We start from the raw sequence: 128342 nt of genomic DNA on the forward strand, positions 1-128342 counted from the left end.
AACGCGAGGGAGAGAGAGAGAGAGAGAGAACGCTAGGGAGAGAGAGAGAGAGAGAACACGAGGGAGAGAGAGAGAACGCGAGGGAGAGAGAGAGAGAGAACGCGAGGGAGGGAGAGAGAGAGAGAGGGAGAACGCGAGGGAGAGAGAGAGAACGCGAGAGAGAGAGAGAAAGCGAGGGAGAGAGAGAACGCGAGGGAGAGAGAGAGAGAGAGAGGGAGAACGCGAGAACGCGAGGGAGCGAGAGAACGCGAGGGAGAGAGAGAGAGAGAGAGGGAACGCGAGGGAGAGAGAGAGAACGCGAGAGAGAGAGAGAGAGAGAGAGAGAGAGAGAGAGAGAGAGAGAGAGAGAGAGAGAGAGGGAGAACGCGAGAGAGAGAGAGAGAGAGAGAGAGAGAGAGAGAGAGAGAGAGAGACTATTATTGTTTCTGTTTCAACTTACATTTATTGTACGGGTTTGTTTTATGGTATGCTATTTTAGATTGCCTCTAGTGTAGTAATGGGTACCTTAGTTAAGTGTGTTCTGTTTCTCTCATATAGGAGCATAAGGTTGTTGACAAAATGGAAGAGAAAAATGTTGATGCTGTGTTGGAGAATGGAAATGACAAAGAGCAAGGTATGGACACACCAGGGTTGTGGTCAATTCAGTTTAAAAATATGAAGTTATTATTCAAGAAGTTAGAAAACAATGGGCTATTTTCTATTATGGAATTTACTCACACACACATCACACAAGTATTTTCAAATACACAGCCCAAAACAAGTATTTTTATTTGAGTATTTGAATGGTTAATTGTAAAAACCAAAAAGTCTACCAAATTGTAGTTGAGTGTTTTCAAATACTTATTTCAAATACTATTTTAAAATACCTGGGTTAAATGCATTGGAGTGTATTTGAGTATTTTCAAATACTTTCCAAGTGTATTTCCAAATACATTAAAATATTCAACTACTTGTCTTTTCAAATAAAATATATCTGAATACTTACTTTGAATGTGCAGTACCAGTCAAACGTTTGGACACACCTAATCATTCAAGGGTTTTTCTTTATTTTTACTATTTTCTACATTGTAGAATAATAGTGAAGACATCAAAACTATGAAATAGCACATATGGAATCATGTAGTAACCAAAAGTGTTAAACAAATCAAAATAGATTTTAGATTTTAGATTCTTCAAAGTAGCCACCCTTTGCCTTGATGACAACTTTGCACACTCTTGGCATTCTCTCAACCAGCTTCACATGGAATGCTTTTCCAACAGTCTTGTTCCCACATATGCTGAGCACTTGTTAGCTGCTTTTCCTTCACTCTGTGGTCCAACTCATCCCAAACCATTTCAATTGGGTTGAGGTTGGGTGATTTGTGGAGGCCAGGTCATCTGATGCAGCACTCCATCACTCTCCTTCTTGGTCAATTAGCCCTTAAACAGCCTGGAGGTGTGTTGGGTCATTGTCCTGTTGTAAAACAAATGATAGTCCCGCTAAGCGCAAACCAGATGGGATGGCGTATCGCTGCAGAATGCTGTGGTAGCCATGCTGGTTAAAATTTCGACTCATCAGATTTCCACCGGTCTAATGTCCATTGCTCATGTTTCTTGGCCCAAGCAAGTCTCTTCTTATTATTGGTGTCCTTTAGTAGTGGTTTCTTTGCAGCAATTTGACCATGAAGGCCTGATTCACGCAGTCTCCTCTGAACAGTTAATGTTGAGATGCGTCTGTTACTTGAACTCTGTGAAGCATTTATTTGGGCTGCAATTTCAGAGGCTGGTAACTCTAATGAACTTATCCTCTACAGCAGAGGTAACTCTGGTTCTTCCTTTCTTGAGGCGGTCCTCATGAGAGCCAGTTTCATCATAGCGCTTGATGGTTTTTGCGACTGCACTTGAAGAAACTTTCAAAGTTCTTGAAATGTTCCGTATTGACTGACCTTCATGTCTTAAAGTAATGATGGACTGTCATTTCTCTTTGCTTATTTGAGCTGTTCTTGACATAATATGGAGTTGGTTTTTTACCAAATAGGGCTATCTTCTGTATACCAACCCTACCTTGTCACAACACAACTGATTGGCACAAACGCATTAAGAAGGAAAGAAATTCCACAAATTAACTTTTAACAAGGCACACATGTTAATTGAAATGGATTCCAGGTGACTACCTCATGAAGCTGGTTGAGAGAATGCCAAGAGTGTGCAAAGCTGTCATCAAGGCAAAGGGTGGCTACTTTGAAGAATTAAAAAAATAAAATATACTTTGATTTGTTTAACACGTTTTTGGTTACTACATGATTCCATATGTGTTATTTCATCATGTTGATGTCTTCACTATTATTCTACAATGTAGAAAGTAGTAAAAAATAAAGAAAAACCGTTGAATGAGTAGGTGTATCCAAACTTTTGACTGGTACCGTATGTAAAAGTAATTGAGATATTTGAAACAGTATTTGAACCCAGGTCTGACAAACACACACACTTTCCTCATTGGTGTCTGCTATCTCCCAATCAGTCAGCGGTCAGACAGCAGAGAAGCACAAGCCACATCTCCCTGTCAGTGCCATGACCAGGACTAGTCCCGAGTCACCAACTGGCCCCAGACGAGCCTCAGAGGAACTCAAGTCTGCTGGTCATTCATTAGAAGATGTCACCTCACCCAAAGCAATACCGGATTATTTGTATAAATCTGGTGAGTAAAATACCTGTAATATAATATATGTAACATATTTGTTTCCTTACCTTGTTAGCAGGCTGTGGACAATTTTGTAAGTAATCTTTTACATATTTATTTTCCTTCTTTGACTCTCACCTTTCCTCCTTTTACTGTATGTACACTCCTAACAAATCAGAGGACTCGTCATTCGGCAAGCCACATCTTCCCTGCACTGCCATGACCAAAACGGACTCCCCAACTAGCCCCAAACCGCCAGCACAATCTCCTGCTTTGGCCCAAAAGTCTCCTGCTTTAACACCAAAGTATCCTACCTACCCAATAGCAGACGTCACCACTTCCAAAACAGCACTTGTTGCTCTGTTTAGTCCTAGTGAGTAGAACATGGACCGGACTCAGTTCTCTATTCTTAAAGGGATAGTTCACCCAAATTACATATTTGTTTCCTTAACTTGTATGCAGCTCCTCTGGGTAATTTTGTATTTTGTATTTATTTTTGAATTAACTATCCCTTTAAGATGTACTCTGACAAATCTAAAGTTAAATTAAGGAACATATCCATGGCTGACTTTGTTGACTTGTCTTGGTTGTTTCAGCACCAGCATTAAAGAGAGAGACCCCTGTGCCAATGCGTACATTTACACTTCCAGGCCTATTACAAGGACCAGGTACATATTCATTTTGCTTGCAGTAGGCCTAGATTGTGTAACATTGTATGTGTCTGTCATCCACTCTCGTTGACACCTGTTCGGGTTCAAATAGTACAGATAAAGCTTTTGAAAGAAAAGGAATACTGTTTGAACCCAGGTCTGGTTGACACTGTCCATCCGATCTGATGTCACCCTCTAGTCCAAATAAAATGTTGCATTCAAGCTAAACCTTAACAGCTAACCTTTTCTCCTCTTCTGTCTATTCTCATCAAAGCAGAGAGTTCGTCAGGACAACATCAGGAAGTGAGGTCACCAGTCAGTAGTCATGGAGCTCAGCAAGAGCACCCCACCTCTGTATCTCTGGCCCCGCCCTATGCCCCTGTCAGTGCCTTGACCAAAACTAGCCCTGAGGTACCAACTGCACCAGCCCCAACTCAGTCCCCTGCCACCCCATCTTGGGCCCCTGCTGCCCCATATCAGTCTTCTGCTGCCCAAACTCAGTCTCCTGCAGCCCCTCCATCTCCTGCACCCAAAACACCTAGTCAATCCGTATTTGAGGAGACCACACCCAAAGCATCAGGAGAATTTCCTTTCAAACGTAGTGAACGTGGTGAGTACCACAGGGACACAAGAACTCCTCTCTCACTACTATCTGTTTCATCTTTCCGTTTCTGACTTTGTTCTTTCCCATTTCTTTGTCTGACCTCTAGTTCTATTTCAGTTTTTTTCCCTTCCTTCTTTTACAGTAGTACATGCAGTTAAGGCAGCGAGCCCGAGTCTTACCCGTAGCATGAGCTTCCCAGCAACCACAGGTGAAAGTAGGAACTGGTCTGTAGGCATAGCATAGTAGTCTTCTGGTCTTCATTGTGTGTTGTGCTGTCCGCCTTTGCCTCTCCTAGTCTTTTCTCCATTGTCAGGTTAGCAATGTCCTCTCTTCCCTGGCGGTCCAGATAAGTTTGACAGTCCGAACAAGCTTGGTGGTCTGGACAAGTTTGGGGGCGGTGGGGAGCGGAAGCTGCAGAGGTCACAAACGCTGCCTCGCAACCTCGGGATGCAGGGCAAACGGTCTCTGTTTGAGAGTTTGGCCTACGAGTGTGACAGGTACAGTAGGCACAGTCAGTCACCCTGACTTCACCCATTGTCTCTCTTGCCCACCTTAGCTAACTATTACTCCCTATTGGGTAATTGCTAAAGCCTAGTTGCTGAAGCCTAGTTATATGTTCCCCAACCCTTTACTACATGTATATTATCACTGTCATTAACCATGTTTCCATCCACAGTTTTTATGCGAGTAAAGTAATACCATACAAAAAAAAATCACTACAGCTGTGATGGAAACAGGAAGTTTCGGTACAATTTTATAAATGCCGACAGATAATTTGTTTGTTCGACATGGTGGGATGATTTTGTGTCTGTAAAATTAAATATGCGAGAAATGGCGGTGGGAACTCCTTTATGCGCAAATATTGATATAATAACCATCATATCAAAGTAAACTTGTAGTCACACAATTATATGGTGTGTGGTCCTTCCACTATGACTCGGGAAACCATGCAGTTTATTAGGCTACAGATGAAGTAAGTTATGATGAACTTCACAGGGTGGTGAAAGTGCACGGTGATGAGCTTGATGCTCCTTTCCAATAAGTATTGAGGGTCTTATTCTGGTGACATGATGATCGATGCTTGACTGCCGTTTGACAATGAAAAATATTCTCGGATTTATCCATAATAATCTCATCATGTAGACTAGCCTACCCGCACAGCCTACCCACACTGTATCTGCCAGCTGTTAGCTAGACCTGAGTAGGCATATTTGCTATTTAATGCAACAGTTTTTTTGACAAAACTATCGGTAGACTAAAAAATGTGATGGAAACACATTGAACTTTAGATTTTTATTCGGTACATGAAAACTTAAGCGAAAAAGTACATTTTGTGTGCACTACATCATCCACAACAAATCCATTTCGTGGAAACACCATTGGTGGGAAAATGCGCATATTTTCTTAATGCGGATTTTAGAATATTCGCATGAAAGTCTGTCGCCGATTGCATGGAAACCTAGCTATTGTGTGATGTCAGACAGTTGGTTCCTGTTTATATGTCACTTAGCAAACAAAGCAAACAAAGCAACTTACAGCACAGTGAGTGCATACATGAACCCATGACCTTGATGTTGCTAGCACTATGTTCTTACCAACTGAGCTACACAGCCACAAACAACTGAACACCTCTATGTTCCACTCTGCAGGTCCAAGGCTGCAGGCTCCAAGCCCAGACTGCAGCGCTCCCAGAGTTTCAACAGCGCTAGCAACATCAAGGCAATGCTCCTGGAGTGGTGCCGCTCCAAAACCATTGGCTACCAGGTGAGTCCGGCCCTAGTCCCTTGTGACTGTTCACAATGTGATATAAATGTTAGCTAGCAAACGTGAGATTTGGTTCTGGTTTCCAGCGATTAGTCCATCCCAGTCCTTGCCAGGACTTTAGACAGCATAGGAGGCTCCATATTCTCATACCATTTTGTTCGTAATTGGACCATGTGTGTTAATCATGCATTTATGTTAATAGAGGATTTACCATCAAATATGGCCCTTAGTTAGTCAATGTATAGGAATACTCAAGTTTTAACTGGTTTTCCATGGAAATAACACTGCATTTGGCTCCTACCATTCTCTCCACCAGAACATAGACATCCAGAACTTCTCATCCAGCTGGTGTGATGGGATGACCTTCGCTGCCCTGGTCCACTCCTTTTTCCCGCTGGTGTTTGACTACAACACACTGAACCCTGCCAATCGCAAACACAACTTTGAAATGGCCTTCACCACAGCAGAGTAAGTGTGTGTGTGTGTGTGTGTGTGTGTGTGCTGCCATCCTGTTAGAAGGTAACATATTATTTTATTATAGTGGTTAAGAGTGACTTTCATTGTGTTCCATGGTGTTTATCGTCCCCTAGTGGAGCTTTCTGGTACTTAGAAGAATGCACAAAAAACGGAAGTAGAGTAGTCATTCTGCACGCAGACAAGCAGCTAGAAACAATGCTACGGTACAGTTGTTTCTGTGCAACTATTTCTTGTCATGCTTCAGCCTCGGAAAATATTTATTTGTAAGTTCAATTCAAGCATATTGCTAGTGATGATAATATTGTTATTGATAGAATTGCTACTTATCAATGTTAGTTGGTTACATTTACTCACGCCAATTGCATTGACGTTCATGGATGGGGTCAACTGTATTAGTTTGCTCGTGCGTCATGTAAGCGAATTGTAAAACATACTATAGTTTGTTACTGTTTCTAGTGTAATATGCTTTGTTATTGTACAGAGGTGTTTGCACATTATTAGAGTTATGAAGGGAGTTGGCTAGTTGTTACTCATAGAGTAATTATCTATTTGGTTGTCGTCATGTCAGATACATGGTACCTTGGCACTTGCTTTGTATTTATACAACTTCAACTTGAAATGTATAATGTACAGCTACACAATGTCAATGTGAATTGGATACTAAAGTATATTATTTTATGTATTTTGCAGTTTCACAACATAAACGTTTTCAATACATTCGTTCAAGAAAAGTCACGCCTTGGAAGTTTTTGAAGACTCAGTTGTTAGTTATCTGTCTAGTTTTTCATGGGAACGCAATTCCAGTGCAGAATAGTGCGCGTGTGAGATCCTGGGACAACTCTGTGGCTTACGGTATTATAATATAGATCTATTGGAAACCTTATTTTTAAATCTTGTGGTTCATATTTTTTTTCTCTCCTTCTGTCTCTCTCAGGGAGCAAGCCGACTGTGTGCGTCTCATAGAGGTCGAGGATATGATGGCGATGGGTAGCAAACCAGACCCCAAGTGTATTTTCACCTACGTTCAGTCCCTCTACAACCACCTCAAGAAGTTTGAATGACACTCCCATACAGAGGCGACCACCCCTATCACCAGCTACACTGACTCATGTCGTCAGCAAACCAAAGCACTACTCCCTACTTTGTTCAAATCTTGATAACTGTATATGACGATTGTGCCTGTAGAATTCTATTTGAATTCTTCTGGTCATGTAATAATGTGCTGTGCATATGGTTTGGGGGCGTTTATTTTGCCTCATTTAGGGCGGCAGGTAGCTTAGTGGGTAAGAGCGTTGTGCCAGTAACCGAAAGGTCGCTGGTTCTAATCCCCGAGCCGACTAGGTGAAAAATCTGTCGATGTGCCCTTGAGCAAGGCACTTAACCCTAATTGCTCCTGTAAGTCGCTCTGGATAAGAGCGTCTGCTAAATGACCAAAAATAAAAAAATAAAAAAATAAAAAAAATTAGAAAATAGAGGTAGTGAATTGGGGAAAAGATTGTAGTTTTACAAATATGTTTTTTGACTCAGAGAGCCACCTGCTGGTTATTTTCTAGTGGTGTAATATGGACGCAGATCATAAAATAAATGGAACAAGATCTATAAAATAGTCTTTGTCAAGCATGAAGCTAGCAAAACACCTGAAATACATAATTTAATACAAATTGCAAAGAAAGTGGGAAGAAAATTAAAATGAAAGAAGTGTAAATGCAAAGAAAGTTGGCAGGAGCAACTTGTTAATTGTAAGCACTGATCTTGAATCTGTTGGGTCTTCTGCTGATGCCATTGGACTCAAGGATTTACAGTCATACAGTACAGTATATTGTTGTTTAAAAGGCATCTGTTTTTTGTGTAATAAAAAGTCAGATTGTCAGTGTTACAAATGAATAGCTGTATCTACAATTTGTATTGAATTTCAATCAAAAGTAATGGATGAGCCTTTATTTAAACTATTATTATAATAGTGAATGTAATAATGTACACTATTGTTTATTTTTATTTATCTGTCTGAATTAGTTTAAGGGTATGTTGTTGTTATCTCCTGGAAAGGAAACCAGCTACAATTGGCCTTAAACCATCGACTCTTTGGTTACAGGCACATCTTCTGTGGCATAAACATTCAGACCTCTTGACATAGCCTACACCTCTCAAAGGATGGTCCATACACACCCACCAATGCGAACCGAGACCAACGATGTAAAATAGGTACCAGATCTGAGTTGGTGACTACTACTATCGTGTTGTGTAGAAATGAATTACATTGATCATTCCTATGTGAATATAGGTTCAAATATACACTGAACAAAAATATAAAACAATTTCAAAGATTGAGCACACTTCTCCCGCGTGACAGTGGCCATCGAAGGTGAGCATTTGCCAACTGAAAACTGTTACGACGACGAACTGCAGTCAGGTCAAGACCCTGGTGAGGATGACGAGCACACAGATGAGTTTCCCTGAGACGGTTTCTGACAGTTTGTGCAGAAATTCTTCAGTTGTGCAAACCCACAGTTTCATCAGCTGTCCGGGTGGCTGGTCTCAGACGATCTCGCAGGTGAAGAAGCCGGATGTGGAGGTCCTGGGCTGGCGTGTTTACACGTGGTCTACGGTTGTGAGGCCGGTTGGATATACTGCCAAATTCTGTAAAACGACGGAGGTGGCTTATGGTAGAGAAATGAACATTAAATTCTCTGGCAACAGCTCTGGTGGACATTCCTGCAGTCAGCATGCCAATTGCACGCTCCCATAACTTGAGATATCTGTGGCATTGTGTTGTGTGACAAAACTACACATTTTAGTGGCCTTTTATTGTCCCTAGCACAAGGTGCATCTGTGTAATGATCATGCTGGCGGGTTTTAGGGCGGCACTAACGTTAGCTTCACAAGTAAACTGTGGCTGTCACGGCTTTTGAGAGACATGACGACTCGCAGTGATGTTGCAAAAAATGTACTATTGATTGAATTAACTATTGATGAACTCACAAGTAATTAACTTTGCACACTCACCATTGATAATGTCTTGATAAATAAATAAATACCGTTAAATATAAGAGTTACACAAAGTAGGGAACTTTATTTTCAGAGGGGATTCTGTTCAAAGAGAGAGATGAAGGAAGATAATGTTAATGAACAAAGCACGAGAATGATTAGGGTTAATATTATAACTTCAAATAACACAAGATGAATAATTTGATCAACTACTTAACGTTAGTAAATTATAAAGCAACAATATTAATATAAAAAAGAAATTTCAACAACTCACATCTGTCCTCTCAGTCCATCATATACACTGAGTGTACAAAAAGTTATGAACACTTGTTCTTTCCATGGCATATGCAATAACGTTATGTTGGATTACATGGAAATGATATCCACATTTTTGAGTCCATTGTCTTGGAACTATCTTAATAAATGATGTTGGATGTACACAAAAAAAAGTTATTTCATTTGATTTTGAGAGGAAATGTCTGGAAAGGGAAAGGCCCAAGAAATGGCGAGGCTATACCCCTGAACAGCTAGCTACAGGTTGCTGTTGAGGAGGTGAAGGCAGGGAGCCTAAGGGAGGTGGGATTGTGTTAGCTGTGTTGTTGGCTAGCTCCTCTGAACAACAGTGTCCTGACAAGAGAGCACATTTTCTATGCCAGGCGAAATCACGCCTCATTAGCTCATTGTTATGGATGTATCCAAATAAATGTCACTAGAAAACAGCTTAAACAAATGCAAAGGCAGCTACTATTGTTATTCTGTCTGCACTGTTTGACGTGACTGTAAGTTAGCGTAGTTGGCTAGCTAGCAAGCCGAACATTTAGAACGACCCTTGTTCTGTCCATAGATACAGAACAAAAAGACTGAACGACTGGGTCGCGTCTCTGGCAACCGAACAGATAGAATGAACGACCAGCCGGCTTGGGTAGCAACCCTAGATTTGTGTCGGGACTATATCTTGTGGAAGGATGAAATAGTATAAATAAATTCATCAACATAACGTTTTTAATGAAAATATTTCAATCATTATTTGAATGTTGGCGTCCTATTCACACAACTGCTAACTAATAGAGCGGTTCATAGAAATTGACACATTCCTAAATTAACAAGTAACTGGTAAGTTTAACTTTGGTTGTTCGTCTAAACAGCTGACGATGTACAGTGCATTTGGAAAGTATTCAGACCCATTCCCTTTTTCCACATGTTGTTATGTTACAGCCTTATTCTAAAATGGATTAAATACAATTTATTCCTCCTCAATCTACACACAATACCCCATAATGACAGCATTGAAGGTCCCCAAGAACACAGTGGCCTCCATCATTCTTAAATGGAAGATGTTTGGAACAAATGAGACTCTTCCTAGTGCTGGCCACCCGGCCAAACTGAGCGATCGGGGGAGAAGGGCCTTGGTCATTGAGGTGACCAAGAACCCGATGGTCACGCTGACAGAGCTCCAGAGTTCCTCTGTGGAGATGGGAGAACCTTCCAGAAGGACAACCATCTCTGCAGCACTCCACCAATCAGGCCTTTATGGTAGAGTGGCCAGACGGAAGTCACATGACAGCCCGCTTGGAGTTTTCCAAAAGGCACCTAAAGACTCTCAGACCATGAGAAACAAGATTCTCTGGTCTGATGAAACCAAGATTGAACTCTTTGGCCTGAATGCCAAGCGTCACGTCTGGAGGAAACCTGGTACCATCCCTACGGTGAAGCATGGTGGTGGCAGCATCATGCTGTGGGGATGTTATTCAGCAGCAGGGACTGGGAGAATAGTCCGGATTGAGAGAAAGATTAACGGAGCAAAGTACAGAGAGATCCTTGATGAAAACCCCTCCAGAGCACTCAGGACCTCAGACTGGGGCGAAGGTTCCTCTTCCAACAGGACAACGACCCTAAGCACACAGCCAAGACAATGCAGGTGTGGCTTCGGGACAAGTCTCTGAATGTCCTTGAGTGGCCCAGCCACAGCCTGGACTTGAACCCGATCGAATATCTCTGGAGAGACCTGAAAATGGCTGTGCTGCGACGCTCCCCATCCAACCTGAAAGAGCTTGAGAGTATCTGCTGAGAAGAATGGGAGAAACTCCCCAAATACAGGTGTGCCAAGCTTGTAGCATCATTCCTAAGAAGACTTGAGGCTGTAATCACTGCCAAAGGTGCTTCAACAAAGTACTGAGTAAAGGGTCTGAATACATATTTAAATGTGATATTTCCGGGGGGTTTTAAACGTGTTTTTCCTTTGTCAATATGGGGTATTGTGTATAGATTAATGAGGGGGAAAAGATATTTAATCCATTTTAGAATAAGGCTGTAACGTAACAAAATGTGGAAAAAGTCAAGGGGTCTGAATACTTTCCGAATGCACTGTATATTGTCTACTAGCTATCGATAGTGTCCAAAGTTAGCTAGTTAGCTAGCTAGCTTGGCTAGTGGGTTGATATTGAAAGCACACCACGTTGCATGCCCAATGGTCGAATTTAGCATTCATATGAAAGTTTGTTGAAAATTTTAACATATTTTGTTGAATAAATAAACATTATACTAACTTTTCATGAAGTTGTTCTTTCTTCTTCTAGCTAGAAAGCTAATAAATGGAGGTTATGTTGATATACAACTCGTTTTACTGTGGATATAGATACTTTTGTACCTGTTTCCTCCAGCATCTTCACAAGGTCCTTTGCTGTTGTTCTGGGATTGATTTGCACTTTTTGCACCAAAGTACGTTCATCTCTAGGAGACAGAACGCGTCTCCTTCCTGAGCGGTATGACAGCTGCGTGGTCCCATGGTGTTTATACTTGCGTACTATTGTTTGTACGGATGAATGTGGTACCTTCAGGCGTTTGGAAATTGCTCCCAAGGATGAACCAGACTTGTGGAGGTCTACAGGTACACCTCCAATTGACTCAAATTATGTTAATTAGTCTATCAGAAGCTTCTAAAGCCATGACACAATTTTCTGGAATTTTCCAAGCTGTTTAAAGGCACAGTCAACTTAGTGTATGTAAACTTCTGACCCCCTGGAATTGTGATACAGTGAATTATAAGTGAAATAATCTGTCTGTAAACAATTGTTGGAAAAATTACTTGTGTCATGCACAAAGTAGATGTCCTAACTGACTTGCCAAAACTGTAGTTTGTTCACAAGAAATGTGTGGAGTGGTTGAAAAACAAGTTTTAATGACTCCAACCTAAGTGTATGTAAACATCCGACTTCAACTGTACATATTTCTCTCAGATTACACAGACCCACAAAGAATTCGAAAACAAATCCAATTTTGATAAACTCCCATATCTATTGGGTGAAATACCACAGTGTGCAGTCACAGCAGCAATATTTGTGACCTGTTGCCACAAGTAAAGAGCAATCAGTGAAGAACAAACACCATTGTAAATACAACCTATATTTATGTTTATTTATTTTCCCTTTTGTACTTTAACTATTTGCACATCATTACAACACTGTATATAGACATAATATGACATTTGAAATGTCTTTATTCTTTTGGAATTTTTGTGAGTGTAATGTTTACTGTTAATTTTTTATTGTTTATTTCACTTTTGTTTATTATCTATTTCACTTGCTTTGGCATTGTAAACATATGTTGCCCATGCCAATAAAGCCCCTTAAATTGAAATTGAATTGATAGCCGACTCTTATCTGAAGCCACATTTGTGGATTGTAATACATCAACAGGCAGAAAAAAACATCTCAATTCTGTAATCACAGAATACAGATCCAGAAGCACTTTTTGATTGTGCAAATGCACTTTCCACAGTTGTAAATGTTAGGGATTTCTGAACATTTGCTCACAAATCGTTTTACACTTGTTAACATTTTTGTTTTATTTATGAGGTATATTGAATATATTTACAGATCATATATTTATTTGTGATTTATGGTGAATATTTGTGAAATATTTTTTACATATTCACTGAGTATGGTTTAATTTGAAATATTTTTACATATTCACAGATCATATTTTTATTTGTGAGTTTTGTTGAATATACACATGGATCGTGGTTGACACATTTACAGAATAAATAAAGAAATCTCACTCCATAGTTACAGCCTCCACAAACCTGTGCCCAGCGCAAACATGTAGAGGCAGGGAGGTCTGGGTTCGATTCCCGGCCAATGGAACTGATTTCACACTCAGATCTGTGCTCTCCCCCTATCTGTGGTTCTGTGGTAGATTTCCAGGCTGTCAATAAATCTCTGTTCCAGGCTGATCAGTGGTATAATTCTCAACTGCCACTTGCGTGGTGGAAGTCAATGTCGCAGTCATATGGTATGCTGCCTGTGGGACTGCTCCATTTCAGAATTGTCAAGTTTATTGCGCCCAATGTGCCTACAGTCACATGGAAAGTTATGGCTGATTCAAGCCTGAAAATGTCAATCTTGTTACTGTGCACCCTACTACTTTTATGGTCCACCCTATTACTCTCTTACTGTCCACCTCGTTACTAATGGAGGACAGACTGAACATATTTACAATTTCAAATGGAAATGTTTGTCAACTGACCCACGTCTTCCTATTCTGAACTCTACTTAACTCTCTGATATTTAGACACACCTGTAGGTCCGTTCAGTAATTGGCCATTAGAATTAGAAGAAATCCATGCTGCCAATAGCAATTCCCAAAACCTACAAGCGAGCAGTTATCCACAGCAAATAAAATAGATAAACCACATGTGGAACAATGTGAATGGGTAGGCCTACAGACTAAATGTAATTGTCAAGGCTTGAAGGCTGCAGTCTGATCATCTCTCTCTCAATCTCTCTCTATTTTCTCCCCCAACCTGTCTGAATGAGATGAATTCAGTTTGGTTTTGCATATGCTCTTTAATGACCATTTCGATTTACATCAGGTCTGGCTATACGTTTTTTCCCCAATTGTCTGATCTATGGATTATCTGCATGCGCTTAAATCTGAGACCGCTCGAGGGAATCAAGCGCATCCTTTATCTTTGCGGGTCAAGTGACTTGTAGTCTATATTTTCTGCCTCACTGCGATTTGTGGAGCTGCGTCTGCCTGCTTATTTGTATACAGTAGGCTAGCGGATGGACTGGATACTTGAATTAGGCTTATTGATTTTTTCCCATCTTGAGCAATAGGTCTATTGGCTTTGTGCAGCGCGAACTTTTTTGTGCATGCGGTCTTCACCAAATGAGCTGTTTTTAGTTTTTCTAATGATGCGCTGCTTCGCGGCTTTGTTGTCCCTCGTGCTACGGGAGGTTGAGTTAGTAGCAAGTCTTGCAGATGAATAGGCGTCGTTCACGATTTGGGAACTCCGTTTACGACGCACGATGGGGATGACACAGACGAAGGGAGCCACGTCGGACTCCGGCAGGTCATGCTCACTGCTCAGTGCCTGGAGACGGACGCAGAGCGAATACAGGCGGCGGTCGTCGGGTGATCGTCTGGGAAGCCGCGGGGCTCCTCCACCCTACCAGAGACGCATCAGTATGATCCAGGGGGTGTTGATGATGGCTAGGGACGGGAGACAAGAGGACGCAACCGAGCTGCTGAAGACACTCCGACAGGTGAGGTGTGTGGGGGTATGTGTGCGTGCGTGTGTGTGGGTTGAGGGAGGGTTTGTGTGTGCATGTAGATTTGTTGTTGTTTGTGTGTGTGTGAGAGAGAGAGAGAGAGTAGTATCCAAAAATCATGTGGGTATAGGGCCTACCAATGATGACATTGGTAGGCCCTATACACACACACAGGATGTTTGTGACACTCATAACCGATAGCTGTAGGTGCTTGATTTAGTGGAAATCTGTATGAGGTCCAATGCATGTGACTCAGCTGGGACCCCTGGGAGGTTGTTGCTGCTTGGACTTTAAATTAGTGGAAGATGCTTCATCCCTTCAACCCCCACATATCTGGTTTGTATTCACTAGATGCCAATCGGAAGTAAACAGACCAAAACGGGGTAGAACTGCCTGAACTTGTCCAATGTTTTCCGTTGCAAAATGTTTTGCAATGTTTTGCACTAATGAACATTATCCTGATCTCAAGCCCATTGATTTACCATGGATTCCCCTTTCCTCTTCATATCAGCAGTTCAATAGACCCCTAGAGTATTATGAATTATCCAACGTATGCATATTTCATATGTCCTGTTTAGCAAATTTACATTGTTAACTCCCTATATGTGGGTCTCTCAAGTAATAATAATAATAATAATATGCCATTTAGCAGACGCTTTTATCCAAAGCGACTTACAGTCATGCGTGCATACATTTAATTTTTTTGTGTATGGGTGGTCCCGGGGATCGAACCCACTACCTTGGCGTTACAAGCGCCGTGCTCTACCAGCTGAGCTGCAGAGGACCACGTAAGCCTACATATCCAGTGGTGTAATTATTGTTTCATACAATAATATGCAAAGAGTGTGTGTAGTTCTGTATGCCGATATTTATATAATATTCTCCTTGGTTGTTACAGAAATATAGTACTCTATTTGCATACACCTGTACCGTTCCTGGGTCGTATTCTTTAGTGCACACTGTAGCAAAACGTTTTACAACGGAAAACGAAAACAAGTGTTTCTTAAGTTCAGGTACACCCTCCCCATTTCAGCCCATTTGCTTCCATTTCGTTCCTAGTGAATATGACCCTTGTTTTAAAAGCAGGTCCGTGTCTTACTCTGCCCAGTATCCACTGCATCATGTTTTCCTTTTGCTTTGTATCCCATGATGTCCGGTGTATTTTCATGCTAATGTTAGCAGGCCAGCGTGGGCCAGTTGTAGAGCAGAGCAGAGGCGTTGTTCTCTTTCAAATGGAGAATCCATTATGACGTGAATGCTATTTGTCCCACCTGACATCCCTGTGCACATGTGCATTGCTAATCACTCGGTCTGCGTCCCAAATAGCACCTTATTCTCTATATATTGTACTACTTTTGACCTGGGCCCATAGGGTAGTGCTCCAAAGTAGTGTACTATATAGGGTACCATTTGGGACTCAACATCTGTTGGAGCTGGACAGTCATTTCGCATTCAGATGTTCTCTCCCAGGGAAGGTAAATGAGCAGGCTACATTGAGGGACAGTTTCCTGGACACAGATTAAGCATAGTCGTGGAATAAGAAACACTTTCGATGGATAATCTGCATTGAGCACGCTTTTTAGTCCATGACTAGCCTTCATTTGTGTCTGGGAAACCAGCCCATGAAGGTGTCTTGTGGGGATTGAACCCGCAACTTTAAGTAGTGTAGTACAGAGTAGAAGCTGTGCTGGGGATAGTGTGCTTATGGAACAGAGTGAGTTGCGTCCCGGTCTTCTAGGGAAGAAGCAAACTTGGAACCCTGTCCAGTACGGCAGCAGGTAGCCTAGCGGGTAGTGTGTTCGGCCAGTAACCAAAAGGTCACTAGTTCGAATCCCCGGGCCGATAAGGTGAAAAATATGTTGTTGTGCCCTTGAGCGAGGCACTTAACTGGTTGCTGTTGATAATGGTGACCCTACTCTCTGAAGGTGTCTTAAGATGAGTGGTATATGCCAAAAAAACATTTCCAATACATGTGTGAAATAGGACAAATATAAGCTTACAGCATCACTAAAGTCAACTGTGCTACTGACAGAGCAAGAAGCTAGTGTGTCACTCTGTGCACGACAGTTGACTTTAGCTGTATTGGTGGGTGACGTCATTGCACAATGTTGTGTGTGCTGCATGATCACCATACCGCACTATTGACATCAATGTATGACTAAGTGGAAACTTAAGTGGAAGTTAGGATTCGCCCCCAAATGAATTCAATTTAATCAGTCAATCCCTTTCCCCTGGCTGTAGGATCTAGGCATGGAGTCCACGTCTCTGGATGATGTGCTGTACCGCTACGCCAGCTTCAGGAACCTGGTGGATCCTATCACCCACGACCTCATCATCAGCCTGGCCAGATGCGTGACCTGCCCCAAGACGGTGGAACCATGTCTCTCTCGTGCACACAATCTCTGACACACACACACAATCACTCTCTCTCTCTCTCTTTCTCTCCTACACACACAATCTCTCTTTCTCTCTCTCATTCACTCACTCACACATACTTTTCTCTTCAGCATTGGTGTGTAACTTACCAATGCCAGTGTAATTACATTTGGATGAGTTTGTTTGAAAAGCATGAATGAATATACTGTGTGTGCATATGTGTGTGATTGTGCATTAATGCATTTGCATGCACGTGTGTGCACGCGTGCTTGTGTGCTTGTGTGTGTGTGTGTGTGTGTGTGTATGTGTGTGTCTGGATACAAGCATAGGGGAAGTTCCCATCTGTAGTCATCTCCAATTTATTAACTTTGAAGTGGACATGGCTGGGGCAGAGATTGAAATGTGCTCACCGCAATGTTTGAGGGCTCAGTGACTCACCCACTCACTCACTGGCAGAAATAATACATGACAAAGGCGAGCCGAGAGAAATTGACCATAGAGATGTTTTGTCTTGATTTGTTACTTCACAATAATTGCTGAGAATGTGTGTTCTAAGAGTGGTCACCATGAGCCATTTAGAAAATGTCCTCCAGTCTCCAGTTGTGAATAGTCCAAGATAACAAGATGACAAGCCATTGAGGGTTGGTGTCAGACATACACGCTCACAGAGACTGAACTATATATAGAGACCGACTGCCTGAGGAACACTCTCTCTCTCACTCTCTCGCTCTCTCTCTCTCATATGCACTCACAGAAGCACTCACACAAGCACATAGGAAGGGTATGAAATTGCTTTCTTATGATGGAAATAGCATTGCTTGACAACATTTATTTTGTCTATCAAAGTAGTCATCGTTCATTATCTTTTGTATATGTGTGTGTTACCTTCCATTGCAGTTGTTGACAGACAATGTAACTCATGTTTTTGTGTTGAGATGTGTCGCTGTACCCATTCATTTTACCGCTGTGGCTTTGCTTTCATTGGTTTGCTCTGATAATCACCACTTGAATGGAGCAGGGAGAGAGGGGGTGGGTTTGATGCTACAGAGATGGGGCCTCACAGCTAACCTCTGTTGCGCTTATGTGCACACATACATACAGGCACGTGCGCACACCCAAACTCAAACACATTCATAACCTCTGTCTTTGCACCCCCCCCCCCCCCCCCCCCCCCCACCCACCCCTTCTCTCTCTCTCGCTCTCTGACACACACACACAGACACATACACAGAGATAGAGGGAGAGGGAGAGAGAGAGAGAGCTAACCCCCATCTGAGTGAGATGAGTAATTCACCCTAGCGCCTTAACTGGACTAGCAAGGCTGTTGTTAATGCTGGAGCTAATGAACCACATGCACACCTACTGTATAAATGACTGTATGTGTGTAGTTATAGATGTTTGTCTTCAGGATGGCAGCTTAACAGAATTGAGATATTAATTCATGAGTTTCCTCTCCCTTCTCAAGCAGAAAGGTCAGGCCTGGGAATAGTTTAGACAGGCAGAGGTAGAGAGATGGTGGGCAAAGAAAATAATGAGATGGAAATGGAAACACTTCAATAGAGGCAGCACACTCATTCAAACAACCTCTGACAGTGTTCCATCTGCAAGAACTAAGCAATCATTCACTAGAGATGACTAGAGATGAACTCACCTTTATTGTATACATTTAAAAAAAAAATATTTGTGCTTTGTTGTATGAACCACTCCTTAAAATAAGTTTTCCTCTCACAGGAAAATAAAGTTATTTGAATTTGAATTGAATATGCTTGAAAGTAGATCTAGCTAGCTAAGGCTGTTCACAGTTAGTTAGCAACCGCTATGACTCACTTTTGCTTGCAACCGTAGCGCTGTCGTGTCAAACACCTGTCTCCAAAAATGACTGTCTTCAGTTGTGTTTACATTAAGTGATTACAGCTGTGAGTCTTTCTGGGTAAGTCTCTAAGAGCTTTCCACAACTGGATTGTGCATTCTTTTTATTTATTTTTAAATTCTTCAAGCTCTGTTAAATTGGTTGTGATTATTGCTAGAGAACAATTTTCAGGTCTTGCCGTAGATATAAATCAAAACTGTAACTCTGCCACTCAGGAACATTCACTGTCTTCTTGGTAAGCAACTCCAGTGTAGATTTGGCCTTGTGCTTTAGGTTATTGTCCTGCTGAAAGGTGAATTAATCTCCCAGTGTCTGGTGGAAAGCAGACTGAACCAGGTTTTCCTCTAGGATTTTGCATGTGCTTAGCTCCATTCCGTTTCTTTTTTATCCTGAAAAACTCCCCAGTCCTTAATGATTACAAGCATACTCATAACATGATGCAGCCACCCCTATGCTTGAAAATATGGAGAGTGGTACTCAGTATTGTGTTTTATTAGATTTGCCCCAAACATAAGACTTTGTATTCAGGAAAAAACGTTAATTACTTTGCCAAATTTTTTGCAGTATTACTTTAGTGCCTTGTTGCAAACAGGATGCATGTTTTGGAATATGTTTTATTCTGTACAGGCTTCCTTCTTTTCACTCTGTCAATTAGGTTAGTATTGTGGAGTAACTACAATGTTGTTGATCCATCCTCGGTTTTTTCCTATCACAGCCATTAAACTCAGTAACTGTTTTAAAGACACCATTGGCCTCATGCTGAAATCCCTGAGCGTTTTCCTTCCTCTCCAGCAACTGAGTTAGGAAGGACACCTGTATCTTTGTAGTGACTGGGTGTATAGATACACCATCCAAAGTGTAATTAATAACTTGAACATGCTCAAAGGGATATTCAATGTCTGCTTCTTTTATTTTGTTAATTTACCCATCTATCAATAGGTGCCCTTCTTTGTGAGGCATTGGAAAACCTCCCTGGTCTTTGTAGTTGAGTCTGTGTTTAAAATTCACTGCTCGACTGAGGGACCTTACAGATAATTGTAGGTGTGGGGTACAGAGATGAGGTAGTCATTAAAAAATCATTTTAAAACACTATTATTGCACACAGAGTGAGTTAATGCAACTTATTATGTGACTTGTTAAGCTTATGTTTACTCCTGAACATATTTAGGCTTGCCATAACAAAGGGGATGATCACTTATTGACTCAAAACATTCCAGATTTAAATGTTTATTATTTTGTAAAAATGTGGAAAAACATAATTCCACTTTCACATTATGGGGTATTGTGTGTACTGTAGGCCAGTGACAAAAAATCTAAATGTAATCAATTTTTTATTCAGGCTGTAACACAACAAAATGTGGAAAAAGTAATGGGGTGTGAATACTTTCTGAAGGCACTGTACATTCCGTTCTCAGCATCAACAAAACTCTCTCTATCCTCTATCTTGTTAAGTGTGTTCAAATCAAATCAAATCAAATCAAATTTTATTGGTCACATGCGCCGAATACAACAGGTGCAGACATTACAGTGAAATGCTTACTTACAGCCCTTAACCAACAGTGCATTTATTTTAAACAAAAAAAGTAAAAATAAAACAACAAAAAAAGTGTTGAGAAAAAAAAGAGCAGAAGTAAAATAAAGTGACAGTAGGGAGGCTATATATACAGGGGGGTACCGTTGCAGAGTCAATGTGCGGGGGCACCGGCTAGTTGAGGTAGTTGAGGTAATATGTACATGTGGGTAGAGTTAAAGTGACTATGCATAAATACTTAACAGAGTAGCAGCAGCGTAAAAAGGATGGGGTGGGGGGGCAGTGCAAATAGTCCGGGTAGCCATGATTAGCTGTTCAGGAGTCTTATGGCTTGGGGGTAGAAGCTGTTGAGAAGTCTTTTGGACCTAGACTTGGCACTCCGGTACCGCTTGCCGTGCGGTAGCAGAGAGAACAGTCTATGACTAGGGTGGCTGGAGTCTTTGACAATTTTGAGGGCCTTCCTCTGACACCGCCTGGTATAGAGGTCCTGGATGGCAGGAAGCTTTGCCCCAGTGATGTACTGGGCCGTACGCACTACCCTCTGTAGTGCCTTGCGGTCGGAGGCCAAGCAGTTGCCATACCAGGCGGTGATGCAACCAGTCAGGATGCTCTCGATGGTGCAGCTGTAGAATTTTTTGAGGATCTGAGGACCCATGCCAAATCTTTTTAGTCTCCTGAGGGGGAATAGGCTTTGTCGTGCCCTCTTCACGACTGTCTTGGTGTGTTTGGACCATGATAGTTCGTTGGTGATGTGGACACCAAGGAACTTGAAGCTCTCAACCTGTTCCACTACAGCCCCGTCGATGAGAATGGGGGCGTGCTCAGTCCTCTTTTTTTTCCTGTAGTCCACAATCATCTCCTTTGTCTTGGTCACGTTGAGGGAGAGGTTGTTGTCCTGGCACCACACGGCCAGATCTCTGACCTCCTCCCTATAGGCTGTCTCATCGTTGTCGGTGATCAGGCCTACCACTGTTGTGTCGTCGGCAAACTTAATGATGGTGTTGGAGTCGTGCCTGGCCATGCAGTCATGGGTGAACAGAGAGTACAGGAGGGGACTGAGCACGCACCCCTGAGGGGCCCCCGTGTTGAGGATCAGTGTGGCAGATGTGTTGTTACCTACCCTTAGGTAGGTGTGTTCAGGTGTGTTGGCAGCGTCCACTAATCTTAATGAGTGATTGTTTCCTTTGTAATGGGATCTGTTTGAATAGACTAAAATGAACAGCTTTGTGTGAGTTAAAAGAAACATGGCATGCTATCTCCATCCTGGTGGCGCAGTGGACTAATTCCATGGATAGAGAACAGAAGATCATAGGTTCTAATATCACAGACGCCATGCCACAATAAAAAAAGAAATATGTTTGCATGATTAATGCCTAAGCAAATTAATTTCCATGTGTCCTATCTGTGCTTGGAGTTCAAAACAGTCAATCTAAGCTAGCACTGTTATTAAAAGTCTTATTGAAACATTCAGTGAAAGTTTTAAGGAAGTAATTTCTGTTCTCAGAATGTTAATTAAACCATAGTAAAACATTCTCAGAACTTCCCTGCAACCTAAAAATGAATGTTCCCAGAACAGGTGAAATTTTCACTTCCTTTCTCAGAACGTTTAAAAAAACGTTCAGTTTTACCGGTCAGGAAACGTAGGTCTTTGTTCTCAAAACCAATCGGAAACCAAAAAGTTACGTTCCCAGAACTTCCAAGGAACCAAATGTGCTAGCTGGGCTGTGTGTGAATCCTCTTCAGAACCAGTCAAGACAGAGGGGTGCCTCAGGGATCAATACTAGCCCAGTCAATATATGCTCTGGCAGCAGGCATGGAAAGAAAACATGCTGGGCTACAAGTCAAGGCTGTTATGAAAAGGAAGGTCCAATAACATCACTCACTCACCTTCTCTCATTCGCTTGTCGTGGAAATTTCCACCAGGGACACCTGAAGTCAATTTTAGATGAATCATTGTTTATTAACAGCAAGCTGGAGAGGTCACAGTCAAACTTAGATGCATAAAGTACCGGTCTGAAGTGAGCTCTGCCGGGGCAGTCCCGTTAGTTCTCTTACATACTGCTTACACAGACAAGTTATATTTGCATGGTTCATAAGGTTGGTTCCTGCATGTGTCTGGCACCGTCTCCTATCTTAACATATACAGTTGAAGTCGGAAGTTTACATACACTTAGGTTGGAGTCATTAAAACTCGTTTTTCAACCACTCCACAAATTTCTTGTTAACAAACTATAGTTTTGGCAAGTCGGTTAGGACATCTACTTTGTGCATGACACAAGTAATTTTTCCAACAATTGTTTACAGACAGATTATTTAACTTATAATTCACTGTATCACCATTCCAGTGGGTCAGAAGTTTACATACACTAAGTTGACTGTGCCTTTAAACAGCTTGGAAAATTCCAGAAAATGATGTCATGGCTTTAGAAGCTTCTGATAGGCTAATTGACATAATTTGAGTCAATTGGAGGTGTATCTGTGAATGTATTTCAAGGCCTACCTTCAAACTCAGTGCCTCTTTGCTTGACATCATGGGAAAATCAAAAGAAATCAGCCAAGACCTCAGAATTTTTTTTGTAGACCTCCACATGTCTGGTTCATCCTTGGGAGCAATTTCCAAATGCCTGAAGGTACCACGTTCATCTGTACAAACAATAGTACGCAAGTATAAACACCATGGGACCACACAGCCATCATACCGCTCAGGAAGGAGACGCGTTCTGTCTCCTAGATATGAATGTACTTTGGTGCAAAAAGTGCAAATCAATCCCAGAACAACAGCAAAGGACCTTGTGAAGATGCTGGAGGAAACCGGTACAAAAGTATCTATATCCACAGTAAAATTAGTCCTATATCGACATAACCTGAAAGGCCGCTCAGCAAGGAAGAAGCCACTGCTCCAAAAACCCCATTTAAAAAAAGCCAGACTACGGTTTGCAACTGCGGGGACAAAGATCGTACTTTTTGGAGAAATGTCCTCTGGTCTGATGAAACAAAAATAGAACTGTTTGGCCATAATGACCATCATTATGTTTGGAGGAAAGGGGGGGACGGCTTGCAAGCCGAAGAACACCATCCCAACCGTGAAGCACGGGGGTGGCAGCATCATGCTGTGGGGGTGCTTTGCTGCAGGAGGGACTGGTGCACATCACAAAATAGATGGCATCATGAGGAAGGAAAATGATGTGGCTATATTGAAGCAACATCTCAAGACATCAGTCAGGAAGTTAAAGCTTGGTCGCAAATGGGTGTTCCAAATGGACAATGACCCCAAGCATACTTCCAAAGTTGTGGCAAAATGGCTTAAGGACAACAAAGTCAAGGTATTGGAGTGGCCATCACAAAGCCCTGACCTCAATCCTATAGAACATTTGTGGGCAGAACTGAAAAAGCGTGTGCGAGCAAGGAGGCCTACAAACCTGACTCAGTTACATCAGCTCTGTCAGGAGGAATGGGCCAAAATTCACCCAACTTATTGTGGGAAGCTTGTGGAAGGCTACCCGAAACATTTGACCTAGGATTTACTAGGATTAAATGTCAGGAATTGTGAAAAACTGAGTTTAAATGTATTTGGCTAAGGTGTATGTAAACTTCTGACTTCAACTGTAGAACACATTCTGGGCGTTCCTCCAGATGGTCCTAAGGAGGAGGTCATGTGCCCCCCCCCCATATTTTTACAGAGCACAGGCAAGGATAATTTATGACACTAAAGACAAAATGAACATTTTCAAGGCTGTCTCCGACACACTTCTAAATGTTCTTTCTCTCGCTCTCTCTCTCTCTCTCTCTCTCTCTCTCTCTCTCTCTCTCTCTCTCTCTCTCTCTCTCTCTCTCCCCCACCCCCCCAGGAACGGGATTCCCTGGGTGCTATGGAGAAGGTGTGTCGTCAGTTGATGTACCACCTGAGCCCTCACTCCCAGTGGCGCAGGCAGGGGCTCCTGAAGAGCAAGCTTCAGCCCAGGTGAGGCCACTGCCACTACGACAGGACACCTGCATACACATGCATGCACTCATTCACAAATCCACTTACTAAATCACTCACTAACTCACTCACTGCAGGCACACACACACACACACACCTGTTTGACGGACTGTCTCAAATGGCACCCTAATCCCTACATATTGCACTATCTTTGACCTAGGCACATAGGGTTCTGGTCAAAAGTAGTGTGGTGAAAAGTAGTGTGCTATACTGTATAGGGAATATGATGGCATTTGGGACGCACACCTAGTACAGTGTCAAGTACAAACACGCATGCAAGAGTGTTTATAGGTAATCTTGTACACATTAGCAGCTAGAAGCTGAATTGTGGTACACCAACCCACTATCACAAATTATCGTGTAATAGACACAAATTACTTACGCAAAATTCGTGACAGAGACAGACACGTGAAAAAAAACATATAGTGTCCACCACACGATTTTGTATACAGTGCATTTCAATCACAGATGAAGGCAGTAGGTTACTTAAGACAGAAACGATAGGAGGGAGGATGGTCGGGGAGGATGGGTGAGCGTTTAACGGGAAGGTCTAGCAACCCAAACGTTGCGTGTTCAAATCACATGATGGACAACTTTAGCATTTTAGCTAATTAGCAACTTTGCAACTAACAACTTTTTAACTATTGAGCTAGCATGTTAGCTAACCCTAACCTAGGGCTTCCCAAACTTTTTTGTTCCACAACCCCATTTTGATATCTGAAAATTCTCGCGACCCCAACCTTGTGAATTGTTTTTGTCGTTTTGCGCAGTGGATGGGGTTTAATGTAGTTTACAATGGAAGTTACCTTCTGCAGTATATCTCCGAGTTCTGTGCTCAGCTCTTTTGCCGCCAGTTGCTCTCGGTGTATCATACAATGTGTCCATATGGCAGAGAGAGACACATTCATAACCAGAGTGCACAGGCCTGCCCGCCGTCCCACCATAGATGGAGCCCCATCTGTGCAAAAGCCCACCATTCGATTCCATGGAATCTGTTTTTCGTCATTATAGCCAAGCAGCACACAGAACATCCCTGTGCCGTTTCATGCTCGGGAATCGTGAGACAGAACAATATGTCCTTGTGAATAGCATCCCCCAACATGTATAGCGAACAAAAGTCAATGCATGGGCATCTCGGGCCTCACAGCTAACTTCCATTTGGAGAGCATAAGCTGGGGAGTTTTTGAGTCGTTCAGTCAGTTTCTTCTTGAATGCTAGCAATAGCATAAATTATTTGTTTAACAGTGTGCCTCTGCCTCCACACACATTGTTTTCACCATATCAATTGTGGCTGGTGATATCCAAGTCTCTGCAATAGTGTGGTTTCATAGTGTAGCTTGCCTAGCCATTCACCATGGGAATGATTCAAGTGCAACGGTCAAGTGCGGCCTTTTCCCATGAATTTCATCATTTAGATTTGAATAATTTTCATTTAGATTTTTAAGGTTAACCACATTACAATGATTTTGAGAAACAATGACGATATAATATACTGTATACTGAACAAAAAAATAAACGCAACATGTAAAGTGTTGGTCCCATGTTTCATGAGCTGAAAGAAAAGATCCCAGAAATATTGCATACGCACAAAAAGCTTATTTCTCTCAAATTTTGACCAGAAATGTGTTTACATCCCTGTTAGTGAGCATTTACCCTTTGCCAAGATAATCCATCCACCTGACAGGTGTGGCATATCAATAAGCTGATTAAACAGCATGATCATTACACAGGTGCACCTTGTGCTGGGGACAATAAAAGGCCTCTCTAAAATGTGCAGTTTTGTCACACAACACAATACTACAGATGTCTCAAGTTTTGAGGGAGCGTGCAATTGGCATGCTGACTGTGGTAATGTCCACCAGAGCTGTTGCCAGATAATTTAATGTTAATTTCTCTACCATAAGCCACCTCCAACGTCATTTTAGTGAATTTGGCAGTACGTCCAACTGGCCTCAGAACCACAGACCACGTGTAGCCACGCCAGCCCAGGACCTCCACACCCGGCTTCTTCACCTGCGGAATCATCTGATGGGGTGCTGAGGTGTATTTCTGTCTGTAATAAAGCCCTTTTGTGGGGAAAAACTCATTCTGATTGGCTAGATCTGGCTCCCCAGTGGGTGGCCCTTCCCCAGTCATGTGAAATCCATAGATTAGGGCCTAATTTATTTATTTAAATTGACTGATTTCCTTGAAATGAACTGTAACTCAGTAAAATATTCTAAATTGTTGCATGTTGGGTTAAATTTTTGTTCAGTATATAAACTGTATTTTTGTATATTTATATATTTTTCAGGATTTTGGAAATTCTCCCGCGACCCCATTTTCATATAAGGTGACCCCTAGTTTGGGAACCGCTGCCCTAACCCTAACCTTAACCCTTTAACTACTTCGCTAACATGTTACCTAGCCCTAACCTTAACCCCTAACCTTATCTCTAACCCTAGACCCTAGCCTTGGAATTTGAATTCTTGATGAAGAAAATCGTGTACTGGACACGAATGCATTATGAAGAAAATTGTGTGGTGGACACAAATCGTGTACTGGACACATGCGATATGAGGAAATTATGCTTGGTGGTGCCCCTTGCTTAGTGGTGTTGCAGACTCTGAGTCCTTTCAGAACATGTGTATATATACTGTAATCATGTAACAGATCATCACACAGGTGGACTTTATTTAACTAATTATGTGACTTCTGAAGGTAATTGGTTGCACCAGATCTTATTTAGGGCCTTCATAGCAAAGGGGGTGAATACATATGCATGCACCACTTTTCCGTTATTTATTTCTATTTCACTTCACCAATTTGGACTATTTTGTGTATGTCCATTACGTGAAATCCAAATAAAAATCCATTTAAATTACAGGTTGTAATGAAACAAAATAGGAAAAACGACAAGGGGGATGAATACTTTTGCAAGGCACTGTAAAGAAGAAGAAAAAAGAAGAGCGATGAAATCTCTAGCCAGCTTTAGAGGGTGCCTTCACAACAGAGAAAAGTGTGTGTGTGTGTGTGTGTGTGACTGTGTACTGCCATGCTGGGTGCAGAAGGAGGTCAGAGACCCACATGTTCTGGAACACTCTCTATTTCTCTCTCTCTGTCTCCCTTGCCATCCCCCCTAAGCATTCTTCTCATTCTCTGCTACTGTTACAGGGGAATAAACTGGAAGGAATGCGAGAGGCTTGTACTACTGTACTAATGCGATTAGCTTCAACGCGGCTCTCTCTCCCCTGGCTGCTTCTGTGTGTTAGTTTCACGCCCGTCTCCCTCTTCCCCGGCACATGGCGCTAGCACTTAACCCCAGGCTTAGTGCAGCCGCCACATTGTTTGGATGACTCTGCAACTGGGAGATACTCGCTCATTGTGCCAATGGTAGGGCTCGATATACTCGAAGGTATTCCAGATGCTAGCAGCACCTTTTTACAGTAACTATTGTGCAGAAAGACGTGTGTTGCACACACTAATGCTAGTGCATGATATCCTGAAACGGATTCCGGCTGCCAGTTGTACCTTTTAGTGTAGAAAATGACTCCTTTCTAATCCAACTAGAGTAATCCATATTCTTTAACCCTCACAATATCTACTCACACTCTTTATTTGGGATGAACACAGGGGATGTTCCGCAGCTTGCGAAGTCAGTGATGGACTGAAAAGCAAATCAAGGGCTCTTATGGAGGGATTTGTACTGTTAGTGTACACTGAGAGTACAAATCATTAGGAACACCTGCTCTTTCCAGGACATAGACTGACCAGGTGAATCCAGGTGAAAGCTATGATCCCTTATTGATGTCACTTGTTAAATCCACTTCAATCAGTGTAGATGAAGTGTAGGAAACAGGTTAAATAATGATTTTTAAGCCTTGAGACAATTGAGACATGGAGTGTGTATGTGTGCCATTCAGAGGGTGAATGGGCAAGACAAAATATTTAAGTGCCTTTGAACGGGGTATGGTAGTAGGTGCACGGGCCCTCAGATCCTCAAAAAGTGATACAGCTGCACCTTTGAGAGCATCTTGACTGGCTGCATCACCGCTTGGTATGGCAACTGCTTGACATCCGACCGCAAGGCGCTACAGAAGGTAATGCGTACGGCCCAGTAGATCACTGGGGCCAAGGTCCCTGTCATCCAAGACCTCTATACCAGGTGGTGTCAGAGGAAGGCCCTAAAAATTGTCAAAGACTCCAGCCACCCATGTCACAGTCTGTTCTCTATGCTACTGCACGGCATGCGATACCGGAGCGCCAAGTCTGGGACCAAAAGGCTCCTTAACAGCTTCTACCCCAAAGTCATAAGACTGCTGAACAGTTAATTAAACCCAGACTTTCTGCTCTTCACCCCCTACCTATATGTACATATTACCTCAATCAATCACCCTAACTACCTCATACCCTAGTACACTGATTCGTTACTGGTACTCCTTGTATATAGCCTGTATATAGCCTCGTCATTGTTATTTTATTGTGTTACTATTTTATTTTTATCTATTTGTTAATTTTCTTATTTTTTAACTGCATTGTTGGGAAAGGGCTCGTAAGTAAGCATTTCACGGTAAAGTCTACACTTGTTGTATTCGGCGCATGTGACAAATACAATGCTATTTGATTTGCCAGGCGCACCGGTATGAGTGTGTCAAGAACTGCAAAGCTGCTGGGTTTTTCACACTCAACAGTTTCCTGTGTGTATCAAGAATGGTCCACCACCCAAAGGACATTCAGCCAACTTGACACAACTGTGGGAAGCATTGAAGTCAATATGGGCCAGCATCTGTGGAATGCTTTCGACACCTTGCAGAGTCCATGCCCCGACGAATTGAGGCTGTTCTGATGGCAAAAGGGGGTGCAACTCAATATTAGGAATGTGTTCCTAATGTTTTGTACACTCAGTGTATGCCCCAATTATCTCATATACCTGTAGTCTTCTATGTTCCACAAAACTGTGTTAGCCTGTTGAGCTAAAGCCTTTGCATTCACTTGGGAAGCCAACACATGTTTTCAGGTCTCAGGCAAGGTTACTTACCACCGAGCATGGTTCAGAACCACCTCTGTTACACTTACAAACGGATACTACTGTGTTATGATAATACAAACTTTCAACTACAGTGGCATGGGACCGAATGTAAATTCAGACCAATCACTACCTTTCTGCTTGTGGTACTGTAAAGGTTGGCCCTAACCTCAGATCTAGGATTAGATTATCCTACCACCAAACCTAGCCATAACTATTAGGATGATGAAAGTGGGGAGAACAAGTATTTGATACACTGCCGATTTTGCAGGTTTTCCTACTTACAAAGCATGTAGAGGTCTGTAATTTGTATCATAGGTACACTTCAACTGTGAGAGACGGAATCTAAAACAAAAATCCAGAAAATCATATTGTATGATTTTTAAGTAATTAATTTACATTTTATTGCATGACATAAGTATTTGATACATCAGAAAAGCAGAACTTAATATTTGGTACAGAAACCTTTGTTTGCAATTACAGAGATCATACGTTTCCTGTAGGTCTTGACCAGGTTTGCACACACTGCAGCAGGGATTTTGGCCCACTCCTCCATACAGACCTTCTCCAGATCCTTCAGGTTTCGGGGCTGTCGCTGGGCAATATGGACTTTCAGCTCCCTCCAAAGATGTTATTTTGGTTCAGGTCTGGAGACTGGCTAGGCCACTCCAGGACCTTGAGATGCTTCTTACGGAGCCACTCCTTAGTTTCCCTGGCTGTGTGTTTCGGGTCGTTGTCATGCTGGAAGACCCAGCCACGACCCATCTTCAATGCTCTTACTGAGGGAAGGAGGTTGTTGGCCAAGATCTCGCGATACATGGCCCCATCCATCCTCCCCTCAATACGGTGCAGTCGTCCTGTCCCCTTTGCAGAAAAGCATCCCCAAAGAATGATGTTTCCACCTCCATGCTTCACGGTTGGGATGGTGTTCTTGGGGTTGTACTCATCCTTCTTCTTCCTCCAAACACGGCGAGTGGAGTTTAGACCAAAAAGCTCAATTTTTGTCTCATCAGACCACATGACCTTCTCCCATTCCTCCTCTGGATCATCCAGATGGTCATTGGCAAACTTCAGACGGGCCTGGACATGCGCTGGCTTGAGCAGGGGGACCTTGCGTGCGCTGCAGGATTTTAATCCATGACGGCGTAGTGTGTTACTAATTGTTTTCTTTGAGACTGTGGTCCCAGCTCTCTTCAGGTCATTGACCAGGTCCTGCCGTGTAGTTCTGGGCTGATCCCTCACCTTCCTCATGATCATTGATGCCCCACGAGGTGAGATCTTGCATGGAGCCCCAGACCGAGGGTGATTGACCGTCATCTTGAACTTCTTCCATTTTCTAATAATTGCGCCAACAGTTGTTGCCTTCTCACCAAGCTGCTTGCCTATTGTCCTGTAGCCCATCCCAGCCTTGTGCTGGTCTACAATTTTATCCCTGATGTCCTTACACAGCTCTCTGGTCTTGGCCATTGTGGAGAGGTTGGAGTCTGTTTGATTGAGTGTGTGGACAGGTGTCTTTTATACATGTAACGAGTTCAAACAGGTGCAGTTAATACAGGTAATGAGTGGAGAACAGGAGGGCTTCTTAAAGAAAAACGAACAGGTCTGTGAGAGCCGGAATTCTTACTGGTTGGTAGGTGATCAAATACTTATGTCATGCAATAAAATGCAAATGAATTACTTAAAAATCATACAATGTGATTTTCTGGATTTTTGTTTTAGATTCCGTCTCTCACAGTTGAAGTGTACCTATGATAAAAATTACAGACCTCTACATGCTTTGTAAGTAGGAAAACCTGCAAAATCGGCAGTGTATCAAATACTTGTTCTCCCCACTGTATATCTGATTCTGGATCAGCAGTTAGAGGCAACTTCTACTGTCTGGAATACAGGAACGGGAACCGATCTTCTGCCCACTATGTCTGTTAGTTAATTAAGTAAAGTGTCATTTTCTAGCAGTAAGCTTCGTTAAAATAAGTGCCCTGCCCCTCGTTAAGAGGCAATTAGTGCCGACACAGAGATAGGAGAGGGCGGGAGGGGAGTGGTCCCTTTTTGGAACGTCTCCAGTTTTGGAACCTCTAATCATCGAGATAAAGGTAAATATTAATTTCTATGAGTTTTATCCCTCACATATCTTTGTCTGGTAATACACTGGGGTGTGAGACGACAATGTGATCTAGGGTTGGGCGGTGTCCAGAATTTTAGAACTTCATACCATTCCTGTACCATACCGGCGTATACCGCTATTTCTTTCCAAATGTAAAAAAACTAACGAATGCTAACAAAGTACTATTCCCATAGCTGACGCTAGCTAAAAGCTAACAAGCGCAAACAAAAATAAACTAATCGCAAAGACAGACAACCCAGCTCATAAAGTTATTAAAATATCTCAAAAGGCTATTCACAGTTTGTTGCATGTACAAAACTAATATTAGGTAGCTGGGATCTTGATCCAGGAAGGGGATTGATTTTCTTTGCTGTAACCAAGAAGCTTGATCTTGCAAGCTAACCACTTAGCTAGCAAGTTAGCAAACCAAATGCATAGCTGGAGCCCTGAGCTGGAGAGAATTTATATGGCACATCTTAGATAGTTAACCAGTGGAGGCTGATGGGAGGAGCTATAGGAGGACGGGTTCATTGTAATGGTTGTAACGGAATAAATGGAATGGAAACAATCACATCAAATATATGGAAATCACATGTTTGACTCCATTCCATTTATTCCATTCCAGCCATTACAATGAACTCATCCTCCTATAGCTCCTGCCACCAGCCTCCACTGTAGTTAACATACACTTATAAGATCATTAGCTGGCAAACATTAGTGTAACTTGGTCACCACTGCACATCAGTGGATCGTCACATCACGATACTTCAGTTTGCTCCGTGTGCTCTTTGTAAACAAACATACCATGTGATTGGCTCAATCAGCTGCTTTGGAGAATGGCTTTAAATTGAAAAAAATATGAAACAGGTGAAATGAAGAATGCAATCTGCTTTATATAGTGCACAAGTTGACTGCAGATATTTATTTTAAAATAACAAATAATAAAATGGATGAAAAAACAAGAAAAACAACAACATATCAACTGTATTGACTGTATTTTAAATCATACCATGGGTATTTGAAAATACCCCGGTATGCCTATACCGCCCAAGCCTAATGTGATCTACATTACATTCAGAAAGTGTTCACACACCTTGATGTTTTCTAAATTTTGGTGTGTTACAGCTTGAATTTAAAATTGATTAAATTGAGTGTTTTTGTCACTGGCCTACACACAATACCCCATAATGTAAAAGTGGAATTATGTTTTTTTTGTTGAAATTAATTACAAATTAAAAGCTGAAATGTCTTGAGCCCATAAGTATTCATCCCCTTTGTTATGGCAAGCCTAAATAAGTTCAGGAGTAAAAATGTGCTTAACAAGTCACACAATAAGTTGCATGGACTCACTGTGGAATAATAGTGTCTAACATAATGTTTGAATGACTACCTCATCTCTGTACCCCCAAACATACAATTATCTGTAAGGTTCCTCAGTCGAGCAGTGAATTTTAAACACAGATTCAACTACAAAGACCAGGGAGGTTTTCCAATGCCTCGCAAAGAAGGGCACCTATTGGTAGATGGGTAAAAACAAAAAAAAGCAGAGACTGATTATCCCTTTGAGCATGGTGAAGTTATTAATTACACTTTGGATGGTGTATAAATACACCCAGTCACTACACAAAGATACAGGCATCCTTCCTAACTCTGTTGCCGGGAGGAAGGAAACCGGTCAGGGATTTCACCATGAGGCCGATGGTGACTTTAAAATAGTTACAGAGTTTAATGGCTGTGATAGGAGAAAACTGAGGATGGATCAACAACATTGTAGTTACTCCACAATACTAACCTAATTGACAGAGTGAAAGAAGGAAGCCTGAAAAAACATGCATCCTGTTTGCAACAAGGCACTAAAGTAATACTGCAAAAAACGTTTTGTCCTGAATACAAAGTCTGTGGCAAATCCAATTAAACATATTACTGAGTACCACTCTCCATATTTTCAAGCATAGTTGTGGCTCCATCATGTTATGGGTATGCTTGTAATCATTAAGGGAGTTTTTCAGGATAAAAAAGAAATGGAGCTAAGCACAGGCAGAATCCTAGAGGAAAACCTGGTTCAGTCTGTTTTCCATCAGACACTGAGATAAGTTCACCTTTCAGCCGGACAATAACCTAAAACACAAGGCCAGATCTACACTGGAGTTTCTTACCAAGAACACAGTGAATGTTCCTGAGTGGCCGAGTTATAGTTTTGACTTAAATCTGCTTGAAAATCTATGGCACGACTTGAAAATGTCTAGCAATGATCAACAACCAGTGTGACAGAGCTTGAAGAATTTTGAAAAGAATAATGGGCAAATATTGTACAATCCAGGTGTGCAAAGCTCTTAGAGACTTACCCAAAAAAGACTCACAGCTATAATCGCTGCCAAAGGTGATTCTAACGTGTATTGACTCAGGGGTGTTATGTAAATGAGATATTTCTGTATTTAATTTTCAATCAATTTGCTACAACTTCTAAAAACATGTTTTCACATTGTCATTATGGGGTATTGTGTGTAGATGGGTGAGAAAAAAATCAATTTAATACATTTTGAATTCAGGCTGTAACACAACAAAATGTGGAATAAGTTAAGGGGTATGAACACTTTCTCAAGGCACTGTAAGTTTCCTTAATTTCTCTCTAGCCTCATTCCCTTTCATTGAGATGTAGCCCTGACCTAAGAAGCCAACCAAGTGCTGTCTCAATCCACCTGAATCAGTTAGCTCACCTGAGAGCAGGCTGTCATTTAGCAGCCAGTCATTAGTGACAGTGACTGTGTGTGTGTTCCCTTTCAGTGTCAGTTGACCCCTCATTTTTGGTGTACTTTTAAAATGGTGTGTGTTAAAAGTGTATATTTTACTAATATATGGTCTGGAACAAGACTCTCTGCTGTGCACAAGGACAATACATCTTATTTTTCTCCTGATATAGGATATTAATGTGTCTCTCCTCTCTCCAGTCTGAAAGTCGCCCTCTCTTCCCCTCCCGTGGGCGATGCCGTTGACCTCTCTGGCGTGCCACTGGGTGTATGGGACATGGAGTGCCTGGCTGCCCACCTCTGTCTGCACACCACCTGTGTGCGAAGCCTCGAGTTGGGCTTCACCGAGCTCACGGACCAGGTCATATGAAAACGGCTCAACATTACGAATACAGCTTGTATAATATAGTTAATCACTACGACCCTTTGTCAGTTGAACCAAAAATCATAGTATTTCACGTTCTAAAACGAAAATTAGAAACTGAGCAAGAGCTTGTGTAACCCACAGAGATCGAACACTAGATCGCAACAACGTGGACATCTTTTCCCTCCCTCAGCCCTTCCTCATGGGCCTAAGGAAGCACTGCCCCAAGCAGTGCAAGCTGCCCACCATCCAGGAGCAGGAAGATGCCCAGAGACAGGAGGGCCATGCCCAGGGAAAGTACTCCAACGGCATGCCAACCGAGGGGGAAAGCAGGGCTGGAGCTGTGGATGGGACCTCTGGGGAGTGGCAAGGATGGAGGACACTGGACGATACTGAGGAAGAGGAAGAGGAGGAAGAGGAGTTAGAGGATGAGCTATGGGACTGTAACATGAGGAATCCAGTGAATGGAGACGGAATACAAAAATATTTAAAAAGCGTTGTGCACAGTGGCGTTGGCAAATCATCATTCAGCCAATCCAAACAGCCAATAGGAAGGAAGATTGATGATCACGTGTCCCCTCAGTCAACCAATCAGACCTGAACAAATTCTGGGGGCTGTATATTGAGTGAGGTGAAACATTCAGAAAGTTGCAGATAGAAACAAATGAATAGAGCTGACACCATTCCCTATTCGCCAGACACAATGGGACCATCTCATCCCAAAAGTTGACTCAAGTTTGCCAAAAAGCACATGGAAGTACCTGAATGATCATCAAGACTCTTGGAAGAATGTTCTATGGACAGATGAGTCAAAAGTATAACTTTTTGGATGACATGTGTCCCATTATGCCTGGTGAAAACCAAACACTGCATTCTACAGTAAGAACCTTATACCAACGGTCAAGCATTGTGGTGGTAGTGTGATGGTTTGGGAATGCTTTGCTGCCTCAGGACCTGGACGACTTGCCTTAATAGAAGGAACCATGAATTCTGCTCTGTATCAGATAATTATACAGGAGAATGTCAGGCCATCCGTCTGTGAGCGGAAGCAGAAGCGCACACAATCAAGTCTACATGGAAATGGCTAAAAAGCAACAAATGTGACGTTTTTGAATGGCGTAGTCAAAGTCCAGACCTAATCCCAATTGAGATGATGTGGCAGGACTTGAAACGATCAGTTCATGCTTGAAAACCCACAAATGTCGCTGAGTTAAAGCAGTTCTGCATAGAAGAGTGGGTCAAAAATGAGACTGATCAAGAACTACAGGAAGAGTTTGGTTGGAGTCATTGCAGCTAAAGGTGGCACAACCAGTTATTGAGTGCAATTACTTTTTCATGCAGGGGCATTGGGTGTTGCATAACTTTGTTAATGAAATAAATGAAATAAGTATGTAATTGCTGTGTTATTTGTTCACTCAGGTTCCCTTTATCTAATATTAGGTTTTGGTACCTCTTGCTTGCTCACTCATTCTTTGCGAGATCTCTTAATGGAGAGTTGGTGCAGACAGTGAGTGGATGCTGTGGGGACTTCACGCTCTGCTGACAACAAGTTTTAGATAAGAGACCAAGCTGTAGATGCTGCAATGCACATTGAATGCAAGCTGTTGAGTTACTGAAGCCTACCATTCGTTTACAAGATACTGTACAATTTCCAAGTCCCTCACAGGGCGGGTGGGAGTTCTACACATGGAAATTCATGCACTATTTAACATCCTGAACAGTTGATAAGTGGACTGGATTCAGGATGAGAAATGTGCAGATTCAAGAGCTTGAACTTACTCATATAAGAATAATTAATTAGAATATAACTAATACTGCATCCCTGGGGAAGATAGCCTGAGTGTCAGTCTGTGCTACCGTAATTTCAACGTGAATATTTGGTTTAGACGTTGATCAATATGGTAACATAAGAAGACATTTATAGTTACAGTAACCTCAATGTGGCCATGGATGTATTTTTTCATTTTAAGGTTGAATGTTACATTTGTTTGTATGATAGCCTAAACTTTAGGCTATTGTACTGTATTACAAAAGTTATATTTAATTGTGTTTGGTTGACAACACAACCAAATGTCAACATTTAAAGGATATGTATCTACTGCTTGGATAGTTCCATCTGAGCCACTGGCATAATCCCATTATTTAACTTTTATTTTTGGTTGAGGTTGAGATGTGAATCCAACATATAATTTGTTAACTTGTCGACAATTTAATAGGCTATTGTTTACAAATTAATAATTGACATTGGAGTTACGTCTCCATCTCAACCAAAAACCAGTTAAGGAATAGGACTAAATGAAGTCCTATTTTTTAACATAGATTTTTGGTTGAGATGGAGACGTGAGTCCAGCATATCAATTATTAATTTGTAGACAAACTGGAATTAACGGCAGACCAAAAATGGTTTATTATATTCATAAGATATTTGAGTGACCGCTCTAACAATGGAAATACATGTCCTCAAAGATGGAAGGCAGGCGGGAGGAGGCGATCAGTGGCGGTCAGTGCAGTTTAAAATGAGGGAGGACGATTTGTTTTTCATGAGCATGGCCTTATTTCTATTACAGCATATTGGATGACTGTCATTCATATTCCATTCACCCAGTTCAATGTAACAGCAATAGGTTTAGGCTACTACATGATACTCAAATGTTCCCTATACCCATCATGGGGTTGCTACAACCTAGCCTATGAATGACAGTTTACAACGTAGGTGCACACAGGTCAAGATATACATTTGAGGTGACAGACAGTGACACATGGACAGACGGTGACATTCAATACCGCCTTGCACACTCTTGCCTGCATCTAGCTGTTATAGGGTGTAATCAGTAGTCCAACATTTGCAAATAATCGTTTTTATTGGACAAATTCAGGTATGTTTATCCCCATTTTGTTCCGTTTTGTTCCGTTTTAGAAAGGGTTTTCAACAGAATCGGCGGAATGAATACAACCCTGATCACGCGTAAACACAGTTCACTTTCATAGCAGCCATGTTGTATTCCTTCTCGCATCTATGTGCTCTCCTCCTCTTCCCTTCGCTTGTGGACTTCAATGCACAACACATCAGCTGTATGTGACCAGGTAAAAAAACATTTCCAAGCCAAACCACTACACACAGACTACATTGTTGTCACCATATTAGCTAAAGTAACAGCATAGTCAGCATAGCTAATAGAACTAACGCGTTTGTAAACCCGCTACAATCATGCAGTAATGTTACAGTGTACAGTCAGTAAGCAGTTACACCGGCAGGCCCCAGTGGCAATAAATTAGTAAAACCAAAAGCTTACCTTGACGGAAGAGTTCCAGTGTTGTGTTGGAAAGTCATAGCAAGCTAGCTAATATAGCATCCCTCTGTTTGAGCAGGGTGTTTCAGTAGGCTAAACTAGCTAGCTGCATTTGCGAGCTAAGTAAGTGAAACTGAAAGTGAGAAAAAAAATGACACTCTCTCTCACTCTTTCTCTCTTGCTTCTCCTTAATTTTGGAAGAAATGAATTTGTTCAAAACTGTTCAACTACTGTCTTTCTCTCTCTTTGAGTCAACTACTCACCACATTTTATGCACTGCAGTGCTAGCTAACTGTAGTTTATACTTTCAGTACTAGATTAATTATCTGATCCTTTGATTGGGTGGACAACATGTCAGTTCATGCTGCAAGAGCTCTGATAAGTTGGAGGACGTCCTCCGGAAGTTGTCATAATTACTGTGTAAGTCTTTGGAAGGGGGTGAGAACCATGAGCCTCCTAGGTTTTGTACTGAAGTCAGTGTACCCAGAGGAGGACGGAAGCTAGTTGTCCTCCGGCTACACCATGGTGCTACCCTACAGAGTGCTGTTGAGGCTACTGTAGACCTTCTTTGGAAAATAGTGTGTTTTAATCAATTATTTGGTGACGTGATTATATTTAGTATAGTTTTATCTAAAAAGGATAACATTTTCAATGTTTTACAATTTTAATTTTTTATTAAATTCACTAAGGAGGATGGTCCGGTGGGCACATTCTAGCCGATGAGAGGGCAGATAGGCCATAGAGATAGATATCACTAAATATCATTACATTTGAAATCAACGAGAGCTTGAAACCCTAGGCCTATGTATTGTCTATTTTTAGTTGAACCCTGGGTTGAATTGAAACAATAGCTGTTCATGACTTTGCAAATGCTATATAGGCCTAAATAGCCTCATTGATGATTTATGAGTGATAAAGTATGGTCACATTTCCTCTGCTCTGTTAAACCTACTCTTTGGAATGAATTCGATAGCAACAGTGAATCTATTTAGTTTTTAAGTGGATATCTCTCAACATCATTCTCATGATAGCACATAGCTATTGGGCTGGGCTTGGTTAAAACCCTGGATGAGAGACCAAAAGGTAGCTGTAGATAAATACATTCTCCAGTAGGAGTTAATGCCCAGCCTATAGTTTTTTTTCTGATAGTGGATATAACATTGAAGATCTGATGTTGTTTTAAAGGTACAAATTCAACATAATTTATACAAGGATTGTCTATGTTGAAATGTGGTTACCATGATAACATAATCCTGTGGTTGAAATTTCACCCTCAAAACAAGAGTTTACATTTATGACTTTTTTCCACGTAGATTCCACGTCACAATACGTTGACAAATTACATTGAAACAACATTGATTCAACCAGTTTGTGCCCAGTGGGTTGTCACTCATTGTCATCCATTGCCAAACATGAGCAATGGAGACACAAATAGATCTGGGACCAGGCAGTAAGTACTTTCGCAACTGGTAAGGTGTCATTCTGACCTCATCAAGCTTGACAAGCAATGTTATATTTTGGGTTAACTTTTTTAAACTCCAAGCACAGATAGGACACATGGACATTTATTTTGTTAGGCATTACTCATGCAACCATTTATTTTCTATTGTGAGAAAGCATTAGTGAGATTCTTAGAACGTTCTCTGAACGTTACTAAAGTTTTGTTGTGGTTTTTATGGAAAGTTGTCTTAACATTCTCTGAACAATTTGAGAACATTACTTTAAATATAACCATGAGGAAACGTTATGCTGATGTACTGAAATTCCTTCAGAAGAATGTTGTTTCTTAACGTTCTCTAAACTATTTGAGAACATTCCCAATGTCAAACCAGTTGGAGAACGTTCCTAGAATATTACTGACATTTGGGTGCTTTGAATGTTCCAAAGCCAAGCAACTATCCTGTACCATTCCCAGAAAGTTGTGGGAAGGTTGTAAGCAAAATAAGCATAGGTCAACCACTCTCTCACCAAGCTCTAAGAAACCTATGGTTCTCAGAACGTTATGTGCTAGCTGGGTAAACCATGTTTACACAGCTCAGCAGTACCAATAAGTGCAAGCCCAGGATAGAGGGGCTGAGTGAATGTGGTCTGGACTCTTTGGAGGAGGGTCATTGTGTAAGAGACACTGTAGAAGGACAGAGTACCAGCCTTGTGATTCAGGTACACTACTACTCTGGAGGACAGAGGGCCGGATACTTTAGTCCCAACATTATTGGGTCTGAAACAATAACCTCTATTACAGTAGTCTAAACTCCAGGACTGGAGAAATCCAGACTCATTACCTGACCCTATGCTGATATCTTTATATGAGACTGCTGTATGATCAATACTACTCCAATCCACCTCCCAGTAACATCGTCCAGACCCTCTCTACACAGCACCTGCTGCCAGTCAGTGAATCTGTCTGGATGGTTAGGATGTGGTTGGGTTGGGCCATGTGTAACCATTATGTTTGTATGTGTAACCTCCACCGTATTCACTACAGGCACAAACACATAGTCCTGGATTACAAAACTCTTTCAATAGAGAATCTCCATCGAGAAGGTTTTTTAATCCTGGGTCCGTATCCACAAAGCATCTAAGAGTAGTGTTAAGTTGCGTCAATTCAAATCTGGTATTGGAACAAAAAGAGGTCAATACACGTCTTCTAAAATAGACTAGTATATTAATTAATGCAAAACACTTAAATGGTAAATATGATGTTCGTATATACGGGTCCACTGAAACACCATGCAGGGCAGACAGAGAACGAACTGTCCCAACCCAAAATTATTATTTTAATACTCTGACAGAGATAGTTCCTGCTCCATGCAGGCCTATCAGAGTAGAGTCTGAGCGTGGTTTAGACTTACTCAGCCTATCGTTGGCGCACAGGCTGGTCCCAGTCCCTTGGCGCTTCACTGTTGCCAGGCATTAGTTGTTATCGTCACAACTTGTCTCGAGTCAGCAACCTCAGACATAGTTTGTCCTTGAGCGGTTTAACAAAGAGGCAGTGTGTGTGTCTGTGTGAATCACAAGTCTGTCTCGGCCTACGCCCTAATGGTTCCTCACATTAATCACAGCTTGTTATATTAAACAGTCTATATCAGTACAGTACAAACCTATTATGTTTAATCATTAATGCTTTCTTATTAAGCTAACAGCACATCTAAAATATAAGAGAATAATTTCCCACAATAGGAGTGCTGATCTAAGATCAGTTTGGCATTTTAGATCATAATAACTGTTCTATTGTTTGCATGGCGCTCTAGTAGCAGCATAAGCACAGAGCTCATGTAAATGTGTACATATTTAGTTATTTTGTAGTTGTTGTTAATTGATGATCTTTAATCAGCTCTTTTGTTTTTGATAACATTTAGTTTTTATTGCATATATCTGGTGTTTTTGAGCCACGAATTTGCAGATTGACTGACAGGTTAACACTTTTTGGCTTGGCTTGGCTTGGCTAGCTAGCTAGCTAGCTGGCTAATGTTTTTGTTTGAAAAATGCTTCTGGACACAGTACCATTTTCTTTGGTTTCACCTGGCTGCCAATTCCTGATCTTCTGAGAACATAATTTGATGAGTCTCCTGAAGCGTGAGAGGAACGGGAGATAGAGGAATACAGCAGTGCTGAGGCAGAGGGCTGGTAGTGAGGACGACTGGCTACTATTCTGAACTTTGTGTGGTGAGTTTTCTGGCGCCCAGAGCTACTGAGGCATCACCCAAGTGGGTGCTACACAGAGTGGAAGAGGAGAAGTACAGTGGATATAAGACTCAACCTGGTTCCCAGACTTGCCCTCTACAAGATCATCAGCAGACTCCATCACCATCACCTACCATCCTCTGACCAGCTCTCTTCGCTCAAGCCATGAACTGACCCTCTCCATCTTCAGAGGATGGAGCTTTCAAAGACTTGGCCTCTATTGGTTGACCTGTCATGATATATTATTAGTTTTTTGCTCTTGAAGCACTTTGAGATTCTATGAAAAGTGCTATAGAAATGTAATAAATTATTATTATTATTATGAATAAGGTTATATGGACAGATCCTTGATCAGCATTCATACTCTGAGACGCTTTGTGGATACGGGCCCTGGACAAGGCTTAATCTGTGTCTCTGAAACCAGCCTATAAAATCCAGCAAGTTTCAATAGCTTTTCTACTTGGAAAATATACAAATAAATTAGCAAGATAGTTTATAGATGGGACAGATCATGATTTTATACTTATGATATTTTAAAAAATTGATTAAAAACACAGGAAAGTTTGTGAAAGTTATAAATAAAAGATATAAATATGTACATTGAGATGGCAGTGGAGAGAGTCTGATGTCATAGACTCACAGAGCAATGTGTAGAATATTACTCATTAATGCCCTTATGACATCACACAAGTAACATGACATAACTACTTGTTAATAATGATGTAATAATGACTGCTGTCCTAACCTAGTAGGTAATTAAAAAAAAAAAACGTTTCAGTAACTGGCTGCATGATTTTGATTCCCACCTAGATCTTCCCAAGGCGTCAAGATGGGTCACTCAACTGAGACTGCTCTCCTCTGTCACGAAGGCTCTCCACACTTCCAAAGCTGACTCGCTCTCCTCTATCCGCTGCCTTTGACACACGTGAACCATCTGATCCTCCTCTCAACCCTCTCAGGGCTGGGCGTCTCGGGCTCTGCACACTCCTTGATTGCCTCCTACCTGGCAGGCCACTCCTACCAGGTGGCGACACGCATCTCTGCGTGCCTGGCAGATATCTCATGGATGTCGGTCCACCACCTCAAGCTCAACCTCGACAAGACGGAGCTGCTCTTTCTCCCAGTGAAGGCCTGCCCGCTCCAAGACCTCGCCATCATGGTTGACAACTCCACAGTGTCCCACTCCCAGAGTGCATAAACCTTGGCGTGACCCTGGACAACATCCTGTCGTTCTCTGAAAACATAAAAGCAGTGACTTGCTGCTGCAGGTTCATGCTCTACAACAGGGGTATTCAACTTTTACCCTTCAAGGTTTTCTGTTCTACCTGATAATTAATTGCATCCACCTGGTGTCCCAGGTCTAAATCAGTCCCTGATTAGAGGGGAACAATAAAGAAATGCAGTGGAACTGTCTTTGTGGTCCAGAGTTGAGTTTGAGGGCTCTACAACATCCATAGAGTACGACCCTACCTCACACAGGAAGCGATTCAGGTCCTAATCCAGGCACTTGTCATCTCCTGTCTGGACTACTGCAACTCGCTGTTGGCTGGGCTCCCCGCTTGTGCCATCAAACCCCTGCAATTTATCCAGAAGGTTGCAGTCCTCCTGGTGTTCAACCTTCCCAAATTCTCCTATGTCACCCACTCCTGCGCACACTCCACTGGCTTCCAATCGAAGCTCGCATCTCTACAAGACCATGGCACTTGCCTATTGAGCAGCAAGAGGAACTGCCCCTCCCTACCTTCCGGCTATGCTCAAACCAGTGGAGAATGGTGGGAGGAGCTATAGGAGGACGGGCTCATTATAATGGCTTGGATTGAATAACTGGAAAGGTATCAAACACATAAAACATATGGAAACCACATGTTTGACTCTGTTCCATTTATTCCATTCCAAAAACATCTGAAACCCTAACTCTTCAAGGAATATCTTAAATAATCCCACAGTATGAACTAACACTCACACTTGAATTGTTTCCCCCCTAGCACTGATTTTGCTGATAAGTAATTTATTGAAGAAACATTTATTTACTATGACTGAGATCCACAGATCCACAGATGACGCAATCTCAATCGCACTCCACACTGCCCTTTCCCACCTGGACAAAAGGAACACCTATGTGAGAATGCTGTTCGTTGATTACAGCTCAGCGTTCAACACCACAGTGCCCACAAAGCTCATCACTAAGCTAAGGACCCTGGGACTAAACACCTCCCTCTGCAACTGGATCCTGGACTTCCTGACGGGCCGCCCCCAGGTGGTAAGGGTAGGCAACAACACATCTGCCACACTGGTCCTCAACACCGGGGCCCCTCAGGGATGCGTGCTTAGTCCCCTCCTGTACTCCTTGTTCACCCACGACTGCGTGGTCCAGCATGACTCCAGCACCATCATTAAGTTTGCTGACGGCACAACAGTGGTAGGCCTGATCACCGACAACGATGAGACAGCCTATAGGGTGAAGGTCAGAGACCTGGCAGTGTGGTGCCAGGACAACAACCTCTCCCTCAATGTCAGCAAGACAAAGGAGATGATCGTGGACTACAGGAAAAGGAGGGCCGAACAGGCCCCCATTAACATCGACGGGGCTGTAGTGGAGCGGGTCGAGAGTTTCAAGTTCCTTGGTGTCCACATCACCAACAAACTATCATGGTCCAAACACAACAAGACAGTTGTGAAGAGGGCACGACAATACCTTTTCCCTCTTAGGAGACTGAAAAGATTTGGCATGGGTCCCCAGATCCTCAAAAAGTTATACAGCTGCACCATCGAGAGCATCCTGACCGGTTGCATCACCGCCTGGTATGGCGGTGATGTGCATACGGCCCAATACATCACAGGGGCCAAGCTTCCTGCCATCCAGGACCTATATACTAGGCGGTGTCAGAGGAAGGCCCCAAAAATTGTCAAAGACTCCAGTCACCCAAGTCATAGACTGTTCTCGCTGCTACCGCACGGCAAGCTGTACCGGAGTGCCAAGTCTAGGGCCAAAAGGCTCCTTAACAGCTTCTACCCCCAAGCTATAAGACTGCTGAACAATTTACATTGTCCCCCCCCCCCCCCCCCCCCTTTTTGTTTTTACACTGCTGCTACTCGCTGTTTATTGTCTTTGCGTAGTCACTTTACCCCTACCTACATGTACAAATTACCTCAACTAACCTGTACACCCGCATATTGACTTGGTACCGGTACCCCCGTATATAGCCCGGTTATTGTTATGTCATTGTTTTGTGTTACTTTTTATTTTATTTTTTACTTTAGTTTATTTAGTAAATATTTTCTTAACTCTATTTCTTGAACTGCATTGTTGGTTAAGGGCTTGTAAGTAAGCATTTCACGGTAAGGTCTACCTACATCTGTTGTATTCGGCGCATGTGACACATTTTTTTTAATTCTATTTTATTTGGGATATGTGGTTGTCCCATCTAGCTATCTTAAGATGAATGGATAAGAGCATCTGCTAAATGACAAAAATGTCAAATGTAAATGTAAATACAATTAAGTGGCATTTGAATGACATCTAGTGTCAAATTGTTGAAGCTGCATACACTTTACTTATATTAATCAATAACAAAATGTTGCGGTCTAGGCTAAATAACTAGGTAGTCTAATATTTAACAAGCAACCAGATGAGTTGAAGTCAGAGGTGAACTTTTGATAAATGATTAATCATCAACATTATTTGTGTTATTTGTCGACCTTCTCAAAATGGATGGATGTGATGCCCATAATGACATGTCCATCATGACTAGTTACACCTCATTACATCCGGTGGATGAGGTCAATCTTTCCCCAAAGATCCGCCATTTCAGCCTCTGAGTTTTATGTTGCAAATGACTTCAGAGATTTATTTTAAAACGCCTTGACAAATAAATTATAGATTTCTGGTTGCCACAATAAATTCTTAATTAAGGGGTGAACCGTATTGTTTCGTGAGAGTCGGTGAAATGTACATAGATATAACGGTTTTAAGCGGTATCGATGACATGTTTTTTCCCGGAGCGTATTCCAGTGAACCAAAGTTTTTGTATGAGTTGAATCCTGGTTGCGAATAGGGAGAGGCAAGGGGAAGGCCTCGGAGTGGATTTGGAGCCATGGCCGGGAATTTTGATGCCGTGGACCGTGCTAGCTGGTACTGGGGAAGGTTGAGCCGACAGGAGGCGGTTTCTCTCTTGCAGGTTCAGAGACATGGCGTGTTCCTGGTCAGGGACTCGATTACCAGTCCTGGGGACTACGTGCTATCCGTCTCAGAGAACTCAAAAGTCTCACATTATATAATTAACAGCATCAGCAACAACCGGCAATCTGGATCAGGTAAGATAGCGAGCTAGCAAGCTAACTAACGTTACACCAGACAGACATAGCTAGTTAACTAGCTAGGCTAAACCAACGAGAGTAGCTATATGTTTAAGAACTCTGGCAAAACTATGAACACCTAGCTAGCTAACGTTAGTTAGATTGCTACTGATGTTAGCTAATGACTGAAGATAATGTATTATTATGTTCCAACGGAAGCAACCCTAACGTTAGCTGTGGCGGTCATGTAGTTAGCTTGTGCCAGTGTGCTTAGTTAGCTAACGTTACATACATAAGACTGGTGGTGTTTATTTTTCATTTTTACTGTGTAATAGTGGGTTTTCAAAGGTCTGTGTATAGTTTTGTCAGCAGGAGGTTTTAGGTACTTTCTGTCTTTAGTCAGAACATGGTAGACCGGGAGTGAAAGGGGTGGGTTGGGCTGATCCTGTGAATGAATGGACATGCTGTCACAATTGGAGGATGACTATTCTGAATGGTGTGTGTGGAATGCCTGTGTTCCTGCCCTGTTTTTTTTACACACACACACACAGTTCTTATTTGTTACTTATGTTACGGTTAGGGAAAGGGTTGGGGTTAGCTAAGTACAAAAACTCGCCCAGATGCGACTCGAATATGCAACTTTGACATTAGCGGCATCCCTTCTCGACATGACCCTGATCTGTCTGATAACCAGTGCTTAATTTGTAAATCGGGAGGTGCTGGAACAAAAAGTGAGCGCTAGAGTGGGGTGACCTGGTGAGTTCTGAGGTACCGGAAAGCATGAGAAAAAAAATCACCTTTTATAATAAAGCATTGCATGCATATTATCACATTTGCATAGTGGCAAAGAGCAGTAGAGTAGAGACACTTACAGAAGTTGCACACATGGGGAACATTTTTAGTAGCCTAGGGTTCGGGAAAATGTTGGCCCTTTTAAAAACGTATTTCATGCAATTCTACGTCATTTTACATGACTGGAGACTTTGGCAGAATCTTTTTTAATACCGCACAATTGATCGAAATGGCAGGCTACTTTGACACTAACAAACTGAGAATCTGAGATAAATAAAAACGACCTTGTTTTGAATATGAGGAAATTATAGTCCTAAAAATGCTTTCCAGTTTCACTTACTCACCCAATGATGCGCAACTCACTCGCTGGTGATTGTCGATGCGCTCGTTCCAAAAGCCTATCTCCCTCTCGCTCTCTTTTGTGAACAATATTTGGAAGTTGATTAAATATTTTGGTAGCCTACAGCATAGTCTTCTCATTTCAGAAGGAGTCGTTGCTTTCCAACCTCGATTGTATTTTAAATGTTTTGTCTGCATGCAGTTTTTTCACTGACAGATTTGCTGCGCTTTCCCGACTGTAGGCTATTCGTTGTTATTGGGCTACAATCCACAGCTATGATATTTTTAAAAGAAGCTATTGATCCTCTGTGGCTAAATTATAGGCCTTCTCATGGTGTAGTAGGCTATTCTGAATTATTTCATTTATTTCTGAACAGACAGCAGTAATTCTATAACTTCGGCAAATGAATTTCAATTTATCAGGGGTGCTGCAGTTCCTCCAGAACTCTTCACGCAGCTATGATTCTATAAGGAAATAAATTATGAAGTGCAACGCTGGAGAGATGAGAGTTGCAGGCTCATGTCTATCAGAGCAGAGAGGGAGAGAGATCATAGAAAGTGAATCTCATTCTAGTTATGTGAGAGATACTGGCACGCTTCTCAACAACAGCCACGCATTGGTCTTAAACATAGGTTACAATGTTGCGCAAACCATAAACCCGGGCCGGCCCAACCCAAATCAATAATATTAGGCCCGGGCTGAATATCTACTTTTTCACATTTTTTTTTTTTTGTGGGGGCAGGAGAATTAAGAAGAGGCAACTCGAATGAACTTTGAAGGCTTTTATTTGAATTTTTACATTGCAAAAAGTGAAAATTAGTGTTCATGCCACGAGAGGTACTGGATCCGCCCAAATAGGTTCCGGAACAAAACAGTTCAAAATGGAGAGGTGCCAGATCCTGTTCCGGCAGGATTGGGCTCAAATGACGCACTGCTGATAACTCGCAAACACTGATGGGATAAGGCTTGGGCGGTATCCAGATTGTCATACCTTCATACCCAACACAAGTTGCGATATTTTCAAACCCCACTGAGCCTTTGTAATCCGAAGGTTAGCAATGCTAATAAGTACATGCAAAATCCCATAGAGAATGCTAACTAAATGCTAACGAGCGCATTGAGAACATTTTATACAGTCTCTGACCTAAAGTATTTGCAGGACAGACATCCCAACTCATAAAGTTATACAAATAATAAAAACATTCTACTCACAGTTTGCTGCATGCACAAAACCAATATTAGACAGCAAGGCTCTTGATCCAGGAGGGAATTCTCTGCTGTTACCAAGCGAAGCTTGATTTTGGAAGAAGCTAACCACTTAGCTATGCTGAACAAAAATATAAACGCAACATACAACAATTTCAATGATTTTACTGAGTTAGTTCATATATGTAAATCAGTCAATTAAAATATATTCATTATGCCCTAATCTATGGATTTCACATGACTGGGTAGGGGCGCAGCCATTGGGGAGCCAGGCCCAGCCAATCAGAATGAGTTTTTCCCTACAAAAGGGCTTTATTACAGACAGAAATACTCCTCAGTTTCATCAGCTGTACAGGTGGCTGGTCTCAGACGATCCCGCAGGTGAAGAAGCCTGAAATGGAGGTCCTGGGCTGGCGTGGTTACATGTAGTCTGTGGTTGTGAGGCCGGTTGGACGTACTGCCAAATTCTCTAAAACGACGTTGGAGGCGGCTTATGGTAGATAAATTAACATTCAATTATCTGGCAACAGCTCAGGTGGAGATTCCTGCAGTCAACATGCCAATTGCACGCACCCTCAACTTGAGACATCAGTGGCATTGTGTTGTGTGACAAAACTGCACATTTTAGTGGCCTTTTATTGTCCCCAGCACAAGGTGCACCTGTGTAATGGTCATGCTGTATAATCAGCTTCTTGATATGCCACACCTGTCAGGTGGATGGATTATTTTGGCAAAGGAGAAATGCTCACTAACAGGGAAGTAAACAAATTTGTGGTAAACACTTTTTGTGCGTATGGAACGTTTGTCTGAATTAATCCTACCAAAAACGACCAATCCATAGCTAATTTGACGTTTTATTCCTGAGCAAGTCTTAACTACTTGATTCTACATCTAACTAAGGAGTTTAGTGGTTGTAGGACCAGTATTTATGAATTTCGAAATGTGCATGAAAATTAGCTAGAACCTAGCTAGTTAGCTACCTATTGTGCTTGCTAGCTGAATCAGTCTCATCAATCCATATGAAACAAAAGTGATGCTAACAACGCCAGTTCACACACTCAATGCTGAATACTCCCTCTAGCTACAGTGCCTTCAGAAAGTATTCATACCCTTTGACTTATTCCACATTTTGTTGTGTTACAGCCTGAATTCAAAATGGATTAAATATGTTTTTCTCACCCATCACACAATACCCCATAATGACAGTGGAAACATGTTTTTAGACATTTTTGCAAATTTATTGACAATGAAATACAGAAATATCTCATTTACATACAGTACCAGTCAAAGGTTTGGAAGAAGGGTTTTTCTTTATTTGTACTATTTTCTACACTGTAGAATAATAGTGACGGCATCAAAACTATGCAATAACACATGGAATCATGTAGTAACATAAAAAGTGTTTAACAAATCAAAATATATTTGAGATTCTTCAAATAGCCACCCTTTGCCTTGATGACAGCTTTGCACACTCTTGGCATTCTCTCAACCAGCTTCACCTGCAATGCTTTTCCAACAGTCTTGAAGGAGTTCCCACATACAGTTGAAGTCGGAAGTTTACATACACCTTAGCCAAATACATTTAAACTCAGTTTTCCACAATTCCTGACATTTAATCCTAGTCTTAGGTCAGTTAGGATCACCACTTTATTTTAAGAATGTGAAATGTCAGAATAATAGTAGAGAGAATTATTTATTTCAGCTTTTATTTCTTTCATCACATTCCCAGTGGGTCAGAAGTTTACATACACTCAATTAGTATTTGGTAGCATTGCCTTTAAATTGATTAACTTGGGTCAAACGTTTCGGGTAGCCTTCCACAAGCTTCCCACAATATATTGGGTACATTTTGTCCAATTCCTCCTGACAGAGCTGGTGTAACTGAGTCAGGTTTGTAGGCCTCCTTGCTCGCACACGCTTTTTCAGTTCTGCCCACAAATGTTCTATAGGATTGAGGTCAGGGCTTTGTGATGGCCACTCCAATACCTTGACTTTGTTGTCCTTAAGCCATGTTTCCACAACTTTGGAAGTATGCTTGGAGTCATTGTCCATTTGGAAGACCCATTTTGACCAAGCTTTAACTTCCTGACTGACGTCTTGAGATGTTGCTTCAATATAGCCACATAATATTCCTTCCTCTTGATGCCATCTATTTTGTTAAGTGCACCAGTCCCTCCTGCAGCAAAGCACCCCCACAGCATGATGCTGCCACCACCGTGCTTCACGGTTGGGATGGTGTTCTTCGGCTTGCAAGTTACCCCCTTTTTCCTCCAAACATAACGATGATCATTATGGCCAAACAGTTATATTTTTGTTTCATCAGACCACAGGACATTTCTCCAAAAAGTACAATCTTTGTCCCCTTCTGCAGTTGCAAACCGTTTTACTGTGGATATAGATACTTTTGTACCTGTTTCCTCCAGCATCTTCACAAGGTCCTTTGCTGTTGTTCTGGGATTGATTTGCACTTTTCGCACCAAAGTACGTTCATCTCTAGGAGACAGAAAGCATCTCCTTCCTGAGCGGTATGACGGCTGCGTGATCCCATGGTGTTTATACTTGCGTACTATTGTTTGTACAGATGAATGTGGTACCTTCAGGCGTTCTTGAAATACATCCACAGGTACACCTCCAATTGACTCAAATGATGTCAATTAGCCTGTCAGAAGGTTCTAAAGCCATGACATCATTTTCTGGAATTTTCCAAGCTGTTTAAAGGCACAGTCAACTTAGTGTATGTAAACTTCTGACCCACTGGAATTGTGATACAGTGAATTATAAGTTAAATAATCTGTCTGTAAACAATTGTTGCAAACATTACTTGTGTCATGCACAAAGTAGATGTCCTAACCGACTTGCCAAAACTATAGTTTGTTAACAAGAAATTTGTGGAGTGGTTGAAAAACGAGTTTTAATGACTAACCTAAATGTATGTAAACTTCCGACTTCAACTGTATATGTTAATATAGGAGACGGTGCCAGACACATGCAGGAACCAACCTTATGAACCTTGCAAATATAACTTGTCTGTGTAAGCAGTATGTAAGAGAACTAACGGGACTGCCCCGGCAGAGCTCACTTCAGACCGGTACTTTATGCATCTAAGTTTGACTGTGACCTCTCCAGCTTGCTGTTAATAAACAATGATTCATCTAAAATTGACTTCAGGTGTCCCTGGTGGAAATTTCCACGACAAGCGAATGAAAGAAGGTGAGCGAGTGATGTTATTGGACCTTCCTTTTCATAATAGCCTTGACTTGTAGCCCAGCATGTTTTCTTTCCATGCCTGCTGCCAGAGCATATATTGACTGGGCTAGTATTGATCCCTGAGGCACCCCTCTGTCTTGACTGGTTCTGAAGAGGATTCACACACAGCCCAGCTAGCACATTTGGTTCCTTGGAAGTTCTGGGAACGTAACTTTTTGGTTTCCGATTGGTTTTGAGAACAAAGACCTACGTTTCCTGACCGGTAAAACTGAACGTTTTTTTAAACGTTCTGAGAAAGGAAGTGAACATTTCACCTGTTCTGGGAACATTCATTTTTAGGTGTCACGCCCTGGCTCTGGGGACTCTTGTATGTTGAGCCAGGGTGTTAGTTTCTTTGTGTAGTGTCTATGTTTCGTTTTCTATGTTCTGTTCTAGGTTATGTGTTTCTATGTTGGCCGGGGTGGTTCTCAATTAGAGGCAACGAGAATCAGCTGTTGCTTGTTGTCTCTGATTGGGAACCATACTTATGGAGCCTTTTGTGCACTTGTGATTCGTGGGATCTTGTTCCGTGTAGGTTTGGTTATTGACCGAGGACTTCACGTATCGTTTGTTGTTTTTGTTGTATTTGAAAAGTACCTATTAAAGTATGTACTCATATCACGCTGCGCCTTGGTCCACTTTTCATGATGAGCGTGACAGAAGATCCCACCAAAACAGGACCAAGCAGCGTGTCCAGGAGCAGACAGAAATTGGTGGAGTGGTTGAAATACGAGTTTTAATGACTCCAACCTAAGTGTATGTAAACTTCCGACTTCAACTGTATGCTGAGCACTCGTTGACTGCTTTTCCTTCACTCTGCCGTCTGACTCATCCCAAACCAGCTCAATTGGGTTGAGGTCGGGGGATTGTGGAAGCCAGGTCATCTGATGCAGCACTCCATCACTCTCCTTCTTGGTAAAATAGCCCTTACACAGCAAATGATAGTCCCACTAAGCCCAAACCAGATGGTATGGCGTATCGCTGCAGAATGCTGTGGTAGCCATGATGGTTAAGTGTGCCTTGAATTCTAAATAAATCACAGACAGTGTCGCCAGCAAAGCACCCCCACACCATAACACCACCTCCTCCATGCTTTACGGTGGGAACTACACATGCGGAGATCATCCGTTCACCCACACCGCGTCTCACAAAGACACGGCGGTTGGAACTAAAAATCTCCAATTTGGACTCCAGCTCATTGCTCGTGTTTCTTGGCCCAAGCAGGTCTCTTATTATTATTGGTGTCCTTTAGTAATGGTTTCTTTGCAGCAATCCAACCATGAAGGCCAGATTCACACAGTCCCTTCTGAACAGTTTATGTTGAGACGTGTCTGTGACTTGAACTCTGTGAATCATTTATTTGGGCTGCAATTTCTGAGGCTGGTAACTCTAATGAACTTATCCTCTGCAGAAGAGGTAACTCTGGGTCTTCCATTCCTGTGGCGGTCCTCATGAGAGCACGTTTCATCATAGCGCTTGATGTTTTTTGCGACTGTACTTGAAAACGTTCAAAGTTATTGAAATGTCCCTATTGACTGACCTTCATGTCTTAAAGTAATGATGGACTGTTGTTTCTCTTTGCTTATTTGAGCTGTTCTTGCCATAATATGGACTTGGTCTTTTACCAAATAGGGTTATCTTCTGTACACCCCCCCCCCCCCCTACCTTATCACAACACAACTGATTGGCTCAAACACATTCCACAAATTAACTTTTAAGAAGGCACACCTGTTAATTGAAATGCATTCCAGGTGACTACCTCATGAAGCTGGTTGAGAGAATGCAGAGAGTGTGCAAAGCTCTCATCAAGTCAAAGGGTGGCTATTTGAAGAAGCTCAAATATACAGTGAGGGAAAAAAGTATTTAGTCAGCCAACAATTGTGCAAGTTCTCCCACTTAAAAAGATGAGAGAGGCCTGTAATTTATCATAGGTACACGTCAACTATGACAGACAAATTGAGGGCAAAAAATCCAGAAAATCACATTGTAGGATTTTTAATGAATTTATTTGCAAATTATGGTGGAAAATAAGTATTTGGTAACCTACAAACAAGCAAGATTTCTGGCTCTCACAGACCTGTAACTTCTTCTTTAAGAGGCTCCCCTGTCCTCCACTCGTTACCTGTATTAATGGCACCTGTTTGAACTTGTTATCAGTATAAAAGACACCTGTCCACAACCTCAAACAGTCACACTCCAAACTCCACTATGGCCAAGACCAAAGAGCTGTCAAAGGAACCAGAAACAAAATTGTAGACCTGCACCAGGCTGGGAAGACTGAATCTGCAATAGATAAGCAGCTTGGTTTGAAGAAATCAACTGTGGGAGCAATTATTATGAAATGGAAGACATACAAGACCACTGATAATCTCCCTCGATCTGGGGCTCCACGCAAGATCTCACCCCGTGGGGTCAAAATGATCACAAGAACGGTGAGCAAAAATCCCAGAACCACACGGGGGGACCTAGTGAATGACCTGCAGAGAGCTGGGACCAAAGTAACAAAGCCTACCATCAGTAACACACTACGCCGCCAGGGACTCAAATCCTGCAGTGCCAGACGTGTCCCCCTGCTTAAGCCAGTACATGTCCAGGCCCGTCTGAAGTTTGCTAGAGTGCATTTGGATGATCCAGAAGAGGATTGGGAGAATGTCATATGGTCAGATGAAACCAAAATAGAACTTTTTGGTAAAAACTCAACTTGTCGTGTTTGGAGGACAAAGAATGCTGAGTTGCATCCAAAGAACAGCATACCTACTGTGAAGCATGGGGGTGGAAACATCATGCTTTGGGACTGTTTTTCTGCAAAGGGACCAGGACGACTGATCCATGTAAAGGAAAGAATGAATGGGGCCATGTATCGTGAGATTTTGAGTGAAAACCTCCTTCCATCAGCAAGGGCATTGAAGATGAAACGTGGCTGGGTCTTTCAGCATGACAATGATCCCAAACACACCGCCTGGGCAACGAAGGAGTGGCTTCGTAAGAAGCATTTCAAGGTCCTGGAGAAGCTTAGCCAGTCTCCAGATCTCAACCCCATAGAAAATCTTTGGAGGGAGTTGAAAGTCTGTGTTGCCCAGCGACAGCCCCAAAACATCACTGCTCTAGAGGAGATCTGCATGGAGGAATGGGCCAAAATACCAGCAACAGTGTGTGAAAACCTTGTGAAGACTTACAGAAAACGTTTGACCTGTGTCATTGCCAACAAAGGGTATATAACAAAGTATTGAGAAACTTTTGTTATTGACCAAATACTTATTTTCCACCATAATTTGCAAATAAATTCTACAATGTGATTTTCTGGATATTTTTTTCTCATTTTGTCTGTCATAGTTGACGTGTACCTATGATGAAAATTACAGGCCTCATCTTTTTAAGTGGGAGAACTTGCACAATTGGTGGCTGACTAAATACTTTTTCCCCCCACTGTATAATATATTTTGATTCGTTTAACACTTTTTTGGTTACTACATGATTCCATATGTGTTATTTCATAGTTTTTATGTCTTCACTATTATTATACAATGTACAATTTTTTTACAAATAAAGACAAACCCTTGAATGAGTAGGTTGTGTACAAACGTTTGACTGGTTGTGTAAGATTCACACCCCTGAGTTAATACACGTTAGAACCACCTTTGGCGGCGATTATAGCTGTGAGTCTTTCTGGGTAAGTCTTAAGAGCTTTGCACACCTGGATTATACAATATGTGCCCATTTTTATTATTTTCAAAATGATTTAAGGTCAGTCAATTTGGTTGTTGATCATTGCTAGACAACCATTTTCAATTCTTTCCATAGATTTTCAAGCAGATTTAAGTCAAAACTGTAACTCGGCCACTCGGGAACGTTCATTGTCTTCTTGGGAAGCAACTCAAGTGTAGATTTGGCCTTGTGTTTTAGGTTATTCTCCTGCTGAAAGGTGAATTAATCTCAGTGTCTGGTGGAAATCAGATTGAACCAGGTTTTTCTCAAGGATTTTGCCGGTGCTTAGCTCCATTCCTTTTCTTTTTTATCCTGAAAAACTCCTCAGTCCTTAATGATTACAAGCATACCCATAACATGATGCAGCCACCACTATGCTTGAAAATATGGAGAGTGGTACTCAGTAATGTGTTGTACTGGTTTTGCCCTAAACATAACACTTTGTACTTAGGACAAAAAGTGAATTGCTTTGCCACATTTATTGCAGTGTTACTTTAGTGCCTTGCTGCAAACAGGATGCATGTTCTGGGATATTTTTGTTCTGTACAGGCTTCCTTTTCACTTTGTCAATTAGGATTAGTATTGTGGAGTAATTCCACTTTGACATTATGGGGTATTGTGTGTAGGCCAGTGACAAATCTAAATGTAATCCATTTTAAATTCAGGCTGTAACACAACAAAATGTGGAAAAAGTAAAGAGTTGTGAATACTTTCTGTAGGCACTGTAGCTATCCAGTGTAGTGAAATTCTAGCTAATAGCACAATTCATATTTTCATAATAATGCAGTTTCTGTTCTGCTGTGGTTAGTGCACTGCTCAAGCTGCAATATTATGGCATTGGCTAAATGTTAAAGTAGCGAGGCACAGTACCAGCTGTCAGATAGATACATGTGACTTCTGAGAACAGTCCCATAACTTTAGTGCCATACATCTTAATCAGCAAGCTGGCAAATTAGCTACCGCAATGGCCATTCAAACAAGCTAGCAGTAAGCTGCTAACTGGAGCAAGTTTGCTCAGCTCGTCAAGCATGGTTTGACGTAGTAGCCAGCCCAGTGTGTCATAGCTACGGAGAGTGGAGTGATTTTCAGAATTAGGAACTACTGTAGGTGGATGAACAAAATCACGATTTTTAGAGATTAGTTCCACGATTTGTAATACAGATGGGTCCTGGCAACTGCGTGTCACGTTAGAATGACGCCACCTGTCGGAAGACAATGGTGTGACCATTAGCTATGCTGTGAAATTGAATTGAAAACTATTGAATGAGTAGGCCTTTATCTTCTTAGACCCAGATACTGTGGGTGGCATTGAAATGTATTATGACGACGACCCCCTTGAACAGATTCGTTTTTCTTAATAAACTTGCAAAGAATTTGTGACAGGGAGCCGTATGCATGCTGTATGTGAACCGTGGGAGGCTTAAATACTAACTATTTCAGCTAACTCCTTGGCTTGAGCCACATTTTTCGTTAGTGCTCCATTATCAGAAAAATGTGTGGCTGTGAGGCTCTTTTAGTAGCCTCAGAGTTCCAGGAGAGTGGTTTTCTCCAGAATAGGCCAGGCAACAGCAGGAGCCTCAGTCACCTCAGCTTGGGACAACTCTATAAGAGCATGAGACCTAAGCCAACATCAGCTTTTACATAAACTATTTCAACAAAATTGCATCAGTGTCAGACCTTCATTTAGTGCAACACTGCCATTGAGGCAGAAGGGAAAATCCACCCATTGGTCCACCATGCGTTGTTTGATCAGCCATGGTAATGGTATGACATAACAAACTGCTCCATCCTCTCCCCCTGCCTCGCCCGCCAGGTCTGCCCCCCCCATGGTTCCGCATCGGGGATCAGGAGTTTGACGCCCTGCCCGCCCTGCTGGAGTTCTACAAGATCCACTACCTGGACACCACCACGCTGATCGAGCCCATCAGCAAGGCCAAGCATGCAGGCTTCGTGAGCTGTGCCGCCGCTGCATCGGGCGGCACCCCGCAGGAGGCAGAGTTTGTTCGCGCCCTCTTCGACTTCCCTGGCAACGACGAGGAGGACCTGCCCTTCCGCAAGGGTGACGTGCTGCGCGTGCTGGAGAAGCCTGAGGAGCAGTGGTGGAACGCGGCCAACCAAGAGGGCCGTCTCGGCATGATACCCGTGCCCTACGTAGAGAAGTACCGGCCCGCCTCGCCCACCTCCTTGGGGGCTCCGGCAGCAGGGAGGCCCGGCGGGGCAGGAGGAGTAGGCGGAGGACCGGCGGCTGTTGGAGGCAGCACTACCGACGGAGCAGCTCCCCAGCTGCCCCCGCCTCTGGGGGAGCCGGGCCAGTATGCCCAGCCCGTGGGCAACACACCCCTGCCCAACCTGCAGAACGGACCTGTCTACGCCCGTGCCATTCAGAAGAGGGTGCCCAATGCCTACGACAAGACGGCCCTCGCCTTGGAGGTATTAGTTTGCCCCCTTTATTCGCCTTCCTCTGTCCCCCTGTTCTCCACCCCTCTATGGCGCTCTGTCCCTCTTTTCTGTTTTATGTCATGTGCCTTATATCTTTTCTCTGCTCCAAGAGCCAGGGTGCTGCTTCTGCTGTAATTGCGTACTCTTGCCTGTAAGCATACATATGCACACGCAGGCAGGCACACTCGAACATACGTACGCACACATACACATGATGACATGCATAATGGCTTCATGCATAGTGTTTTCCCTAGATTTTCTTTCAAATTCTATCCAATCTATGTCTATATTCTAACCTGTGTGTGTGTTTGTGCAGGTCGGAGACATGGTAAAAGTGACCAAGATCAACGTGAACGGCCAGTGGGAGGGCGAGTGCAAGGGCAAGCATGGCCACTTTCCCTTCACGCATGTCCGGCTTCTGGACCACCAACACCCTGAGGACGAGAGCTGAGAGACAGACACACACAAACACACGCACTTAGTCTCACTCCTCACTTCACAAAATCCCTCCTCTGTGATCGTTTCTCACAGATGATAGAAAGTGCACACAAGCACACAGGATATACGGACTGCAGTGGTCAAGAGTTGCAACTTACCCGCTGTTGTTGCCAATGGCGCTGGGGTTCACTCCCTCCCCTCCTTATTTTGATGAAGTTCTCTCTTTCACATACACACATGGAATAGATTTTACACTTCCACCCCAGTATTGAAGTCCTGATACACTACACACACAGCAGCGTTTATGCCCCCTCTCCCATGTCATCTACAAAATCCTCCTTTACACACATACATGCACACACACAATTCAGACACTTGTGTATATGTGGCTTCTCTCACAGACTCATGGATCACCCTTTTGTAGTAACGGACTGTGAACTTGGGAGTGAGAAGAGTAGCCATCCTGACTCCTAATTTTGTGGAGACAGACGCTCACTGCGACTGAAACCCGACTATTGCTGCACTTCACAGACGGGACGAGTTACCACAGCACACTCCACTACTCACCACAGGGGCTCTAACCCAGCTCCTCTCTGCTACAAACCCCACACTACAAACCCCCAAGTCCTCTTTTTGTACTGAAATGAAAAATATTATGATAGAATTATGACAGGTACAGCAACTGACAAAATAAAGGAAGGACTTGAGTAAATGATGGATACAAAGTATATTGAAAGCAGGTGTGTTCACACAGTTGTGGTTCCTCAGCAATTCCTAAGCAATTAACATCCCATCGTGCTTAGGGTCATGTATAGAAATGCTGGGCAGGCCCAGTTGCCCATTATTTTGGCTAACATGGCTATGCCCCCATAGGATGACAATGCCCCCATCCACAGGGCATGAATAGTCACTTAATGGTTTGATGAGCTTGAAAACTATGTAAACCATATGACATGGCCATCTGTCACCAGATCTCAACCCAATTGTACACTTATGCGAGATTCTGGAGTGGCGCCTGAGACCACCATCACCAAAACACCAAATGATGAAATTTCTTGTGGAAGAATGGTGTCACATCCCTCCAATAGAGTTACATCCAGAAACTTGTAGAAGGCACAATGAATCTGTTCTGGCTCGTGGTGGCCCAACGCCCTATTAAGACACTGTTGTCATTTCCTTTTTTGGGGCAGTTACCTGTATATTATATATATATATATCATTACATGCTAAATATGTTAAATGTTTTGTTTTTTCGTTGCCCTGTGTGTGATCAGACCGTCACGCCTTGTGTGGCCACTGTTATGTGTCTTTCTGAAACACTATGATGACTGTCTTGTCTAGGGAGGAAGTGGAGACATTCATTAGGACTGTCAGGTATGGGGCCTTCGTCCAGTCCACCTCATTGTTGTGAGAAATTGTCATATGAGGAGGGTATACAATGGCCAGACAATGACAGAAAAATTGAAATATACCAACACTGCCCTCTCTCCTCTTACTTTGATCTGCCCTAGTCCTCTCCTATCCTGTCAGTCTCCTCCTGTCTCATTCATTTGTTACATGGTCTGATCCATTTCCTCCCGGACGTCCCCTGTGCTAAAGACACTAGAGGCACCTGCAGAGTACAGTTATGTTTCAGTGTACATAAAGGCCTTTTTGGCAGATTGAACCTGTTAACGTCATATTTTAAATGATGCAGACTTAGTCCCCAGCACTGTGATGCAGAAGCGCACATTGTCACACTCGACAGAAAGCCGCAGCCTTAATCCTTTGGTGTCTCCTAGTTTCCCTCCCACGTAACAAACACACAGGACATACACATACACGTTTTTAAGTATACTGAATTCATTGTTTCTGTCAGCTACGTTTCAACTGGGAGCTCTGAGTTAGGTCTGGGTTGTGTTCAGTAGGGCACAATGTTGAATGTTTTTAAAAGTTTTGCAATACAAAACAATATTGAATGATTGTTATTGGACAGGTTCAGGTAGTACCTCCCCGTTTCGAAACCTTTCCTCCCAACTGAACACCACCCAGTTTATTTCCCTAGTGTCTCCCTTAGTACCAATGTATCATCCTCTCACCCAGTACCTACCCTCTGGGCTCAGCTTTGACACATCCAGCCACTGACATGCCAGATGCACCGCAGGATGCTAAACGTCCTCATAGGATGATGACACTACATTGCTAAAGGACTGTGTGGGTGAAAGGCAACTGATCAATCATAGTACCATGGGGTGGGTGTATTGACCAATCGTAGGCACATGGGAGTGTTTTAGGCCAATTGTCATCATTTGGGGAGAGTCTGTTGATTTGTCCTTTCTACCTCGTCTGAATTGTTTTAATTGATGTTAATTTTCTTTCCAAAATAGGAAAATAACATGCCCTGAAGTGCCAGGCTCAGTTCATCAGTATTTTTGTGGAAATGTTGGTAGATTTGATTTCCTTTTCTTTCTTTTTTCTTTTTTTCTTTACCAACCGAACAATTCTAGCCAAAACACTCCTTACTCCCTCAACTATACCCTGTGGTATTATTGTGTAAATGTGCGTTGGGAATTAGCCAACTAGTTGCACAACTTTCCCAACAGTTTAAGAACCCCTATTCCTTCCAAGTCCAAGAAGCTGCAAGGCTTTTTAATAATACTAAGTAAGAGAGAGACTATTAATTACAAGCCCTGTGTAGAAGTTTTCTATGTTAAAGTTTACAAAGACACTACGGTTGCTCTATTGATGGCAGCACTGAGGGCAACCTGCATAACTTACGTTGACTGCAGCATTGTAGTATTTATGAGACAATGAACAGTAAAATGTGTCTGTAAAAGTTTGAATGGTTTTATGATCTGTATGTGATAGAGTTCAGTGATGGGAGGAGTAGTACGGCAAGAGGATGACACATTTGGTCCTCTGTAGCTCAGCTGGTAGAGCACGGCGCTTGTAACGCCAAGGTAGTGGGTTCGATCCCCGGGACCACCCATACACAAAAAATTCATGCACGCGTGACTGTAAGTCGCTTTGGATAAAAGCATCTGCTAAATGGCTTATTATTATTATTATTATTATGATTGAACTATGACATACTACAGAAAGCACCAGGGTCGTGTTCAGTAGGGTACAATGTAGCAAAATGTTTTGCAAAGGGGGTAAAAAATGTGTTCATATTGGTCAAGTTAAGGTTGTAGGCTACCTCCCAGTTTCACTATGTTTTATTGTTTTCTCCCTACTGAACCAGACCAGGATCACTGCTAGACCCAAAAACTCTTGTTGCCCCTGTGTAAGAATATTTCTAAGCGTTTTGTGAATTAAAAATTATGCAATCTGTAATTAGCAATGACAGAGAAAGACTTACACAAATATCTGAATGACTGAAACTCAAACTGAAAATATGACATTAAACTGCCTGACAGAGTTCCCCCATTGCACAACTTTGAATTATTTTTTAAAGTCAATACTACAGATTGGGAAGGGTGCTGTGGACCTCTCATTTTCCCTTTCTACTTTTCTTGAACTCTGTTGTCAATACTGTTTGGATTTCTTAAAAGGAAACAAATTATTGATGTGCTTCCGGTTGGTCTTTGGCTTTTAATGTTGTCCTCTGATATGGCACTGATGGGTATGTCTTTTACCATTATGTTCAAACTGTAAGAAGTTGTTGTACTTGTTTGGTTAACATTACTAAAATGTTATCGAACGTCTCCCATCAATGCCATTATGCAGTTGTTGTACATTGGGAAAACTGTTTGTTTGGTTAACATTGCTCAAATGTTCTTAAACATCTCCCACCAACACCATTCTGCAATGTGTTGCCAGTTGAGCCAGGTCCTGTTGTCTGTTGTACTTGCATGTTACATCCAGTGACACCTGTCTGTCATCCAACTCCATCTCAGGCTTGCCTTGAAGAGAAGAGACTGTCTCCATTTCATAGAGGGCCATGATCATATGATACTGATTTGTCTAGAGGAGTATAGGCCAGTCAGGTGAAGCAACTTTCGCCCTTGTACCAATGAATACTTGGATTTTAATGAGTGATTTAAAAATGGTGTCCTTCACAAACATTTCTCAATGTTGAATCCCTTTTATGCACCTTATCTCTAATGTTGCCTCTGTTAGTGATCATAGTTTTTTTATGCCTCATCATTCATGCCAAACTGTTAATTCTCTTGTATTTTTGTACCAGGTAATTCCACAGATATTACACACTTTATGCCAAACAAAAACCATTTATTTCAAAGTTTAACAAACCATAACTATGCACAATGACTAATTTGAACAATTTACACAGTAAATTACCAAGAAAGAAAAAATATGTTTACTGGAAAAACTCTATTTAATTTAATATGCCATTTAGCAGACGCTTTTATCCAAAGCGACTTAGTCATGCGTGCATAATTTTTTTTTTTTGTGTATGGGTGGTCCCGGGGATCGAACCCACTACCCTGGCATTACAAGCGCCGTGATCTACCAGCTGAGCTACAGAGGACTCTACAAATGCAAAGTTAGGTAACAGAATTTTTATTCTGTTACCAAACTTTATATGTGCACAGTTCTTCCTGTAAATGTGTTTTTGTAAAAAATGTATAAGTAGTCATTGTGCATAGTTGTATGGTTAAACTTTTGAAATTAACGTTTTTTGTTTGGTTGAAAAATCTCAGCTTAATGCCATTACCATGAAATTGCCCTATCACAATTTTCCTTTTGTGTCATCCCTTTCCTTTTGAAGAGGACAGGAGTGGGTGAAAATAGAAATAATTGATTTTAAGATGTTCCATTGTGATATAACACTATATCATTTGAAGTTGACATTTTACCGTTTATTTTCTGTAGCATGTAATGTGTTAATATTCTTAGTAAATAAAAACCTATTAGCAAATTGACACAGTTGTATATCTTAATTTGTGTTTGTCTCCATCCAACGCCTGACAGGCATTCTTAAATTGTATGATTTTTTTTGGTAACATATAGCCTATGTCTCTGCTGACTGTCGCAAATCAAAAGTGAAGTGATACAATGCACACTGAATGCTAGCTAGCCCTTGATCATGACTCCGTTCCATTACATTACACATAACAGTCATTGGACGAAGGCGTCTTCTGTAGGGGGAGTTTTAACATCCCTGATGCTTGGTCTGAACATTACCATGCATCGCTTGCTGTACGGTTTTGGAAGCATAAGGACCTTATCTTTCATATCAGTGAGGAGTAAAAAATTGATACACACCTTGATAGGGTTAGTGTTCCCACACGGCCATATCTCCATGTTCCAGTGCTTGTTTATGGAAAACAGACAAGACGAGGTGACCACCTGTGCTAATTAGCTATCTCGCATGCTTCGAACACCTGTAAGTGCCACTCTGGGAAGTGTAGCGGAAGTGTAGTTTTGTCAGATGGAGGCACCCATAGTTGTATGGATCTGTGCAATACTGCTACAGTACATCTATCTTTTTTATTTGAAGGATTCTTTCTCGCTGTTGAAAGATAAGGGATGTATGTTTCGAAAGCTGTATCGCAAGAGATGATTATTGACGTTTCTAAACATTAAATACAGCGTCAGGATTGTAGTTCACATGAGGCAGTCGTGGGAGAAGCTAATGGCTGAGAACTGTAGGGAGAAAGCAGAATGCCGGCTAGAGTTTTCGAGAGCTAATAATGCGTACAGCCAACCTGAGATTATGATAGACTGATTGACTACACATGGCTGGTGAGAAAATCACTCGTTTTTGCAAATTTGAGGTCACAGGATTCTAATAACACTATGGACTCCAGCAATGATAAGGAGTTGTGAACCAGAGCCATATACTAAAATGTAAATATGTGGCCCTGGTGTGTGAACCACCATTATTATATGCACACTACTTTATGGAGATAGTCTGGTCATGATGAGTGGATTATATTAAATTGAATAATTTTAATACTGGCCTGTGTTTCACATTTTCAATAGATTTTTGGTTGACATATAATCACACCATAAAGACGTGTACAGGTTATGCGAGATTAAATGAGTTGCAGGCCAGGAGCTTGCACGGGAGTGTGTGAGGAAAAAAAAGTGGAGAGCAGGGGATGTGGTGGCGGCGTGGATTGCGTCAATTTCCCGGATTGAGTCCGGACGCCATCTTTACACCAGTGCTACCAGTAGTTAGAGAGTGGGGACGCTGAGCTGCTGCTCCACCAGGAACCGCTGCCTGAGACAGATCCACGTTCAGCCTCTCCTCATCGACAGCCCGACCTCGAACACCATGGCAGATCGAGAACACTTAGTATACCAGGCCAAACTCGCCGAACAAGCCGAGAGATACGATGGTAAGGACTGAGATTTACTGTCAATGCGGAGTATGCCCCTCATTCGCTTGTATCCTTCTTCCCCGGCCTCACCCTCCCTCTAGCGGGGGGCTTCGAGGAGCGGGTGAGGTGGTTTGAAGATGGATTCGTTAACTAGCTAGTAAGAGATCGTAGTAAAGACAAAATGGCGGAGAAGAGGGTTTCGGGGTCCGAGTAACGTTAACTAGCGATAAACATGTGTATTACTGGGGTTTAGGCTATTCAGTGTTAGTATGGCCATGGGTGATATTCAGCTTCCATGCTATCTTGAAAGCAGTTGTTTGATTCTGCTGGTGGTCATGTCAATGGATATACAACTAGCTAACGTTAGTTAACTAGGTTACGAAGCCGCTATCTATTTCTAACGGCGGTTAGCTAGTCAATGCAATGTTGCTTACTAACGTTAGTTAACAAGAGAGCCTGCCAGCTAACGAACGTGAGCTAAAATCTGGTAAAATGGCGGCTAACAATGGTTGATAAATTGCAATAGCTACCGTTGGATGGGTTAAGGTTAGCTAACCATTTGTTAACTAAAATAATTTGGTTCTTTGTGATGAACTAGCTAGCTATTTTGACAGTACCGCAGTTACACTATAAATAGATAACGGCTTCGTAACCTGCCTAGTTAGCTAACTAGCTAACGTTAGTCTTGAAGCTAGTTTGCTAGCGACTGCATTGTTTCCAACTATTTTTCAAGGAAAGTATAAATGACTACTTCGATGAGGTTTAACGGCGGTTGGCATCCAATAAATGTTGCATTACTGCCACCAACTAGACTGGAGTATAACTCTCGTATACTTTGCTTGGAAAAAGGAAAATCAACAAATACGATATATCTAACTACACTAATCAAAAACCTGTGCACACCACCCTACTCTATTTAAACATATCTAGTCCTACCTCAGGCTGAAAAGACGGGACACCACCACTCAACACACCCGGTAACTATTCTGCCGTCATATCTCGTACACCCAAATACTTCTCTGCATCTGCCAGCACAACCTCTATTTTCTGCGATTAATGTTCCATCCCTGCAGTACAGTTGATAACCATTGCTATGAACGCTAAAAAGCCAATCTTACTGAAGCATATATCCAGGGTTGCCAGGTCAAGCTAACATTTCTAGCCCAACGCCACCCTGTCTAGCTAGCTAGTTGGCAAGCAAACGTTAAACACGCTAGGCACCTTGCTAGTTAATGTTAACTGGCAGTTTTGTAGAATGTTTTAGCTAGCTAACTGCGATCGCACCAGCTAACTATGCAGCGATGGGTCTTTAGCTAGCATACACAATAGCCCCCCCCGCCCCAATCTACAAGGTGTCGAAAGCATTCCACAGGGATACTGCCCCATGTTGACTCCAATGCTTCCCAAAGTTGTGTGAAGTTGGCTGGATGTCCTTTTGGTGGTGGACCATTCTTGATACACACGGAAAACTATTGCGCCTGGCAGGCACCTGCTACCATACTCCATTCAAATGCGCTTCCATCTTTTGACTTGCCCAATCACCTTCTGAATGGCACACATACACAATTTGTCTCAAGGCTTAAAAATCGTTCTTTAACATGTCTCCTCTTCATCTACACTGAACAAAAATGTAAACGCAACATTTAAAGCCCATGTTTCATCAGCTGAAATAAGATCCTAGAAATTTTCCATATGCACAAAACGCTTATTTTTAGTGAGCATTTCTCCTTTGCCAAGATAATCCATCCACCTGACAGGTGTGGCTATCAAGAAGCTGATTAAAAAGCATGATCATTACACAGGTGCACTTTGTGCTGGCGTCAATAAAAGGCCACTCTAAAATGTGCAGTTTTGTCACACAACACAATGCCACAGACGTCTCAAGTTTTGAGGGAGTATGCAATTGGCATGCTTACTGCAGGAATGTCCACCAGAGCTGTTGCCAGAGAATTGAATGCGAACTTCTGTACCATAAGCGTCGTATTAGAGAATTTGGCAGTACGTCCAACCGGCTTCACAACCGCAGACCACGTGTATGGCGTCGTGTGGACGAGCGGTTTGCTGATGTCAACGTTGTGAACAGAGTGCCCATGGTGGCGGTGAGGTTATGGTATGGGCAGGCATAAGCTACGGACAATGAACACAGTTGCATTATATCGATGGCAATTTGAATGCACAGAAATACTGTGACGTGATCCTGAGGCCCATTGTGGCCCATATGAACTGTAACTCAGTAAAATCTTTGAAATTGTTGCATTTATATTCTTGTTAGGTATACATTAAAGTGGATTTAACAAGTGACATCAATAAGGGATCATAGCTTTTCCCCCGTATTCACCTGGTCAGTATGTCATGGAAATGTTTTGTACACTCAGTGTATATATGGACAGAGTTGAGTTTACTAAGATAATTATACCCAAGACGAGAGGTATTCTTCTGAAAAAGCATGGACACTGGGAATGCTGCGTGAAATGGCACATCCATTTTCCAAAATGTATGAAAGGGCTAGATGTCTTTGTTTACACTGTAAACAAGTCAACACGCTTCAGTGGCATATTACTATGGCATAAGTTTGACCGAATACTGGCCACAAATCAAATTCTATGATTGCAATGTCTCCTTCCTCAGTGGATGTCGCTACACATTTGGGCTCCCTATCCCCAGACATTGATGCCTGTTGTTAGTGCCCCATTATGCTGAAGTGGTCCTTCAAGCTTCCTTTTTGAGTGGATCCTTCTGAATTACTTTTGGACAGAATGCTTTCTCTGTAGCATATCAGCATCTTTGCTTGACGAGTGTTCTCGTGCATCTTGAATAGGGCTGTGAATTGCCAGGGACCATACGATACTATATTACCACGGTGCTGATATGTATTGAGATTCTATATGTATTACAATTCGATACTGTGATTTTATTGTGATTCGATGTTCCAAACATATTGCTCACATATCTCTTGCAGAGCCATGATAATGAGTTTTGATTAGTCATTGAAGTAAAAGTGATGAAAACAAATTGCCTCCATATTTAATAAGGGTGCAGGTACAGCCAACTAGCGCATAAATATTGCAATATTGTCAAAACGAGACGATATAACATAAAATAACTGTGCTTTTTTTTTTACCTCTCACTTATTAGTGCTTGAATGATCTGAACTCTACCACTCTGATGATCCAGTTCATAAAGTATGCCGACTGATCTAGGCAAAGACTTTCCCATGATGATGAATGTAGAGGAAGATGCATTAAATGCCTTGTTAATTCCATTTTATTTTAATTTCCCCATTTAACATGACTGCGGTATTGCTGAGAAGTGGCCTATACCAAGGCATACCATTAAGTGCTGTAGTAGTACCTGATTTTAGTTTTCTAGATTTTGATATCAAAGATCAGCAGTGCTACACATGGGCCATGCAGTCTCTTCTCTGGTCTCTTTTGCCCTGCTATGAAACAGGATACTGTCTCCTACCAGCTCTAGCCAACACCACCCACCCCTCCTGTCGTTAGGCCTCCTGAAAGGGGACAATCCCCTGGAGGGGCCGGGCCACTCAGAGCCTGGATGATTCCCCCCTGCAGGCCTGCTGTGGAACAGGCCACTTCTCCTGGAGCCCCCTTTGGCACAGAGGAATGTGCAAGGCGGATAGTGCAGCTGGGGTCAAGCCATACCAGAGAGAGGGGGAGTTATGTGCCTATGCAGCCCCCCTGACATGGGGACCAAGGGACAGGAGGAGACGAGAAGCACCAGTGCGCCACTCTCTTACGTAACCCCTCTCTCTCCAGCTCAGGCGAGTCATCCAGCCCCTGTGTGTGTGTGTGCAAATGGATCAGACAGGGGCTGCCTGTTTAGTGGGGATCTTTGCAAAGACTGCTCTCTTACCTTTTCCTCCCTCCCCTCCTTAGTTCCTCTTCTTTGAGGAAGTGCACTTATACACTGTCTCCAGCCACAGCGGGAGGCAGGGCTCAGCAGTCCTTGTGTCACTCAACAGACCTGAACACATTCCAATGCATTGTCGTAATGGTGGTAGTAACACCCCTCCCACCAACACATCTCAGTCACGCCTGTTCTCTTCTTTCCCCGGAGACTGAGTAGTATTCCTCTTTTTTGCTTGATGGGTTTAGATAGAACAGTTCACAGAATGTATTTTTATATAGACACCCCAATTGTTCTTGCAGTCCTCATGTTAATTTGATTATGTCGAGTCGTGCTAATCAGGGCAGCAGTGTAGCTGAACACTATAGTAAGATGTTCTGCTTCCACACATGTATGGAAGGCCAGCTGGTGAGAGTCCTGTTCATTCAAACTAGCTGAGATCTTCCTTTTCTTCATGTGTTCTCGATCACCTGCGTCCCCCACACAGACATGACATTTCTACATTAAGGCGAGGCATTAAGGTCCCCCCCCCCCCCCCCCCCCTTAATCATATCACAATGAACTTTTACCAGTTTAATATAGACACCAATATAACACTTTTTGTACTACAACTGCAAATCTCATTAAATATGCACATCTTTGCATATACCGCAAATCCAGTTTTCTGGACACTGGATGAAGTCAGCATACATGTTTTGGTATAATTTTGTTAAGACACTCCAGGACCAGACACGTATAGAGCAGATGGTGGATATATACTTTTTTAGACTTTCTATCTGTAAAATACTAAAGACATGTACATAAACAGCATTTTTGATACATATTTCCAACAATTGTTATCAGAATCAACATTTTACAACATATCAACAATTCCCTCTATACAGGACTGGATAATATATTTAAGTATAACCACAAATGTGCTAAATGCAGATGCTTCTGAAGAGTAATTAGTTGGCGTGTGGGAAGAGTCTGACTTTCGGGAATTGGCAGTTAAAGAACAATGAATTTAGCGGACCAAATGCCTATTTAGACCCAATCACGATCTCTTAAAAGTTACTACATGTATTTCAGTTTGTAACATTCTTAATGAAATGGGCTTTTAAATTATGTATGATTACATGTAGTGAACTTTGAAATTATGGATTTATGTCCATTTTAATGTGATTTTAAAATCCATAATTTTTATGACAATAGCATGATAAACAAAAGTTTGTTTTTGAAAGTACTAATGTTAAAGGTAGACTCAGCGATATGACGTAGATGCAGAAAGTAAACCGCATAGTAGCGCGAGGCTCAACTTCTCCGCTGTTTTGGTGTCCTGGCTACTGCGCTGTGAAGCGAACCCATGCACATGTGCAAATACTGTGTACATTTTACATTTACATTTTAGTCATTTAGCAGACGCTCTTATCCAGAGCGACTTACAGTTAGTGAGTGCATACATTATTTTATTTTTCATACTGCCCCCCCGTGAGAATTGAACCCACAACCCTGGCGTTGCAAACGCCATGCTCTACCAACTGAGCTACATCCCTGCTGGCCATTCCCTCCCCTACCCTGGACGACGCAGGGCCAATTATGCACGCCCCATGGGTCTCCCGGTCGCGGCCGGCTACGACAGAGCCTGGAATCGAACCAGGATCTCTAGTGGCACAGCTAGCACTGCGATGCAGTGCCTTAGACCACTGCGCTGTACGGCTGTGTGAGAGCGAAGTCTTGCATCTCGATCGTCTGAATATCTGCGGTGCTGCTCGTGGCAACGTCATTTAGCTGAGTCTACCTTTTAAAGGTCCCAAACATTCATTCTGATTCCCATGTAAAATAACATTTTGAGTGATTAAAATATTACCCATACTATTTTTGGGGATAGAAATGCTAAAAATGTTAGTACTTTCTCTCATGGCTAACTACCGGGAAGTTTGAAAAGACAAGCTGATGGGTGGTAAGCTTATATTCATGAGCTCGCCTTGACTGACAGCTCTTTGAAACGCCTATGTCAAGAAACTTGGATGCAGTGTTGCAGTAAAATCATCTCAAGCAAATTTGGAGATACACAAAGTAACTCAAACTACATTGAAATTGCATGAATGATGGCAATGTTTTATACATCTCCCGTATGGCATGTCTCTTGTGATACGATTCACAGCAGCACTGACGGATGTGTTGACATGACATCTTCGTCAGAGTTTTGAATTACCCTTCCCCCTCCTTTGTTCCATGCTGGCTGAAGACTTGGCTAGCCAGTAACTAGCTAACATCAGACATAGATGAAAGGGTAAACATATAAGTATCTTTGCCATAGATGAATAGTGTAAACTTTTATATTTGCTGACACCCTACAAGCAAATTTTGGCACTGGTAGAGTAGCTATCTAGCGATGTTGGTTACAAGGCGGTACTTATTTAAATTAGGTAAAAAATACCATGTTACCATTGGTGTATTAAAATGAGTTAGGGTGACGTCACCCTATGCCCTTAATAATCCCGCCTCCCTGAATCCAAGTCTTGGACATGGGGGAGGGGACAAGTAACTTTATGATAAAACTTTATCAATCTAGATGCAACAGCAATTTTTCATTCTTCGGTCATCATACTTTGATCTGGTTTCATCCGAATATCATCAAATTTCATGAAAAACAATATATTCTTAAAGGACCAAAATACTCATAAATCTCAATTGTTAAGTTGATGCATAAATTTCACCTGTTGTGCCTCGCCTTATATTTTATTAGAAGAAATCTTGTTTCCTTTCCCTTACCTTCCTTTACATTTGATGTCAATCCATAGAGGGGTCACTGAGTGTGTCTGAGGACGGCCCTAGTCCACTGATCAAAGCCATGGCTCAGTGTTTTTCTGCTGCAGAGATACTGTAGTGCTGCTGCTCTTCCTGGGCGCTGACAGTTGAGCATCGAGTTTCCGCAGCATGCTTTATGCAGATCTGCCATTGGCTGCTGTAGGTACACTGTCTCTAGAAGTCATAGGCTCTATGTATGGCACACACTGTGCTCCAGTGCTGCCTGTCTGTGTACAGCATGGCAGTACTCTGATGATTTTTATGCACCGGCAGGGTCACACACAGAGCAAGACCCCACGCTTTCTGGGGTTCCCCCTCAGTCCCATAAGCATTCTTATCAAGCAATATTATGGTGTTGTGTAACTGTAAACATATAGGCCTAACATGTGGGCTATAGGCCTAGTATGGTAATATGTTATGCTGGAATTATTACGAACAATATTTCTGCTCTAGCTAAGACCTTCTGTTGTAACCACTTACTGTATTATAACACCCATACTGGACAGCTGCACAGCTCCCGTAATTTTCCTTGATCTGATTTACTGGTGTATCATTTAAATGTGAAAGGCTCTCCCCCCTGCAAGTTTCCTCACTGTGATTACACCAGCCCTGTAATGGTGTCTATTGATTACTGCGTTTTCTGGACAAGAACCCCAAGTTATTTTACTCAAATCTCCCAGACTCGGACACTGACGCAGTACTGAATTCGACGACATTCTATGAGGGAAGTTTCTAGAATTCCGAGACACTCCTCTAGTCTTTGGCTCAGCAGCCAGCTGGGCTCTACTCCCACGGCTACGTCCATCTAGCGGTAATGCAGGTTTGCATCAAGTCCCCCGTCTACGCTGGCAACTCCCCAGACACTCCATTAAGAGAGCTGGTGATGACAGGAACCTTTCAAGGTGTGCATCTAATCTCGTTATACATCTAAATATGGAAGAGATGTGCCAAGAGACCCTGTTCTGTGACTGTAGTTGGCCTATGTGATCCCACCTGAAAGTCATTGTGTATGAAAACACAGTGAACCGCTTGGATTGAGGATAAATCCATTTGAATTCAATCACTTTTTGACAAGCACCCCTTTTGATTGAACGAATCCTTCCATACATATTTGCCCATTTGTAGGAGTGCTCAGAAAGTGACTTTTTAGACCTGAATGGCAAAACATTCAAGAGATGGTGCTCAAAGTTTACATACTGTATTTTGCATACCATACCATGAGACCTCAATGTTTTCATCACAAGAAACGATAAAGGGCTGAGATTGATATAATTTAAAAGCTTACAAACAGGGTTGTCAAATAATTTGATAATTTCGTAATGTTATTTAAATAAAAATGGTCATTAACATTGACTATTTGATTATTACACAAAAAAGTTATCAAAAACTGAAAGACAAGAAATCATGAATGTCAGGACCAATCCAGTTAACAACCCAAATAACACTATCAGTAATCCAAATGCAATCTGTGTACATACACCAAAATATATACTAAGAATATGTACAGCAGTAAATATATTAAAGTGAGCTATTTCAAGAATCCGGTATATAAATACAGGCTGTGTGTGTGTGTGTGTGTGTGTGTGTGTGTGTGTGTGTGTGTGTGTGTATATATATATATATATATATATATATATATATATATATATATACAGTATAAAAAAATGCAATGTACAGTAGTAGATAAACTCAGCAAAAAAAGAAACGTCCCTTTTTCAGGACCCTGTCTTTCAAAGCTAATTTGTAAAATCCAAATAACTTCACAGATCTTCATTGTAAAGGGTTTAAACACTGTTTCCCATGCTTGTTCAATGAACCATAAACAATTAATGAACATGCACCTGTGGAACGGTCGTTAAGACACTAACAGCTTACAGACCATTGGCAATTAAGGTCACAGTTATAAAAACTTAGGACACTAAAGAGGCCTTTCTACTGACTCTGGAAAGACACCAAAAGAAAGATGCCCAGGGTCCCTGCTCATCTGCGTGAACATGCCTTAGGCATGCTGCAAGGAGGCATGAGGACTGCAGATGTGGCCAGGGCAATAAATTGCAATGTCCGTACTTTGAGACGCCTAAGACAGCGCTACAGGGAGACAGGACGGACAGCTGATTGTCCTCGCAGTGGCAGACCATGTGTAACAACACCTGCACAGGATCGGTACATCCGAACATCACACCTGCGGGACAGGTACAGGATGGCAACAACAACTGCCAGAGTTACACCAGGAACGCACAATCCCTCCATCAGTGCTCAGACTGTCTGCAATAGGCTGAGAGAGGCTGGACTGAGGGCTTGTAGGCCTGTTGTAAGGCAGGGCCTCACCAGACATCACCGGCAACAACGTCGCCGTCGCTGGACCAGACAGGACTGGCAAAAAGTGCTCTTCACTGACGAGTCGCGGTTTTGTCTCACCAGGGGTGATGGTCGGATTCGCGTTTATCGTCGAAGGAATGAGCGTTAGTTACACCGAGCCCTGTACTCTGGAGTGGGATCGATTTGGAGGTGGAGGGTCCGTCATGGTCTGGGGTGGTGTGTCACAGCATCATCGGACAGAGCTTGTTGTCATTGCAGGCAATCTCAATGCTGTGCGTTACAGGGAAGACATCATCCTCCCTCATGTGTTACCCTTCCTGCAGGCTCATCCTGACCCTCCAGCATGACAATGCCACCAGCCATACTGCTCGTTCTGTGCGTGATTTCCTGCAAGACAGGAATGTCAGTAAATCTGGTGCAGTCCATGAGGAGATGCACTGCAGTACTTAATGCAGCTGGTGGCCACACCAGATACTGACTGTTACTTTAGATTTTGACCCCCCCCCCCCTTGTTCAGGGACACATTATTCAATTTCTGTTAGGTTTGCTAAAAATAAACGCAGTTCACAGTGAGAGGACATTTCTTTTTATGATGACTTTATATTAGAATGACCTATGTGAAGAATAGAGTATATGAATAAGAATACAGTATTTAATCCAGTATATAAATACACTGTGTATGAACGGTGTAACAAAAATGCAATAGTATATGTATTAGAATGAGCTAGGCCTATATGAAAGGGAAAGGAAGAATACATTATGTGAATACACAGTGTGAAAGACCATATAAAGGAAACGGTCCAGTGCTTAATGTCTATATACAGTGCTTACGGAAAGGATTTAGACCCCTTGATTTTTTCCATATTTTGGTACATAACAGCCTTATTCTAAAATGGATTAAATGTATTATTTTCCTTCGTCAATCTACACACAATACCCCATGACAAAGTGAAAACAGGTTTTTTGAAATGTTTGCAAATTTATTATAAAAAATAAAATAAAAATCGAAATTGATCTCAGGTGCATCCTGTTAACATTTATCATCCTTGAGTTGTTTCTACAACTTGATTGGAGTCCACCTGTGGTAAATTCAATTGATTGGACATTATTCAGAAAGGCACACACCTGTCTATATAAGGTCCCACAGTTGACAGTGCATGTCAGAGCAAAAACCAAGCCATGAGGTCGAAGATTGTGTCAAGGCACAGACCAACACATTTCTGCAGCATTGAAGGTCCCCAAGAACACAGTGGCCTCCATCATTCTTAAATGGAAGAAGTTTGGAACCACCAAGACTCTTCCTAGAGCTGGCCGCCCGGCCAAACTGAGCAATCGGGGGAGAAAGGCCTTAGTCACTCTGACAGAGCTCCAGAGTTCCTCTGTGGAGATGGGAGAACCTTCCAGAAGGACAACCATCTCTGCAGCACTCCACCAATCAGGCCTTTATGGTAGTGTCCAGATGGAAGCTACTCCTCAGTAAAAGGCACATGACGGCTCTCTTGGAGTTTGCCAAAAGGCACCTAAAGGACTATGACCATGAAAAACAAGATTCTCTGGAATGCCAAGTGTGTGCAAAGCTGTCATCAAGGCAAAGGGTGGCTGTTTGAAAAATCTGTTTGAAAAATCTCAAATATATTAATAAATAAGATAGTTTTTTGGTTACTACATGATTCCATATGTATTATTTCATAGTTTTGATGTCTTCACTATTATTCTACAATGTATATGTGTGTGTGTGTGTGTGTGTGTGTGTGTATATATATTTTTTATTTCACCTTTATTTAACCAGGTGAACAAGTTCTCATTTACAACTGTGACCTGGCCAAGATAAAGCAAAGCAGTGCGATTTTAAAAACAACAACAACAACAGAGTTACATATGGAATAAACAAAATGTACAGTCAATAACACAATAGAAAATCTATGTACAGTGTGTGCAAATGTAGTATGTTATGGAGGTAAGGCAATAAATAGACCATAGTGCAAAATAATTATAATTTAGTATTAACACTGGCGTGATAGATGTGCAGAAGATGATGTGCAAATAGAGATACTGGGGTGCAAATTAGCAAAATAAATAACAATTTAAATAACAATATGAGGTCGTTTGGTGGGCTAATTACAGATGGGCTGTGTACAGGTGCAGTGATCGGTAAACTGCGCTGACAACTGATGCTTAAAGATAGTGAGGGAGATAAGTGTCTCCAGCTTCAGAGTTTTTTTGCAGTTTGTTCCAGTCATTTGCAGCAGAGAACTGGAAGGAATGGCGGCCAAAGGAGGTGTTGGCTTTGGGGATGACCAGTGAGAGATTACTGCTGGAATGCATACTACGGGTGGGTGTTGCTATGGTGACCAATGAGCTAAGGCGGGGATTTGCCTATAAGTGATTTATAGATGACCTGGAGCCAGTCAACGAGAGCGTACAGGTCACAATGGTGGGTAGTATATGGGGCTTTGGTGGCAAAACAGATGGCACTGTGATAGACTATATCCAATTTGCTGAGTAGAGTGTTGGAAGCTATTTTGTAAATGACATCGCCGAAGTCAAGGATCGGTAGGATAATCAGTTTTACAAGGGTATGTTTAGCAGCATGAGTGAAGGAGTCTTTGGTGCGAAATAGGAAGCCGATTGTAGATTTAGCTTTGGATTGGAGATGCTTAATGTGAGTCTGGAAGGAGAGTTTACGGTCTAACCAGACACCTAGGTAATGTAGTTGTCCACATATTCTAAGTCAGACTCGCCGAGAGTAGTGATTCTGGTCGGGCGGGCGGGTGCAAGCAGCGTTCGATTGAAGAGCATACATTTAGTTTTACTAGTGTTTAAGAGCAGTTGGAGGCCACGGAAGGAGTGTTGTATGGCATTGAAGCTCGTTTGGAGGTTTGTTAACACAGTGTCCAATGAAGGGCCAGATGTATACAAAATGGTGTCGTCTGCGTAGAGGTGGATCTGAGAGTCACCAGCAGCAAGAGCGACATCATTGATATACACAGAGAATAGAGTCAGCCCGAGAATTGAACCCTGTGGCACCCATATAGACTGCAAGAGGTCCAGACAACAGGCCCTCCGATTTGACGTGTGTGTGTGTGTGTATGTATGTATGTATGTGTGTATATACAGTTGAAGTCGGAAGTTTACATACACCTTAACCATATACATTTAAACTCAGTTTCACAATTCCTGACATTTAATCCTAGTAAAAATTCCCTGTCTTAGGTCAGTTAGGATCACCACTTTATTTTAAGAATGTGAAATGTCAGAATAATCAAATCAAATTGTATTGGTCACATGCGCCGAATACAACAGGTGCAGACATTACAGTGAAATGCTTACTTACAGCCCTTAACCAACAGTGCATTTATTTTAAACAAAAAAAGTAAGAATAAAACAACAACAAAAAAAGTGTTGAGAAAAAAAGAGCAGAAGTAAAATAAAGTGACAGTAGGGAGGCTATATATACAGGGGGGTACCGTTGCAGAGTCAATGTGCGGGGGCACCGGCTAGTTGAGGTAGTTGAGGTAATATGTACATGTGGGTAGAGTTAAAGTGACTATGCATAAATACTTAACAGAGTAGCAGCAGCGTAAAAAGGATGGGGTGGGGGGGCAGTGCAAATAGTCCGGGTAGCCATGATTAGCTGTTCAGGAGTCTTATGGCTTGGGGGTAGAAGCTGTTGAGAAGTCTTTTGGACCTAGACTTGGCACTCCGGTACCGCTTGCCGTGCGGTAGCAGAGAGAACAGTCTATGACTAGGGTGGCTGGAGTCTTTGACAATTTTGAGGGCCTTCCTAATAGGAGAGAGAATGATTTATTTCAGCTTTTATTTCTTTCATCACATTCCCAGTGGGTCAGAAGTTTACATACACTCAATTAGTATTTGGTAGCATTGCCTTTAAATTGTATAACTTGGGTCAATCGTTACGGGTAGCCTTCCACAAGCTTCCCACAATAAGTTGGGTGAATTTTGGCCCATTCCTCCTGACAGAGCTGGTGTAACTGAGTCAGGTTTGTAGGCCTCCTTGCTCGCACACGCCTTTTCAGTTCTGCCCACAAATGTTCTATAGGATTGAGGTCAGGGCTTTGTGATGAACACTCCAATATCTTGACTTTGTTGTCCTTAAGCCATTTTGCCACAACTTTGGAAGTATGGTCATGATGCCATCTATTTTGTGAAGTGCACCAGTCCCTCCTGCAGCAAAGCACCCCCACAGCATGATGCTGCCACCCCTGTTCTTCACGGTTGGGATGGTGTTCGTCGGCATGCAAGTCCCCCCTTTTCCCTCCAAACATAACGATGGTCATTATGGCCAAACAGTTCTATTTTGTTTTCATCAGACCAGAGGACATTTCTCCAAAAAGTACAATCTTTGTCCCCATGTGCAGTGGCAAACCGTAGTCTGGCTTTTTTATGGCGGTTTTGGAGCAGTGGCTTCTTCCTTGCTGAGTGGCCTTTCAGGTTGTCGATATAGGACTCGTTTTACTGTGGATATACAGTGGAGAGAACAAGTATTTGATACACTGCTGATTTTGCAGGTTTTCCTACTTACAAAGCACGTAGAGGTCTGTAACTTTTATCATAGGTACACTTCAACTGTGAGAGACGGAATCTAAAACAAAAATCCAGAAAATCACATTGTATGATCTTTAAGTAATTAATTTGCATGACATAAGTATTTGATACATCAGAAAAGCAGAACATAATATTTGGTACAGAAACCTTTGTTTGCAATTACAGAGATCATACGTTTCCTGTAGGTCTTGACCAGGTTTGCGCACACTGCAGCAGGGATTTTGGCCCACTCCTCCATACAGATCTTCTCTAGATCCTGCAGGTTTCGGGGCTGTCGCTGGGCAATACAGACTTTCAGCTCCCTCCAAAGATTTTCTATTGGGTTCAGGTCTGGAGACTGGCTAGGCCACTCCAGGACCTTGAGATGCTTCTTACGGAGCCACTCCTTAGTTTCCCTGGCTGTGTGTTTCGGGTCGTTGTCATGCTGGAAGACGCAGCCACGACCCATCTTCAATGCTCTTACTGAGGGAAGGAGGTTGTTGGCCAAGATCTCGCGATACATGGCCCCATCCATCCTCCCCTCAATACGGTGCAGTCGTCCTATCCCCTTTGCAGAAAACAATCCCCAAAGAATGATGTTTCCACCTCCATGCTTCACGGTTGGGATGGTGTTCTTGGGGTTGTACTCATCCTTCTTCTTCCTCCAAACACGGCGAGTGGAGTTTAGACCAAAAAGCTCTATTTTTGTCTCATCAGACCACATGACCTTCTCCCATTCCTCCTCTGGACCATCCAGGTGGTCATTGGCAAACTTCAGACGGGCCTGGACATGCGCTGGCCTGAGCAGGGGGACCTTGCGTGCGCTGCAGGATTTTATCCATGACGGCGTAGTGTGTTACTAATGGTTTTCTTTGAGACTGTGGTCCCAGCTCTCTTCAGGTCATTGACCAGGTCCTGCCGTGTAGTTCTGGGCTGATCCCTCATCTTCCTCATGATCATTGATGCCCCACGAGGTGAGAACTTGCATGGAGCCCCAGACCGAGGGTGATTGACCGTCATCTTGAACTTCTTCCATTTTCTAATAATTGCGCCAACAGTTGTTGCCTTCTCACCAAGCTGCTTGCCTATTGTCCTGTAGCCCATCCCAGCCTTGTGCAGGTCTACAATTTTATCCCTGATGTCCTTACACAGCTCTCTGGTCTTGGCCATTGTGGAGAGGTTGGAGTCTGTTTGATTGAGTGTGTGGACAGGTGTCTTTTATACAGGTAACGAGTTCAAACAGGTGCAGTTAATACAGGTAATGAGTGGAGTACAGGAGGGCTTCTTAAAGAAAAACTAACAGGTCTGTGAGAGTCGGAATTCTTACTGGTTGGTAGGTGATCAAATACTTATGTCATGCAATAGAATGCAAATTAATTACTTAAAAATCATACAATGTGATTTTCTGGATTTTTGTTTTAGATTCCGTCTCTCACAGTTAAAGTGTACCTATGATAAACATTACAGACCTCTACATGCTTTGTAAGTAGGAAAACCTGCAAAATCGGCAGTGTATCAAATACTTGTTCTCCCCACTGTAGATACTTTTGTACCTGTTTCCTCCAGCATCTTCACAAGGTCCTTTGCTGTTGTTCTGGGATTGATTTGCACTTTTCGCACTAAAGTACGTTCTCCTTCCTGAGCGGTATGACAGCTGCGTGGTCCCATGGTTTTTATACTTGCGTACTATTGTTTGTACAGAAGAACGTGGTACCTTCAGGCGTTTGGAAATTGCTCCCAAGGATGAACCAGACTTGTGGAGGTCTACCATTTCTTTTACTGGGGTCTTGGCTGATATCTTTTGATTTTCCCATGATGTCAAGCAAAGAGGCACTGAGTTTGAAGGTAGGCCTTGAAATACATCTACAGGTACACCTCCAATTGACTCAAATTATGTCAATTAGCCTGTCAGAAGGTTCTAAAGCCATGACATCATTTTCTGGAATTTTCCAAACTGTTTAAAGGCACAGTCAACTTAGTGTATGTAAACTTCTGACCCACTGGAATTGTGATACAGTGAATTATAAGTGAAATAATCTGTCCGTAATCAATTGTTGGAAAAATTACGTGTGTCATGCACAAAGTAGATGTCCTAACAGACTTGCCAAAACTATAGTTTGTTAACAAGAAATGTGTGGAGTGGTTGAAAAATGAGTTTTAATGACTCCAACCTAAGTGTATGTAAACTTCCGACTTCAACTGTATATATGTGTGTGTGTGTATGTATGTGTGTGTGCGTGTGTATATGTGTGTGTGTATATGTTTATACACTACCGTTCAAAAGTTTGGGGTCACTTAGACATTTCCTTGTTTTTGAAAGAAAAGCAATTTTTTTGTCCATTAAAATAACATCAAATTGATCAGAAATACAGTGTAGACATTGTTAACGTTGTAAATGGCTATTGTAGCTGGAAAAGGCTGATTTAAAAAAAATGGAATATACATAGGCGTACAGTGGCCCATTATCAGCAACCAGCAGTCCTGTGTTCCAATGGCACATTGTTTGCTATTCCAAGTTGATCATTTTGATCATTATAAGTATTCAGACCCTTTACAAAGTATTTTGTAGAAGCACCTTTAGCAGTGATTACAGCATCAAGTCTTCTTTGGTATGACGCTACAAGCTTGGAACACCTGTATTTGGGAAGTTTCTCCCATTCTTCTCTGCAGATCCTCTCAAGCTCTGTCAGGTGTGATGGGGAGCGTTGCTGCACAGCTATTTACAGGTCTCTCCAGAGATGTTCGATCGGGTTCAAGTCCGGGCTCTGGCTGGGCCACTCAAGGACATTCAGAGACTTGTCCCGAAGCCACTCCTGCGTTGTCTTGGCTGTTTCCTTAGGGTCGTTGTCCTGTTGGAAGGTGAACCTTCGCCCCAGTCGGAGGTCCTGAGTGCTCTGGAGCAGGTTTTCATCAAGGATCTCTGTACTTTTCTCCATTCTTCTTTGCCTTGATCCTGACTAGTCTCCCTGCCGCTGAAAACATCCCCACAACATGTTGTTGCCACCACCGTTCTTCACTGTAGGGATGGTGCCAGGTTTCCTCCAGATGTGACGCTTGGCATTCAGGCCAAAGAGTTCAATATTGGTTACATCAAACCAGAGAATCTTGTTTCTCATGGTCTGAGAGTCCTTTAGTTGCCTTTTGCCAAACTTCAAGCGGGCTGTCGTGCGTTTTACCGAGGAGTGGCTTCAGTCTGCCACTCTACCATAAAGGCCTGATTGGTGCAGTGCTGCAGAGATGGTTGTCCTTCTGGAAGGTGCTCTCATCTCCACAGAGGAACGCTGGAGGTCTGTCAGAGTGACCATCGGGTTCTTTGTCACTTCCCTGACCCTTCTACCCCGATTGCTCAGTTTGAGTCTTGGTCTTGGTGGTTCCAAACTTCTTCCATTTAAGAATGATGGAGGCCACTGTGTTCTTGGGGACCTTCCAATGCTGCAGAAATGTTTTGGTACCCTTCCCCAGATCTGTGCCTTGACACAATCCCGTCTCGGAGCTCTACGGACGATTCCTTCGACCTCGTGGATTGGTATTTGCTCTGACATGCACTGTCAACAGTGGGACCTTTAGATAAACAGTTGTGTGCCTTTCCAAATCATGTCCATTCAATTGAATTTACCACAGGTGAACTCCAAGTTGTAGAAATATCTCAAGGATGATCAATAGAAACAGGATGAACCTGAGCTCAATTTCGAGTCTCATAGCAAAGGGTCTGAATACTTATGTAAATAAGCTATTTGTTTAAATTTGTAATACATTTCTAAACTGTTTTCGCTTTGTCATTATGGGGTATTATGTGAAGATTGTGAAAAAAGAATCACGTTTAATCCATTTTAGAATAAGGCTGTAACGTACCAAAATGTGGGAAAAATCAAGGGGTCTGAATACTTTCCGAAGGCACTGTATGTGAATACGGAGTCTGCGTGTGTATGAGGTTTGTGTTTTGTGAATTAGTCTATCTTTGTCTGTTACTACAGGAGAACTACTTACTATTCTAAATTACTACAAGAGATGGCTGTTCAACAGTCTGATGGCCTGGAGATAGAAGCTGTTTTTTAGTCTTTCGGTCCCGGCTTTGATGCACATGTACTGTCTCTTTCTACTAGATCTGAACAGACCATGACTCGGGTGGCTGAGGTCCTTGATGATCTTCTTGGCCTTCCTTTGACACTGAGTGCTGTAAGTGTCCTGGAGGGCAGACAGCCTGCCCCCGGTGAAGCGTGGCTGACCGCACCACCCTCTGCAGGGCCATTCGGGTGAGGGCAGTACAGTTGCCGTACCAGACGGTGATGCAGCCCGACAGAATGCTCTCAATGGTGCATCTATAGAAGTTCGTGAGGGTCTTGGGGGTCCATGAAGAATTCCATCAGCAGCCTGAGGTTGTAAAGGCGCAGTTGCGCTATCTTCACCACAGTGTCGGTTGGTGGGACCATTTCAGGTCCTCTGTGACTTGCACGCCCCTCCACTGCAGCCCTGTCTCCTGTAGTCCACAATGAGCTCCTTTTTTTTTATGTTGAGGAAAGAGGGTACACTACATGGCCAAAAGTATGTGGACACCTGCTCGTCGTACATCTCATTCCAAAATCATGGAGTTGGTCCCCCCTTTGCTGCTATAACAGCCTTGACTCTCCTGGGAAGGCTTTCCACTAGATGTTGCAACATAGCTGCGGCGACTTGCTTCTGTTCAGCCACAATAGCATTAGTGAGGTCGGGCACTGATGTTGGGTGATTAGGCCTGGCTCGCAGTCGGCGTTCCAATTCATCCCAAAGGTGTTCGATGGGGTTGAGGTCCGGGCTCTGTGCAGGCCAGTCAAGTTCCACACCGATCTTAACAAACCATTTCTGTATGGACCTTGCTTTGTGCACTAGGGCATTGTCATGCTGAAACAGGAAATCGCCTTCCCCAAACTGTTGCCACAAAGTTAGAAGCACAGAATCATCTAGAATGTCGTTGTGTGCTGTAGCGTTAAGATTTCCCTTCACAGGATCTAAAGGGCCTAGCCCGAACCATGAAAAACAGCCCCAGACCATTATTCCTCCTCCAATAAACTTTACAGTTGGCACTATGCATTGGGGCAGGTAGCGTTCTCCTGGCATCCGCCAAACCCAGATTAGTTCGTCGGACTGCCAGATGGTGAAGAGTTTTTCATCACTCCAGACAACGCGTTTCCACTGCTCCAGAGTCCAATGGCGGCGAGCTTTACACCACTCAAGTGGTTGCTTACAGTGGTAGTGAGTGATGCAACCAAGCACAGACGATTTTTACGTTGTACACGCTTCAGCACTCGGCGGTCCCATTCTGTGAGCTTGTGTGGCCTACCACTTCGCGGCTGAGAAGTTGTTGCTCCTAGATGTTTCCACTTCACAACAACAGCACTTACAGTTGATTAGGGCAGCTCTAACACGGCAGAAAATTGACAAACTGACTTGTTGGGAAGGTGGCATCCTATGACGGTGCCACGCTGAAAGTCCTTGAGCTCTTCAGTAAGGCCATTCTACTGCCAATATTTGTCTATGGAGATTGGCATGGCTTGTGTGCCCGATTTTATACACCTGTCAGCAACGGGTGTGGCTGAAATAGCCACACCCGTTGAAGGGGTGTCCACATACTTTTGTATATATATAGTGTACTTGAATAGGAATCTGTTTTAAATTCTACTGTCAATCCTCCATAAGAAACATATTCATAGAAATATAGATAATAGAATAGACATTACCATTTTAAATTGACCTTTGACGGTGGGTGGACTGGCGGCCATCTTTGTGGTAGTAATTAAAAGGTAACATTTATTCAGCTTCAATTGTGTACCAGCCAAATTGCGGTGATCTGTATTCATGAGCATGGTGTCTCAACCAATGACTGTATATACAGTATGAATGGACAAATCCATCGATCACGTGACACCATTCATTCCTATGTTTAGACTCAATAGCGCATTGAAGCCATCTAAAGTCGGTTAAGATGGCGTCTCATGGAGACATTAAATACGCAGATTGAGCTACTTCACAAATTGACGTTTCAGGTTAGCTCAGTGCTGCCTCCTCTCATTGAGTAACTCAAGTTGAAGGCCCACCGTGGTACTGCAACTAAATTATCCTTAACTTCTGTGTGCGATTCTTTATTTTTATTTTGTGTTTGTTTTTAATAATCGGTTCAAGGACATATATCTGGTGTATTAGAGGCAATTATTGGCACCATGATTGTCTTCAAAATTGTTTTTGTTCACATCAAGATTGACCACGAAGATTGCCATTTTTCCATTCTATAATGGGGATCCTGTTTTCTGCTAACAATGCCTGCAGTACCGCAGTCGGCCTTGAACTTCTGTGGCTTCAATGAGAGGGGGCAGTCGTCCTCCCCTGGTCTCAACCGATAGAGGGCACAACACAACCTCAGAGTATGTAAAGTAGGGTCTAAGCTACAACTTATGCGAGTATGAAAACAAATATTAATTTGATGCGTTTTTAGGCTATAGGAATGGCATTCGGTAATGGCTTTGTAACCTCTTGTGGTGAGCTTTCTTATAGGCTAGTACTGAACAGTGGGAGTGGCTATTTGCAAATTTGTAGATTGATTCATAAGTGCAGCAAGTGTCCTCGTTAACGCCGTCTACCCCATCGAATGACCCACTTGCGTTCAGTTCATTCCTCAGTTTGACTCATTCACACACTCGGCGTATGAGACAGTTAGTGTCCCTGTTCAAATGCTACGTTCTACGTTGACACATTTCAGCCCCAGTTTCAGGGAGGCAATCTTTACTTACACTAACAAGTTTGGTTGGTGCCGCCCAAAAGACTTGCTAATTAAACTCACAACCACCAACAAACCCTTGAACCCCTATAATTTCTGTCACAGTGGCTATAAATGTGGTTAAATAAATACTGCTGTGTGCTTCCTGACATGTTAGTCTCAGTCAGGGATGTAATTTGTCAGGAATTCTTGCTTTCCAGACATTAACCTCCATCCATGCGTAATAGAAACTGACCTATCTCCTAGCCAAAATCTTGATTTTCCTGATTTCCTATGTTGTCGTGTGCTGATTACTGTAGTGTGAATGACTTTGTCAAACACTTTGAAAATAACCGCTTTAAAAAGGTTGACGACATCCGCTCCTCATTCACTCCGCCTATTCAGTCCACTGGTCCCACTCACGCTTTGACGTCTTCCTCCCCTCTCTCTCCAGATGAAATTCTGCGACTAGTGAGGTCTGGCCGCCCGACAACCTACCCACTTCCCTGACCACTGGCTGCATCCCCTCTGACTTCAAAAAGACCAGAGTCACTTCCCTCCTCAAGAAACCAACACACACCTCTCTGATGTCAAACTTCAGACCGGTATCACATTTTTTTTTTTTTACGCTTGAACGTGCAGTCTTTCTCAGAACGATATTGACCCTAACCAGTCAGGCTTCAAGGCGGGTCACTCAACTGAGACTGCTCTGCTCTCTGTGTCACGGAGGCTCTCCGCACTGCCAAAGCTGACTCTCTCTCCTCTGTTTGTCACCTTCCTAGATCTATCAGCTGCCTTAGACACCATGAACCATCAGATCCTCCTCTCCACCCTCTCAGGGCGGGGCGTTTCAGGCTCTGCACACTCTTGGATTGCATCCTACCTGGCAGGCCGCTCCTACCAGGTGACGTGGATAGGATTGGTATCCCCCTCCCCCCTTCTGACACCCAGGTGGCACACCCAGGTGCCTGGCAGATATCTCTGCTTGGATGTCGGCCCACCACCTCAAGCTCAACCTCGACAAGACTGAGCTGCTCTTCCTCCCGGGGAAGGCCTGCCCGCTCCAAGACCTCTCCATCACGGTTGACAACTCCACGGTATCCACCTTCCAGAGTGCGAAGAACTTGCCGTGACCCTAGACACAACATTCTTTAGTTCTCTGAAAACATCAAAGCACTGACTCGCTCCTGCAGGTTCATGCTCTACAACATCTGACTTTGCAGATAGCTACTTTATTGAGGAAGAATGTACTTACTATGGCTGAGATAATTTTGTGTATATATATTGTATGTGGGCACCCCTTCAAATTAGTGGATTCGGTTATTTCAGCCACACCCGTTGCTCGCAGGTGTATCAAATCGAGCACACAGCCATGCAATCTCCATAGGAAAAACATTGGCAGTAGAATGGCCTTAGTGAAGAGCTCAGGTGACTTTCAACGTGGCATCATCATAGGATGACACCTTTCCAACAAGTCAGTTCGTCAAAGTTCTGCCCAGCTAGAGCTCCCTGGTAAAATGTAAGTGCTGTTATTGTGAAGTGGAAATGTCTAGGAGCAACAACGGCACAGCCGCGAAGTTGTAGGCCACACAAGCTCACAGAACGGGACCGCCGAGTGCTGAAGAACGTAGCGCGTAGAAATCGTCTGTCCTCGGTTGCAACACTCACTACCACTGTAAGCAACCACTTGAGTGGTGGAAAGCTCGCCGCCATTGGACTCTGGAGCAGTGGAAACGCGTTGTCTGGAGTGATGAAAAACTCTTCACCATCTGGCAGTCCGACGAACTAATCTGGGTTTGGCGGATGCCAGGAGAACGCTACCTGCCCCAATGCATAGTGCCAACTGTAAAGTTTATTGGAGGAGGAATAATGGTCTGGGGCTGTTTTTCATGGTTCGGGCTAGGCCCTTTAGATCCTGTGAAGGGAAATCTTAATGCTACAGCATACAATGACATTCTAGATGATTCTGTGCTTCCAACTTGATGGCAACAGTTTGCGGAAGGCCCTTTCCTGTATCAGCATGACAATGCCCCTGTGTACAAATCGATGTCCATACAGAAATGGTTTGTCTAGATCGGTGCGGAAGAACTTGACCGGCCTGCACAGAGCCCTGACCTCAACCCGATCGCACACCTTTGGGGATTCATTGGAACGCCGACTGCGAGCCAGGCCTAATCGCCCAACATCAGTGCCCAACCTCAGCTGCTCTTGTGGCTGAATGGAAGCAAGTCCCCACAGCAATGTTCCAACATCTAGTGGAAAGCCTTCCCAGAAGAGCGAAGGCTGCTATAGCAGCAAAGGGGGAACCAACTCCATACTAATGCCCATGATTTTGGAATGATATGTACAACAAGCAGGTGTCCACATACTTTTCGTTATGTGTATGTTAAAAGGAATGCACTAACTAAGTTGCTCTAGATATGAGCGTCTGCTAAATGACTAAATGTTGTAATTATTGCAGCCAGCAAGAAGCTGACGAACTCCAGAACAGATTGTTCCTACCTTTATTGAAAACGGGGTGTGATGGTTGAGGTTCTTTCTTTTCTCTCTCTTCTCTCTGTCAGAAATGGTGGAGTCCATGAAGAACGTGGCAGGCATGGATGTGGAGCTGACGGTGGAAGAGCGGAACCTGCTGTCGGTGGCTTATAAAAACGTGATCGGAGCCAGAAGAGCATCCTGGAGGATAATCAGCAGCCTCGAACAGAAGGAGGAGAACAAAGGAGGCGAAGACAAACTTAAGATGATCCGGGAATACAGGCAAACGGTGAGCCACGGGGACGGCGGTAGGAGAAGAGTAGAATCCCTGATGAAGGCAGCTTGCTGTCAAAATGTTAGTTACATAATAAATGTAGACTTTTTGCATCGGAGGGATGGTGTGTGGCTCCTTTCAAAGTAGAGGTTTAGACTCTGGTGCCCTTTTTTAATATTTTGAAGAGGTAATTCAATGGTCATGTTATGTAAAAATGAGACCTCAAAGTTGAGTGAGATGTTTTTCCCTTTTCTCCTTGAGTTTGTTGACAACTAGTGTTGTGTGTGTTGTCTGCTCTGCAGGTGGAGAATGAGCTAAAATCTATCTGTAACGACATTCTGGATGTACTGGACAAGCACCTCATTCCAGCTGCAAACACAGGAGAATCAAAGGTTTTCTACTACAAAATGTACGTCTGCGGATGGGAGATAACTTCTAACTATTTTGCACACATCAATGAATATCTACGCCCTGACTGCACTAGTAACATGAGAAAAGGCTGCCATGTCTTCTCAGTGCAGCATTGTGGCCGTCGCTCATAAATCTCTCTCACACACACACACACACACACACGGAGCGGAAAACCTCTTATCTGAGCTGTGAAAGAACAGCTACTCTGCATCTCAGTTTTCCACACTTTTCCATGAAGTGTGCGCAACCTAGAGCTTGGCCAATAAACCGAAAATGATTGACACCGACCATACCAATCACTGATTGCAGACATTTTGCTGATATCATTCATGTAGCTAGACTCTTACATGGGTGAATGCTTCACGGCAGACTGGAACCATTTAACTCAGTTTTGTTTGTAGCTACATCTTGTTTGGCCAGCTTTGTCAAGTCACTCCGGTTCACACTGACCATGGCGTGTGCAGAAAGTAGCCAATCACTTTTTCCTACTGATCTGTCGATAGCGCCTGCTAAATTCAGGGCATCAATGTTGTTGAGAAAAGTAGCAAAACTTTTGTAGTTCTCGATGGCTAACGTTTATATCTTTCAAAAACGGCATGGTAGAAAGGACTGTCAACACATACTTGAACAGCTCACGTTATAGACAGAAGCGGGCAGACCAATCCAAACTCATCTCCCGACATGTCCAGTCAATACATTCTCAGCCAATCATGGCTAGTGGGAAGGTTCCTGGCTTTTTCCATGGCTAAACCAACTAGGCTCGTAATTTAACCATTTTATTCATATTTATGGATGGAATACAAGTTTGTTATTAAAGCACATGAAAGTTCACATGTTCCAGAAGGCATTTCTGCCAAAAAACGTGTTTTTGATAAATAAATAAATATTTACGTTCAAATGCTGCTCCTGTGAAGTAGTGACGTGCGACATACACCTAGTTTCCTGAAACGAGTCACATATTGAGTTTGTGTGCCCCTCCCCTATATTTATTTTACTCAAACCGCCGCGGGCTGGATTGTACCCCCTCACGAGCTGGATCTGGCCCACGGGCCATATGTTTGACACCCCTGGTTCAAAGAATCATAACGAAAAAAACTCTTGTGCACATGGTTATAGACTTATCGTTCTATTTATAGTTATCGCATCAATTCAGGAAATGTATCGCGATATGGATTTTTGTCCATATCGTCCCAGCTCTAGCACTACCCCACAAGGATTTAAAAGCACATGATTGGTGTAAGCAAGGGCTCTAACAAGTAGGGGAGTTCAGTGCAGAAGTGCATACTGCAGGAAAAGAGTCCTATGTTAACATAAGGAGACCATGGATTTATTGTTTTGTGGGGTTGAAATAACCGTGGTCTCGTTCTGTCCTCAGGAAGGGAGACTACCACAGGTACCTGGCGGAGTTCGCCACAGGCAACGACAGGAAGGAGGCGGCGGAGAACAGTTTGGTAGCCTACAAAGCCGCGAGCGACATCGCCATGATCGAGCTCCCTCCGACTCACCCCATCCGCCTGGGACTGGCACTCAACTTCTCCGTATTTTATTATGAAATTCTCAATTCCCCCGACCGTGCATGCAGGTGGGCCCCTTCTCTCCTGTCTCGTCTTCTCTTCCCACTCTTCTCTCATCTTCTCTCTTCTCCCCGCTCATTTCACGCGCCTGTCTCACCCATTTCCCTCCTCTACACTCAATTGCCAGATGTGTCAAGTAGAAAGGGATTGTGAGGGTGTAATAATACACAAGCAGGAGACTTGATTTATATGCAATGCCTTACTCAGCGTTTTCCTGCAGTACCAGGCGTTAAACAGTCTTTCAGTATTATCGTCAAAGAAACAGAACAAGTTCCGATTTGATTATTATTTGGGGCTCATATCTAGTGCTGCATCATGCCATGGTGAAATTTTCAGACTGGCCGTGCAGTACAGTCTCACCAATACAGTATATTGAAGAAGTCAACTGATGCCCTGCCTAATAATACAATATTGTTTTTTTTACCAATACATTTGATTGTATATTCCATACCAGGACATTGTTGATGTGTGACTTGGATGCTCCGTGAAATCCAACCTTTGACCCCCCTGCTCTGCCCACCCTGCTGCCCTTAGGTTGGCGAAGGCGGCATTTGACGATGCCATTGCAGAACTGGACACGCTGAGCGAGGAGAGCTACAAGGACTCCACGCTCATCATGCAGTTGCTACGCGACAACCTTACACTATGGACTTCAGACATGCAGGGAGACGGTGAGCATTCAGTGCTTCTTCACCTATTATATGTAGTTCAATAGTTGAAAGACTAAACACACTCCAGCGTCTCTTTTTAAGTGTTGTTCAAAAGTATGCTGCTACATCAGCTTGACAGCAAACACGGTCACGTAGAGGATGGGTGTTTTCCAGCTATTGACTTTACAGACTGCTGGACTGGTGCGGTGTACACTTGACCTCACCCACCCTTTCTCTAACTTCCCTCAGCACAGTTGTCCCTCTCTAACCGAAGCACCTCTCCGTCTCTCTTTCTCCCTCTCATTCTCTTTCAGTCTTTCACCTTTCTCTTTGTTTCTCTCCCTTTCTTTACTTTTTTTGTCCCGCTCCGTCTGTTGAGCTGTACTCCCTTTCACTGCTCTAATATCTCTCTCCTGTCTCTGTTTTCCTCTGTGTAGATTCTTAAGGACAATCCCCCTCATTCCCTCTATAGAACTGTATTTTGTAAGTCATCTCTTTCTCCTTTCTTGGGAATCCCTCTTGCTCCCTCACTCAGACTTGCTAACCCTCACTAACCGTTTGTCACTGCATCGTCCAGCGCCAGGTTGGGTTCATTAGGGCACACCGTGGCAAAATGTTGTGCAATGGGAAACAAGTGTTTCTTGTTGAGTAGTGCTGAACATTGAGTGCATTTTTAGGTCTGTTCGGCTTTGGTTCAATAATGAAAAAATAATCACGGCTTTCGGTTATTTAAACAAAACAAAATTACATTACATGCACTATGCATTATGCGTGTTAAATGCTATAACAACACAGAATAAAACTACTAATAACAACCCCATGATGGTAGGGACTGCCCATTACTGCTCATCACTTATTAACCCCGTAAAACAATCCCCATCAAAATCGGTCTGTTTTTTTGTATGGCTGTTGGCCTTCCGCATCTGCGGTTGAAGTTAGCAGCGCTACAGCGGTTTTTGTCAGACCAGGAGACATCCCGAAAATCTTGTCTTTTCACAAATGTTTGTAGCGTCCGAACGGTTTGGCATAGAAAAACTATGACCCCTCTATGGAAAGATGAGATTCTTACAAACACGATGTTGTTCTCCGTTCGACCCCAACAAGCGTCACAGGACTCGTCTGAAGTCGTTACCACCGATCTGCCCACTTCTGTCTGTGGAGTCCGAACAGTTTCGGCTACACACTAATATGACCCCTCTATGGAAAGTTGAGACTCTCACAAACACATACAGTGCCTTCAGAAAGTATTTGCAACCCTTTAGTTTTCCACATTTTATTGTTACAGCCAGAATATAAAAGGTATTACATTGAGATTGTGTCACAGATCTACACACAATACCCCATAATGTCAAAGTGAAATTTTGTTTTGTATAACATTTTTTGAAATTAATACAAAATGAAAAGCTGAAATGTCTTGAGTCAATAAGTATTCAACCTTTTTGTTATGGCAAGCCTAAATAAGTGCCGGAGTAAGAAATGTGCTTAACAAATCGCATAATAAGTTGCATGGACTCATTCCGTGTTCAATACTAGTTAACATGATTTTTGAATAACTACCCCATCTCTGTACCCCACACATACAATTATCTGTAAGGCCTCTCAATCGAGTTGTGAATTTCAAGCACAGATTCAACCACAAAGACCAAGGAGGTTTTTCAATGCCACTCGAAGGGCACTGATCGATGGGTAAAATAAAAAGCAGTAGCTGCATGTCCCTTTGAGCATGGTGAAGTTATTAATTAGGCTTTGCATGGTGTATCAATACACCCAGTCGCTACAAAGATAGAGGCGTCCTTCCTAAGTCAGTTGCCAGAGAAGAAGGAAACTGCTCAGGGATTTCATCATGAGGCCAATGGAGTTTAATGGTTGTGATATGAGAACTGAGGATGGATCAACATTGTAGTTACTAACCTAAATGACAGAGTGAAAAGATTGAAGCCTGTAGAGAATAAAAATATTCCAAAACAAGAATCCTGTTTGCAACAAGGCAACTAATACTGCAAAAAAAAAGAAATGTTTGTCCAGATTACAAAGTGTTATGTTTGGGGAAAACACAACACATCACTGAGTACCACACTTTATACACTGCTCAAAAAAATTAACAACACATCCTAGATCTGAATGAATGAAATAATCTTATTAAGTACTTTTTTCTTTACATAGTTGAATGTGCTGACAACAAAATCACACACAAATTATCAATGGAAATAAAATGTATCAACCTATGGAGGTCTGGATTTGGAGTCACCCTCAACATTAAAGTGGAAAACCACACTACAGGCTGATCCAACTTTGATGTAATGTCCTTAAAACAAGTCAAAATGAGGCTCAGTAGTGTGTGTGGCCTCCACGTGCCTGTATGAGCTCCCTACGACGCCTGGGCATGCTCCTGATGAGGTGGCGGATGGCCTCCTGAGGGATCTCCTCCCAGACCTGGACTAAAGCATCCGCCAACTCCTGGACAGTCTGTGGTGCAACGTGGCGTTGGTGGATGGAGCGAGACATGATGTCCCAGATGTGCTCAATTGGATTCAGGTCTGGGGAACGGGCGGGCCAGTCCATAGCATCAATACCTTCCTCTTGCAGGAACTGCTGACACACTCTAGCCACATGAGGTCTAGCATTGTCTTGCATTAGGAGGAACCCAGGGCCAACCGCACCAGCATATGGTCTCACAAGGGGTCTGAGGATCTCATCTCGGTACCTAATGGCAGTCAGGCTACCTCTGGCGAGCACATGGAGGGCTGTGCGGCCCCCCAAAGAAATGCCACCCCACACCATGACTGACCCACCGCCAAACCGGTCATGCTGGAGGATGTTGCAGGCAGCAGAACGTTCTCCACGGCGTCTCCAGACTCTGTCACGTCTGTCACATGTGCTCAGTGTGAACCTGCTTTCATCTGTGAAGAGCACAGGGCGCCAGTGGCGAATTTGCCAATCTTGGTGTTCTCTGGCAAATGCCAAGCGTCCTGCACGGTGTTGGGCTGTAAGCACAACCCCCACCTGTGGACGTCGGGCCCTCATACCACCCTCATGGAGTCTGTTTCTGACCGTTTGAGCAGACACATGCACATTTGTGGCCTGCTGGAGGTCATTTTGCAGGGCTCTGGCAGTGCTCCTCCTGCTCCTCCTTGCACAAAGGTGGAGGTAGCGGTCCTGCTGCTGGGTTGTTGCCCTCCTACGGCCTCCTCCACGTCTCCTGATGTACTGGCTTGTCTCCTGGTAGTGCCTCCATGCTCTGGACACTACGTTGACAGACACAGCAAACCTTCTTGCCACAGCTCGCATTGATGTGCCATCCTGGATGAGCTGCACTACCTGAGCCACTTGTGTGGGTTGTAGACTCCATCTCATGCTACCACTAGAGTGAAAGCACCGCCAGCATTCAAAAGTGACCAAAACATCAGCCAGGAAGCATAGGAACTGAGAAGTGGTCTGTGGTCACCACCTGCAGAACCACTTCTTTATTGGGGGTGTCTTGCTAATTGACTATAATTTCCACCTGTTGTCTATTCCATTTGCACAACAGCATGTGAAATGTATTGGCAATCAGTGTTGCTTCCTAAGTGGACAGTTTGATTTCACAGAAGTGTGATTGACTTGGAGTTACATTGTGTTGTTTAAGTGTTCCCTTTATTTTTTTGAGAAGTGTATTGCTGCATGTTATGGGTATGCTTGTCATTGGCAAGGACTAAGACGTTTTTTAGGATAAGAAACCGAATACAGCTATGCACAGGCAAAATCCTAGCGGGAGAAGCTGGTTGTCTGCTTTCCAACAGACACTGGGAGACAAATTCATGTTTTAGCAAGACAGTAACCTAAAACACAAGGACAAATCTACACTGGCGTTCCTTACCAAAATGACATTCAATGTTCCTGAGTGGCCTAGTTACAGTTTTGACTTAAATTGGCTTGAAAATGTATGACAAGACTTAGATGGCTGTCTAGCAATGATCAACTTGATAGAGCTTAAAGAATTTAAAAAAGAATAATGGGCAAATATTGTACAATCCAGGTGTGCAAAGCTCTTTGCGACTTAAATTAAAAGACTCACAGCTGTAATCGCCGGCAAAGGTGCTTCTACAAAGTTTTGACTCGGGTGTGAACACTTATGTAAATGAGATTTCTGTATTTAAAATGTGCACAAATTTATAAAAACATGTTTTCACTTTGTCATTATAGGGTGTTGTGTGTTGATGAGTGAGAATCTATTTAATACATTTTTTATTCAGGCTGTAACACAACAAAATGTGGAATAAGTCATCGGTATGAATACTTTTTGAAGACACTGTACATGTCGCTTGTTTTGCTCTAGGTACCAGTTTAAAAAATGAATGGAAGTATATATGGAAGTAGTTTAGTGCCTAAAAAATGTGTTCGAAGGATACTTCAGGATTTTGGCAATGAGGCCCTTTATCTACTTCCCCAGAGTCGGATGAACTCGTGGATACCATTTTTATGTCAAATTATTCCTTTTAAATATGGGTAAAACAAATAAGTAATCATGATCTTTCTTACATCGCTCAGATATAGTACAGACACTTCAAAACTAACTTCCTTTAAAAAAATGTTTGACTATCTGTTTTTTTGATGTACAAATCTGTTATTCAATGTGTTTCTATGGGCTAATGGCAGTAAGGCCAAATTCAATGTTTCATGAAATATTTTTATTTTATACCTAAAGGGGTCCCTCAGGCGTAGACTTTAGTGCAGGGGTCTCCAACCTTTTCTAGCATGAGAACTACTTTTTTTTTTATATGACATGTCGTGAGCTACTCGTTTTTTTCCTAGCTTTCAAATAGGCACATTCTTCTCCTCTCCCCTGCAACTCTTCCCCGGGTCCTTAGTGCACTATTTTCTCTTGTCCACTGTTTTCTTTTAAAGGGGGCACTATAAAATATGTGATCCCCACGCTTTTTTGTTTTTCACGCTCAAAATTACAATTTTTCAAAGAGAAACAACGAAATTTGATGTTCTGAGTATGTCAATGCTTAACCCTTTGACACGTACCAACAAACAGGTGTGATTGCACAAACACAGTCCTTACAAAGTTATGTCCTGAATGTGACCTGTTTATTTTTGGATGCAATGTTCAGACATTCACAGAAGTAGCGACAGCATAACACAATCATCCAAAACTGAAAATGTAGGCTACATTAGTACTAACGCTAACTGAGGAAAGATTGACATAACACAAGCGGTCATATTTAGCTAACTCTTGGCTGACAGAAACCACAATATGAATTAGATAATCGCAATTACTATTTACAATTCATCACATCACGGGTGAGTTCACAGTTTATCTAAATAATTGAGTAAAACACTTTCTAAATATCGAAAGTAATCCGACGATGGGTAGTTTGTGCGCCGCCATGTTTGTTTTTTCATGTCAACCAAAGATAAGAAGAGACAAGATGAGTTCGGTCTGTTTGCAGTATTGCAAACAGACTGGGCATTGCGTTCATCCACCTCTGGCCTGCTGGCTCCCCTACCTCTGCGGAAGCATAGTTCCCGCTCAGCCCAGTCAAAACTGTTCGCTGCTCTGGCACCCCAATGGTGGAACAAGCTCCCTCACGACGCCAGGACAGCGGAGTCACTCACCACCTTCCGGAGACATTTGAAACCCCACCTCTTTAAGGAATACCTGGGATAGGATAAAGTAATCCTTCTACCCCCTCCCCCCCCTTACCCCAACCCACCCCCCCACCCCCCCAAAAAAAAGAAAAGAAAAGAAATAAAAAGAAAAAAAAGATTTTTCAGAAGAATAAAAATAAAAATAAAAAATACAAAAAACATAAACATTGTAAAGTGGTTATCCCACTGGCTATAAGGTGAATGCACCAATTTGTAAGTCGCTCTGGATAAGAGCGTCTGCTAAATGACGTAAATGTTTGCAGTATGCATGTTGAAGAGCGTGTGTCGTCTACGATCATTCACTTCCCTTCATTCACTTCCAGAAGTTTACTCAAAAGATTAGTGAACCATTCCTTCACCTCATTATAACATCCTTGGTCTGACAGACGTTTACGTGACACCCAGAATGCATTGTATAATGTCAACAAACATGGCGCCACACATAGCTGGCAATTAGCTTAACATTCGCTCATCATGATCAGTACAACCTTCAAATAATTATTTTACACACATCATTAAGTGTCCATTACAATCTATGCAATAATCGGAATGCATTATTTGCCACCAGTACTTGGAAACGTGACTAAAACTGTAAATACATTGTGCTCCATACATACATACATACTGTATGCTACAGTAAAAACAACATGATATACAGAAAATAAGGCACTTACTTTGATAGGAACGCACACATGTCCAAAGTTATTATTTGTAAGGAAAACAACAATGAAGGCAATGCGAGTGCCAGCTAGAAAATGTGCCAGGGGGAAAAAGTTTGTGCTAGACTGCGCAAATGTCTGCAAACACTGGGGAAGTGCTTGGGCTCTCCTCGAAGAGAGAAGTTTGTCCGGCTCAGTAAAGCCATCAAATGTGCCGGTCTAGTGATGGTTCTGTTCTTGTGCTGCTCATTTCATGGCAAAGTTAGCAAATAATCTATACAAATGATATACTTTCTCATGATATACTTCTGCCAGGTAAGCCTACTTTGCAGTTAACATTTAATTGAGAAGGTTTTGGGGAAAGTATTTCTGTCAACCCACAAGACTGTTATCATATAACTGGCTACTAGTGATTGGCATTTCAAGTATTTTCTGTGAGCTGGATCATTTGGCTCTGTTTACCTAAAATAGCCATTCATATGTATCCCAAATGGCTCTTCGCTCAGTAATGCTTAGAAATTGACCTAAAAAATAGTCAATCTCTAATTTAAAGCCTAAAATGTTGCCTACCATTATGTCAGATTGTGACGTACGAGTTGAAATATATTTATACCTAACCAAATTATTAGATGGCCTGCAAAAAAAGAATTATGACCGAATGAGGCTCTCTCCTCACTATATTGTTCATGCACTAAGGAATTACCATCTTCAAAGATTGTTTTTCTAATTTAACTGCAGATAATCGATGTCTGGAGCTCAAAAAGCAGTAGTAAAAGTATGCAAATCAGGGAGCCAAATGAACGGCTCTTTCACATATGCCATTCGGTTTCCGACGTTCACCAAAAAGAGCCGTTCAAAAAGAGCTGTTCGTTCGCAAAAGACCCATCACTACTGGTAACACAAGGCGTGCTAGACAAACGGCCGCACCATACTGACAAACAGGGGCAATATTGCTGGAAATGATTTGGCAGATATTGTGTTTAGGTTTGGCTTTTCAAGCCAATAGTAGTTAACCAGGGGTGGGATAATGTCAATGTTGCGTTGGTTAGATAGTAGCTGGGAGCTTGCGGTGTCTGATACTTGTGAGATTTGTATGACAGTTTGCTCAAGAACACGTGAAAATTGCATGTACTCTCAGAATTGTTTGGCGAGCTACTCATAGGTGGTCTAGCTCGCGATCGACCTGTTGGAGACCCCTGCTCTAGGTGGGTTAACCATAATTTATTCACATAAAAATATTTCAGTTGTGTATATTACATTTGTTTTATTTGGTGACTTTATTATTTCATTCCAAGTCATCTAGTCTATATAGAACTGCTGTCTGACAAAATGTTAGTACTTCTTCAAAGTAAATAAGGCATACTTTTATGACTACTGAATACCATCGATTAATGACTTAGGGTAGATCATGTATTTTCAGATACCACGCGAAGCAACTGCTCTCTATCCCTCTTGATCGCACATACTTCTGTCTCTTTTATGTAGCAGGCGTAGGCGTGCAATGGATTATGGTCATTGTAATTCATTATCACATTTTCTGTGCTAAACTATGGAATATTGGCCTGTTGGAAACTACAACTCCCTACTACATTTTACATTTACTTCATTTAGCAGACGCTCTTATCCAGAGCAACTTACAGTTAGTGAATGCATACATTTAAAAATAAAAATAAAAATCATACTGGCCCCCCGTGGGAAACGAACCCACATCCCTGACCGGCGAAACCCTCCCCTACCTTGGACCAATTGTGCGCCGCCCATGGGTCTCCCGGTCGCGGCCGGCTGCGACAGAGCCTGGACTCGAGCCAGGATCTCTAGTGGCACAGCTAGCACTGCGATGCAGTGCCTTAGACCACTGCGCCACTCGGGAGTACTACATTGCACAGTTTGGGCTTGATCTGATTTATCTCTAGAGAAACAGCGCAATTTGTGCTCTTTGAGTTCACAGAAAATAAATGCGAATGAAAATAATTGAATTAACGTCAGTCAATTAGTAAAACACAAAAACTGAAAATAACCAACATTTCAGTTAATCGCTCAGCACTATTATTGAGCAAGTTCAGCTAATACTTTCCCGTTTTATAACCATTTTCTTCAGTTTCGTGCCTAGTGAACACGACTCTGTTCTAATCTTAGTCTAGGCCAGATGAGACTGTCTCTGGCCTAAAGCGCTCTGTGATTGTCCACATGGCCCAACTCAACCATCAAGTATCTGGGCTGCATTTAGAACAGTGTGTTTTCGGGTGTGTGTTGGTGTGCCCATTTAAGTAGAATCCAGAGATGTTCTCCTCTCATTCGGCATGAGTTGAGTGGTGTGTGGTTAGTGTCACTGTCTGACTCACTGAAACGCAAGTTCTACCAACACTGTCTGTCTGGTTTTGGGCTAAAGTTAAGGTACTCCACTTATTAATATGGCTGAACACGATATACTCAATCTTCACACCGAATCATGGGGTCTTAATGTTACATCTAGTGAAAATCCCCTGTTTGTTACTCGCAACTCTGCAAACGTGAGGTTGATGTGCACCAACACCATGCCATCGTCCACACTAACTACATGTAGCTAAGATGTTTAGTTTTTCTCCCCTCACCATCTCATATGTATGGCACTAATGAGGCACCTTATTATAACTCAACCTTTGTTACACACTTGCCGCTTTAATTCTTTACCAGGCAGATTGCTGTACCATTTCTATGGAAACCTTCCTAAGCAACTAGCATAGGTGGTGCAAAAGGCATTCGCTAGCTACTAGGTTGAAGTTGCCCCTAGATGCTGATCTTGGGTCAGTTTAGTATTATCCCCACTAATGGTTATAGCAGGGGTGTCAAACATACGGCCCGCCCACGAGGGGGTCCAATCCTCCCCTCGGGTGTTTAAAATACATATATTTGTCATTGTTTTGAGGCGGGGGAACAAACTCGATATACTTTAAAATGACTAAAACCAAATCGAAACTGTGTAGAAATTATAATGGACCTACATAAAGCCTCACTGCCCTGTTGTCATGGAAAGTGGGTGGGCTCTGGACACTTGTCCATTTTTGATGTTTTTTGAATTTGTGGTGAAAATTACAAACTTGCTTTTAATGATGATATAAGATTAAATGGGATCCATTTCCTCTCTTCAGGTGAAGAACAGAATAAAGAAGCACTGCAAGATGTGGAGGATGAGACCCAGTGAGACTTTACAGCCAATACCCGAAACCTCTCTTTCCCTCTCTCCCTCCTATTACCTCCCCTGTCTGCCCCGCTAGCCCCAGGTCCTACTACGTGTCACAGTGAGAGCTCCCAAACTTGGCTTTTACTCCGACGCCCACTCGCTCTATTTCTCCCCACCTCTTCTTTCTTTAATTCTTTCTTTATTTTCTACCACTCTGTCTGTTTGTCAGCTCATAGGCCCCTCTGGGCTTCCTAGGGTTCTCTCTTCTGGTTTTTATTTTCTTTAAAGAAATCTAATTAAAATCACCCATTTCAGTGGAAATAATACACTTCCGCATTAAAACACAGGAGAAAATGTAAAAGCTTCAAGCTGTTCCTGGGTGTTACCTTTATTTATTTTTTTAGAACTCCTGTTGCAAGCCTGTAAGGTTCTCTTCGTTTCCTTTCCTTCCTTTTCTTTGTTGCTTTATTTGTTTTTTTTTGTTGCCATGTCATCAGTTGCCAAGTGTGCTTGCTTGGGGTCGTCAACGTTCACACGATTTAACGAGTTGATTTTTAAAACACAAACGTTTGCTGTAATGCTTTTTCCATAACTGTGATGTCTTTGTGCTACTTTACGCTAATCGTCTAAGCTTTTGGTCGCAAATTAGGGATGGTCGCGGATTTTGACGGTTTTTAAAAGGGACATAAAGCTTTTTAGAAGGAACAAAGTGGCCTCTTATTTGTGATTCTCCTCTCTCTCTCCCTCTTTCTTGTTGCAAGCCTCTGTTTTATCAATGGCGATAGCAGAACTTTCCACGAGCATCTCTTTCTTTGCGATCACCAGTCAAGTGGCTGTAGCGCTGCTTTTTTACTCATTGCTGATGTAAGGACACGATGGCTTGTAGTATTTGAAGGAGGGGGAAAAAAGAAGGATCTCCCTCTCGCCGATGTAAGGTAAAGCAGGTTTGCATTGGCACTGTCAAAAGAAAAACCTGCTTATGTCGTCTTGTTCCAGAATGTTCTTTCTCTCTCTCTGTCCTGCCCCCAAATTTTCTCTCTTCCATTCAGTATGTGTAACTTGAATCTGATTTGTACTACTGGATATTCTGACCGGAGCCACAAGCACCGTCTGTATTCTTACTGAAACACAGCATGGAAATTAACATTAAACTTCAAATAAAAAAAGAAACTTCAAATAAAATGCACCTGTCATGTCATTATTCACCTCAAATGCTCTGTACTATCTTTAGCCAGAGACCGACGACAGTTTACCATTAACAGTTTACCTTCTGTTGTTGAAGGGTAAGGTGCTCATTCAGTGAGCTGATCAGGAAATTAGTCTTAACCTCCAACAGTAACAACAGAATGTAAACTGTCGTCAGTTTCTGGCTAGACTCTTTTGATTCTGTGGATCTTCTTCCATTGGAGTGTGTAGGTTGGATCGAGAAAAGAGGGAAAAGCATCAGAACAACACACATTTTTGCGAAGATGTCTACTAATTAATACAGTATCTTGTTTTTGGCCCCACAGATTACTTGTATTTATAGTCCATGGGCCAGAGAGCCAAATTTCACACATTAAGGTCCATGTATGTGGGTTATATTTTGGTATAATACCCACATTTAGCTACCTCCGATACATGGGGATCACTGCATTATTATGACCCCTATGCGGTTATTTGAGCCAACAGGATTGAAGGTATGAAATGTAGTTTTGATAAGTTAACTTCATAATACAACACATTAAAGTATGAAACAATTGGAATGGAAATGACATCTCTATGGGCCCACCTTGGGGTTCAAAGGTGATACATGTATGCGTTTTGGGGTATATTGAGCTAGAATGGACAATATTGGGATGTGCTCTATTATGCCATGGTATCTTAGATAACTATACCAAATTTCACACACAAGGAGACCCATTGGGTCTTATTTTTGGAAATTGATCCTACGAAAGGGGCCGCCAGTTGCCCATTCCTGCAACAGACTATTACAGGTGGCAACTAGAAAACCAATAAGCAACCAGATCTGTATCTTTTGGTATTATTTCCCAGTATGACCAATTTCCCTAAAACAAATGCAGTGCATTCGAAAAGTATTCAGACACCTTGACTTTTTCCACATTTTGTTACGTTACAGCCTTGTTCTAAAATGGATTAAATAGTTTTTTCCCCCCTCATCAATCTACACACAATACCCCATAATGACAAAGCAAAAACTGTTTTTTAGAAATATAACATTTACATAAGTATTCAGACCCTTTACTCAGTACTTTGTTGAAACACCTTTAGCAGCGATTACAGCCTTGAGTCTTCTTGGGTATGACGCTACAAGCTTGGCACACCTGAATTTGGGGAGTTTCTCCCATTCTCTGCAGATCCTCTCAAGCTCTGTCAGGTTGGATGGGGAGCGTCGCTGCACAGCTATTTTCAGGTCTCTCCAGAGATGTTCAATCAGGTTCAAGTACGGGCTCTGGCTGGGCCACTCAAGCACATTGAGGCTTGTCCCGAAGCCACTACTACGTTGTCTTGGCTGTGTGCTTAGGGTCGTTGTCCTGTTGGAAGGTGAATGTTCGCCCCAGTCAGGTCCTGAGAGCTCTGGAGCAGATTTTCATCAAGGATCTCTCTGTACTTTGCTCCGTTCATCTTTCCCTCGATCCCGACTAGTCTCCCAGTTCCTGCCGCTGAAAAACATCCCCAAAGCATGATGCTGCCACCACCATGCTTCACCGTAGGGATGGAGACAGGTTTCCTCCAGACGTGAAGCTTGGCATTCAGGCCAAATAGTTCCATCTTGATTTCATCAGACCAGATAATCTTGTTTCTCATGGCCTGAGAGTCCTTTAGGTGCTTTTTGGCAAACTCCAAGCAGGCTGTCATGTGCCTTTTACTGAGGAGTGGCTTCCGTCTGGCCACTCTACCATAAAGGCCTGATTGGTGGAATGCTGCAGAGATGGTTGTCCTTCTGGAAGGTTATCCCATCTCCACAGAGGAACTCTGGAGCTCTGTCAGAGTAACCATCTGGTTCTTGGTCACCTCCCTGACCAAGGACCTTCTCCCCTGATTGCACAGTTTGACCGGGCGGCCAGCTCTAGGAAGTTTCTTGGTGGTTCCAAACTACTTCCATTTAAGAATGGAGGTCACTGTGTTCTTGGGGACCTTCAATGCTGCAGAATGTTTTTGGTACCCTTCCCCAGATCTGTGCCTCGACACAATCCTGTCTCGGAGCTCTGACATGCACTGTCAACCATGGGACCTTTATATAGACAGGTGTGTGCCTTTCCAAATCATGTCCAATCAATTGAATTTACCACAGGTGGTAAAGTTGTAGAAACATCTTAAGGATGATCAATGACAATGACAATGGAAACAGGATGCATCTGAGCTCAATTTCGAGTGTCATAGCAAAGGGTCTGAATACTTATGTAAATAATGTATTTCAGTTTTTTTACATTTGCAAACATTTCTAAAAAACTGTTTTTTGTGTAGATTGAGGGAAAACATGTATTTAATCAATTTTAGAATAAGGCTGTAATGTAACAAAATGTGGAAAAATGGAAGCGGTCTGAATACTTTCCGAATGCACTGTAATTCTGCTAATTTGAACATTGTTGTTTCAATGATGAGTCAGTTTAGGTAAATCATCATAGGTAAACCAAATCCCATGTTTTTTAAGACGAAATTAATTTAAACTTGTCTCAACATGACAGGTTTTCATAGGGAGGTTCCTTTTCTAAAATCGGTCCAGTTTTTGATTCCAATTACATGCATTAACAAGCCCAATGATGAAGGCTTATCAGGTGTTACAACTGCAAAATGCACTGAAATTGGATGCTCTTGGGCAATTAAAAATATTGATTGGGTAACTATTTGCTGAGGAATGTGGCTGTTTTTCTTAATTATTTGTTTTACAGATTTTGATTTGATTTGTCAATTAATTGTTTGTGCAGGGCTCCCTTGCAAAAGAGACCCTGGTCTCAATGGTGACTCCCGGTTTAAATAAAGGTAAAATAAAAATACTACTCATTATTCTTTGTAGATCTTTCCCTCAATCACAATTAACACAAAATGCATCACATCGGCTGCAATGCCGGACCAGCCCCTTTCTGTTGTGTGGGAGCTCTGCGGCCTGAAGTGTTTCCCTTCCTGTGAGATTTCTGGTTTTCTCATGACCTCTGGTGGTCATTCAGATGCAATTGTGTATCAAATGTTGTTCAAATTGAACTAGTGCCCAGCCGATATATTCTAATCCAGTGATTCTCAACTGGTAGGTTGCGACCTACATTTTGGTCGCTGGAGGTTTTGAATGGGGTAAAAAAATACATATTTAGAAAAATACTCCAGTCTGAATTTAGACTACTTAAACCAAGTAGAAAGATGATTTATTTATATATATATATATATATATTATATATAATTTGATCTCTATTTTTATGTAGAGCTATTAGCAGTGCCATTTTGGTTGATTTTTGTGGTCTCAAACCAGTGAGTTTATTAACATTCTTCATCAAGAATATGGGCAGATTTTTTATTGACAATGAAAGAGGTGGGAATGTTGTTCCCTTGTCATATAATTGCTACATTTAATATTAATATAGCAATAAAAATAGTTTTCCAGATTGTATTTTGCCGATTTATTTTTCTCCATGTAAATATTGGGTTTGCTACTGAGACAACCTGGTTCAATTTGGGTCTTGAGACAAAACCAGTTGAGAACCACTGTTGTAATCTATATATTTTAAAGGGATACTGTGAAATTCTGGCATTAAGCCCTTGTTCTACTTACCCAGAGTCAGATGAGCTCGTGGATACCATTTTTGTCTCTATGACTTTTTGTCATTGCGGTAATGCTAGTTATCATTGCCTCGCAAAACTACAGCTAACTTCCTTCATACTGCACGCAGAAACATAAAGGTATACACGAGTTCATCTGACTCTGGGTAAGTAGAACAAGGGCTTAATGCCAGAATCTTGCAGTATCCCTTTAATCAATTATTTTGCCGAACTTTGCATACAGTGAGGGAAAAAAGTATTTGATCCCTTGCTGATTTTGTACGTTTGCCCACTGACAAAGACATGATCAGTCTATAATTTGAATGGTAGGTTTATTTGAACAGTGAGAGACAGAATAACAACAAAAAAATCCAGAAAAACGCATGTCAAAAATGTTATAAATTGATTTGCATTTTAATGAGGGAAATAAGTATTTGACCCCTCTGCAAAACATGATTTAGTACTTGGTGGCAAAACCCTTGTTGGCAATCACAGAGGTCAGACGTTTCTTGTAGTTGGCCACCAGGTTTGCACACATCTCAGGAGTGATTTTGTTCCACTCCTCTTTGCAGATCTTCTCCAAGTCATTAAGGTTTCGAGGCTGACGTTTGGCAACTCGAACCTTCAGCTCCCTCCACAGATTTTCTATGGTATTAAGGTCTGGAGACTGGCTAGGCCACTCCAGGACCTTAATGTGCTTCTTCTTGAGCCACTCCTTTGTTGCCTTGGCCGTGTGTTTTGGGTCATTGTCATGCTGGAATACCCATCCACGACTCATTTTCAATGCCCTGGCTGAGGGAAGGAGGTTCTCACCCAAGATTTGACGGTACATGGCCCTGTCCATCGTCCCTTTGATGCGGTGACGTTGTCCTGTCCCCTTAGCAGAAAAACACCCCCAAAGCATAATGTTTCCACCTCCATGTTTGACGGTGGGGATGGTGTTCTTGGGGTCATAGGCAGCATTCCTCCTCCTCCAAACACGGCGAGTAGAGTTGATGCCAAAGAGCTCGATTTTGGTCTAATCTGACCACAACACTTTCACCCAGTTCTCCTCTGAATCATTCAGATGTTCATTGGCAAACTTCAGACGGGCCTGTATATGTGCTTTCTTGAGCAGGGGGACCTTGCGGGCGCTGCAGGATTTCAGTCCTTCACTGCGTAGTGTATTACCAATTGTTTTCTTGGTGACTATGGTCCCAGCTGCCTTGAGATCATTGACAAGATCCTCCCGTGTAGTTCTGGGCTGATTCTCATGATCATTGCAACTCCACGAGGTGAGATCTTGCATGGAGCCCCAGGCCGAGGGAGATTAACAGTTATTTTGTGTTTCTTCTATTTGCGAATAATAGCACCAACTGTTGTCACCTTCTCACCAAGCTGCTTGGCGATGGTCTTGTAGCCCATTCCAGCCTTGTGTAGGTCTACAATCTTGTCCATCCTTGGAGAGCTCTTTGGTCTTGGCCATGGTGGAGAGTTTGGAATCTGATTGATTGATTGCTTCTGTGGACAGGTGTCTTTTATACAGGTAACAAGCTGAGATTAGGAGCACTCCCTTTAAGAGTGTGCTCCTAATCTCAGCTCGTTACCTGTATAAAAGACACCTGGGAGCCAGAAATCTTTCTGATTGAGAGGGGGTCAAAAACTTATTTCCCTCATTAAAATGCAAATCAATTTATAACATTTTTGACATGCGTTTTTCTGGATTTTTTTGTTGTTATTCTGTCTCTCACTGTTCAAATAAACCTACCATTAAAATTATAGACTGATCATTTCTTTGTCAGTGGGCAAACGTACAAAATCAGCAGGGGATCAAATACTTTTTTCCCTCACTGTATGTACAGAGAAGGCTATGCCTATAGTGCACCAAAATAACACATCTTATTAGTTCTTAAAACAATTGTGTTTTCAATTTCTGAAAGCACCTAAACCTATGAAAATATCTTAAGCTCAGAGGCTATTCTCCATGTTAATTTCCCTTGCATGAGAGAGGGGGTCCTGAAGGGTTCCAAAGCGATGTCATCCTCATTGGCTAGTTCCTCCAGCCCACTAATCATGTCTCTGTGTAATTCTTCCCGCGGCCCCAGAGATGGGAGCTAGCACCCCGACGCAGCCAGGCACGGATCACTGCTGGCTGGTGAGAACCATGAAGCGAAGCACAGCTTCAGGAGGAGTGTGTCACAACATGGACGAGCTGTGTGTGTGTCTGGCATCATTCCAGCGTGTACACGTTTGTGTGCGTGTTTCTCTCTTTGAGAGGGGGGAGGAGGGGGGAGGTAATGTCTGCTCAAAGTGGGTCACGGTTTTATTAGGCTTCTATTAGGGGTGTAACGATTCGTTTTAACAACGATTCGATTTGTATCACGATTCGTGGTTGTCGATACGATTCAAGGACGATATTGGTTCATTTAGAACGATACGATCCGAAACGATTCAGTGACTTGAAATCGATTCAGTAACCTTTTAGCCAAAAATTCAACCAGTGTGACTGAAATAAATACCTGGATACTGGACAGTGCAGGTGAAGTTTCCTAGATTCCTTTTTCTTGTAAGGACCGCAATGGTGGCTTGATAATTTCTCGCTCGTCGGCTTCTCCTCTGTCGTCCGCCATGCTATGTTTTGTTGTCTTTAAGACAACGGGGCGATGACGTCACGGATAGGCAGACTGAATCGAGTAATGTTTAAAGCCTTTATCATTAAAAGTGCTAAGAAAAAACATCCATATAAAGTCTGACGTGCTTAAATCCAATGGGTTATTTCCTAGTATCGATACAATCGATTTATTACATTTTAAAACGATGTTAGATTGATATACAGTGGGGGAAAAAAGTATTTAGTCAGCCACCAATTGTGCAAGTTCTCCCACTTAAAAAGATGAGAGAGGCCTGTAACTTTCATCATAGGTACACGTCAACTATGACAGACAAAATGAGAATTTTTTTTCCAGAAAATCACATTGTAGGATTTTTAATGAATTTATTTGCAAATTATGGTGGAAAATAAGTATTTGGTCACCTACAAACAAGCAAGATTTCTGGCTCTCACAGACCTGTAATTCTTCTTTAAGAGGCTCCTCTGTCCTCCACTCGTTACCTGTATTAATGGCACCTGTTTGAACTTGTTATCAGTATAAAAGACACCTGTCCACAACCTCAAAACAGTCACACTCCAAACTACACTATGGCCAAGACCAAAGAGCTGTCAAAGGACACCAGAAACAACATTGTAGACCTGCACCAGGCTGGGAAGACTGAATCTGCAATAGGTAAGCAGCTTGGTTTGAAGAAATCAACTGTGGGAGCAATTATTAGGAAATGGAAGACATACAAGACCACTGATAATCTCCCTCGATCTGGTGCTCCACGCAAGATCTCACCCCGTGGGGTCAAAATGATCACAAGAACGGTGAGCAAAAATCCCAGAACCACACGGGGGGACCTAGTGAATGACCTGCAGAGAGCTGGGACCAAAGTAACAAAGCCTACCATCAGTAACACACTACGCCGCCAGGGACTCAAATACTGCAGTGCCAGACGTGTCCCCCTGCTTAAGCCAGTACATGTCCAGGCCCGTCTGAAGTTTGCTAGAGTGCATTTGGATGATCCAGAAGAGGATTGGGAGAATGTCATATGGTCAGATGAAACCAAAATATAACTTTTTGGTAAAAACTCAACTCGTCGTGTTTGGAGGACAAAGAATGCTGAGTTGCATCCAAAGAACACCATACCTACTGTGAAGCATGGGGGTGGAAACATCATGCTTTGGGGCTGTTTTTCTGCAAAGGGACCAGGACGACTGATCCGTGTAAAGGAAAGAATGAATGGGGCCATGTATCGTGAGATTTTGAGTGAAAACCTCCTTCCATCAGCAAGGGCATTGAAGATGAAACGTGGCTGGGTCTTTCAGCATGACAATGATCCCAAACACACCACCCGGGCAACGAAGGAGTGGCTTCGTAAGAAGCATTTCAAGGTCCTGGAGTGGCCTAGCCAGTCTCCAGATCTCAACCCCATAGAAAATCTTTGGAGGGAGTTGAAAGTCCGTGTTGCCCAGCGACAGCCCCAAAACATCACTGCTCTAGAGGAGATCTGCATGGAGGAATGGGCCAAAATACCAGCAACAGTGTGTGAAAACCTTGTGAAGACTTACAGAAAACGTTTGACCTGTGTCATTGCCAACAAAGGGTATATAACAAAGTATTGAGAAACTTTTGTTATTGACCAAATACTTATTTTCCACCATAATTTGCAAATCAATTCATAAAAAATCCTACAATGTGATTTTCTGGAAAAAAAATTCTCATTTTGTCTGTCATAGTTGACGTGTACCTATGATGAAAATTACAGGCCTCTCTCATCTTTTTAAGTGGGAGAACTTGCACAATTGGTGGCTGACTAAATACTTTTTTCCCCACTGTATGTTGTCCAAAAGGCCAACTCGCCGAGCACAGATCGATGTAGTTGGATCATAGGAATATAAATCGATACATCGATGTAGTAGATGGATCGTTACACCCCTAGCTTCTATGCAATGATGTGCGTCATCTCTCTCACGGTGCGGACATACAGGACTCAATACCAGAGGGCGAAACCAACACGTACAGGTGGAAGGATCTTGGGTTAGTTTGGCATAGTTAAACTATTTATTGTCCTGAAGTTCAGCAAATGAGTTGTACCTTGAATGGAGCCTGGGCAATCCCTAACCTGTAGTATAATTAACACTTATTTCTTCTCCCTCATAAAACACACACCCTCTAGTGCCATTTCCCCCTAGCCTAGATCGTTTTTTCTTTATTTTTTGTTTCAGTCCTTGAGTCCCCTGCTTACTGGTTTCAGTGTATCACCATTCGACACCATCTCTATCACAAGATTCAGTCCGTTTGACTCCAAACAGCTTGATTGAGGGTAGTCAATGATGGATCAAAAGATCAAGTGCCAGTGTTGCTGAGCGCATATGGAGCAGATGTCAGCTAGAGAGCCGAGCTGTATCAAAGTATATGTATGGCTGCTTGCGCCAGCAGTCATTGTGAAGTGATGTCACCATCCCTGAGACCTGAAGTAACGTCTCTTCTTTTGCCCAGCCAAGACTCATTTTGTCCGCTAGCTTCTGGAGTATGAAGTTGCTGGCTTTGGATCGAATCCTGCCTCCTCGAACAGACAAGGATCGACTGTCAATCATAACGGATAGAGAGCCCCAGCTAGTTGGACGTGGTTGAAGTAGTAGGATCAGTCCTAGAGGAAGAAGGGTTTGTATCACGAGACACCGTGCTAGATCTTTCAACCCTTGTTGTCCTTATCTCTTATTTCTGCCATCCTGCGCTCTTTCATCAAAGCTATCTATCTGCCGCTCCTGCAGCACTGTGTGTGTGCGTGCATGCTAACATTATCAGCTAACAGAGCTGTCAGCACCACTGTTACATTGCAGGCGTACAGCAGGGCAGGAAGGGGGGGGGACCCTCTGTCATTGGAGGCATCAGTATCTGTCTGCATCACACACACACAAATCACTGAGCCAAGGCACAGCCGAACATTTGGGCTATAAAGGAGGCTGCTATGGGCGGATGATGAAAGATATTATATGCTGCTGTTGCGGCTCTGCATGGCGGCCATTTTGGTGCAATGTTGTACTCCACACTGTCCTTTCCCACCTGGACAAAATGAACACCTATGTGAGATTGCTGTTAATTGACTACAGCTCAGCATTCAACACCATAGTGCCCACAAAGCTCATCACTAAGCTAAGGACCCTGGGACTAAACACCTCCCTCTGCAACTGGATCCTGGACTTCCTGACAATGCATCTGCCACGCTGATTCTCAACACGGGGGCCCCTGAGGGGTGCATGCTCAGTCCCCTCCTGTACTCCCTGTTCACTCATGACTGAATGGCCAAGAACGACTCCAGCACTATCATTAAGTTTGCTGATGACACAACAGTGGTAGGCCTGATCACCGACAACGATGAGACAGCCTATAGGGAGGAGGTCAGAGACCTGGCAGTGTTGTGCCAGGACAACAACCTCTCCCTCAACGTGAGCAAGACAAAGGAGTTGATCGTGGACTACAGGAAAAGGAGGGCCGAACGACCCCATTCACATCGACGGGGCTGTAGTGGAGCGGGTCGAGAGTTTCAAGTTCCTTGGTGTCCACATCACCAACAAACTATCATGGTCCAAACACACCAAGACAGTCGTGAAGAGGGCACGACAACACCTTTTCCCTCTCAGGAGACTGGCATAGGTCCCCAGATCCTCAAAAAGTTATACAGCTGCACCATCGAGAACATCCTGACCGGTTGCATCACCGCCTGGTATGGCAACTGCTCGGCATCCGAGGGTAGTGCATACGGCCCAGTACATCACTGGGGCCAAGCTTCCTGCCATCCAGGAGCTATATACTAGGCGGTGTCAGAGGAAGGCCCAAAAAATTGTCAAAGACTCCAGTCACCCAAGTCATAGACTGTTCTCTCTGCTACCGCATGGCAAGCGGTACCGGAGCACCAAGTCTAGGTCCAAAAGGCTCCTTAACAGCTTCTAACCCCAAGCGATAAGACTGCTGAACAATTAATCAAATGGCCACCCGGACTATTTATATTGACCCCTATTTATATTTTTTACACTGCTGCTGCTCGCTGTTTATTATCTATGCATAGTCACTTTACCCCTACCTACATGTACGAATTACCTCGACTAACCTGTATCCCACACATTCCGGTACCGGTACCCCCTGTATATAGCCTCGTTATTGTTATTTTATTGTATTACTTTTTATTGTATACTTTAGTTTATATAGTAAATATTTTCTAAAAAAGTGACTCGGATCTGCAGTTGCGCTCAGCTCAACACTGTGGAGTGAGTTTGGGGGGTGAATGTAGCAGATGGGGATCTATGAAACTCACTGCTCAGCCTGAAGTGTCACCACTTGTGCTGCTGCATTGCTGGCTTTTCGGTGGCGCGACTGGGTGTTTGCAAGGCAGAGGTCCTGGGTTTGAGCCTCGGTATCAGCTGAATCTGGAGGAAGTGTTACTTGCTAAGCCAGCAGCATGATGTCCTTTACACCACCAGCAGTGTTAAGTCAGGACACGTGTCTGACACTGACTGTCTCACCCTAACTCCATCTCCCCAGACACACATACACACACGTACACACACCACCTGGGCTTTGTCAAGAGGCTCTGTTATCAAACTCACTGGATACCTCTTTGGAGAGAGAGCATGTAAGAGAGAGTGCCTCTTTTAAGATCAAACCGAGGGGGCTGTGTGAGAACAGAGGGGGGAAACGCTGCATTGTGACTCACATCAACACAGACACACACACATGCGCAAGTTAACAGCACCTCTCACTAACCTCCACTGGGAGAGAACTGATGTGAACTCACACAAACAAGCTTGTCACTGGGGAGAATGCTTGGGTGAGGATTTTTTAAATATTTTTTTGTATATTACACTAGGACTGCTACAGCTAGTTGGGTAACAATCTTCTTTACTAAATACCAGCCATTTTGATACGTAAAGAGTCATGTTATACAGTATATAACCTACTTATAACAAGTTCTAAAGCATTATACCTGCGGGCTGTGTTGACGATGATTCTACTAATAGCACTATTTAAGACATCATACTATTACACTTTTGCTATTCCTATTACTACTATTTTCCATCAGCAGAGAGCCAACTGGACAGAAATACCCTTTTCACACGACCATGCCAACTTGAACCTTACTGTGCTGGCTCTGATATTTTATTTTCACATTGTCCTATCCAGCACAGGACCAGAAAATATTGTGGAAGTGTAACCAGGAAAGATTGGCTCTGCTCGGCTCAGTAGTTTGAAAAAGGTCGGTGTGCCACCAGAGGCTGTCCCTCGAGTCTGGTTTTTAACAGAACATTTTCTACTAAGACCTGGGGCCATATGTATTTATTGAACCTTTATTTATAAAGGGAATCCCTAATGAGACCGGGGTCTCTCTTTCAATGGTGCTCTATGTTACAACAATCAACAAACCAAACAGATAACATAAAATACAGAGCAGAAATTATATATAGAGAAAAACGATTAGATTGATATAATATACACTACCGGTCAAAAGTTTTAGAACACCTATTCATTCAAGGGTTTTTCTTTATTTTTACTATTTTCTACATTGTAGAATAATAGTGAAGACATCAAAAATATGAAATAACACATCATGAATCATGTAATAACCAATATTTTATATTTGAGATTCTTCAAATAGCCACCCTTTAATGACAGCTTTGCACACTTTTGGCATACTCTCAACCAGCTCCACCTGGAATGCTTTTCCAACATTCTTGAAGGAGTTTCCACATATGCTGAGCACTTGCTGGCTGCTTTTCCTTCACTCTGCGGTCCGACTCATCCCAAACCATCTCAATTTGTTTGAGGTCGGGGGATTGTGGAGGCCAGGTCATCTGATGCAGCACTCCATCGCTCCCCTTCTTGGTAAAATAGCCCTTATACAGCCTGGAGGTGTGTTGGGTCATTGTCCTGTCGAAAACCAAATGATCCCACTAAGCCCAAACCAGATTGGATGGCATATTGCTGCAGAATGCTGTGGTAGCCATGCTGGTTACAGTAAGTGTGCCTTGAATTCTAAATAAATCACAGACAGTGTCACCAGCAAAGCACCCCCACACCATAACACCTCCTCCTCCATGCCTTACTGTTGGAAATACACATGCTGAGATCATCCGTTCACCCACACAGTTGGAACCAAAACTGTCAAATTTGGACTCCAGACCAAAGGACAAATGTCCACCGGTCTAATGTCCATTGCTCGTGTTTCTTGGCCCAAGCAAGTCTCTTCTTCTTATTGGTGTCCTTTAGTAGTGGTTTCTTTGCAGCAATTCGACCATGAAGGCCTGATTCACACAGTCCCCTCTGAACAGTTGATGTTGAGATGTGTCTGTTACTTTAACTCTGTGAAGCATTTATTTGGGCTACAATTTCTGAGGCTGGTAACTCTAATGAACTAACTCTGGTACTTCCATTCCTGTGGTGGTCCTCATGAGAGCCAGTTTCATCATAGCGCATGATGGTTTTTGCGACTGCACTTGAAGAAACTTTCAAAGTTCTTGAAATGTTCCCTATTGACTGACCTTCATGTCTAAAGTAATGATGGACTGTTGTTTCTCTTTGCTTATTTGAGCTGTTCTTGAAATAATATGGACTTGGTCTTTTACCAAATAGGGCTATCTTCTGTATACCCCCCCTACCTTGTCACAACACAACTGATTGGCTCAAACGCATTAAGAAGGAAAGCAATTCCACAAATTAACTTTTAAGAAGGCACACCTGTTAATTGAAATGCATTCCAGGTGACTACCTGTCCAGTCCCCTGTAGCTCAGTTGGTAGAGCATGGCGCTTGCAATGCCAGGGTTGTGTGTTCGTTTCCCAGGGGGGGCCAGTATGAAAATGTATGCACTCACTAACTGTAAGTCGCTCTGGATAAGAGCGTCTGCTAAATGACTAAAATGTAAAAATGTAAAATGTACCTCATGAAGCTGGTTGAGAGAATACCAAGATTGTTCAAAGCTGTCATCAAGGCAAAGGGTGTTTTTTTGAAGAATCTCAAATATAAAATATAGTTCGATTTGTTTAACACTTTATTGGTTACTACATGATTCCATATGTGTTATTTCATAGTTTTGATGTCTTCACTATTATTTCACAATGTAGAAAATAGTAAAAATAAAGAAAACCCCTTGAATGAGTAGATGTTCTAAAACTTTTGACCTGTAGTGTATAATAAAATATGACATTTAGCTGAAGCTTTTATCCAAAGTGACTTAGTCATGCTTGCATACATTTTGCATATGGGTAGTCCATGAACAAAGGCTCTAAAAACACCCAAATATGTGATGCAGGTCTTTAGATGTTGTACTCATGAAATGATGTCCTCACGAACTTTATCCGCAACATTATAAAGATACTTTTCCATGCACGTGCTTTCTATCAGCATATTGGGAACAAGAAAGCATGCGCATGCTCGCACACAGAAAAGTATTACTCGAGTCCAACAAAATGGAATATAATGTTGCAGATAAAGTTCGGAATGACACAACTTTGTGTGTATAACATCCTAGCAGCCTTTGGATCATAGCAGCCTTTCTCTCCTCACCGTTAGGAATTGAAGTGTCTTTTTTTTTTCTCTGTGTGGAGAGACAGTGGAATCATGCAAGGCACAGTCTACTGCTTTAATTGACTATTGATCGTAACCGGGCTCCTACATTGACTGGCTGTATGTGTGACTTTTAGGGAACATCCCAAATGACACCCTATTCCCTACATGGTGCACTACTTTTGTAGATACTGTAGGTGAAAATCCACTTTGTTTGAGGATTACAGAGAATTAGTGTATGGGTCTATGACCCTAATATGATATACCATCTGACTCCATTATCATATGAATGCTATATGCCCATAATCATATCCAGTGGATATAGCCACAGTTGCGAGCCTTGCGTCACCACTAGGAATACTATAAGATGCAGGTGTCTAGGTTTACCGTTGTGCAATTATTAAGAGGCTAAGGAACAAGGAGCTAATATATTGCAATCGATGTCCTAGCATTAAATGATTTAGTTAACTTTAGCTCAGAGATGCATAGATAGAGACCAAGCATATATGCTATGTGTATTGTGAATAATATTTACCATTAGACATTTCACCAAATAATAATTCAAGCAATATTACTCAGGAATATGAGGACTACAGTTCGTATCCATTTAAAAGTAATCAGATGTATTACAGTTACGCAATAAGAATACAATTAGCTAATGGTACATACCAGAAATATTAACGATAAAAAGAATAGAAAATATTCTAACTCTTAACAGCATAGAAAATTCAAAGTTTAAACCCAGCTTTTATTCTTCCAGGAGCGCCAAATCCCAGTATCTCCCGTCGTCTAATTAACATCACTTTGCATGGCCAAAACATTAAATCAAAAGGCATAAAACTGCACACGCATTCTCTAATCTAATCACCACACCTCAACACTGTATGATAAGAGTGCAACCCTGTGTCGCTCCTCTTTTGAACTATCCACCATCCGAAGAACACAGTTTATCTGTAACAATAAATCCATGGCACTTACAGTACAATGAAACATATCAAAATGCATAGCTTTTTATGAACTCTTGAAACAATCTAAACATAAGAATTTAATTCACACAGTAGCATTCATTTTGTCGAAGTTTCATCAGTCTTCACACCTCAGTGACCCCAGGGCGTCTGTGGGAATGTCTCTTCCTTGAGATTGCCACAGATAAGGTGTGTTTGACCCCTGTGATAGCCCACAGATGGTCAGCCATCCCAAAAATGTCATAAATTGTGATTGAGTCATCATGCTGGGCCTCCGCGCCAGCAAGTGGCTAGATGCATCTTCATCACTGGCCTTCATCATTGTTCACATTGGTTCACTCTCTCTATTTTCAACTACACTTTTGACCAAAGGTAGTGCACTAGGGAATAGGGTGCCATTTGGAAAACAGTGTGTTTGTTTGTTTGTTTCTATTAATGTGACTATATCCGTGTATATGATGAAATGACAGTCAGCTTCTGTGAGAATAAGTTCAATCAGAGTTAATCATAAACAAACTGGTTTGGAGAGCCTTTACGCACAAAATAAAGAGAACGGTGGTTTGAATAGTGTACATAGTAGGCTATATCCTGTCTATTGCCTGCACCAATGATGGAACTGTGTGATGACATGGCCAAGTATTGCGCCAAGGGCTTGGTCTGCGCTCCACTTCATAACAATTTAATTAGCATATATGTCTTTTTAAAAATATTATCAACTGTTACTAATGATCCTCAGCAACAACCACATGGCCGTGACAGCGTTTACAGAGGAAGCAAATGAAGGTAAACTAAACAATGTAATTAAATGGAATAATAAGGTAGGGTATACCAACTGAAGGGAACTAACAATAAATTGGAAGTTGAATACATGTGGTTATTAGTCCTACTGACAGTCGATACTGATAGTGGCTAATATTTAACATGGTAGAAATAGTAAACAGAGTCGGGGTAGCCTATAATTAAGACATTTGAGAGTGCCTATCCCTGCATTAAAAGCCTGTACAATTTAAATTCTGCATAATGACACAGCATTTCATAAACTTTACTGTGGGAAAGTTGATATGTTTACATGCTTCCGTTTGCTGCCATATTACTGGTTTCACTTTTGTCTCCAGCAAAAAAATAGATCTAATACAAGTGTAATTTATATTTACAATAACCTTATCCAAATGGATTACTAATTTACCTAGCTCTTATCAATAGCTCTTATTAAGTTGTAAATTAAAGTGCATGGAGAATGGTGTTATTTCTATCGGAAAAAATAAAGTAGATGATTTTACCACTTGGAACAGGTAGGTTCGCTAGACCTTATTCATGGTTTCCTCATGAGTAAAGGTGTTGGAATTATTAGGGAATTAAGGTCAGAAGACAGCGTATCTGTAGACACCTCTGCCACGCCTTAATTTATTCGATCTCCACCCCAAACGAATAGCGGGTGAATAGCATGCTATTCTCATGCTTAAATTCAAGGTCAGATTAACAGACAAAAGTGCATAAAAAGGGGATTACGTTACATTTACACTAACTCGGGTCGGAATCGGCCCCTTATAGAATATGCAGTTATCACAGGATCCCATTCTGACAGCTGCAGTAAACCTAGGTAATATTCCTTAGGACATGCAACAGAAAACGTTGTGCAAGCTTTTCTTATTGGACAAGACCAGTTTCAGTCACCTTTCTTCAGTTTGGTGCCTAATGAACACGACCCTGATCTCTGTGTGTATGGCAATCTGACATCACTGCAGGTGCAGCAAGTGGCCATGTGGTGGTGCCAGCGGACAGCAACAGCCACGCTCTGCTACGCTTGTGTCTGACTGCCGCAACATATACATTTGCAGTGGGGTGAGTTGAGATATTGAATAGATATTGCAAAGTCATAACATACCCAAATGATCAGGCAAATGGAGTGACAACCCCTGCAAGAACTCAGAGGCCCTCATGCATTATCAAAGCTCCATGACAAATTATTTTTTAATCTTCAACATAGAAATGCTACCAAAAAGAATTTACTGAAACTGGTTACAAATGACAGTCACCCATGATTCACCAAATTATATTTTGAAGGAGGAAGCAAAGTACTTTAAGCATATGTTTTCGTTTCAGTCGCCTCCATCTCCTCTAACTGAAGCTAATTGTAGGGATTTCTTTCTATTAATAATGTAAAATTAACAGCCATACAGAAAGACTCATGTGAAGGTGAAATTACAGAGGAGGAACTTCTGGGTGCAATTAAAGATCCAGGGTTGGATGGAATACCAGTCGAGGTATACCAAACCTTTTTTGATATACTCAGAGGACCGTTATTAGCATGTTTTACCCACTCCAATGTAAATGGTAGATTATCAGACACTCAAGGAGGTCTGATTTCATTATTACTGAAACAGGATACAAGTGGGAAATATAAAGATCCAGTCCATTAAAAACATTGGAGGCCCCTTACACTTCAGTGTTGTGATGCAAAAATTCTAGCAAAATGTATAGCGCATAGAATTAAAAAGGTATTGTTGGACATTATTCTTTCCAATCAGACTGATTTTTTACATGGACTATACACTGGAGAACATTTAAGGCAAGTATTGGAAACAATAGAACACTATGAAAAATCTGGGAAACTAGGCCTGCTTTTCATAGCAGACTTTGAAAAGGCATTTGATAAAGTATGACTGGAGTTTATATATAAACGCCTGGAGCATTTCAATTTTGGAGAATCTCTTATAAAATGGGTTAAAATCATGTATAGGAACACTAGGTGTAAAATAGTAAAAAATGGCTATTTCTCCGAAAGTTTTAAACTGTCAAGAGGAGTAAAACAAGGTTGTCCACTATCGGCATATCAATTTATTATGGCCATCGAAATGTTAGCTATTAAAATCAGATCGAACAATAATATCAAGCGATTAGAAATCCAGGGCTTAAAAACAAAGGTGTCATTGTACGCTGATGATTCATGTTTTATTTTAAATCCACAACTTGAATCCCTCAACAGCGTCATAGAGGATCTAGATACATTTTCTAACCTCTCTGGATTACAACCAAATTATGATAAATGTACTATATTACATATTGGGTCACTAAAAAATACAATTTTTACATTACCATGTAGTTTATCAATAAAATGGTCCGATGCTGATGTGGATCTACTCGGAATACATATCCCAAATGAAATAAATGATCTCACTCCAATACATTTTAATAGAAAGTTAGCAAAAATAGATAAGATCTTGGTGCCATGGAAAGGTAAATACCTGTCTATTTGTGGAAAAACCACCCTGATTAACTCTTTTAGTATTATCCCAGTTTACCTATTTGCTTATGGTGTAGTGAACAGTTTTTTTTAAATTATAGGAGAAAAAACTATTCCATTTTATTTGGAAGCCAGACAAAATTAAACAGGCCTATTTATATAATGAATATGAATTCGGAGGACAGAAATTATACATTTATTAAAGCATTAGACCTATCACTAAAAGCTTCAGTCATCCAAATGTTATACTTAAATCTGAACTGGTTCTCTATCAAATTAGTAAGATTGTCTCACCCCATGTTCAAGAATGGCCTTTTTCCCTTTATTCAGATTACAACCGCTCACTTTCAGTTATTTGAAAAGGAAATCATCTCCCAAATATCACTATTTCTAAAACAAGCCATAGAAAGTTGGTTGCAATTTCAATTTCAAATCAGAAACAACAGAACAAATAATGCAACAAATATTGTGGTTAAACTCAAATATACTAATTGATAAAAAACCATTAATTTTTTAAAACTCTTCGTAAATGATATCATAGGTAGGACACATGCAGCTAACAAAAACATATGGAAATGTCTGCTCTACCCAAAATTACAACCAAATAATTGCAGCATTACCGCAAAAATGGAAGAGGAAAGTGGAAGGGGGAAAAGTAATGAACTTGTCTGTCGGCCTTGCATTAAAGAACATAATTGGTTAAAGAAAAGTGTGATAAATAAAAATCAGAATCATTAGATCATTTGTTTCGGTATTGTTCATTTGTAGCTTGTTTTTGGTCACAGGTCCAGGAATGGTTGAAGGATTGCAATATTTACCTGGCGCTAACCCTGCAGATAGCACTACTGGGTGATCTGAAAAGTCATAGTCAATCGATGAATAATATAATAATACTTTTAGCAAAAATGTTTATTTTCAATTTACAATCTGTAGAAACAATGAGAATAGAAGGGTTCAGAACTTTTGTGAAACATCACAGCACAGTTGAAAAATATATGGCAAATAGAAATCCAATATGGATGGTGTTAAGAGATAGATGGGAGGTGTTGAATGGAGCTGAAGGATGGGACTAATAACAACTAACAACAACTAATAACAACAAGATAACTAATGTAAAGCATACTGTGTCCATAATAAGTATTTAGGTTATAGGTTGAGAGCTTTTATGAAAGAGCACAGTTAGAAAGATATGGCATATAGAAGCAAACCGGATGGACATCATGAAAATGATCGGAGAGGTTGAGGGTAGAGGAAGTTCAGGAGTAAAAACAAACAAAATATAATTATTGTAAAATTGACTGTGTCCATAAAATGTATATATTAAGTATAAGCTGGAAGTAGAGGCCTAAGCGTTATTGTTCATTAGTTTACTCCAATTAGAGGAGGGGTGGTGGGGTTGGAAAGTAATAAAGGGAAATATATTTTTTTAAAGGGATATGTATATATATGTATGTATGTATGTATATGTATGTATGTATATGTATATATATACAGTATATATATACAGTGAGGGAAAAAAGTATTTGATCCCTTGCTGATTTTGTACGTTTGCCCACTGACAAAGAAATGATCAGTCTATAATTTTAATGGTAGGTTTATTTGAACAGTGAGAGACAGAATAACAAAACAAAAATCCAGAAAAACACATGTCAAAAATGTTATAAATTGATATGCATTTTAATGAGGAAAATAAGTATTTGACCCCTCTCAATCAGAAAGATTTCTGGCTCACAGGTGTCTTTTATACAGGTAGCGAGCTGAGATTAGGAGCACACTCTTAAAGGGAGTGCTCCTAATCTCAGTTTGTTACCTGTATATAAGACACCTGTCCACAGAAGCAATCAATCAATCAGATTCCAAACTCTCCACCATGGCCAAGACCAAAGAGCTCTCTAAGGATGTCAGGAACAAGATTGTAGACCTACACAAGGCTGGAATGGGCTACAAGACCATTGCCAAGCAGCTTGGTGAGAAGGTGACAACAGTTGGTGTGATTATTCGCAAATGGAAGAAACACAAAATAACTGTCAATCTCCCTCGGCCTGGGGCTCCATGCAAGATCTCACCTCATGGAGTTGCAATGATCATGAGAACGGTGAGGAATCAGCCCAGAACTACACGAGATCTTGTCAATGATCTCAAAGCAGCTGGGACCATAGTCACCAAGAAAACAATTGGTAACACACTACGTCGTAGAGGACTGAAATCCTGCAGCGCCCGCAAGGTCCCCCTGCTCAAGAAAGCACATATACAGGTGTAACAGGGTTTGTTATGTTTCCACTTGCCTCTAAAGAAATGTGTATTTAATGTTCAAGCATTCTTATTGGTTGGTTAAACTTTGATGACAATAAGGCGTGTTGTGATTGGCCCCGCTTGCAGCTAGGGGGAGATCGTGAACGTCAGGTCTTCCCAGTATGAAAATGTGATGCAAGGGGTAGGTAATGTTCTGAATACTGTTTTATATTTTACAATGTGTACAAGGTTGCTGTACATTACTGATTCATACATGTGTGGGTATATGGTACCTGTTAGGGATTGAGGGGCTTTCTGGGATGTGCTTTGGCATATGATTGCTGTAGATAAGTGTGTTAGCTAGCATACACCGACATAATGGTCACATGAGCCCACTGCTAACACAGTTGCCTTCATGTTACAGATTTTGCCATCGACAGCCATCAATATCGTTAAGCTCTGCACAACTAACGTGCTGTTTCCCATTTAACAACAGGTATTTACACATGTTATATTTTGTATTGTATTTTTGTATTTTGTTCGCCCAGTATGAAAATGTGATGCAAGGGATTTTGCCATCGACAGCCATCAATATCGTTAAGCTCTGCACAACTAACGTGCTGTTTCCCATTTAACAACATAAATAAATGATGCTCAACTGGGACCGCTGGCTGATGTGATTTATTAAGAGAAAACACAACGCAAGGAGAGTACGATATACATCTGTTACACAGGCCCGTCTGAGGTTTGCCAATGAACATCTGAATGATTCAGAGGAGAACTGGATGAAAGTGTTGTGGTCAGATGAGACCAAAATCGAGCTATTTGGCATCAACTCAACTCCACATGTTTGGAGGAGGAGGAATGCTGCCTATGACCCCAAGAACACCATCCCCACCATCAAACATGGAGGTGGAAACATTAATTTTTGTTGTTATTCTGTCTCTCACTGTTCAAATAAACCTACCATTAAAATTATAGACTGATCATGTCTTTGTCAGTGGGCAAACGTACAAAATCAGCAGGGGATCAAATACTTTTTTCCCTCACTGTATATATATATATATATATATATATATATATATATATATATATATATACAGTGAGGGAAGTCGGAAGGTTACTTACACCTTAGCCAAATACATTTAAAAATTCCTGACATTTAATCCAATTAAAAATTCCCTGTCTTAGGTCAGTTAGGATCACCACTTTATTTTAAGAATGTGAAATGTCAATAATATAATAATAATAGTAGAGAGAATGATTTATTTCAGCTTTTATTTATTTCATCACATTCCCAGTGGGTCAGAAGTTTACACACACTCAATTAGTATTTGGTAGCATTGCCTTTAAAAAAATGTTACTTGGGTCAAACGTTTCAGGTAGCCTGCCATAAGCTTCCCACAATAAGTTGGGTGAATTTTGGCCCATTCCTCCTGACAGAGCTGGTGTAACTGAGTCAGGTTTGTAGGCCTCCTTGCTCGCACATGCTTATTCAGTTCTGCCCACACATTTTCTATAGGATTGAGGTCAGGGTTTTGTGATGGCCACTCCAATACCTTGACTTTGATGTCCTTAAGCCATTTTGCCACAACTTTGGAAGTATGCTTGGGGTCATTGTCCATTTGGAAGACCATTTGCGACCAAGCTTTAACTTCCTGACTGATGTCTTGAGATGTTGCTTGAATATACCCACATAATTTTCCTTCCTCATGATGCCATCTATTTTGTGAAGTGCACCAGTCCCTCCTGCAGCAAAGCACCCCCACAGCATGATGCTGCCACCCCCGTGCTTCACGGTTGGAATGGTGTTCTTCGGCTTGCAAGCAACCCCCTTTTTCCTCCAAACATAACGATGGTCATTATGGCCAAACAGTTCTATTTTTGTTTCATCAGACTAGAATACATTTCTCCAAAAAGTACGATCTTTGTCCCCATGTGCAGTTGCAAACCGTAATCTGTCTTTTTTATGGTGCTTTTGGAGCAGTGGCTTCTTCCTTGCTGAGCGGCCTTTCAGTTTATGTTGATATAGGACTCGTTTTACTGTGGATATAAATATTTTGTACCTGTTTCCTCCAGTATCTTCACATGGTCCTTTGCTGTTGTTCTGGGATTGATTTGCACTTTTCGCACCAAAGTACGTTCATCTCTAGGAGACAGAACGCGTCTCCTTCCTGAGCGGTATGACAGCTGCGTGGTCCCATGGTGTTTATACTTGCGTACTATTATTTGTACCGATGAACGTGGTACCTTCAGGCGTTTGGAAATTGCTCCCAAGGATGAACCAGACTTGTGGAGGTCTACAATATTTTTTCTGAGGTCTTGGCTGATTTCTTTTAAGTTTCCCATGATGTCAAGCAAAGAGGCACTGAGTTTGAAGGTAGGCCTTGAAATACATCCACAGGTACACCTCCAATTGACTCATATGATGTCAATTAGCCTATCAGAAGCTGGAATTTTTGAAGCTGTTTAAAAGTACAGTCAACTTAGTGTATGTAAACTTCTGACTCACTGGAATTGTGATACAGTGAATTATAAGTGAAATAATCTGTCTGTAAACAATTGTTGGAAAAATTAGTTGTGTCATGCACAAAGTAGATGTCCTAACATACTTGCCAAAACTATATGTCATGAACCCTGCATCCTGAGTCGGTTCCTGCCTGTGTTGCCATTTTTCTGCTCGGAATCTCCCGTTTCCTGAGGGTTCGTGAACGCTCCCGGCCTGGTTGCCGGGCAAGGTTGCTAGGCGGGAGATCTCCCGATTAACCGCACCTGCATCTCATCAGCGGTCTGCACACCTGGTCCTGATCATCACCCTACTTAAGCCCTGACCTGACATCCATTCCCTGCCGGATCGTTAGCCATGAACAGTATGTTTGTCAGTGTATCAGCCTTGGAGTTTCTAGCGTTAGTTTTGTTGTTTTGCACCTTGTTGGCTTGCCGTGTACTTACCTCCGTTTTGTTTCTATCTGCAGTCAATCTCCCGGAACCTTCATCCAACCCCTGCCTGGTTGTCGGCGGCTGCCGAGCCATTCTTGGATCTACCACTGCACCTCCACCAACTCATCTCCGCCGTCCGCTCTGTCCCCTGGATTATTCTACATCGTTTTTTGAATCTGTTGAATAAATACTCACCTTCGTTTCAACTCACCTTGTCCTGGTCTGCTTCTGGGTTCTGGCTTAGTAAACCGTGACAGAACGATCCGGCCAGAAATGAACCCAGCGGACCTGGACTCTGTTCGCCATGCCATTACCCATCAGGAGAAGATGTTGGGACAACATAGCACGGCGCTACAGGAGATAGCTTTGTCCGTTCTGAACTTTTCTACCAGTCTGACGAAGATCCAGGCTCAGCTCAGTTTGCCGGTGGAGAATCCACGACCGGTTTCACCCATCTCGCCTGCCGCTTCTGGAGCTGTGCCCTTCCGTGAGCCCAAGATTCCGACGCCTGATAAATATGAGGGGGAGTTGGGAAGATGCCGTTCTTTCCTTATGCAGTGTGGATTAGTGTTCGATCTACAGCCCCACTCTTATGCCACAGACAAGGCTAGGATAGCCTTTGTCATTGAGTTGCTGCGTGGTCGAGCTCTGGAGTGGGCTTCAGCCGTTTGGGAGCAACAGGACACCTGCATGGCCTCATACCAGGAGTTCACGGCCGAGATGAGGAAGCTATTTGACCATCCCGTCCGAGGTATGGACGCAGCTAGGCGCCTGTTTTCGCTTCGCCAAGGAACTCGCAGCGTTGCCGACTTCGTGATCGAGTTCAGGACTTTGGCTGTGGAGAGTGGGTGGAATGAGGAGTCTCTGCAAGCGGCCTTTTACCAGGGGCTGTCGGAGCAGCTCAAGGATGAGTTGATCTCCTATCCGGAGCCTAGTGACCTGGACAGCTTGGTAGCCTTGTCTATTCGGGTGGATAACCGATTTCGAGAGAGAAGGAGGGAGAAGCAATGGGGCCCGTCCACTTGTTCCCGGCGGTCGTCAAACTGCTCGGCTCGCTAAAGTTGGGAGGACTTTTAGCGAGCCAGTTTTAATCTCTCAATACCTCTGTCAGACCCCGTTACCCGGCTACCCTCATGAACAGGAATCAGAGTCTAGCGATTAACGCTTTCGTCGATTCAGGTGCCGATGGAAGCTTTATTGATGCCGAAGTGGTGGAACAGCTGGGGCTTTCCAAGGAGCGATTACCGGAAGCCATTGAAGCTACCACTCTGAACGGCAGTAGTCTGGCACGTATCACGATGAGGACTGAACCGGTTAAGATGCTGTTGTCAGGGAATCATTCTGAGGTGATCTCATTCTTCATTCTGCCTTCTTCCCATGTTCCTCTGGTCCTTGGATACCCCTGGCTGAAAGAACACAATCCCACGTTCGATTGGGTGACTGGCAAGGTAACTAGTTGGAGCCTTGAGTGTCATGCTAACTGCCTCAAGACTGCCTGTTCCCATTCTGTTCCCAGTCAGGTGATTGAGGCTAGACCCCCAGATTTGTCCCTGGTTCCCGAGACATATCACGATTTGGGGGAAGTGTTCAGTAAGCAGAGGGCTCTGTCACTCCCTCCCCACCGACCATATGACTGTGCCATAAACCTGTTCCCTGGAGCTGTCTATCCCAAGGGACGGTTATACAGCATCTCCCGACCTGAACGTGAGGCTTTGGAGACCTACATCAAGGAGTCCCTAGCGGCTGGTCTCATTCGTCCCTCATCATCACCCCTGGGGGCAGGATTCTTCTTTGTGGGTAAGAAGGATGGCTCTCTTCGACCGTGTATTGATTATCGGGGGTTGAATGATATCACGGTCAAGAACAAGTATCCCCTGCCCTTGATGAGCTCTGCCTTCGACTCCTTACAGGGTGCTACTGTGTTCACCAAGCTAGACCTACGCAATGCGTATCACCTGGTCCGGATCTGAGAGGGGGACGAGTGGTTGACGGGTTTCAATACACCGATGGGTCACTTCGAGTATCAGGTGATGCCGTTTGGACTGACCAATGCTCCAGCAGTGTTCCAGAGTATGGTGAATGACGTCCTGAGAGATATGATCGGTCTCTTTGTGTTTGTTTACCTGGATGACATTCTTATCTTCTCGAAGGAACCTTCCAGCCACGTCCAGCATGTCAGGCAGGTTCTGCAGCGATTGTTGGAGAATCGCCTGTTCGTGAAGGCCGAGAAGTGCGAATTTCACGCCCACACTACATCCTTCCTCGGGTACATCATCTCCAGGGGAGAGATCAGGATGGACCAGGAGAAGGTTAGGGCGGTTCTGGAATGGGCCCAGCCCGGTACGAGATTGCAGCTCCAGAGGTTTCTGGGGTTTGCGAATTTCTATCGCAGATTCATCTGGGATCGCAGATTCATTCATGTGGCCGCTCCTTTAACTGCCCTGACTTCCAGTACCAGGACCTTCAGTTGGAACCCTGAGGCGGACCGATCGTTCCTGGATTTGAAGAGGCGATTCACCAACGCACCGATTCTCTCTCAACCTGACACGGCCCGTCAGTTCGTCGTGGAAGTGGATGCGTCTGATGTGGGGGTTGGCGCCATCCTGTCCCAGCGATGCTCCACTGACGGGAAACTCCATCCCTGCGCCTACTACTCTCGTCGTCTTTCGTCTGCGGAGAGGAACTACGATGTGGGTAACCGGGAGCTTCTCGCGGTGAAGCTTGCCTTGGAGGAGTGGCGCCACTGGTTGGAGGGGGCGGAGCAACCGTTTATTGTCTGGACCGACCACAAGAATCTTGCTTACGTGCAATCGGCTAGACGTCTCAACTCCCGTCAGGCCAGGTGGGCTTTGTTTTTCGGACGCTTTAATTTTTCCCTGACGTTCCGACCTGGGTCTAAGAACGGCAAGGCGGACGTGACACTATAGTTTGTTAACAAGAAATTTGTGGAGAGGTTGAAAAACAAGTTTTAATGACTCCAACCTAAGTGTATGTAAACTTACGACTTCAACTTATATATACATATATATATATATATATATATATATATATATATATATATATATATATTTGTGAGAAAAAAAACATATGGGGGATCGGAAGTGATGCAGACAATTACATTGATGGAAGTTACAATCTATCTGCAATATTAAAGCTGATCTACCCCCTAAAATGATATTAAATACAAAATAATAATAAAGAAAAGAAAATATTTAAAAAAGTATTTTTAAAAAAGTACATTATTGATTTGTTTTTTGTTGTTGTGCACTCTCCTCAAACAATAGCATGGTATTTTTTCACTGTAATAGCTACTGTAAATTGGACAGTGCAGTTAGATTAAGAAGAATTTAAACTTTCTGCCCATATAAGACATGTGTATGTCCTGGAAAGTTAGCTGTTTCTTACAACAGTCATGCTAATCACATTAGCACACGTTAGCTCAACCATCCCGTATACGGGACACTGATCCCGTAGAGGTTAAACCCTACTCCTTAGGCATTTGTGGTGAGCTCATTATTTTGTAATTTGTAAGCATTCTTGGTATAACTACAACTTGCCTCCTTAGGTAAAGTTACATCCAGATAGCTTGCACCTGAATACAAATAATTTCAGATCTTCACAACTGCATAAGGTTTAGGTGATGGTTTGGGATTATCACTTTGACCTTGTACAGTTTGGCAATAATTATTTGGTGGTCTGTGTGCCCCTTAACAACAAAGTGATATTTTAAAAGAAACATAAATTAATGAGTTGTCTTAATAGACATTACACAAAGCACAAAATGAACTTTAGCTCAAATACAACTTAATTCAAACGGTTTTAGATTTAGCAAAACATGGGTTTTCAAAACATATATTGCACATCTTGTTACAAAATATATGCCACATTGTCTCTTAAACCTGACTCCATATGCACTAGTGAAGCCCATTTGGACATATTATTTTGACAGGTATAAGCACGCTGGGTATAACTCCACCTTGCCTCCTTAGGTAAAGTTACATCCAGATAGCTTGCACCTGACAAATAATCTCAGATATCCACTAGTGCATATGGAGTAAGTTTTCAAACAAAGCTGTTTTTTAAACAGGAATTGACAATGTCTCTTATGACTTCACCTGACAAAGAGCATCATGTAAACTGTAGCTCCTATACCACCTAGCAACTAGCTTTTTAGATTACTGAGTAGGGTTTAGACCACAGTTTGTGAGTGGCCCTTTGATATCTTTAGATATCTCTGAAAAAAAGTAACTTCATCTTTAGAGCTTGGACCTGTGGGGAGGTCCTGAGATCATCAAGTTCCAAGAATACATTTTGGAACACCTCAAAGGTATATTTCAGTTCTTTGGGGTACCTTAGATTTAAGCCATAGATGTGGCCCATAAGCAACGTACATGACCGCGTAACACTGGGAATACCAGCCAGGACCTCTGCTCCTTCGATGCAGATCCCATGCTCTATATTCTGGTGCAGATCCTTCACAGTGAACACCTTCCAAGCACACCAAGACAGTCGTGAAGAGGGCACGACAAAACCTACTCCCCCTAAGGAGACTGAAAAGATTTGGCATGGGTCCTCAGATCCTCAAAAGGTTCTACAGCTGCACCATCG

At 42.4% G+C, this 128342-nt stretch overlaps 2 protein-coding genes and 2 pseudogenes across 4 annotated transcripts in view; all 4 read left to right on the forward strand.

Moving 5' to 3' along the window:
* The window catches only part of LOC311135849, a 15516-nt pseudogene extending 8301 nt beyond the window's left edge, over nt 1-7215 (forward strand). The window contains exons 2-9 of the transcript in view: nt 547-613; nt 2600-2677; nt 2838-3032; nt 3584-3919; nt 4260-4410; nt 5563-5677; nt 5994-6145; nt 7089-7215. The product of the transcript in view is annotated as an uncharacterized misc_RNA (transcript). The remainder of the gene's footprint in view (nt 1-546; nt 614-2599; nt 2678-2837; nt 3033-3583; nt 3920-4259; nt 4411-5562; nt 5678-5993; nt 6146-7088) is intronic.
* A 7341-nt stretch (nt 7216-14556) lies between these two features.
* LOC311135850 (leucine-rich repeat-containing protein 75A-like) lies at nt 14557-35271 on the forward strand (annotated as a pseudogene). The gene is made up of 4 exons: nt 14557-14685; nt 16933-17061; nt 24317-24429; nt 34508-35271. The product of its transcript is annotated as a leucine-rich repeat-containing protein 75A-like (transcript).
* A 10181-nt stretch (nt 35272-45452) lies between these two features.
* Nucleotides 45453-62971, forward strand: LOC311135970 (adapter molecule crk-like). The gene is made up of 3 exons (XM_084170015.1): nt 45453-45958; nt 57043-57659; nt 57985-62971. Exons 1-3 carry the CDS (start codon nt 45739-45741, stop codon nt 58117-58119), a joined length of 972 nt encoding a protein of 323 aa, XP_084026141.1. The 5' UTR covers nt 45453-45738; the 3' UTR covers nt 58120-62971.
* A 1215-nt stretch (nt 62972-64186) lies between these two features.
* LOC311135987 (14-3-3 protein epsilon-like) lies at nt 64187-100645 on the forward strand. The gene is made up of 6 exons (XM_084170032.1): nt 64187-64393; nt 87191-87390; nt 87678-87784; nt 89162-89368; nt 89895-90031; nt 99432-100645. Exons 1-6 carry the CDS (start codon nt 64330-64332, stop codon nt 99482-99484), a joined length of 768 nt encoding a protein of 255 aa, XP_084026158.1. The 5' UTR covers nt 64187-64329; the 3' UTR covers nt 99485-100645.
* Nucleotides 100646-128342: the final 27697 nt, after the last annotated feature.

The sequence above is a fragment of the Coregonus lavaretus genome (genome assembly GCF_964263955.1).
Source record: "Coregonus lavaretus genome assembly, chromosome: 10".
Classification (NCBI taxonomy): domain Eukaryota; kingdom Metazoa; phylum Chordata; class Actinopteri; order Salmoniformes; family Salmonidae; genus Coregonus; species Coregonus lavaretus.

What these genes read in the sequence shown, in the direction of transcription:
- LOC311135970 (XM_084170015.1), top strand. Translation starts at nt 45,739, where the DNA reads ATGGCCGGGAATTTTGATGCCGTGGACCGTGCTAGCTGGTACTGGGGA. An exon ending in CAACCGGCAATCTGGATCAG is followed by an intron (nt 45,959 to 57,042) that starts GTAAGATAGCGA and finishes CTCGCCCGCCAG; the next exon opens with GTCTGCCCCCCCCATGGTTC. An exon ending in AGACGGCCCTCGCCTTGGAG is followed by an intron (nt 57,660 to 57,984) that starts GTATTAGTTTGC and finishes GTGTTTGTGCAG; the next exon opens with GTCGGAGACATGGTAAAAGT.
- LOC311135987 (XM_084170032.1), top strand. Translation starts at nt 64,330, where the DNA reads ATGGCAGATCGAGAACACTTAGTATACCAGGCCAAACTCGCCGAACAA. An exon ending in ACAAGCCGAGAGATACGATG is followed by an intron (nt 64,394 to 87,190) that starts GTAAGGACTGAG and finishes TCTCTCTGTCAG; the next exon opens with AAATGGTGGAGTCCATGAAG. An exon ending in TTCAGACATGCAGGGAGACG is followed by an intron (nt 90,032 to 99,431) that starts GTGAGCATTCAG and finishes TCCTCTCTTCAG; the next exon opens with GTGAAGAACAGAATAAAGAA.